At 41.9% G+C, this 131,329-nt stretch overlaps 1 protein-coding gene across 1 annotated transcript; it reads left to right on the forward strand.

Moving 5' to 3' along the window:
* Positions 1-37,687: 37,687 nt before the first annotated feature.
* On the forward strand, positions 37,688-117,681 carry GPR149 (G protein-coupled receptor 149). Its single transcript, XM_075268774.1, has 4 exons — positions 37,688-38,976; positions 42,220-42,412; positions 69,068-69,525; positions 116,726-117,681. The coding sequence occupies exons 1-4, from the start codon at positions 38,044-38,046 to the stop codon at positions 117,287-117,289; spliced, it is 2,148 nt and encodes a 715-aa protein (XP_075124875.1). The 5' UTR covers positions 37,688-38,043; the 3' UTR covers positions 117,290-117,681.
* Positions 117,682-131,329: the final 13,648 nt, after the last annotated feature.

Raw genomic sequence — 131,329 nt, forward strand, 5'->3', positions numbered from 1 at the left:
CACGTTACCATATAGGCCCAAAGCCTGCTAGGAGTAAAATCGGATCCCGGCGAGGTGAGTAACAGTGTTTATTATGTTCCCTCACCTCCCCTGGGGCTCCAATTATTATACCCGGGGTCTGAAAAGACCCCTGAGTATAATAATAGTTCATGGGTGTGCAACTGTGGGGCATAATAGAGCTTGAAGGGTCCACTGTGGCCCCTGTAACCTCTATTATGCACCACAGCAGCCCCCCTGCAACCTCTATTATGCCCCACAGTCTATTGTGCCACTGTGGGGCATAATATAGGCTGCAGGGGCTGCTATGATATATGGGTTGGATGTGTGGAGCAGTGAGGAGTCAAAGATATCTGTGTTTCAAACTTTACAGAGTCAAGTCACAGCTGGAAGAAGTGGTCATGGCGGTCCAAAGGGAAGAGACGGGAAATGTGGGAAGACGTCTCCTGTGAGTATTACTGCACAAAATATTACTGCATTGTATTTATTGTAATGTTGTGATTTATTGTAATGGTACTGCTAGCACCCCCAATCCCCCCGCTGTCTGAGGTGGACAATCGAAAGATGCCCCCAAATCTTTCAATTACTACAACTCCCAGCAGCTCCAGATGCCCTGGAACTGTTGAGAGTTGTAGTCCACCCACCCCATAGATAATGTCCCACTCTATTGTTATGCTGGTTCCCTTTTCTAGAGCTCCAGCATAACAATATCCAAGTTTCAGAAACGCTGAGGACTTAGGATATGTTCACACATCAGTATGCCATCCGTCCGTTTGAATTCAGTTTGACACTTCAGAACGGACTGATGCACATACTGATCTCTACACTGTTTACAATTGCTACTTTTAATCCCCTTATCTGTCCTCTAGGGGAAGGACACTATTTGCTATCAGTATAAAAAGGTGTCAGTATACAATCAGTATGTGCCTCAGTCCGTTTTGAAGTGTCAAACTGAATTCAAACGGACGGATGGCATACTGATGTGTGAACATACCCTTATCTGCCTGAAAATGGCTGACACCTGGCGGACTTCATTATGTTAATGAGGTCTGCCACTGTCTGTGTGTAACCGCCATTTTGATAGTCCACCTCTCCGTCATTCTGGTCCCATTGTGGACCTGTATGACGGAGAGCTTGCCGCTGTTGTGAACCTAGCATAAGGCTATGGCTACACTATAACTTCTGTCATACAACTAAAGATGTGTCGCCCTGTGATTCTTTCACTCATGTTAGTGAATGGAGTCACATTGCAACCTGAGGGACCCAATGCGACTCCATTCACTAATGTGAAAGAGTCCCAAAGGGACACTGCGATCTTTGGTTGCATGAAGGAAGTAGTAGTGTAGCCATAGCTGTTTTGCACACTGTATTGTGCGTGAAAATGCACTTTAAACGTGTATAATGGCAAAAACTGGACGGGCGATATTACATATGGCAGTAGGGTGGGCCCCTGGAAATAATCCCACTGGTGGGCCCTAGGCACCCCAGTCCGACCCTGGTTGAGTTTATTTGAGCCGTTATTAACTTGTTTGGACAGGCCTTGCAGTAAGCAGACACTTTTTGTCCTGCCCCTGCCACTTCAGATTTAGTCTTGTTAATTTTTAAAAAAAGTTCTGTCCAAAATTGCAGGGACATGTGGGTCTTCGAGATTTGAATAATTGTCGGTTGCGTCCCCTTCACTGGTATTACGATTTTCCTCCATTTTTGAAGTAATTTTACAGAATGGATAACGCGATCAGGATGATTAAAAACTAAAAATAAATCACGCTTCACTACAAGGTGGACTTGAATTGCTGGAATGCGTTGGAATTTTCCCTCCTCTCTTCGCACCTCGTACGAGATACGAGAGTGATGGCGTGACTCGCGCTGTTGTTTTTTTTTAAAGTGCAGTGAGGCAGCTTATTTAAATTACAACATTTGTTTTGAATTTAGACAGTAATTAAAATTCGTAAAATACTTCCTAAGGGCCCCTTCACGCGGCGTAAGTGCGCCGCTCATTTAGACACGTATACACGTGTCCAATTGCGACGCTTCAAAACAGAGCCCATTGATTTCAATAGGAAGCGTGCGTATATTGCGTGTATACGTGTCTAAATGAGAGGCGTGCTTACGTCATGTGAAGGGGTCCTAAAAGTATTTTAATTACAAATCCAAAATGCTTAAAAAAATATATATTTTAATTAGAAAATACAAATACCTGACAAGTATTTTAAATACTATTTTAATTACCTGTATTTTAAATACTCACGAACACTGCTGACAGCCATTAATAGCCTCTTTGATAGCATGCCAAGGCATGTAGGTATGTATATGTCTGTTCATGGTGCGCATCCTGAATGTTTTGAATAATGAAAAAATAATAATTTTTTTTAATAACTTGCATATCATTAACATGTTTTCCCATCCTGTAATTTCATTATTCCAAGACTTTTTCCTTCTTGCTGCTGCAATTTCCGTGTTGAGAAGTATATTTTTTGGCTTAACGCAAACATGTGAGGTTAAAGGGAGCCTATTACCATGAAACTTCAGTGTAGTGTACAGGCAGCATGTTATAGAGCAGGAGGAGCGGAGATTGCTGTATAGTTTTGCAGGAATAGCTTTATTATAATCTCTATTTAATTTATTTATTTCTTTGTTCTTTCTTAGGCCATTAAATTAAAAAACCCATCCATGAAAATCTGTAAAACAGTGCACAATTTTTAATTATATCTGCAAACATGTTTAACTTACAATTCTCTACAAATGTACAGTAAATATGGTTATGTCCATGTGAATACCCCTTTAAGGCTTCACACAGGGTTTCCCATTTTTTTCCTTTTTTTTTTCACCAACCTGTCTTACAAAAAATTTGGGCTAAGAGAGTTGGCAACATGTGCATGATGTGGAGATGATAATGCTTGGACGACAGAAAAATTGGTCTGGTTAAATGGAAAGGATCCTTAAACTGTTTGAGAAGAGAACCATTATTTGTATCTTCGGTCAAACAGTTGGGATCACAGAAATACAAAGACTGATACTAATCTGAATATTATTCTGTTCTACACTCACCGGCCACTTTATTAGGTACACCATGCTAGTAACGGGTTGGACCCCCTTTTGCCTTCAGAACTGCCTCAATTCTTCGTGGCATAGATTCAACAAGGTGCTGGAAGCATTCCTCAGAGATTTTGGTCCATATTGACATGATGGCATCACACAGTTGCCGCAGATTTGTCGGCTGCACATCCATGATGCGAATCTCCTGTTCCACCACATCCCAAAGATGCTCTATTGGATTGAGATCTGGTGACTGTGGAGGCCATTGGAGTACAGTGAACTCATTGTCATGTTCAAGAAACCAGTCTGAGATGATTCCAGCTTTATGACATGGCGCATTATCCTGCTGAAAGTAGCCATCAGATGTTGGGTACATTGTGGTCATAAAGGGATGGACATGGTCAGCAACAATACTCAGGTAGGCTTTGGCGTTGCAACGATGCTCAATTGGTACCAAGGGGCCCAAAGAGTGCCAAGAAAATATTCCCCACACCATGACACCACCACCACCAGCCTGAACCGTTGATACAAGGCAGGATGGATCCATGCTTTCATGTTGTTGGCGCCAAATTCTGACCCTACCATCCAAATGTCGCAGCAGAAATCGAGACTCATCAGACCAGGTAACGTTTTTCCAATCTTCAATTGTCCAATTTCGATGAGCTTGTGCAAATTGTAGCCTCAGTTTCCTGTTCTTAGCTGAAAGGAGTGGCACCCGGTGTGGTCTTCTGCTGCTGTAGCCCATCTGCCTCAAAGTTCGACGTACTGTGCGTTCAGAGATGCTCTTCTGGCTACCTTGGTTGTAATGGGTGGCTATTTGAGTCACTGTTGCCTTTCTATCAGCTCGAACCAGTCTGGCCATTCTCCTCTGACATAAACAACGCATTTCCGCCCACAGAACTGCCACTCACTGGATGTTTTTTCTTTTTCGGACCATTCTCTGTAAACCCTAGAGATGGTTGTGCGTGAAAATCCCAGTAGATCAGCAGTTTCTGAAATACTCAGACCAGCCCTTCTGGCACCAACAACCATGCCACGTTCAAAGGCACTCAAATCACCTTTCTTCCCCATACTGATGCTCAGTTTGAACTGCAGGAGATTGTCTTGACCATGTCTACATGCCTAAATGCACTGAGTTGCCGCCATGTGATTGGCTGATTAGAAATTAAGTGTTAGGGGCCACACGGTGGCTCAGTGGTTAGCACTGCAGCCTTGCAGCGCTGGAGTCCTGGTGTTCAAATCCCGCCAAGGACATAAAACCATCTGCAAGGAGTTTGTATGTTCTCCCCGTGTTTGCATGGATTTCCATCCCATATTCCAAAAAAGACATACTGATAGGGAAAAATGTACATTGTGAGCTCTATGTGGGGCTCACAATCTACATAAAAAAAAAAAAAAAAAAAAGAAATTAAGTGTTAACGAGCAGTTGGACAGGTGTACCTAATAAAGTGGCCGGTGAGTGTAGATTAGTAATTATAAAATAATGGAAGTCATCTGAACTACCTACTGTAAGGGAGTGGCTGAGAGATGTCTTTTTGAATGGGAAAATAGACAAGGTGGTGTATAGGGGCATTCACACGGAGTAAAGTGGCGCTGATTCTGCCACGATAACACCATGCAGAATCAGCACTGATAAAAAGTCTCCCATTGACTTTAATGGCTTCCGTTTAACGTGTGGAACACATTGGATTAAAAAGCCTCCCATTGATTTCATTGTGTTCCGTGCATTAAACAGAACCCATTGAAGTCAATGGGAGTCTTTTTATCAGGGCTGATTCTGCCGCGATTTATCAGTGCCACTTTACTCCATGTGAATTGCCCCCTAAGAGAAAAAAGTCAAAATCCTGTACATGATTAGAAAACTAAGGAATTGTTGAGATTTTGTAAAAAAAAAAAAAAAAAAAAAAAAACCTCACCTCCTTCCTCTTGGGGTGTTTTTTTTTTTTTTTTTTTTTTTTTTTTAAATGGAGGACCATGTGGTGATTTTTCCAATATTGGAGTATTAATTGTCAACTGTGTTGCATATTAATTGAAGCAACTGCAAACCAAAGCCTACAGGTAACTTAGTGGCCATGACTGCTGGGAGAGGAGACAGCATGATGGCAAACACAGCTCACTGAATGGATACTAAATGGCATTCATCGAATCAATATACCTATGTAGGATTGCGCTTTTCCATGCAGAAGCATGCCACACAACAATATATACTGTACCATGAGAAATTGTAGCTCAAATGTAATGTAGACAGAGCCTTACTCCCTTGTTCCCATCTAAAACTCCCTCTGCTTTGAAAACGTCTCCTGGCATCAGGAGACTAGCTCATTAGCTTCTTGAGACATATTGTAAACTCATTAGTCTTATTCATTTTAGGGACCATGAAGCAAACATATGGTTCTTTACTATATTTAGAGATTGTACAGTTATCCATATGTTTTCCTACAACATTACAATATGGAGATGCCCATCAACATAGAAACGAGATAATGCATATCAAGTGATACACATTTTAGAATCACAAAGGATATATATAGTATACATTAACCCAGGGGAGGAATGAAGGCCTGCAGTGTGGAAGATGATAGTAGTAGTATCCCTGGGGCACCTCCCTGTAGCAATCCTAGTTGAGTATGATGGTGGCTGTTGTGCCACTGATGCTGAATGCTGGATAGAAGACTCAGGGGACTAGGTTGAACAGTATAACAAATAATAGTATATGAAGTAAGGAAAGTAACAATAATAGCAAATTTTAGATAAAATGAAGGCACAGCTCTTATGACCCAAGTCTGAAACTGAGGCTGGGTGATGGTGTACCCTGGGGTCCAACAGTGTCTCCCTTGCTGGGGAAAAATTCTCCACAAAAAGTGTGTTTTAAGCTCACTTTGCAAAAAACACCAGAAAGTTCCTGCAATGTTCAGGTTGAAGGGTGCAGGATCTAAAAAGGGTGCCCAACCTGGTTTGAGCCTCAGATGTTGCATTATAGTTATGCAGTTAATCCAAAATTATCCTCATAGTCTCTGTACACTGGTTCTTTAAAGTGAAGAGTGAGCCGTTCAGTTAAAATTCAGTTTTCCATTGGTATGCACATGAGTTCTCTCGCAGCACTGGGGGTAGGCCTCAGTGCTCAAACAGCACTGGGGCGTCCCCAGTGGTGCGAGAGAACTCTCCAGCACCACCTCCATCTTCTTCTGGAACATCCTCTTTCGGCGCTGGGGTCACACTTGCACGCCTGCACATGCCGGCGGCTATGTTTTTGTGGCCGCTTACGCGAGCATGCGCAGTATGCTCCTGTAGTTCAACTGAGTACAGAGCGTACTGCACATGCTCGCGTAAGTGACCACAAAAACTTGGCCGCTGGCATGTGCATTCGGCTCTGCCTGCGGCCCGATGGCAGAGCTGACTGCGCAGACATACAAGTGTGACTCAAGTGCCGGAAGAAGATACTTGTAGAGGACATTCCAGAAGAAGATGGAGGCGGCGCTGGAGAGTTCTCTCGCAGCATTGAGGATGCCCCCAGTGATGTTTGAGTGCTGAGGCCCGCCCCCAGTGCTGCGAGAGAACTCATTTGCATACCGACGAAAAACGGAATTTTAACCGAATGGCGGGGTGAAGAAGACATCTAAAGGAAGGAGAAAAAAAAAAAGTTTTTAATGGTAGAATCCCTTTAATTGTGGCCAGTAGACTCGACCAACTCCTCCAGTTCACATCCTGAACTGATCCAGAGCTAAAGAGGTCTACAAGATACCTGATGGGCTTGGTACTCCTTCCACAGGACACTTCCTAACAGTCTTCAGCCTTTCTGAGCCAGGTGGAAGTTGGAAGAGCCCTTGATGGTAGTCTTAGGCAATGACTCAGGTGACACAAGTTTGCAATTGAAACAGGTTTGAACTTTACTGTAAACGATGCAAATAGAAATCAACAGCTACCACAATAAATATGGAGGACGGGTCTTACACTGACAAGCACAAGGGTAATAATATTTTGAACTACGACTTTCAGGCTCCATATCTCACCAATTACTATAGTTTTGAACGTAAGACTACCATAATTTTATAGACAATCATCTTGACTATATCATACATAAATTTGACCTGCAACTATTTAACATATGATTAGTTATTCAGATTCTTTTTTTTTAATCAAAAAGTTTTATTTTTCAAAATATAGGGGAACAAGGGGTACAGAAAGGAAAACAGGGAATAGCAAATCAAGCATAGCAAACATCCAATATATCAAACCATAAAAATGCATAAACAAGATCAGTTAGTGCAAGAAATAACATTCACAAAATGTGTATAGTACCTAAGCTAAGACAGGAAACAAGAAGGAAGGGGTAGAAAGGAAAGAATCAGCGGGGAGAAAGAAAGCAAAAAAAAGAGCTAAGGGCCCCTTCACACGGCGTATACGCTCACTGCTTTGGAGCGTGTAAACGTTCCGTAGCAGCGGCGTCTAAAGCACTTCCCATTGATTTCTATGGGAGCCGGCAGACGCGCGCTCCCCATAGAAATGAATGGAAAAAGCAGCCCATTCATTTCTATGGCGAGCGCGCGTATGCCGGCTCCCATAGAAATCAATGCGATCTGCTTTTAGACGCCGCTGCTACGGAACGTTTACACGCTCCAAAGCAGTGAGCGTATACGCCGTGTGAAGGGGCCCTAAGAAAGAAGTAGATAAGGTAAGCGGAAAGAAAGAAAGAGAGAGAGAAGGGGGACGACCGAGTCAAAATTTGTGAATTAACCAAGGGGTCCAAACTTTCAGGTGTTTATCATGAGTGCGGAAGGACCAGCTAAGCAGTTCTTCAAAGCGGTTGATTTGGTGAACTTTTTCCTTCCAGAGTGACAAAGATGGAGAAACAGTTTGCATCCATAGAAGAGGGATGAGAGACTTAGCAGTGGCAATAAGGTGAGTTATCAATTTGTCTTTAGCGGGATTGTAAGACTGCGAAGGTTTATGTAGGAAGATCATTTCAGGAGTCAGTGTGAAGAAGAGGTAGCTCATGGCTCTAATCTGCGTTTGAACGGCATTCCAGAAAGGAGATACTATAGGGCAAGACCACCACAAATGCAAGTAGGAACCAGGGTTATTCAGATTCTTGTCAAGTAACTGCATTGTTAGGGTGCATTCACACTACGTTTCCTGAAGCTTATTCTGAACGTAAAACACGTTCAGAATAAGCGGCGTATAAAGCAGCTCCATTCATCTCTATGGGAGCCGGCATACGAGCGCTCCCCATAGAAATGAATGGGCTGCTTCTTTCACTGCGAGCAGTCCCATTGAAGTGAATGGGAGGTGCCGGCGTGTGCGGCTCGGCATGAGCAGAGCTTGCCGTATACGCCGGCACTTCCCATTCACTTCAATGGGACTGCACATAGTGAAAAAAGCAGCCCATTCATTTCTATGGGGAGCGCTCGTATCCCCACTCCCATAGAAATGAATGGAGCTGCTTTATACGCCGCTTATTCTGAACGTGTTTTACGTTCAGAATAAGCTTCAGGAAACGTAGTGTGAATGCCCCCTTATAGTTTTACTCCTGGAGGTAGAAAACTCTTTTCTTCTTTTATACTATAAATTACAGCCTATTTCCAGTTCCCTAATAGCTTAGTGTGTTATTAAGTTGATTTCCGAACAAAAGGTCACTGGTTCAAATTGAGGATCAGCCATAGAGAAGATTTCCCAAGAGAAGAGAAATAGAATCCTCAAGCTCATAGGGAGAGGTCTTTGCCTAGAAAATTGCCAAATTGCATCATGTGAGTGCCATGACAGTAGGAAGAATATGAAATAAAGCCTGTCCATCCATTCAAAAGCTGAGAGGTGGACATCCAGGCAAAATATTGGAGTCAGTAAGTCAGCTCATCATAAGGTCTATCAGTTCTGACATGGCAGAGGAGTTGGCTTGTATGCTTCGTAATAGTAAGATCACAGACTTCCGTGCAAGCACCGTGCAACACAAGTCTGGAATGGTGGCTTGAAAAGGCGAAGAAGACTCGACTTCAATGTCGCCAAGTTTTGGCTCAAGTTTGCAAAAAAAGTATGAAAAGTGGATAGTAGAAGATTGGAAATGGGTGATTGAAAGTCCAATAGACTGGGCTCTGATGGGAGCAAATGGATCTGGGAGAAACAAGGGAAAAGAGGGATAATGGATCGAAAAATTGAAGGAACTGTCAAGTTTGGTTGAGGAAGCTTGATGATATGTGGTTGTTTCACAGCCAAAGGTGTTGGATACTTGACCAGTATTGACGGTGGTCTGAGTTATATGTGAGTATTTGTACATTGCAGTACTGAGGGTATGAAAAGAACAATATAGTGTTACAACAAGATAATGACCAGATATTATCAAAGAAATGGTTCAATGACAATGAAGTAGAGGTGCTGGAATGGCCACCATAGTACCCCGACCTCAGCCCACTCAAACACTTCTGGGTAGAGTTGAAGAAAAACCTGTATTCATACCCAAACCCAAGTGAGTCAAACAGTATGCACCAACATTGGGAATGCGTGTAAGAGACCTAGAATCAGATTTTGGACTAGATATGATTGATTCTGATCAAGGGCATGCCCAGAAGGATTCAGAAAATGTTAAAAGCCAAAGGTGAAATGAAAAAAATGCCAATAAATCTTCAAATTTTAATTTTTAGAAGTAACACAGTAACAATGAAGTTAAGTGACTAGAAACTGCATAACTAATCATATGCTAAATAGTTAATTAAGTAGTCAAAAGTTAAAAACATTGTTACCATTTTGCTCTTCAGTGTATACCCAGGGAAGCTGTGGCAAATCTGTTGCACAACAGGATCTGTACTTTAAGGATGAAGCCAACCTTAAACTCCACTCCAAAATGGTACAGCTTGACTTGAATCTTATCTCAGTGAACAGTAGCAGCTTCCTATTGGCTCCGCTCCATATAAAGTTTCTATTTGGAAGCTTTGTGAGGACTCATTAGTCTCCTCTCACAACTAGCAATGGTTTGGCTGAAATACACCATCAACAAAACTAACCCCCTACAACCTTAGTGGAAAACCCCTTAAAGGGAAATATAAAAGTTGTACATATATAACAGTGCAAAACTATGTAAAACTATATACTGTATATAATACAGAAAACATAAATCACAGGGAACCAATGTTTAGCAGTGTCTACTGGGATGTTGCTGGGATGCTAGTCGGATTCCTGTAACACAGTTCCTATACAGCAATGATATGTTAGAGAGAAAATTCCCACAAAGTAACATCAAATAATTGTCCCATTGAAATATAACAACTAATACACTTAAAAATGTTCATCATTTGCATTACTCCAATGATATCTCTATATCTGACGCTATATCTCTCCTATTGTTTTTAAACACTGTCTTAGGGTACATTCACACTGAGTAAACGCTAGCTTATTCTGAACGTAAAACACGTTCAGAATAAGTGGCGTCTAAAGCAGCTCCATTCATTTCTATGGGAGCGGGGATACGAGCGCTCCCCATAGAAATGAATGGGCTGCTTCTTTCACTCCGTGCAGTCCCATTGAAGTGAATGGGGAGTGCCGGCGTATACGGCAAGCTCTGCTCATGCTGAGCCGTACACGCCGGCACTCCCCATTCACTTCAATGGGACTGCACGGAGTGAAAGAAGCAGCCCATTCATTTCTATGGGGAGCGCTCGTATCCCCGCTCCCATAGAAATGAATGGAGCTGCTTTAGACGCCGCTTATTCTGAACGTGTTTTACGTTCAGAATAAGCTAGCGTTTACTCAGTGTGAATTCACCCTTACACCTGCTATTGATTCCCATTGCAAAACAAACAATATACTTCAAAGTTTGCTTTTTTAACATTTTTATTAAAAAGTGAAATTGACTATCCTTTTCAATACAGTTGGGGGCAAAAATACAGCAATATATGCAATGCAAACATATGCCAAAAGTACACTCTTTTGGTCTAACTCTAGACCAGTGGTCCCCAACCTTTTTTCCTCCAGGGACCAGTTTCAGCAAGACAATTTTTATATGGCCCGGTGGGGGCGGGAAGGGATGTGGATAGGGGCGGGAAGGGATGTGGATAGGGGCGGGGAAAGTGTGGGGTTGGGGGTGGGATTAAGCATGGGGGTGTAGATTAGAATCATGTACATATGAAAACACAAGAGAAAGTGCAAACTGACGGACACTGCAGGTTATGAAGATGGCTACTGATGACAGACACTGTTATGAAGATGGATATCACTCCTAATGCTGCTATTAACTTCACTACAGCCTCACTACAGCTACATTACACATCACAGGGACAAGTGACGTGTAATGTAATTGCCCAAAGTTTGGTAGGCGAGTGCGGGGTGGAGCCAAAACCCGCTGCATGTCCTGCATAGTACTAGAATCCCAGACATACAACGGGTCCTGGCTCAACCCCGGGCATGGCTCCACAGCAGCTGCTGACTCCTCGCCGCCGGTACGTGGACTGGTGCAACATGCCCCGCGGACTGGCGGTTGGGGACCCCTGGTCTAGACAATAAAAGTTTATGGACATTTTAGCTATATAAGGCGCTATTTAAATGTCAGTGTTTTGCATCAGTTTTGGTAACCAAAACCAGGAGTGGAAATTATACAAAGATAATGTTAAGATTAGCATCTTGTGTTTTCAACTCATTCCTGCTTTTGTCCATACATTAAACTGCAACTTCTAGGCTAACATGGACAAAATAGTTGTGTAAATGTTTCTTATTTCATGATTTTTAAAATTGATATTACTACAAACCTTTACTTCCACCATGCTGGTGTCAGCGGCAGGTACTATATATAGTGTGGGTGTGAACCTAGAGGGCGTTGTAGAGCGACCCAAAATGAGGTTAAAAAGGACCTGGACCACTCCCATACTGGAGTAAGGGCTCAACTCCAGAGGGAGTGCACACCGCAGGAGAATGCTGCTACTGGCCTGCCGGTACACTGTGGACCAGTTGGAGACAGACAGGCGTTCTGTCCCAAAAGAACTGGATTCCAGAAAGGACTTTGAGCCAGACTGGTGAGAAGAAGCCTCAGAGTATCTTGCCCCAATAGATCAGTCAGGGTTCAAGAAGTGGGGTATTTCCCTGTGTGTGGGCTAGGCAGTTTGTTATTTTTGTTCTGTTATAAGCTGCATAAATCCACATATTTTGGATCACATCACCTGATCTGCAGTTTATTTTGTACCCACCCAGCGCCACCAACACCTCTGTAGAGTCCAGGAAAACTGCTACTATTGATGCTAACTTACCCCCAATTGTCACAATATATATATTAGATAGATAGATAGATAGATAGATAGATAGATAGATAGATAGATAGGGCACTGAATGAAGTAGTCTGTAGGAGTATATTAACAAGGGAAGGGAAGGAGGATGTTTAATGTTAGTTAGTAGGCTTGCAGACAATTACAGGCCCTGACCTATAAAGTATATGTACCATGGCAAACAATGCAAATATATTTCTGTTCGTGAATTAGAAAAAGAGGTTTGCAGCACAGATAGCTAAGCAATGAAAAGAAAACCTTCAAAGAACTTCTGCACTTCAGCATTTCAGAGCACTGTGACATTTGGAGGCCAGGGCCCCACTTGGTGTAAGTGCTGCAGTTTGGCAGAAATGCTGTGGCAAAAACTGACATTTTATATTCCCTGCAAGTGATTCTAGTGACTTCTATCAACACATTACAGAAAAATACACTGAGTGGGAAATGCTGCGATTTCCCAAACCATTGCATTTTTGGAAATCACAGCATGTCTATTATATCTATGGTAGTTTTCCTATAGTTATAATTGAAGCAGAAAGTCCAGAGAAGAAAACATGTGCAAACATTCTGTAAAAAGTGTTTGTGGGGCCTTAGCTCAAAACGGTTTTCCAGGGATTTCTTTTTCTGGCCTATCATTAGCAACCAGATGGCTTTATACATTGTGTAGTGGCCACACTGGAATATTACAGCTTAGCTACCATTCACTTCAATAGCAGAAGAGTTCCAATAACACGGCACAGCCACTGTTCAATGTACAGAGCTCTCTATACTTATGGCTCTGTACACTGTATAATACCCAGCCTAGTAGTAGTCCCAAACAATTGACTGGTGCAGAGGCCAGACATGGCCTGTCGTAACAATACACCATCAAACAATCATAATTTTCATTGCAGCTACACCTTTAGTGCATGGCCATTGCATCCTTCAAATTATTTAGAGGCATGTCTGATATTTGTTCTGAATTCTGGACCAAATTTCCGTCATTTAGAACTAGCTGTGTTACTACCAAGTAATGATTAGCATTTGCAGTCAGAGCACTAATAATCATTATGTCCATACAGCATTGTCTAGTACTGCATTTTACCATAAATTATGTTGAACAATTAAATGTTTTTTTTTTCTTCTGTTTTGATGTATTGAACTGTTGGTAAGAAGACAGAGTAGATCATTGTGGACCTGATCTTTAAGTAACCTTATAGAAACCTCATTTGAATTTTATATAATCTTATTCCCATTACTCATTATGGTAGCCTGACATTGCTTTCCTGTAAGTGACTGAATTTGCAAGGTCTGATTTCATCCACACATCAATTACAAGAAGCAGCAGAGCCTTGTAGGCCACTAATTAAATCCGTGAGAACCACATGTTAAGGCTGATCCGATTTGATGAGGAGTCCTGCCCTCCAGGTCCTGTATCTAGAATTATTACATTAAATGCATTATAATAAGTGTTTACATTATTATGACAAATCACTATGCTGAACATACCGGTTATGTATTTCATTTTATGACAGTATTTTTTAGATATCAAATATAATCAAATAAATTATGCTGAATAGTAGAGGGGTGTATCCATCTGATGCATGACTATCTGTAGAATATGCCATGAATGCCCTATAGGTGCAGTTCTTACCTCTCACATATCTTGAGAACAGGAGTTCCCCAACCAATCTCATTGCTGCAATGAGAGAAGAGGTGGCCACACATGCACAGGTCTTTCCATTCATCTCTGTATGACATCCAAGAATATCAGAGCCATCCTTGTTAGTGATAATAGTTCTTATAATTAACCTGTACAAAGTCCTTTTGCTGTTTCTTTCACAAGACCTAAAGGGGAATGAATATGCGGTTTTATATACCGCTAGAAAGCCGGCAGTTCACAAAATTCAGCGCACTCAGCTTTCCCGGTGTGTGCCTCGGGGGCTGAAGATATTGGTGCCGTTAACTTTGGCACTGATGTCTCCCCACTGTCAGAAGAGCCTTCGTCACAGTGTAGTGTTTGTACTGGGGGGGGGGGGGTGTTCCTTACAGCTCAGCGTCATCAGTGGACAGTAAGGAACACCTCCTCTGACAGTACAGAGCTATGGAAAAGTACAGTCAGACGAGCATGCCTTTCAGCCCAGTGATGACGACACACTGTCAGCGGTATATAAAACTGCACATTCATGAGGACATGAAAGGTTCACTTTAAGTACCGTATATACTCGAGTATAAGCTGACTTCAGCACATTTTTCATGCTGAAAAAGCTCTCCTCTGCTTATACACGGGTCAGGGTCCACGGAGCACAGAAAACTGGAAGGGGGAGGTCCTTTAGTGCTACTGCTCTGTGATTGGCTTGTCATGAGTTCACATGGCTGTGATGTCATCAAAGGTCCTGTAGCCACTGGTATGTAACATCTGCAGATAAGGTTGAGTCTAAATCCTAGTAGCTCCGCCCACACCAGAGCCCGATCACATGGCCATGACGTCATCAGAGGTCCTTTAGCACACTAGGATTTAGCATCTACCCTGCAGATGAGTGGCCAGGATCCATTGTGTCTTATGGAAGATGTCTGTTGTATGGAGGAGAGGAAGCTACAGTAACGTGACACACACAGGGACCTTCCTTTAGTTACTCTGCCTATTAACCCTTTCCCGACATCCGCTGTACTAGTACAGTGCATGTCGGGTGTTTAACTATGGCAGGCGTCCGGGAGTCGGGCGGTCACATAGCTGCCAGGTGTCTACTGTGTTACACAGTAGACAGCCAGCGGTAATGCCTCCGATCGGTCCCCGGACCGATCGGAGGCATTATCCCCTCCGGCGCCGCATGGGCACCGCCATGTTGGCAAGCTCCAGGGCTGATGTCACGTTTCCTTGTAAAACCTTGTAAAGGCTCCCGGCCGGTCTGCAGTGATTTCCTTTTGCAGGCTGCATAGACCAGAAATGATAATTTTTTGCAATGCATTAGCATTGTAATGCATTGCATTAGTGATCAGACCCCCTGGGGTTCAAGACCCCTAAGGGGTCTAATAAATGCAAAAAAAATAAAAAAATAAAAATATATATAAATATATAAAAAAAAGTATTAAAAATTCAAATCAACCCCCCCCCCCCTTTCCCTAGAACACATATAAAGGTAGTTAAATACTGTGAAACACCTACATGTTAGGTATCCCTGTGTCCGAAATCACCCATTCTACAAATTTATAAAAATATTTTTCATGTACGGTAAACGCTGTAGCGGGAAAAATAGTCAAAAGTGCCAAACCACCGTTTTTTCACTGTTTTAATTCTGATAAAAATTTGAATAAAAAGTGATCAAAGCAAAACCATTTTCCAAAAATGGTAGAACTAAAAAGTACACCTGGCCCCGCAAAAAAAGACGCCCTATGCATCGCCGTACATGGACGTATAAAAAAATTACGGCTGTCAGAATATAGCGACTTTTATAAAAAAATAAATAAATAAATTTAACACAGTTTTGGATTTTTTTAAGGGGTTAAAATGGAAATAAAACCATATAAATTTGGTATGCCCGGAATCGGACCGATACACAGAATACAGGGGACATGTCATTTTGGCTGCACAGTGAACGCCGTAAAACCGAAGCCCGTAAGAAAGTCGCAGAAATGCACTTTTTCTTCAAATTCACCCCATTCTGAATTTTTTTCCAGCTTCCCAGTACATTATACAGAATAATTAATGGTGGTATCATGAAGAAAAATTTGTCCCGCAAAGATTAAGACCTCATATGGCTCTGGGAGCGGAGAAATAAAAAAGTTATGGGGTTTAGAAGGAGAGGAGTCAAAAACGAAAAACAAAAAATGCCACCGGCGGGAAGGGGTTAATGTCAGGCATTTGGGGTCATTAATTTAGTTTCAGTAACTCCATGTTCCTCACATTAATAACAGTTAACCCCATCATGTCCCTCATATATGGACCCGTTCTGACAGCTTTCCATCTTCTGCGTGCACGCAGACCCGAACACTAGTGTGAACCTAGCGTCACTTGTGACTCAGTAGTGACTGTTCAACCACATGATAGAAAGACATCCCTCATTAAGCTTCCTTAATATTAATTCATTAATATTAATACAGACAGTGATAGTGTCTTGAGGGGGGGCCTGGACAGTAAGACACTATCAGCTGAGTGGAAGGACACCATTACTTATGTGTGGGCACTATTACCTATATGGAGGGGGTACTATTACTAGAGATGAGCGAACAGTGTTCTATCGAACACATGTTCGATCGGATATCAGGGTGTTCGCCATGTTCGAATCGAATCGAACACCGCGTGGTAAAGTGCGCCAAAATTCGATTCCCCTCCCACCTTCCCTGGCGCCTTTTTTGCACCAATAACAGCGCAGGGGAGGTGGGACAGGAACTACGACACCGGGGGCATTGAAAGAAATTGGAAAAAGTCATTGGCTGCCGAAATCAGGTGACCTCCATTTTAGACGAATAGTGGATTTCAAATCCGGGTCATATGAGAATGTGAACTTTGTGACTATGAGACAGGGATAGCTGTACAGGCAGGGATAGCTAGGGATAACCTTTATTTAGGGGGGAATGTTATTAAAAATAACTTTTTGGGGCTCTATCGGGTGTGTAATTGTGATTTTTGTGAGATAAACTTTTTCCCATAGGGATGCATTGGCCAGCGCTGATTGGCCGAATTCCGTACTCTGGCCAATCAGTGCTGGCCAATGCATTCTATTAGCTTGATGAAGCAGAGTGTGCACAAGGGTTCAAGCGCACCCTCGGCTCTGATGTAGCAGAGCTGAGGCTGCACAAGGGTTCAAGCGCACCCTCGGCTCTGATGTAGGAGAGCCGAGGGTGCACTTGAACCCTTGTGCACCCTCGGCTCTGCTACATCAGAGCCGAGGGTGCGCTTGAACCCTTGTGCACACTCTGCTTCATCAAGCTAATAGAATGCATTGGCCAGCGCTGATTGGCCAATGCATTCTATTAGCCCGATGAAGTAGAGCTGAATGTGTGTGCTAAGCACACACATTCAGCTCTACTTCATCGGGCTAATAGAATGCATTGGCCAGCGCTGATTGGCCAGAGTACGGAATTCGGCCAATCAGCGCTGGCTCTGCTGGAGGAGGCGGAGTCTAAGATCGCTCCACACCAGTCTCCATTCAGGTCCGACCTTAGACTCCGCCTCCTCCAGCAGAGCCAGCGCTGATTGGCCGAATTCCGTACTCTGGCCAATCAGCACTGGCTAATGCATTGTATTGGCGTGATGAAGCAGTGCTGAATGTGTGTGCTTAGCACACACATTCAGCTCTACTTCATCGGGCTAATAGAATGCATTGGCCAGCGCTGATTGGCCAGAGTACGGAATTCGGCCAATCAGCGCTGGCTCTGCTGGAGGAGGCGGAGTCTAAGATCGCTCCACACCAGTCTCCATTCAGGTCCGACCTTAGACTCCGCCTCCTCCAGCAGAGCCAGCGCTGATTGGCCGAATTCCGTACTCTGGCCAATCAGCACTGGCTAATGCATTGTATTGGCGTGATGAAGCAGTGCTGAATGTGTGTGCTTAACACACACATTCAGCTCTACTTCATCGGGCTAATAGAATGCATTGGCCAATCAGCGCTGGCCAATGCATTCTATTAGCGTGAACTGAGATTGCACAGGGGTTCTAGTGCACCCTCGGCTCTGCTACATCAGATTGCTACATCTGATGTAGCAGTGCCGAGTGTGCATCAGATGTGTAGTTGAGCAAAACTGACTCAGCACTGCTAAGTCTCTGCATTCGCATAGGAATGCATTGGCCAGCCTTCGGCCAATCAGCGCTGGCTCTGCTGGAGGAGGCGGAGTCTAAGGTCGGACCTGAATGGAGACTGGTGTGGAGCGATCTTAGACTCCGCCTCCTCCAGCAGAGCCAGCGCTGATTGGTCGAGTTCCGTACTCTGGCCAATCAGCACTGGCCAATGCATTTCTATGGGGAAAAGTTAGCTTGCGAAAATCGCAAACTGACAGGGATTTCCATGAAATAAAGTGACTTTTATGCCCCCAGACATGCTTCCCCTGCTGTCCCAGTGTCATTCCAGGGTGTTGTTATCATTTCCTGGGGTGTCATAGTGGACTTGGTGACCCTCCAGACACGAATTTGGGTTTCCCCCTTAACGAGTTTATGTTCCCCATAGACTATAATGGGGTTCGAAACCCATTCGAACACTCGAACAGTGAGCGGCTGTTCGAATCGAATTTCGAACCTCGAACATTTTAGTGTTCGCTCATCTCTAACTATTACCTATGTGTGGGGGGTCCTATCAGTTACATGGAGGCGGCATTATTACCTATGTGTGAGGGACACTATCCCCTAAGTGGAGACCCTATTATCTATAGAGGTACTATTACCAATGTGTGGAGAGCAGTGTTACCTATGTAGGTGAGGGGCAATATTACCTGGATAGGGAGCACTATCACTCATGTGGTTGGGGCACAATCATCTATGCCACAATGGAGGACTATTGCCTGCATGAGATGCAAAAGAGGGCACTACTGCATGTGCAGGGGCACAAGGAGAACACAATTACTTTTCTCGGGCACAAGGAGGTTAGTTTTACTTTTCTGGAGGGTCACTATTACCTTGCACGAGGCTTAAAAGGGTTCCTAGCTATTAGTCCTACATCATCATATTTAAGAGTTATAGTACTGAAGTCGAAGGTTACAGGCAGGTATGACAGTCATGAGAAAGGTTATGAGTTTGATGGGGGCTGAAGCAAAACTTTCACAGCATAAACACAAAATGACACAAAACACAAAGTATAGCAAGGAAAGCATAGCACACACCGTGGATACATACAGCACGCATATCAAACAATTACAATGAATACATAGTCATTGTATATGCACATGAAATACCCTGTAATATGCATAAATAACATCACGTTATAATCAAGTCACTAAAGAACCTTATTCACATTGCAATGATTGCTCATAACATCCCAGTCCTGACCTGCACAAACTGAATCTTATCCCATTCCTGCAAAGAAAGGTCTGTCCACTAATGCTGCTAAGTAACACCCCCATCTACACAGAGCTCTACACTGGTCTGGGTCCCCCTGGATCCTAGTGCAATGGTCAGGGCCCTGCTGCAACCTATTACTTGTAATAATAATGTAGACAGAAGGCCCCTTTCACCTCTGGGCCTCTGTATTATATAATGTATGCCTCCCCCCCATCCCTGTAAATATGCTTATTTGATTTTACAGCATGCCTAGTGTTTTTTTAAATTACATCCTCCTCTAAGTACGGTTCAGTGATAATAATTCCTGCTGGGGAAAGTGACTTGTAGAAACATGAATTTTAAGGCATTTTTCATATGACACTTATGCAGGAAGCTGACCTAGACAGATTTAATAGAAGTGGCACTCTAAATAGATTCTAGATTCAGTTGCTCAAATAGCTAGAGCAAGTATGAGCAATCTTACACTAGAGTCGCAATTTTTCCAGAGCCAAAAACCATTTTGGAGACAAAAATAGGTAATTCCTTTAAGTATAAGTCCCCATCAGAAGAGCTTGCCTTGTTACAGCAGATAGGCTCACACAAGAACCTCCAATCTATATTCAATGTTTGCACGTAGCTCAGCATTTATAAAGTTGCATAAATTTTTTATTTGTGAACACAAAAGTTGCACTCTGCTAGCACCAAGCATTGATAATAATAATCATTAATAATTCTAGGGTTAGACCCAGGTAAATGGGCCTAGTCATCAGCGAGTCTTGAGCCACAAAATCCACAGTTAAATCAGCTTCTCCATCTGTGGCAAGATCAAGCAGAGTGCGTTTTTTTCAGTGTCTTGCTTTGATCTGGGCGGAATCCACCCCCAAATCAGTTTCTAATTCCTATGTGTAAATGGATCCTTAAAGGGGTTGTCCCATCTCAAGGATCCTATCTATACTGCTAGCTTATGTGGATTTAAGACTTTTCTTAAATACATTGCCTCAGCAAAACTGCTTTGTTTGGCTGTTATCTTAATTTATTCACTTCATTGTTTACACTTCGTTTCCATAACCATGGACCTGGGGATGATCTTATCTCTCCGCCCAGGACAAGTGAGGTAGCTCCCTACTCTCAGGAAGAGAGGGAGGGAGGGGGGAACTAAGTTCTCGGGACTCCAGAGCAGCTTGAACTTCTGAGCTGTTTATCTCCCAGTTATTTGAATTTTGTTGATGAGGGCTGAGATAGGGAGTCCATTACCTCTGTGTGTAAACGCAGACCTAAAATGAAGTTTATTGCAAGCTGACTCTCGTTCCTGTAGCATGTAAATTTGCGATTCTCATCACCTATCAAATCCAGCTCTGCTACATCAGCTTCATATTGTGCATCTTCCAGTGATACTGAGCTAATTTATTTACAATCATCCCTCATTACTAACTGCAATCATAGCAGATAGCAGAGGTGTCTTTGTCTGGGAGACAGCAAGTGAAACCCCGCCCACCAATTCACTGAGAAAACCAGGAAGTGAACAGAGCACACAGCATGCAGGTTGGTGAAACAAGAGAGTTGGGAATACCCCTTTAAACTGTGCCAGATTTATCGAAGTGTCTGAATCTGTTTGATAAATCTGTTCTATTCTTAGACTGTCTAGTCTAACTTTACTCCTTATTAGTTGACTTAGTTTTTGTGCCACAATTTTGGAACCTTTTTGCACCATAGCGTTACAGATTAGGTCATGACCCTTTCCACAAAGCCACACCCCATTGCCATACAAGTCATAAAAGTGTCTAAAACACTTGATAAATGTGGAGCACAGCATGGTACACATTATTTTGGAACAAATTATGCCAGAATTCTGACACATTTTGTTTGATAAGTATTCCCCCATGTCTATAAAAATAAAATTCAATTATATTCAAAATTATCTAAATGCAATATTGCAGGCAAATTAAAACTTGTCAGAAATCTGTCATGTAAAAACATGAATTAAATAACTCAAATGTATTGCTTAATCCTTACCAACACACTATATATATATATATATATATACAGTCCTATGAAAAAGTTTGGGCACCCCTATTAATCTTAATCATTTTTTGTTCTAAATATTTTGGTGTTTGCAACAGCCATTTCAGTTTGATATATCTAATAACTGATGGACACAGTAATATTTCAGGATTGAAATGAGGTTTATTGTACTAACAGAAAATGTGCAATATGCATTAAACCAAAATTTGACCGGTGCAAAAGTATGGGCACCCTTATCATTTTATTGATTTGAATTCCCCTAACTACTTTTTACTGACTTACTGAAGCACAAAATTGGTTTTGTAACCTCAGTGAGCTTTGAACTTCATAGCCAGATGTATCCAATCATAAGAAAAGGTATTTAAGGTGGCCAATTGCAAGTTGATCTCCTATTTGAATCTCCTCTGAAGAGTGGCATCATGGGCTACTCAAAACAACTCTCAAATGATCTGAAAAAAAAGATTGTTCAACATAGTTGTTCAGGGGAAGGATACAAAAAGTTGTCTCAGAGATTTAACCTGTCAGTTTCCACTGTGAGGAACATAGTAAGGAAATGGAAGACCACAGGGACAGTTCTTGTTAAGCCCAGAAGTGGCAGGCCAAGAAAAATATCAGAAAGGCAGAGAAGAAGAATGGTGAGAACAGTCAAGGACAATCCACAGACCACCTCCAAAGAGCTGCAGCATCATCTTGCTGCAGATGGTGTCACTGTGCATCGGTCAACTATACAGCGCACTTTGCACAAATAGAAGCTGTATGGGAGAGTGATGAGAAAGAAGCCGTTTCTGCACGTACGCCACAAATAGAGTTGCCTGAGGTATGAAAAAGCACATTTGGACAAGCCAGCTTCATTTTGGAAACAAAAATTGAGTTGTTTGGTTATAAAAAAAAGGCGTTATGCATGACGTCCAAAAAGAAACAGCATTCCAAGAAAAACACATGCTACCCACTGTAAAATTTGGTGGAGGTTCCATCATGCTTTGGGGCTGTGTGGCCAATGCCGGCATCGGGAATCTTGTTAAAGTTGAGTCGCATGGATTCCACTCAGTATCAGCAGATTCTTGAGAATAATGTTCAAGAATCAGTGACGAAGTTGAAGTTACGCCGGGGATGGATATTTCAGCAAGACAATGATCCAAAACACCGCTCCAAATCCTCAGGCATTCATGCAGAGGAACAATTACAATGTTCTGGAATGGCCATCCCAGTCCCCAGACCTGAATATCATTGAACATCTGTGGGATGATTTGAAGCGGGCTGTCCATGCTCGGCCACCATCTAACTTAACTGAACTTGAATTGTTTGTCCAAAATACCTTTATCCAGGATCCAGGAACTGATTAAAAGCTACAGGAAGCGACTAGAGGCTGTTATCTTTGCAAAAGGAGGATGTACTAAATATTAATGTCACTTTTCTGTTGAGGTGCCCATACTTTTGCACCGGTCAAATTTTGGTTTAATGCATATTGCACATTTTCTGTTAGTACAATAAACCTCATTTCAATCCTGAAATATTACTGTGTCCATCAGTTATTAGATATATCAAACTGAAATGGCTGTTGCAAATACCAAAATATTTAGAACTAAAAATGATTAAGATCAATAGGGGTGCCCAAACTTTTTCATAGGACTGTATATATATCCTATCCTATTAATATTATAAATGTGAAAGTTTGTGGGTTTGTGAGTTTGGATGTTCGGATGTTTGTTCCTCAATCACGGAAAAACCGCTCCACCGATTTGGCTGAAATTTTCCACAAACATAGTTAATATACCCGATTGCGCAATAGGCTACTTTTCGTCACAATAGCGCACATACGTTTGTGCCAGGACCCCCACAAAACCCAAACTCACACCACCATCTCTGCAATCTCATACACGTTGGACCATAGCAAGCCACAAAATTCATATTGCCCTCTACAGCCTCGCCCCTAACCCCACACAATCTCATATACATATACTTTACCACTTTGCCCCTCATCTTAACGATACTCCAGGAGGCTCTCTTTAACGCTCCAGAGCAGCCATGTTTGCCGACCCCCACCGCTCTGACAATCCGCGACACCACCCACCCATGTCAATACCCCTAGGCGGTCTAATAAATGCAAAAAAAAAGTTTAAAAAAAGTAAAACAAATATTAAAAAAAAAAAAGGATTAAAAATTCAAATCACCCCTCTTTCCCTAGAACACATATAAAAGTAGTTAAAAACTGTGAAACACATACATGTTAGGTATCCCCGCGTCCGAAATCGTCCGCTCTACAAAGCTATACAAATATTTTTCCTGTTTGGTAAACGCCGTAGCGGGAAAAATGGTCAAAAGTGCCAAACCGCCATTTTTTCACTCTTTTGATTCTGATAAAAATTTGAATAAAAAGTGATCAAAGCAATAACATTTCCAGAAAATGGTAGAACTACAAAGTACACCCTGTCCTGCAAAAAAAGACGCCCTATGCATCCCCGTACACGAACGTATAAAAAAGTTACGGCTGTCAGAATATGGCGACTTTTCAAAAAATAATTTTTAAACACAGTTTTGGATTTTTTTTAAGGGGTCAAAATGTAAATAAAACCATATAAATTTGGTATCCCCGGAATCATAACAAAACACAGAATACAGGGGACATGTCATTTTGGTTGCACAGTGAACGCCGTAAAACCAAAGCCCGTAAGAAAGTCGCAGAAATGCATTTTTTCCTCAAATCCACCCCATTCTGAATTTTTTCCCTGCTTCCCAGTACATTATATACAATAAATAATGGTGGCATCATGAAGAAAAATTTGTCCCAGGAAAAATTAAGACCTCATATGGCTCTGGGAGCGAAGAAATAAAAAAGTTATGGGGTTTAGATGGAGGGGAGTCAAAAACGAAAATCAAAAAATGCCATTGGCGGGAAAGGGTTAACTTCAAATACTTCTGTCCCAAAGTCACTATGTAAAGTTTCTCACAACACCGTATAGCAGCTCTAATACAAATTAACTTCAACACAAAAGTCTCACATATTCGCTGAATTACAGCAAAAACAAGATACAAAGTTACATTTCATATCCCATACCTTATACGCACTACGAAAACCTTACCCGCGCCTGTATATACCCACTTCTACAATCACCGCAGACGAAGTCGTGGGTACCAGCTAGTATATATATATATATATATATATATATATATATATATATACATATATATATATAATATTATTATTATTATTATTATTTTATTTATTTATTTTTAACACACCTGATCTTTAACATAAATGTACACAGTAGTTTAGTTTTATGCAACTTTGTAATTTTTCACCGTAAAAAATGCATAATCAATGGTTGCTCGCCCAGATTTCTAGTGATAGAGGGATAGAGACTGTTTTAAGAATAATTGTATGTGGAAATAAAGATAATACTGAGATATGCTGTCCAAAGTTCAGTGATTTTTCTATGAAGTGAAGAGGATAGTTCATAAACACTTTCTCTATCTGCAGCACATAATTAACTCAATGATGTTCCTCTGATGTTATCCGGAAGGCCTCATGTTGAATATGGATGAGAAGGTGCAGGTAAAAGGATGAGGACCTGGCTGATGAGTCAATAATTAGTGGATGACTTCAGGCTTGTTAGCAAAATCATACATATTAAAGATGATTCAAGCTACAAAACACAAGATGCATTTTGTCCTTGATTGTCCTAGAAATTACCAAAAAACCTAAGACATAAGATGTTTCAAACTTCAAGACAGAAGATGCATATTGTCCTTGATTGCCCTAGAAATTACCAAAAAACCTAAGACATAAGATGTTTCAAACTTCAAGACAGAAGATGCATATTGTCCTTGATTGTACTAGAAATTACCAAAATTCTTAAGACATAAGATGATTCAAGCTTTAAGATAGAAGACACATATTGTCCTTGTCCTTGAAACTGTCCTAGAAATTACCAAAAAACTTACATATATAACATTATTCAAGCTTCAAAACAAGACAGACGAGGCAAATTGTCCTTTGTTGTCCTAGATATTGCTGAGAAGTTGATTAATGGCAGAACACTCAACGACATCAACAACATGCCCCACAAGATGTGCATGCTGTCATTCCTGTCTTAGTGTTTGGCCTTGGTCACATAACCTTCTCTCCTAGAGCGATACGCATATTAGAATCTACTCTAAGTAGCATGACAAGTTGTGAGTACATAATACATGCAGGGAATGCAAAGGAGAAGAAACAGTAATCTGTATAGCTAAAAATACAATGACATCTAAATAATGTATATGGGTGCTAATGCATCATATGGACATATAAGTGGCACATAATCTGACCAATCACCTCTTTATTAGTGACAACAAGTGCAAACTCGCACATTTTAATATAATTTTCTATATTTCTGCATAAATGTGATCTAAAACTACATTAGAGTTACATAAAAATCCTAAAAGTAAATAAAGAGAACTATTAGCCTTTGTAATTTGTTTATAAAAGAAAATTACCCAATATCATATCTCTGTGAAAATGGGGTGATTTGAACTTTTGTGTTTTGTGTTTTTTATACTTTTAAAACTTTTTTCTTTGACTTTTTGTGAGCCCTCTTCATACATCCCCATGCAACGAATGACATACAAAAATGCCAATGGCATTAAGGGGTTAATTGAATAGATCAATAAATTGATATGCCTCACCTCCTCATGTGTGTGCATCTGAACCAAGCAGTGCTCATACGCCCCAGATGTTTTTTGTCTGCTGTACATTCACTTCCACTTGGCGGGTGTCAAAACCAAAACTTTTGGAATATTTGGGTCAAATCCAGTTTATTGCGAAGCGATTTGCACATATCTACTTAGTACATTGGAAGGACTCTGAAGCAGAAGAACATACTTGCATACTGGCATGTTCAGTTCATGCAGATTTTCTGGTTAGGAATTTTCACAGGAAATTTCCATCAAAACCTGGTCCAGGGGTTAAGGGTCCAGCTTGTAGTTTAGTGAAGTTCCTGAACTCAGATATTTATTGCTGCATTGCTTTATTACTGACTATTAGCCTATTGCTGAAAGTTTGCTTGACTTCTGATTTTGACTCTGATGGTACCTCTCGAATTGACCTTTTGGCTTAGACATGTTCACTCTTCTGATTCATCCCTCTGGTTTAGATCTGCATTGTTGTGAGTTCTGGTTGGATTTCAGATTGTAGAGTGTAGATTGTAGATTGTACTAGATTCTATGATGATAACTTGGGTCAAATCCAAATCTGCCTTTGCGACTAGCCCTGGTGAAGATGTTTGCGGGATCTAGCTCTCTGCACTGTGAGAAAGTTAGATAGCTTATTCTACTTCTCTCTGTTGTCAGCAAGATCCTAACATTTTTGACTTTTGCTCCAGTGATAATATCATAACATAGATTGTGTACAAATGAAAGAAATTCAAGACCATTATTATCCTTGCCAAGATTGACTGACCATCAAAGCTCACATCAAGAGCAAGAACAAGGTGTACAATAGTTTGCAAGTTCACAAAGGAACACAAATTAACCTCTAAGCCACTAAAGGTCTTTCTCACATTAGCCAATGTTTATGAGTTCACCATCAGAAGGACACTGAACAACAATGGTGGGCATGACAGGATTGCAAGAAGTTGCTGCTCTCTAACAAGAATATTGCTGGCATTCTGCAGTTTGCTAAAGAGCACTTGGATAAAACAAAAGGGTACTGGGAATAGAAACTTTATGGTTTCAATGGGAAGTGTTAGATTTGATGAAAATAAAATAATTCAAGAATAAGAACTCATAGTCATAGAGATAGATAGATAGATAGATAGATAGATAGATAGATAGATAGATAGATAGATAGATATTTTTAACGTATTTGTTTGATATGGGTAATTTTAGAACCTGTGTGAACAAGTTTTACTCTAAATGTACAAAGAAATATTGGGAATACAAACTTTCAGGCACCACTGTAAGTGGCGATTCCACTTCTTAGATCTCCACACCCAGGACAGTCAATCTGCCAAGTGTGACATTCACCATATCTGCAGTGGAAATAAAAGGAGGGGTACTAGCCCCATATATTGTTGGTTAGTATTGTTATGGAAGAATGTGAATGACCCTGACCTAAGAGCACTGTAGTTCGCTCCTCTCTGTGGAAATTGATAAGAAGACACTGACAGTGATAGAGTATATATGCTTATGCAGTCATATTTATTCCCAAGAGCCCTCCCTTGAAAATATTCGGCCTATATTCTTAGTAACAGTATACTCCACTTGTAATACTAGGAAATTGTACATGTGAAATTATATCATTACAGACGTCAAATAAGATAATATTACAATTAAACGATGGCGATGAAGAATATCATTTTTTTGTTGTAAAAAAAAACAGTTGCTGCCCTTGAAATGGGAAATATATAGTAACTGGGGGATTTGCAGTCTATACAGTAATATAAATAGCATTAAACATATGGCTTCTGGTTTTAGCTAGCCTTAAATAAACATAATGAAGCCTATTTAAATGACTCCTTGTGTTTATACCCCAAGTGGTATTGCAGTTTTTTCCAACCCACCCCCTACCACCATTTCCAATTAATACATTTGTCAGTAAATTATATTACTCTTAAAATGGTGCCAATAAAAACTGTAATTGATTCTACAAAGTTTGTCAACAAGAAATAAAAAGTCCTGAAATTTGATGAAAGCATGAAAAATGCTTGGTCATTAATGCCAAAATAGGCCTGATCATTTAGGGGTTAAAGGAGTTTTATGGTTAAAAAAAACAAACAATGACCTATCCTTGGGGTAGGTTAACAATATCAAATTGGTGGGAATCTGCCACGTGGCATCACCACAGACCAGTTTTTCTTATCAGCTTATAAAAAGAGAATGGAATTAGGAAGCAGTAGTGGTTGAAGTGAGGTATCGCAGCTTAGGTTTCATTCAAGTGAATAGGAGTTGATCTGCCGGAACCTGGTCTGGCCACTACACAGAGAATGGAGCTATCTGCTTCCTGCTCCATTCTCTATATATCAGTTTCAGAAAACACATGGATTGCTAGAGTTGCTGGCAGTCGGACTACAACCAATCTGATATTGATGACCTACTTTAGCCTGGAAAACACCTTTTAAATATAGTCTAGTTAAAGGGATCCTATCATATAAACCCAGTAATGTAAGCGGCCATTTTCTCGTGGCCTGTGGGCATGCGCAGTCTGCTCTGCCCAAGGCCTAGAAGTTACAAGCCACTGCCGGAAGAAGAGGATGAAGAGGACGTTCCTGTCAAAGATGGAGGCGGTGCTGGAGAGAGTTCTCTGGCAGCATTGGGGACGCCTCCAGTGCTGTTTGAGTGCTGGAGCCTGCCCCCAGTGCTGCAAGAGAACTAATTTGCATACTGACAAGAACAGGGAGTCCTATGGAACAACGGTGGTGCAGAGAAGACAACGAAAGGTAGGAGAAGAATAGCCTTTCTTAAGGCTATTCCGATGTGTTACTCAGAAAAAAAGTGTTATATGATAGGATCCCTTTAAACTGTTATTTCCTCGTGTAACTTATGTTTAGCCGCCAAAACCATCCGATATCAATTCTGGCTGTTCCTCCATTTGCAAGTTTGATAACATGTAAATTATCACACAAACCCAGGACTCATCTCCAGTGGCTCCATGGACAGCATACTTCGCTTAAATCCTAGCATCAGCAGCTGAAATTTGGACTTCCAAAAATTTAAAATTTAAAACGTAAAGGAAATTTATTATATTTACTTGTATAACGCCAACATATTCCGCAGTGCTTTAACAGAGATTGTCAATCAGTGTCCCAAATAGAGTTCACAAATCACTTTCCCTATCAGTATGTGTTCGGAGTGTGGGAGGAAAACCCACACAAACACCAGAAGAACACACAAACTCCTTGCAGATGTTGTCCTTGGCAGGATTTGTACCTAGGACTAAAGCGCTTCAAGGCTGCATTAGTCACCATGCTGCCCACATTAGGTCCTTTATGTTGACTGAGGGCAGCAAGGTGTAGTGCAGAAATACAGATTTCAGCGGCCTGTCACTTTATAGTTCTGTGCAGTATTTTTGGAGACTTTTGGAAAATTGTAGTAAGCTGTTATCACTGAAATGATAAATCCTGCTTGCCATGAATTTTGCTGAAGTATACTGTAGATAGATTGCACTTTTCTCACCAATCTTATTTGGTCTCCTTTGTTACCATTGCTCCTTTTTTTTTTTACCAATCCTAGCTCCTGCTCACTGCTGCCTCCGCTTTACCTTCTTCCCTCTGGGGGGCCCAGCGACATGATTTGGGAGGGCAGAATGGGAAGCAGAGGTGGCAGTGAGTAGGACCAGGGATTGATAAGCAAATAGGGCCCATTACCTGCTGGGATTACTCCGGTAGGTAACCGCTTATTAAAAAAAAAAAAAAACAGCAGCGGCCCTCCAGGCCTCCCTAAGGATGTGGGTCCTGTGGAAGCTGGTATGGCTGTACGTACGCCACTGGATTTATCATTATTCAATGATTTTCCTAACAATTCAATTCCTATAATCCATATGCATAGATAGAATAGCTGTGCAATTTTACAACAGAACCATATCCTGAAGTTCACATTTTATTTTTGTAGGGACACTTTTACTGTTAGCAGAATATTATTTGGGATCTCTGATATATTACCGGGCAGTATCAATGTTAATGGCATGATTAATGTACTATACAATGCCTGGTGGCAGGCTGTTGAATCACTTTGTTCTCATGTCATGTGAAGATTGCATCACCTCATTTTTATAGCCTTCTCTGGCATAAACAACCACACCAATCTGTTCCAATCCAGAGGACAGTGTCCAAGAAAAACAATATAGAAACTATTGGTAGTTTGGAACAAAGCAGTTCTATACTCAAGATGAAATGAAAGATGCAACCATTATATATATCAAGTTTATACACTTTAATTTATACACATAAGATATTGTCATCTGCTGCCTTCTCCCCTTCATAATCTATCGAGCAAGATTTGGCAGTGGCGTCACAAAAATATTTTGGGCTCGGGTGCACACTTTTGCCCAGAGCCCCCTACAGCAAATTTTTGATAGTGATGGTTACAGGTGCTGCAGCGGTATCTCAGATACTTGAAAGGGGTACAGCTGTAGAACCCAAAACTTCAGTTATCAAGAATATAAGTGAGCAGCACAGCACCTGGTATGTAAAATCAATACTGGGAGCTGATCTGCAGGGTCCTAACAGTCTAAGAGATATAAAGACCAGTGGGGGTCTAACACCTGGGGCCATTGCTTATCAATTCTTTGAAGTTACTTTGGTGTTTTTGTGAGCACTGTGAGTTTTATAATCATAAATTTTATTACAGTCTGTAATAATAGTGCACGGCTGCTATAAAACACATGGCATGTGATGTGAATAGTGAACAAAGGCCTTGCACAGTAATATATGCTCCACAGTGGCTTCCACATAGTATTGTATGCTTTACAGTGGCCTCCACACACTATTATATACTGCACAGTGGCTCCCACACAGTATTATATGCCCAGCAGTGGCTCCAAACAATATTATATGCTCAGCAGTGCCACTACCCAGTATTGTATGCCTAGCAGTATCCCCCACACAGTATTAAATACTCCACAGTGGCCCTGACACAGAATTATACAGTCCTCAGTGGCCCCACACAGTATTATACACTGCACAGTGTCTCCCATACAGTATTATATGCTCCGCAGTGGGCCCCCATACAGTATTATACACTCCTCAGTGGCCCCACACAGTATTGTACACTGCACAGTGTCTCCCACACAGTTTTTTATGCTCCACAGTGGGCCCCCACACAGTATTATACACTCGTCAGTGGCACCCACACAGTATTATATGCCTAGCAGTTTCCCCCACACAGTATTATATGCCCAGCAGTGGCCCCCACACAGTATTATATGCTCAGCAGTGGCCCCACACAATATTATACACTCCAAAGTGAGACCTCACACAGTATTATACACTCAACAGTGGCCCCCACATAGTATTATATCCTCAGCAGTGTCCCCGCAAAAAAAATAACAAACACTAATACTCACCTTGCCTCACCTTTCCTGGGCATTCTGGCTCAATTAGGCTGTCTTCAGCATCTTTGGCCATTTTCAGATGTCCCTGCTTTCAGGCTGCCTGTGATTGGTCCTCAGTGGTCACATGGGGACGCACTGATGTCATTACGCCACTGTGTCCAATGTGACTACTTAGGCCTAATCACAAGCCTCAGTGAGATCTCAGTCACATGACGGACTGGCCCCAGAAAAGATGCTGAGCCCAGAAAAAATGAATATAAGTATTTATTATTTTAAGTCACCTCCACTGAGTTAGCATCTATTGGAAAGGAGCCCGGCAACATGCTGGGGCCCCTTTTCATTTACAATATGTATAGCGGTCATGGAACCAGTCTTTTACTGACTGCTATCATAGTGTTTTGGGGCCCTGGCCATTTCCAGCTGGCCACGGGCCCAGTACCCTGCCGGGCCTGGTCATGGTTGAACTCCCTGCAACCACGATTGTTACGCCACTGAGATTTGGGTACTTTATGCCCCAATGTGAATTGATTAAACCACAATAAAGAGAAAGTTAAGTAATGTGCTGTATTCCATATTGTAGCAAGCTGCATTAAAGGGGCTCTATCAGCAAAATCATGCTGATAGAGCCCCACATATGCGTGAATAGCCTTTAAAAAGGCTGTTCAGGCACCGTAAAAGTTATATTAAACCACTCTCCCCCCCCCCCCCCCGTTTAAAAATAAAACCCTAAAAAAGAATGTTATCTACTCACGGGGCCCCGTCATTCCTAGTTACGCCACTGTGCAAAGAGAATGCTGCAGTGTTAAAATATTTAAATTAAAAAGCTAAGAAATATTATGCCACTATAAGCAATTGAAGAAGATATTAGAAAATGACAAGTTCCCTTTAAGTAGGGGAAATAAAGCAGCATTGTGTTGTGCTCTTAATAACTTTCATGACAAGGTGAATTTTACCAAGTCTTTACTATGTTTGGCAATATCACCTTAATGGAATTTCCTGAATACACAGCAAACATAAATGTATAAAAGAAAATAGAGAACACAATGTGCTACTTCAGCAGCCATCCAACAAACACAGCTAGTGCTCATATTACGTCTGTAGATATTTATTTTGGAAATCCATTGTTTGATAGTTCCAGCACTTTAACTACTTTCTGTTATTAAAAAAGGCTTCTCCTTGTCTTGTCTTATTACCTTTCTTTATTGACCATTCTTTGTTACAAAATAGACATTGGTGACTGCAGAAGGGAGGATTCTACATTTTACAATTGATGGCCTGTCCTTAAGCTAAGTCATCAATATTAAATTAATGGAGGTCTGATATCCCCACAAATATGCTGTTTGAGGCTAAGGCCCCATGTAGCGAAACGCAGTAAAAAAAACATGGAGGAAATGCAATGTGTTTTTTTCTGCAGCTTTTTTCATTGCGTTTTAACAGAGTTTTCCTCTGCCAACGTTCTGCCCTATTATACCTATACAGAAAACACCAGCATTTCTGCAGGTATAATTGATACGCTGCTTTTCTGCTGCAGATTTGTTTCTGCAATGTGTGGATTGGATTACCCAGAATCCCATTAAGGGCTCGTTCACATCTGCACCCCCGGCCTCTGTTATGCAGGTTTCCGTTTCCCGCCCGAAACTGGACAGGTGACGCAAACCTGCAGTCATTTTTCAAACCCATTCATTTGCATGGGTTTGCAAAGTGTCCGGCCGTGAGCGCCAGTGTGCGTTTTGTGCTCTCCGCGGAGAAACCGTTTTTTTTAACTGGACACAAAATTGGACATGCAGGACTTTGTGTCCGGTTAAAAAAAAAAACGTTTCTGTCGGCAGAAGATGGAAACCTGAAAACGGAAATTGAGCGCTGGTGTGAACCCAGCGTAACTTTGCAGGTACTGTGAAATACTGCGTTATCGCAATGTGGGGCTTCAGCCTGAAGGGGATGCAGTGCCAGTGTGATTGTTGTGTTTAAGATTCATTCTTAATTGCAAATGCCATATTTTTCATAATGTCTGATGTCACTGATGTATATTCTAGGTTTCTAAACAATAAATTATTGGGCGGCACGTGCCTGAGTTGCATAAGTATAACTACCAGGGTAACAGATATATTGGCTGCTATAGGGTACAAGCAAGGGAGCTAATTTACACTGAGACCTAGGATTCAATGTGTGATAACTGTTGATGATGGAAAGCCATGTGGAAAATTACATCCGTACCCAGTACTTTATGGAGACATCATAATGCTTGCACATGACATCATTAAAAATACTTTCTTCTTATGCTGTGACATCATTCATTGTGTGTATTATCCCTGTACTGTGAGATCACTGTGTGTATTATACCTGTACTGTGACATCACCATGTGCATTATCCCTGTACTGTGACATCACCATGTGCATTATCCCTGCACTGTGACATCACTGTGTGCATTATCCCTGTACTGTGACATCACTGTGTGCATTATTCCTGTACTGTGACATCACTGTACACATTATCCCTGTACTGTGACATCACTGTGTGCATTATCCCTGTACTGTGACATCACTGTGTGCATTATTCCTGTACTGTGACATCACTGTACACATTATCCCTGTACTGTGACATCACTGTGTGTATTATCCCTGTACTGTGACATCACCATGTGCATTATCCCTGCACTGTGACATCACTGTGTGCATTATCCCTGTACTGTGACATCACTGTGTGCATTATTCCTGTACTGTGACATCACTGTACACATTATCCCTGTACTGTGACATCACTGTGTGCATTATCCCTGTACTGTGACATCACTGTGTGCATTATTCCTGTACTGTGACATCACTGTACACATTATCCCTGTACTGTGACATCACTGTGCTCATTATCCCTGTACTGTGACATCTGTGACAAACTGTACAATAAAACCACTATGTCTGTTATCCCTTTGCAAAGATTTGAAGCTTAAAAAAGGGGTAATCAGCTTTATAAAAAAATATATATAGGTTATATGACACTGTTCCTTAATATAAACAGTCACTATATGATACACATTATGTTAAAATTATGTTAGGTGATTTGCCTTCAGGTTACATGACTACATCTGCTTCATTTCCAGGCTCCCTACAAACAAAACGTCACTGTGTCATGTGTCCTGTTCTAAAGCACCCACTCACTTGTCCATTCGCCTTTCTTTGGGACTTTATTCAGATATGTCTTCTGCCTGTAGCTCTGCCCCCTCATATATCTCTGCAGCCATCATGATAGGGAATATTAACAGCTAGTATAGACACTGTATACACACTGCCTCTTATTCTTCCCTATTGCACACTTTTCTGCGACAAACATATCGGATCTGTGTGCAGGGGTGGGGGGTTTAGACGAAAAGTTGATAAACAAAAGAGCATGTCAGCATATGTAAAGCCAGCTTTAGACCTGGATCTGAGGCTTTCTAGGATTTTGCTCATAATACTGTGATGCCTGGGAAAATAATCATGAGACATGTAGTTACCAGAGCTACCAGCTACAAGACAGTGATTTCTATTATCAAGATCGAGAAAAGGCACTGGACTATTCTTTCTAAGGTCCTAGAAACGACACAGGAAAAAAAAAAACGTAGTACAACATGAGAAAAGTTATGGATTAGTAGCCATTTCTGCAGGTGCATCTTCATCTTATTAGAGATCAGTGGCGTAACTAGGAATGGCGGGGCCCCGTGGCAAACTTTTGACATGCGCCCCCCCCCTTCCTGACCGACTCCAAAGACCTCGACTGACCCCCCTCCCGCCGTATTCTTGTGTGCTCTATTATGCCCCATAGTGGCCCCAGTACACAGTAGTATGCCCCATAGTGGCCCCAGTACACAATAGTATGCCCCATAGTGGCCCCGGTACACAGTAGTATGTCCCAGAGTAACCACAGTACACATTATTATGCCCTATAGTGGTCCCAGTACACGGTATTATGCCCCATAGTGGCACCTGAACATACTATTATGCCCCATTGTGGCCCCTGCACACGGTATTATGCCATCTTTAATGACGTACTGACTTCACATGACCCGGGACGTAGGCCGGGGTCATGGGACGTCAGGGACGTCACACAATTAGGCCCAAAGCCTGCCAGGAGAGTGGAAAGGTAAGTAATACGTTTATTATGTTACTTTACCTTTCCGGGGCCTCCGATCATTATACTCGGGGGTTTGAAAAGACTACCAAGTATAATAATGGTGCTTGTGGGGCCCGTGGCGTCACTTAATGATCCCAGCCCCTGCCAGGATCAGTAAGTAAGTAGGGCCCGTTACCAGCTGGAGTAACTCCAACCGGTCACGGCCTATTATGAAAAAAAAACCAGGGGTTGTCACCGGGCCCCTAATGTCCTGGGCCCTGTGGCAGCAGCTACCCCTGCTACCCCAGTAGTTACGCCACTGTTAGAGATGATCTCTGGCCTCTGCAGGGCAAATGTTATATTAAATGGTACCCATTCAGATAATTGGCTGTCCATTTAAAGGATTTTTATGGCCTCTAATGCATTGTATCATGCTGACGACCTTTCCATAGGATAGGTCATAAATATCTGAACTTTGGGGTTCTAACAGCCAGAACCTGGACAGATCATCTGTTCTGGCTGCCTCAGCACCAGATTCTACTGAAGTGGATGAGTAATGGAAGCAGTCTGCTCCCACTCACGTAATAGTAGCTGCAGTTCCCTGGCGCCACTGCCATACAGTGTACAAGGTGCAGCTCTGCTCCTATTACTTAAAGAGCACTTTTCATGTCCTCAGGGCATATGCGGTTTTATATGCCGCTAGAAAGCCAACAGTGCCCTGAATTGAGCGCACTATCGGCTTTCCCATTATGTGCCCTGGGGGAACAGATATCAGTGCAATTACCGACAGCTCTTCAATGTCAGAAGGGCGTTCCTGACAGTCTAGCTGGGAACTCCCCTCCTATAGGGTCCATAGCACTATACTGTCAGAGGGGGTGTTCCTTACCGCTCAACCATGATTCTGAGCGGTGAAGAACACCCCACCAGTACTAGTCTATGGACGAGTACTGTCAGGTGGGAGTATATAAAACTGCATGTGCCCGAGGACATGAAAGGACCTCTTTAAGTGGGAGCAGCCTGCTTCTGCTCCCTGTGAAATGCATGAATTTGTGGCATCTGGATGCTGTGGGAACAGTAGATCTGTGCAGGGTCAGGGTGTCATACACCTAGAGATCAGATATTGATGACCTATCCTAGAGGATAGGTCATCAGTATAAAAAATGCATTATGGGTAATAAAATCCCTTTAATATGTTGATGGATAGAATGGTAGCAAGTCTTTCAGAGAAGTTCTCATTTCTGGTTCATAGAGGGGTATCTGAAACGGAGGATTTATCTCTATGACGTCCATAACCACATATGGATAGGTGAGATCAGATCTCTATTTCAGCAGTGGCCTCAATGTGGCAAAAGCCACCTGAAAAAGAGCCAGTTTAACAGTTGTTCTGTTTCCTCTGATAGGGCAGATGTTTTCAGAATACGTAAAAGGGTTGTCCATTCCAGATAAATGTATTATAAAATAATAAAATAATGCATCATAACCTTACTGATCCCCTGCCACCCAACCCCTGTTCCAACTCAGCCCAATCCCTTCCTTCCAATAATAACTCCCCAACCCTGCCACGTGACCAGCTGTCACATATCCATGTTGGGATGTCCTAGCTGGACTAAAAAGTAAGAATAAAAAATATAGGGGGACCAGGAGGTATTGGAACAAGATCTGTAAGCTATGACTTCTTTTATTCTCTTATATTAATAAATTGTTACAGACTAGACATTCTCTTTAACCATTTCATCTTGATCCCCTACCTGGAGATAACATACTAACCCTATGTGGAGGTGGGGATATACAAGCCCTCCAAAGCAGCGTGTGAAGCATATCAAACTGTGCTGAATATTAGAAGACGCATTGCACTAAGTGACAGAACGTGACCTGTTGATCATTGCCATAATCACTGAAGGCTATATTGTACTGTAGCCTGCCCTTCCCCCATGCAAATGTATCTTGTAAACAGTCAAGGCAAATGGGATTCCAAGAAGAATCTGTAAGATATATTTCTATAGCGTTGAGCAACAGGAGCTTTATCTAGGAATTGTATTGCAAAATGTGAAATAAAATTTTATCTAAAAAATATTATAAAATTATAATGCAAGAAAAGTATTGCTCATGCGGCATATATGGAGTCTATGAATACAAAAGATTCAGGGACACAACACCTTTGGAGATGAACAGTTGTACAAAGACGCTGGAATAATTTGTGGCGAGGAGATTACATAGATCAGACTCGTGCTTGGATTTCTCTTCCTATTGAGAGCTGAGCAGACTCCTCCCTGCTGCAGCTCCGAACAGACTGATTCAAAGAACATCTCACTCTACTACCATCCTCCTGGAGCAAACATGCTCTGACTGGATCCGCTCCTCAGCTCCCTCCGCATCTTACAGGATGTTTGAGTAAAGGATGGAGATGCTGCCTTTGCACCCCGACCTCACACCAAGGATTGTGAACTTTCCAGCTGCGGACACTTATTACATAGAGCTCAGTGCATTTCTCAAGAGTTTGGCACCGGAACGCTCCTCTTGACAAAGTCATCTGCAGCTGTAACGGAACTTTTACAACAGTGAAGCTTCCCGAGGAATAGCAGAGTTGGGAAAATAGTCACTTTGGATTTGAGAAAAGGAGCCTTGGAGCAGTATGGATTCCTCGACTTCAATAAACCTTATCTTAGATTAAGAGAATATACAATCATAAAACATGTCGGTTCCAACAACTCTTCTGTATGCAAATAGCACTAGATTAAGTACAGAGACACCAAAGCCCCCCTCTTCTAGTAATCTACTTCTTTTTTGTCTTACATTAACACTGACATTGACTGTATTGGTGAGCAGCATTTATTCTTTGGTATCCTTGGTGAGGATAAAGAACAGATCTGCGCTGTCTATGTTAGTGGCTTCCTTGTGTGTGGATGACTTACTTTGTGTGGTCCCTGCATCCATCTTCATGGTAAAGCAATGGACTAATAACCTGCTTTTTCCGCCTCTGTGCACCGCCGCAGCTTTCCTCTACCTGTTTCAGGGAGTATCAAGCAATTTAAAGGCATCTCTAATAATTTTCTATAACTTCTGCACAGCTACCAAACCAGCAAACTATGAAACTACCAAAATGCCTCCTAAGATATCATGCGCAATTGTCAACACATGGCTTGTTAGTTTGCTAATAAGTGCACTTCCTTTTTGTGGTTGGGGTGCTTACAGTGCCACGTCTTGGGGATGCCTTATAGACAGCACCAGTTCTTACGTCTTGTTTTTATTTGCTTTTTATTCTTTCTGTTTTTGTGTTCTGACTGTCTTCTCTGTCCCTCTAACTCACCAGTTGCTTTGCTCGGATAACCAGGAGCAACTTCTATATTTCAATTATAGAGATATTGCTAAAGGTTATCTAACCCCCAATACACCTCTGGGCAGCAATGCCTCGTCTATGTCTCCTGATAATCCTGCTGGAAAAACCTTGAAGAATTTCAATGAGAATTGTGTGAGCTCCGAGGCTGTGTACAAGAGGAGTCTGGGGGATGATCGGCACGGCACAAGCGGCGTGAGAGGAAGCCGGAGCACGACCGTGCTCTACGCTCAGAAGCGCTTTTCCCTGATACTTGCTTTGACTAAAGTCATTCTCTGGCTTCCAATCATGGTAAAAGCATGCTCTTTAATACTGTCAATAAAAAGCAATGTGTCATGTAAAAGACAGTTTCATTAATCTCTATGCATGTCTTAGATCTGCTAAACATTGCTAGATTTGCAGTTAAGCTATTGAATACATAAGTAGAAGTACTGAACCGACCACTATGAATGGGTTAAATGCTTGTGACATGCTACTCTATCATATACCCCTTGAAAGTAAAAGCCCTTTATTGCTTTTTTTGGTGCCTGCAACCTTGACATGTCACACAGGCAATGCTCTGGCAGTGAACTGGAAGAAATATATGTTTTATTAAGTACTCGCCTGTCAGAGATGGCTGCAGTGATACATATTAATGTGAGCAGATGTTTTTTGTGAGGAAAAGGTTAATTAAACCATGGTAGAGTTCGCCAAGTTCCCAATTACAGGATTTAGGAGGATGTTGATCAATAAGTTTTTATTAAAATGAATAATAATGTGAATTTATGTATTAGACTTACCATAAGTATCAGTAGTTCACACTGCTACACCAGAATCAGATAGGCACAAGAGTATAGAACATAGTGGTAAAAGGTGAAAGTATCGGCACTATACCGGTATATTATCTGGATGCCATTTTTTTACTACTTTCGGCTTGTCCAGCCAGGTCAGGTGCATTTTAAGGTGCTCTAAAAGATCAAGACTACCCCTCATTCCAACTGCATCTGAGCAACCTCTCAGCAAATGTTAGCTAGAAATTTTCTGCATAAGTATACAGTCTGAAAAAAGACTTTTTCTAATTAATACTGCCACAATATTACCATCTGAGACTTCTACCTAAGGCTTATTTCAAATGGCTGCGTTCGTATGGCGCGCTTAAGCCCATTTTGTTACATCCGTGAGCAAGCTGTTAATGGTTAATATATTATGCAAACAGAGTCATAAAGGAAATGACATCCCTTTCTCTGAATATCAGATCCATAAGGCATTGCAACCCTCCTAGTTGGGCCCATGATAAGGAATAACAGCTGATCATTGTGGGGCCGGGTACTGTAGATGGCCTACACTGTATTACATGAGGTTATGCCAAGCCTTGCAGTAAGGTGCCAACCACATATTACTGAAAAAGAGTTAAACCACGGTTTATCAATTACAATTTCTTAATCTTCTTCCTTTACAAACGAAAGTGATTTGGGTATTTTAGGTAAGGTCGTTGAGAGAAAAAAGGCAATCATGATTCCTTGTTTTACAAAAACACTTCTCCTTGTGAGGGAAAAGCGTCTGAGGAAATATACTGTACTTACGTCACCCAGGGTGAGACTGATGATTTCTATGCAGTACAGTTAAAGGAAATATTTCACACATGTACTGTTTATGGATGAAGAATCCTTGGCATAGGTCACCTATATCAGAATGGTGCACGTCCAGCTCTCAGTACCCTTACCAATCAGCAGTTTGAATAAGCCAGAGCTTTTGGATGGGTGCTGCAGCCTCTTCACAAGGCCATATGACCAAAGAACATGATATCACTGGCTTGAGAAAAGGAGACAGTGCTCACCAAAATGCCATGCCCTGTTCGCACCGTTTATGAGCACAGGTGCATTTGATAGACTCCCATGAATTTGGTGTTGATGACCCATTCTAAGGATAGGTCATCAATATTATAGTCCTGGAAATCTCCTGTAAGCTCCATTTACATGGGCCAATTATCAAGTTAAGTATAAGGCCTCCTTCACATCTGCATTGGTAATCCGTTTGTGGGAGCCCGCATGGGGACCCCCTGAATGGATTACCAAATGCACTGACAAGCAGTGTTCCAGTTATATGGGGTCCATTATATGGGGTCCGTGTGCGTTCACTGCACACTGCTTGCAAATGCATTCGGTAGTTTGTTCAAGAGGTCCCCATGCGGACTCCCCGAACGGATTACCAAACGCAGATTTGAACCAAGGGTAAGGAATTGTAAGGATGATGGTTACCAATAACAGATCCATGTATGTGAGTTAGTTCCTGATACAGTTTTGGTACCATATATCCTGTGTAAACAGGAATGTGCTGCCTAAAATCAATGAAACTCTAAGGGGGAAGAAAAATTGGCTTTAGCATCAGTCTGTGTGAAAGGGTGATGCAAACTAGTGCCGAGTAAATGTGTTATATCCCTCTCTGACTGGCACTTGTCAGTCCAGACATCGGGCTGTGTAAGGTAGCCTTTACTCAAGCAAAGACTTTTATCAAAAAGTTGACCAACTTGGACATACATACTGTCCATACTATACATTAACTTTTTAGGCCCACTGTATAAGTGAACCCTTGTGATTAAAGGCTTGCTTCACATCTGTATTCGGGCCATTCCGTTTTCCTATTCGCATGAAATATGCAGAGCACTTTTCTCTCCACATTTTACATTCGGAAATCAAATGGAATGGAAACCACACGGACTCCATTACAGTCTATGGGTCTGCCGGTATCCTAAGGTATACAGATAGATTTCCATTCAGGGATCCTCAAGCAGACTCCACCGAATGGAAACCCGAGCACAGATGTGAAATGGGCCTAACTTTACTGTGTAAATACTATGGAGCTGTTTTATCGTTGCTAGTGTGGCCAAGAAAAAAGTTACATTGTTTTGGGCATGTCTGGATTTTTGCACAAAAATTGTGACTTTTTAAGTTTTGCACTCTGCATGCCACCTTCCTAAAAGGTGGGGGCGGGTTGTTGGCCCAATTAGATTTATCATCAATTATGCAAGGATCTGAAAAAGAGCTGGCGAAGATGTCTGTTTAGGCGCACAGCCTTTGGAGGATGTTCCTAAGGCTAGGTTCACATCTTCATCGGAATCTCTATAGGAGATGCCACCGTAGAATACACCAAAAATTGGCAGAGAGAAAAGACCTGCACGGAGGACTTTTCTCTCCGCCATTTTTTATACTGAAACCTTAGTTGGGTCCTTTGGATGTCTGCGTGCAACCACTGTTTTAGTGACAGGCTCCCTGTCATTTGGGTCCCCTGGTGGACACAAACAGCGAAGAGTCCAGTGCAAGCATGAACCTAGCCTACTTTATCTTCAGGTGTACATCTCATCATAAATTGTGGCATTGTGGCAGGAATTATCAAGATCAATGTGGAAAACCTTGGTCTTGATAGATCAGCCCCTATGAGTTTAATTATGCAGGGATAATAATACGGATATAAATAATGTAACATGTATAACGCATGTAAATTTTGTTCTTTATTGAATTGTGGAGTGGACAGTTAATATCAAATCTTATCTTACAGATACAGATGGCTGTTCAACACATTGTTGGCTTCCAAAACCGTTCTTTTGAGACATTAAGTTTTCTTCTGACTTTGTTAGCTGCTACAACCACTTCGTTGTTTGTTTTATCTGAGCATTGGAGTCACCTCCCTTGTGGCTGCATCATCAACTGCAGAAGGAATGCATATTTTATGTCAGCAGAAGACTGCCAAGGTGAGTGGTTGATGTGTTTATGTAATATAAAAATAATATATCAATCTCTTCATCAAATGTATTGACCACCTGTTGGTTTTTATGTAGAATTATATTTTTTAATCGCCACTGATAACCAAGCTAATGTAACAAACATATGTACAAAATCTTCTGTCTGTGTCCCAGGATCGTAGCCATGTCCCCTCTTCTCCTCCTCATTGTCCTGCAACAGAAGCCTCCCCATCCTATGGCTAAGACATTAAGTTAGTTTTTGGGCAAAAATGGAGCAGATCAGCAAGTTTACCCCCTTTTATTCTGTGCATGATTTCTTGAAGATTGCTTCAAAAACATTCAGAAAATGCCGCAGAATGACAAATAGTGAGGGCAAAATGTCTTGTTTATATTTAAGATTTAGTACTCCATTAAGAAATTGTATATGGGAAAGAATTGGTCTTGTATTCATTTCCTATAGATTAGTTATAACTACTGCTTGGTTAATTGAATAGACATGTTTACCTCGAGCTATAATCCATTGCAGCCACTGATCAGTCCACAATGTCAGCCCTTAATCGTTTGGGTTGATGGAATAATGGGACTGTCTGTAATGTTGTCTTGAGATACAAAATAAAAGAATTACATTGTACAAACCATCCATTAAAGAGGTTTTCTGGCCCGAAACTGATTTTTTTATACTGGCGATCTTTTTCCTGAATTGGTCATCAGCATATATGATCTGTTGAGGTCCAACACAAAGACCCTGCACCGAACAGTTGTTCTAGCAGCCTCCAAGTTCCGGAAGCTGATAGTGGATGGGGACTGTGTGCAGCATCGCTCCTATTCAAGTAATAAGTAGTATTGTAGCACATGGGCATACAGAGATATCTCTGACCTTTTTCTTATGTGAAAGTAGGTTTATCACTGCTATGTCGTTGATGAAGGATTGCGTTTGGTTGAATACACTTAACATCTTTAACTTCACTTTTTGGAGTGCTGTCCCTGTTTTTTAGATTTTTTGTGTGAAGTGGGTTTACAGTTTACATCTCTGGAGGATTTTTTGTACCCACATATGACTGCAGTGCTGCCATCTTTTTAATGTTTTGGTATAGATATTTCAATAAAGCAATCTCAGAGGGGGACCAGCCCTTTCCCTGCTTTTGCTGGTGCCTGATGACAGTTGTGGCTGATGTTCCATTTTTTGACCAGGTGACAGCTGCAGCCAATCACTGGTCTCAGTGGTGAATTGAACACAGACACATGACTGACTGGTCTCAGTGGTTATGCCACATTTGTGAACGCTGAGGTCAGTGAGTAGATGCAAAGAGAACATCAGCAGCAGACACCATGAGGGACCAGCAACAAGAAATGGGCTCTGGCTGTTGAAACCTGGGACCACATACAAAGTGGGTTAACTTTTCTTTTTTTTTTTTTTTTAATTTTCACATAATTTCCTGTATATGGCCTTTTTTATTCATTGAATTGGACATCCACTTTAATTAGCATTGTAGTACAGTGGCATACAGGGATATCTATGGCCTGCTTTTGTATATGTGAAATTAAGTTTATCACAGCTATGTAGTTGATGTCTTGACATTGGATTAGCGGCTCTTCTTTTTGCAGAATTCATTTTCTTTTGTGCTATTGGTTTCTATCAAAATTGTCTGCATATTAACCAAAGCAGCATAAACAATTAGCTAAAAAAAGTTAACATGATAAAGTACAAGAAAAAAACATAAGGCAACAAGGTCCTTCTGATCATAGTGGATAGGGTCTTACTCATATTTATCACTTCTTTGCTTTCTTTATGCTTCCGCTGAGATATTGTTTTTAATTACCCTGTCTATTACATGACAGTGCTTTCTCTTTCTTAATTGCTGATTCTAGGTATACAAGAGCACTTACACAAGCACACGATGTATAGCATGACTCATAAGCATTAGAAAAGAACGAGTATTAGAAGAGTATTCTCCAGCATGCCTTACAATACCAGACACTCAGCATTATAACACCAGTGAAAGTATCCCCCGCAGGCAATAGAAACTACTACAAAGTTCAAGAAAAGAACACAACCACCCACTGGAGTCACAGAGAATGAAAATATGCAAAACTGACATTTGCTCTATCAAACATATTTTAATTTAACACAGGTATTTTTCTACAGGCTTATTAATTGTCATGGAGAATATAATTTAGCAGAATAATGCACAATGCATTATTTTATAAATGTAAAATAGCTCCAGTAGTAAAGTAAAAAAGTAGCATGCATGAGAGAATCACGAAGGTAGGAACACTCAGTGCTCCCTCCGTACTCAGTGGGAAAAATGCAAATTGCGGTACGGTATGTCTCATGTGTGCTGCCATATGGTGCCTCCATGAGGCGCTTTTAGGGAAAAACACCTCCAGCAAGTGATAGAGAATGCTTCAGTAGATTTCTCACAGATTCTCACATAATTGGTGAGAAAAAAAAACTATAGTTCCCTCTAAATAAATTTACAGGGACATAGAACTACAATCCATGCCAATAGCATATCAATTAGGGATGAGAAAACTGGTTTGTAAGCACCAAAAATTATACATTTTAGTTTCCAAAACTTTGGGGGTTCACCACCCACAAACCACTATTACACTCTGCAGTCTCTTTAGACCTCAGAGGATAAACATAAACAGTTATACTCACCTCCTCTGGGCTCTGTCACAGTATCTGGTGCTGGTCCCTGTCCTCTCCTGTGCTTGCGTCTATGTGTCATATCGTTGACACGCATAACATGACAGCTGAGGCCCAATAACAGAATGCAGCGTCCCCCTGAGGAAGACACCCCAGAGTATAAGGCTCCCTTCACACGGAGTTTACCCTCCGCTCATTCTAACATGTAAACTCATTCAGAGTGAACAGCATAAAACAGATCCCATTGACTTCAATGGGTACCGGCTTACGCGCGCTACCCATTGAAATCAATGGGAGGCTTTTTTACCTATTGCTTTCAATGTGATACTTGCATACACAACAATAGGTTAAAAAGCCTCCCATTGATTTCAATGGGTACCGTGCTTTAGCCGGCACCCATTGAAGTCAATGGGATCTGTTTTACGCCGCTCACTGTAAACGAGTTTACGTGTCAGAATGAGCGGAGCGTAAACTCCGTGTGGAGGCAGCCTAAGGGAACCTTCACACGGAGTATACGCTCCGCTCATTCAGACACGTAAACACGTGTCAAAGTGACCGCTGTAAAACAGAATCCCATAGACTTCAATGTGTGCTGGTTTTACGCACACTACACATTGAAATCAATGGGAGGCTTTTACACGTGTAAAAGATTTCATTGAAGTCAATGGGAGTGTTATTTTACACGTGTATTCTATACACGTGTATTATGCTAAAATAAGCTCTAAAATAAACTCCGAGTGCATGAGCCCTAATAATACCACTTCTGGTTAGGTCCAAAAAACTTTGGCCCAAAACTAAACTAGCAGGTAAATCTGCAAATTTTTGCAAAACAAATCTAAAAAGTTTTGCCAAACGCTAATGGCAATGTATATAAGGCATTCATTGTCTCTGAAGGAGTAGAATTGCTTATTGTGAACAGGTCTCGATTAAACTTGTCAGTAGCGATTTGGTTAACAAAGTGAAGCATGGTGAATGGAGATTCGTACTGTAGATGTTAAATATTTAAAGGGAATTTCCATCTCAGATTTAAGGAAAAATCCTTAGATAACCTTCATAGATGTGGATCCCACCTCTCTCGCTCACATTTTTCTTGAAAACAGTGGGGTTTCAGTTATGGCCACAAGAAAATAGAGAGGGGTTGTGCAAATATGGGGCTTTCCATTCACCTGTGTAGGAGATCTGAAAATAGCTGAGCAGGCAACAGTAGGACCCAAATCTATCAGGCATTTATGGCATATCCTATAGATATTTTTATAAATGCTGAGATGGGAATACCCCTTTATGCTATGCGGAAGCTTCTTTATGTAGCATACACTTGACAGCTATGTTCTTGATTTACAGATGTGCCCGCACTTTAGCGTTCGTCTGTCTTGGATTATGCCAAGATAAATGGCACAAGATGACCAGCTTTAAAAAAAAAAAAAAAAAAATAGTTTTACTTTGTCAGCCATAACACAAAAGTTATTTGTTCAAAGCTGGTCAACTCATCCACTAATTTTTTTTTTTTTTTTCTTAAATGTAGATTGTGAGCCCCATATAGGGATCACAATGTACATTTTTTTTATCTTTTCATTTAAGTATGTCTTTTTAGAGTGGGAGGAAATCCACGCAAACACAGGGAGAACATACATCCACTAATCTTTTCTAATGAAAGCAATTCAACACAATATCATGACAAAACCCTTGAAAGACTTCAGTTCAAAACACAACCATTGGATGACCACACATACAGGATAAACATCTCAAAATAAAATATTAGAAAACAATATTGTCTTGAAGAGCCAGTCATCTCATGATACGTATATTTGGATATGTCAAACTAAGAGGAAGGTTAAGAAAGAATCATCTGTATAAAAGTACTTTTCCTGCAGATAACATACTGTTACGTTCGTGTCTGAGTCCAGACCCAGATTCCAGATTGCAGGTTGCACCGCTAAAGGAAACAGGGAAGGGAGACTATCCCTGGCACTACGGTGGCTAGCTAGGCCCTGCCTACGGGTGGTGGTCAGCTGTCCCCAAGCTAGTCTTGGCCCCGACAACTCCTGGCTCTCTAGCACGATGACCTAGCAGACAGATACGGCAAGAGCTATAGGAGAGCTAGGGACTGGGGTTTCTAAAGTGGTGACCCCTACAGAAATCCAGGTGCAGCTGCACCTCCACAAAATAGCAGGAATCCACAGCAGTTACTTCTTGCTATATACATGCGAACCAGCTTTTCTTTGGGGTGTCCCCCCCTCCACAAATTTGCAGAAATACAGAGCAGTTACCTCCTGCTATATACGTGCAAACCAGCTTTTATTAGGGGTGTCCCCCACAACATAGCAGGAATCCACAGCAGTTACTTCTTGCTATATACGTGCAAACCAGCTTTTCTTTGGGGTGTCGCCCCCTCTCCCCAAATTTGCAGGAATACAGAGCAGTTACCTCCTGGTATATACCTGCAAACCAGCTTTTATTAGGGGTGTCCTCCACAAAATAGCAGGAATGCACAGCAGTTACTTCTTGCTATATATATATGTGCAAACCAGCTTTTCAGGCAGTGTGTAACCCCAAAACAGGGATATAGAGCAATTAAGTCGGGCTATGTACACTCAATCCAGATATCCAGGGTGTGTACCCCCAAAACCTAGGTGGGAGACACCGAAATTCTGTAAGGCTATGTACGCTCAATCCAGTTTTTCACAGTGTGTACTACCAAAACCTAGGTGGGAGAGACAGAAATTCAGTCAGGCTATGTACTCTCAATCCAGATATCCAGGGTGTGTACCCCCATAACCTAGGTGGGAGACACCTAAATTCCGTCAGGCTACGTACGCTCAATCCAGTTTTTCACGGTGTGTACCCCCAAAACCTAGGTGGGAGAGACAGAAATTCAGTCAGGCTATGTACGCTCAATCCAGGTTTTCATGGTGTGTACCCCCAAAACCTAGGTGGGAGAGACAGAAATTCAGTCAGGCTATGTACGCGCAATCCAGATATCCAGGGTGTACTACCCCCAAAACCTAGGTGGGAGTTCACCGAAATTCAGTCAGGCTATGTACGCTTAATCCAGATATCCAGGGTGTGTACCCCCAAAACCTAGGTGGGAGACACCGAAATTTAGTCAGGCTATGTACGTTCAATCCATTTTTTCATGGTGTGTAACGCCAAAACCTACCTGGGAGACACAGAAATTCAGTCAGGCTATGTACGCTGAATCCAATTTTTAAGGGTCTACCCCCCAAAGCTAAGTGGGAGACACAGCAATTCAATCAGGCTATATCAGCTCAATCCAATTTTTAAGGGTCTACCCCCCAAAGCTAAGTGGGAGACACAGCAATTTAGTTAGGCTATATCAGCTCAATCCAATTTTTAAGGGTTTACCCCCCAAAGCAAAGTGGGAGACACAGTAATTCAATCAGGCTAGATCAGCTCAATCCAATTTTTTGTTCAATCCAGTATTGTTTGCTCCTCATGATGTGAACTATGCCTTTTTCTCTTGAGAAGCAATCCAACATAAAGTCAGCCATGAGTGCCAGTGTGTTACTTGGCATGACTTATAATGAGCTTCTAACACAGTTGGGGGAATCAGGGTGGATTGAGCCTCTAACCAGAAGAGTTTGGGGGCATGAGTGTGAATTGAACCTAGTAGGAGCAGAATTGTGCAACGCTGATGGTGGAGGAGTATGAGGAAGAATTGTAGAGGGTGAGCACACACATCAAACATCATGTCAGGGTGCTTGACACTGCTGGACATGAAAATGATGAGTCTATCCAGTGGCTGTTCATTTTGATCAGCGTCAGCCGGTCAGCACTGACAGCTGACAGCTGGCTGTGCTTATCCGTGATGATGCCACCGGCTGCGCTGAAGACATTTTCTGATAGCACGCTGGCGTCAAGGCAGGAAAGGACCTCCAATGCGTAGAGCTCAAGTTCCAGCCACAAATCCAACTTGGAAACCCACTAAATGTAGGGCGCAGAGGGATCGGAGAGGACAGGGCTGGGGTCGGCCAGGTACTCCCGCAACTGGTGCCTATACTTGTCCCTCCTGGTGACACTAGGCCCCTCAGTGGCGGTAGTTTGGTCAGGGGGTGCCATTAACGTGTCCCAGACCATGGAGAGTGTGCCCCTGGTGGGTGTGGACCGGATGGCAGTTGTTAGCCTGTTGGAGGAATTAGTCTGGCAACATGGGCAAATTTTGCATGAGTGGCTAGTACATGGAAAATCTTTGGCCTTGCTGCCTCTGGACATGCCTCTGCCTGCAGCCACCTTTTTTCCTGCTTAGCTTGCCTCCACATCTACACTGCTTTCCCCACTATACATTACCCCTGTCCATTTAGGGTCGGTGGCCTCGTAGTCCACCAACTCCTCTTCCAATTGCTCACTCTCCTCTTACTGCAAACCGCACATGACAACAGCATGCCCTGATGGCAACTGTGTCTTATCATCATCACTGAGGATGATAAATGCTAGTTGCGGGTCCACAACCACAAAATTGCCAGGTGATGGCGGATGCTTCAGTGTTTGGGCATCAGTACACAAAAAGTCGTCTGGTAGCTCCTGGGATTCGGGAAGTGGTTCAATAGAGGGAGAGACAGTAAAAGGACCCGAAAAGAGATCCTGGGAGGGCGCAAGGGTGGGATGAGTCTGTTGGGAAGATTGGGCATGTTGGGAGGAAGGAGTGGCAGACTCTTGCGTATGAACACGACTATAGGTAGTGGCTGACCGGCTGCTGGAAAAGCAGCTGGAAGCATTATCCGCTAGCCATTGTAACACCTGTTCCTGGTGCTCGGGCCTGGTTTGCATTGTACCCTGCACCCTGCTTAATGCAGCTGTCATATCAGCAATTGTGATGAGCGCATGCTAATGTTTCTTGCCCAGTGGAAAGGATGGGATAGGGTTTCATATAAGTCTGCCACCCATGGAAACTCATGGTGCAGAAACTGAGGGAGCTGACTTTGATGAACCCTTGGGTTTTGTAGATGGAACTCCATCAAAGGTCTCTGCTTCTCACACACCCTGCTCAACATACGGTATCTAGGGTTTCAGCGTGTGGTGACCTCGCACAACAGCCAGTGCTTCAGGCAGATGTAGGCGTTGCTGGAGTGTATTGAGGCTAGCACCAGGTACTGTAGACTTGCCAAACTGGGAGCACAAGCGCCATACTTTAACCAGTAGCTTGTGTAAATTGGGGTAAGTTAGAAACCGTTGCACCAATAATTTGAAAACATAGGCCATGTGTGGACCGTGTTTGAGTCTGACAAGCTCCAGATCTGTTACCAGGTTCCGGCCATTATCACATGCGCCAACCTGCACCTGGGCCCAGGTGCAGCGGGGCAAAAAACATTGCCATCTCATCTAGGATGGCATCCCTGACCTCGGAGGCACTGTGCTGTCTGTTCCCCAAGCTGATGAGCTTCAGCACGGCCTGCTGACGTCTCCCCATGCCAGTGTTGCAGCGTTTCCAGCTGGTAGTTGGGGTCGATTTAATGGCGGAGGAGGAGGAGGGTGGTGTTTCAGCACTCCTGCCAGGAATATTGGGGCGGGGAGACAAGGCAGGCCGCCACAGTTTGCAACCCGGTCCCAGCCTCAACTACATTCAGACAGTGTGCCGCGATTGAGATGCAGTGTCCCTGGCCACATGCACTTGTCCACGCATCGGTGGTCAAGTGGAACTTTGTGCAACTTAGCGCAGAACTTTGGGCCCGCCTGATGTTATGGGACACGTGCTGGTGCAAGGCTCAACTCACCCTAAGGGCCAAAAATACTGCTAGTGAATTTTGTTCAGTTCCAAAGGACTCTGTGTTTAGATTTGGCTCAGTTGCAGCTCCAGAACATGCCTTTGAAGGCAAGGTTTCCTTTAGTGGCTCCATCTCAGCAGGATGAGCTTGGTTAAATCTGGTGTCGGAAGGGAAAGTGGTTTCTGATCTACATCTAAAGTACTGGAGCATGTTGTTTGGACTATTAACACCTGCCACCAAATGGAATAGAAATATTAATTATAAAACATGACTTTTAATAAATATGCATTAATAACAATCCTAAAAGACAGGGGAAGGAAAATCTTGTACCAATGTATGCTGTGCGAACAATAGAAATCACACAGGCACGCTTCTAAATAAAAGTTACCCCCAGGACTTGATGCCAAAATATTATCAATTTCCCTATCAAAATCAAGGTCAATGTCTGGGTCCTCACTCCAATCCACTACATCAATCCCACACAATGAGAGTGATGGTTCTGGAGCCACTGTTTTAGGGACCAAAAATTTTAAAGGAGCTAACACTCTGCTGCTGCAAGGCTCAACTCACCCAAAGGGCAAAAAACTCTGCTGGTGCAAGGCTGAACTAAGTTTAAGGGCCTCAATCTCTGCTGGTAGCTCAGCTTAACCCCTTCCCGACATGCGCCGTAATAGTACGGCGCGTGTCGGGTCTGTAACTATGGCGACCGCCCGGGAGCCGGGCGGCCGTCATAGCCGCCGGGTGTCTACTGCTTTAAGCAGTAGACAACCGGCTCTAATGCCTCCGATCGGTCCCCGGACCGATTGGAGGCATTAACCCCTCCGGCGCTGCTGTCAAAGGTGCCGGAGGCGCCATTTTCCCGGCGGAGCATGGGCGCCGCCATTTTGGCAGGGATCTCCGGCTCCTGAAGCATGCTCCAGGGCCGACGTCACGTTGCCATGACAGCCGGGAGCCTTGTTAAAGGCTCCCAGCCGGTCTGCAAATACTCTCTTTTGCAGGCTGTATACAGGCTGTATGATGATTTTTTGCAATGCATTGCAATGCATTAGCATTGCAAAAAAAAAATTTAAAAAAAAAGTAAAAAAAAAATATAAAAAAAATATAAAAAATATCAAAAGTTCAAATCACCCCCCTTTCCCTAGAACACATATAAAAGTAGTTAAAAACTGTGAAACATATACATGTTAGGTATCCCCGCATCCGAAATCACCCGCTCTACAAATCTATAAAAATATTTTTCCTGTTCGGTAAACGCTGTAGCAGGAAAAATAGTCAAAAGTGCCAAACCGCCGTTTTTTCACTGTTTTAATTCTGATAAAAATTTTAATAAAAAGTGATCAAAGCAATAACATTTCCCGAAAATGGTAGAACTAAAAAGTACACCCGGCCCCGCAAAAAAAGACGCCCTATGCATCCCCGTACACCTATATATAAAAAAGTTACGGCTGTCGGAATATGGCGACTTTTAGAAAAAAAAATTTTTAACACCGTTTTGGAATTTTTTTTAGGGGTCAAAATGTAAATAAAACCATATAAATTGTGTATTTGATAGGCTGTGATGGTGGGGTAAACTGTGACTTGGGCTTGTTAGATGCCCCCAGGCATGCTTCCCCTGCTGTCCCAGTTGCATTGCAGAGGTGTTGGCATCATTTGCTGAGGTGTCATAGTGGACTTGGTGACCCTCCTGAGTCGAATGGTGGGTTCCCCTGAAACGAAGCATTTTTCCCCATAGACTACAATAGGGTTCGATATTCAAATAGTCGAATATTGAGCGACTATTCGAAACGAATATCGAATATTTTACTGTTCGCTCATCTCTAGTTACTACCTAATGAAAAATAATCACACCTATAATTCATACTGGGAGGCACACAAGTATTAAGCATGGAAATCCAATATACTCCCTGATATGATCTAATATGTTCCCCAATAATTATTTTTACATTATTCCTGTCCTGAGTTTTGGGGATAACTCTTTCAACAATCTGTATAAAATGCAATGATAGAAGTGAGCTATTCAGTGAATTTCTGTCTTGGATATATGACAAGTGTTGGCAGATTTTAATCTTTAGACTACGATAAAATGGACCCAAAGGTGACAGCTTGTACAAGTGATCAAATAAATCACAACTGATGTTATAATTTAAGTCTGGGGCTATCACAAAAGTCATACTGTTCAACATAAAACTAAATTGCTTTGGGCACCTTTAAAGGGGAATTCCTATTTTGAGATTTATGGCTATACCCTTAGTATATGTCATCAATGTCTGATTGAGGAAGGCCCCTCCTCTGGGAGCTGCAGCCATCTTCACAACCCTTGTCTTGTGGTTGCAGTAAAAAGGAGAGATGGCTGTGCATATATGGGTCTCAATATATATTTGAATGGGAGTTCCCAAAAGTAGCAGAAGCTGCCTGCTTAGCTCTATTCAACACACCCATGCATGGGAATTGAGAGTCTTGCAGTTAATCCCCATCTCTCATTAACTTTCCCTTCAAGATGGTAGACTGGGAACCCACATTATTGAGATAGATGAAGGTCCCAGAGGTGGGATCTACATCTGTTGCCCACTTACAGCATATCTTGTGTTTAAAGCCATAAAAATTCAAACTGGGTTGTCTGGTCACAATAAGTTGTGGACAGTGGTTAATATTTGATTGGTGAGGGTCTGACCGCTGGGACCTCTAGCAATCACAAGAACTGGAGTATTTGGCACCCATTTTGAATAGAGTGACTAGTCAGATATGTGTGCTGCCATTCCATTCATTTCAATGAGACTGACAGAGGTAGCTGAAGTACAGCGCTATGCTATCTTCTACAGATGGCTGGTAACTTGTAAACTTCTTGTCAACTACTTCAAGTGTGGGCCAAGTGGTGTTGCTAGGAAATGAGTCCACAAACAGACTTTCTTTAATAGACAATTGAAACTCTCGATTATAGGGGTCCTGATGCAGAGTGTGTGTATATATATATTGTAAGGGGTTCAGGCCACACGGTTGGGAACGGCAATGACACCATGCAGACCGGTAGTAGCATAAACAAGTCCAGAGTGTTTTATTTGGAATTTCGGCATAAAACACTGTGCCAGCAAAGTAACAAAATAACAAAAACCTAAGCCTTGTCTGGCTCTACCTATACAGTAGGTTACCTCTCTGATCTAGAGCAGGTTGAGTCCCCACATTAGCAGGTCAAAGTCACCACTATACCTGTTAGTCTCAGGAGTGTTTTCCTCACACACTCCTTGTGTGTATCAGGCCCATAACTGAGCTTCCTTCCCCAGTAAATAGCCCTAAGGAAGCCTCACCTGTGAATGCCCCGGACTCAGGGCAAAACCCGTGGTGGAGTAAGGGTGTGGACTGGAAGGCTCCCACTACCAACCTGCCCTCCAGTCCAGAAAAGCCAGCCCATAATAAGGAACAAGAGTTCCAGCAGACTATGCTCTGCTAGAACATTATTGCTCTGGCTTTCCTTTATCTCACCTGGCTGAGGAAACCAGGAGAGATATACACTCCGTCCACCACCTTACCGTACACTTTACCACATATCCCCCCCCTCTTCTCCAGACCAGAGGTCTGGGCATTTTTACTGAACAGACAGCAGACCCTGGACAATGCATCCGCATTTCCTTGTAATTTCCCTGGTCTATGTTCCAGTTTGAAACAGAAGTTTTGTAAGGAGAGAAACCATCTGGTCACCCTGGAATTTCTCTCCTTATTTTGCTTCATCCAGGCCAGTGGAGCGTGATCTGTCACCAACACAAACTTTCTACCCAGCAGATAATATTTCAGGGACTCCAGGGCCCACTTGATGGCCAGACACACTCTTTCTATTATGGCATAATTTTTCTCCGCTGGGGTCAGTTTCCTACTCAGGTGCATCACTGGGTGTTCCTCCCCATTTACTACCTGTGACAGGACGGCTCCCAACCCTGTATCAGACGCATCAGTCTGAACCAGAAACTGTTTTCTGAAATCTGGGGAGATTAGCACTGGCTGTTCACACAGAGCGGACTTTAGACTCTGAAAAGCCTTCTCTGCCTCTGGGGTCCATTTTACCATGACTGACTTACCGCCCTTTGTTAAGTCTGTCAATGGCGATGCAATGGAGGCAAAATTGGGCACAAACCGGCGGTAGTATCCGGTAATGCCCAGGAAGGCCTTGACCTGTTTTTTCTTTAGCGGTCTGGGCCAATTCTGTATTGCCTCAATCTTATTTACCTGGGACTTAACCCATCCCTTACCAATAATGTAGCCCAGGTATTTTGCTTCCTCCAGACCCACTGCACATTTTTCAGGGTTTATGGTCAGGTCTGCATCACTGCATCTAGGACGGCCTGTACCTTACAGAGGTGACTTTTCCAATCAGGCGAAAAAATGACCACATCGTCCAGGTAAGCAGCGGCATAATCACGGTGTGGTCTCAAGATCAGATCCATCAGCCTCTGAAATGTAGCAGGGGCCCCATGTAACCCAAATGGCATCACTACATATTGGAACAGGCCTTCAGGAGTGGAGAATGCCGTCTTTTCTTTTGCCTCATCAGATAATGGTATCTGCCAATAACCCTTTGTAAGGTCAAGTGTTGTGATGTACCTGGCACTCCCCAGCCTCTCAATCAGTTCATCCACTCGGGGCATGGGATACGCATCAAATTTTGAAACCTCATTTATTTTCCTGAAGTCATTACAGAACCTCCATGTCCCATTGAGCTTTGGGATTAGTACAATGGGGCTTGACCATTCGCTGTTTGACTCCTCAATGACTCCCAGTTCAAGCATGTGCTTGACCTCAGAGGATACCGCCACTCTGCGGGCTTCTGGTATCCTGTACGGCTTCAGGCTCACTTTAGTATTGGGCTCAGTTTTAATATGATGTTTTATCAGGTGAGTACGGCCGGGTAGGTCAGAAAACTTGCCTCTGTTGCGCTGTAGGAACTCCTTTACCTCCTGTTTCTGGTGTCCTGACAAGGCCTCTCCTATTCTTACTGGGGGAATGGGCTGTAACCCTTCTTTAACCACAGTCGGGGCGGCTACCAAAGCCTCTCTATCCTTCCACGGCTTGATGAGGTTTATGTGGTAAATCTGAAAGGGTTTTCTCCTGCCTGGCTGATGCACCTTGTAATTCACCTCACTCACCTTTTCTACAATCTCATAGGGACCCTGTCACTTTGCCAGAAACTTACTCTCAACGGTGGGAACTAGAACTAGGACCCGGTCCCCTGGATTAAAGGTCCTCACCTTGGCAGACCTGTTGTAAATTCTGCTCTGGGCCTCCTGAGCTTTTTGCATATGCTCTCGGACAATGGGCATCACTGTCTCTATTCGGTCCTGCATCTGGGCCACATGTTCCACAACACTTTTATATGGGGTGGCCTCAGTCTCCCAGGTCTCTTTGGCAATACCTAGCAGACCCCTTGGATGCCGGCCATAAACTAACTCAAAGGGGGAAAACCCTGTAGATGCTTGGGGTACCTCCCTGATGGAGAACATAAGATACGGTAACAGACAGTCCCAGTCCCGGCCATCCCTTTCCACTACCTTTTTCAACATGTGTTTGAGGGTTTTATTGAACCTCTCCACTAATCCATCAGTTTGGGGGTAGTACACTGATGTACGGATATGAGTGATTTTAAACAATTTGCATAGTTCCTTCATAACATTTGACATAAAGGGAGTACCTTGGTCAGTAAGTATTTCTTTGGGAATTCCTGTGCGAGAGAACATGTAAAACAATTCTCGAGCTATATTTTTGGAGGCCATGTTTCTTAAGGGAACTGCCTCTGGGTACCTGGTGGTCTGGGTACCTGGTCTAACACAACCAGAATGTATTGATGTCCCCTAGCGGATTTGACTAGAGGCCCCACCAGGTCCATTGCAATTCTTTCAAATGGTACCTCAATGATGGAAGTGGCACCAAAGGGCTACGGTAGTGGGGTGTTGGGGCACTTAATTGGCACGTGGGGCATGACTCACAGTAGCTCCTCACCTCTTCATATACCCCAGGCAAAAAAAAAACATTGGAGGACTCTCTCTTGTGTTTTACTAGTCCCTAAATGACCACCCAACACATGATTATGAGCCATATCTAGCACCATGCGACGGTACGGTTTTGGCACCAAAAGCTGTTCCACAATTTCATTGTTACACTTGGTGACTCGATACACCAGGTCCCTATTTACAGCAAAGTGTGTAAATTTGTGGTCAGCTTCGGGGCTCTGTGGTACACCATTTATTACCGCAACATTGGCACGTGCAGTACTCAAAGTGGGGTCTCTCGCTTGCTCAGTCCCAAAGTTACCCCGAGACACTCCTAAATCTAGCACCTGCTGCCCTGGTGGGGAAGTTTCTTCCTCTTCTTCCCCGGCTAACACTTGCAGGGGGAACCATTCATCATTGCACACCTCAGGTTCATTCACCTTTTTTCCCAAATTAGTATTACTAGTTCCAGGGGTCCCTTCACATGATCCATTATTTTCAGAGAAAGGAACAGATTCTGCTGGAGTTACTTCACTGGCAGCAGGAGCATTACCTTTCTTCCATAATTCCCAAAACAACGGGAAATCACGGCCCAAAATCACCTCATACATGAGCCGTTTTACCACACCGACCTGATAGGTCACAGTCCCAGAGGGAGTTACCAGTTTAACTGAGGCCACGGGGTAAGCTATAATATCCCCATGGATGCATAACACTTTCACATGTTTGCCTGGTATATAGTCCCCAGTCACAAGGCTGGCTTTAACCAAAGTCACTGAGCTACCAGAGTCCAGCAGGGCTGTTGCTGAGCGGTCATTAACCCTTAACATGCATGCATGTGGCTCAGTCCCTGGCATGGCAGCGCACACCGGTTCAGCAAATAGCGACTGCCGCCTATTAGCGTCACACTCCATGAGCTCTGCAGTAAGAGGGCAATGGGCGGCCACATGTCCCCACTCATGACACCTCCAGCACTGGAGGGTCCCAGGCCTTTTTAACAGAGAGTTCTTTCTAGGACCTGTGGGCCCCTTAGATTCAAGTTCAGTCTTTTGCCCTCGCCCGAGATCCAGAGCCCTGTTCCCTCTCGCACTTTTCCACACTCCTCCCACTGTACCCTTCTTACCCACAGATGTCACGGGACTGGCAGTCCTGAGAGGAGTTGGTGCTGTGGGAACATCATGGAGGAAGTCCTCGGTCGCTATGTACCTTTCGACCAGGTTGACCAGTTGATCAGTAGTCTTGGGGTCCCCATGTCCGACCCAGCGTTGTAGTTCTGCTGGCAGCGCCCTGAGGAAGTGATCGACGACCACCTTTTCCACGATTTGGGCGGGTGTGCAGGTCTCTGGTTCCAGCCTTTTGCGTACCAGATGGATTAGGTCGTACATCTGAGACCTGGTGGGTTTGTCAATGGAGTAGGTCTAACTGTGAATTCTCCTAGCGCGGACAGCGGACACCCAGGCGAGCAAGGATCTCCAACTTTAGTTTGGTATAGTCCCGGACATCCTGCTCCCTGAGGTCATAGTAGGCCTTTTGGGGTTCACCGGAGAGGAAGGGCGCAATCACATCTGCCCACTCTGCACTCGGTAGACCCTCTCTCTCTGCCACTCTCTCAAACACCGTGAGGTAGGCCTCGGTGTCATCATCGGATGTCATTTTCTGCAAGACCTGCTGTACAGCCCTCTTTACCTTGGCAGTCTCAGGCGGGCTTACCTCCATTCATTGGGCTTGAGTTGTGCCAGACTCTCGGAGCACAGCCAACTGCTCCATTAACAGGCAGTTTGTTTCCTGTTGCTGCGCCAGGGCCTGTAGTTGTTGCGCCTGGGCCTGTTGTTGCTACGCCAGGGCCTGTTGTTGTTGCGCCTGGACCTGTTGTTGCTGCATCTGGACTTGTACCAGCTGCTTTAATACCTCTTCCATGGTATTGGACTGTCCTTGCAAAGTTGCAGCAGCTTTCACCCAGGACATATACCTCTGGCTCCTTTAATGTCTGCCACACACAACTGTCCAGACTTCTGTTATGCCGTTGTGCCCACATCCTCCACCAATTGTAAGGGGTTCAGCTCACACGGTTGGGAACGGCAATGACACCATGCAGACCGGTAGTAGGATAAACAAGTCCAGAGTGTTTTATTTGGAATTTCGGCATAAAACACTGTGCCAGCAAAGTAACAAAATAACAAAAACCTAAGCCTTGTCTGGCTCTACCTATACAGTAGGTTACCTCTCTGATCTAGAGCAGGTTGAGTCCCCACATTAGCAGGTCAAAGTCACCACTATACCTGTTTGTCTCAGGAGTGTTTTCCTCACACCCTCCTTGTGTGTATCAGGCCCATAACTGAGCTTCCTTCCCCAGTAAATAGCCCTAAGGAAGCCTCACCTGTGAATGCCCCGGCCTCAGGGCAAAACCCGTGGTGGAGTAAGGGTGTGGACTGGAAGGCTCCCACTACCAACCTGCCCTCCAGTCCAGAAAAGCCAGCCCATAATATGGAACAAGAGCTCTAGCAGACTATGCTCTGCTAGAACATGATTGCTCTGGCTTTCCTTTATCTCACCTGGCTGAGGAAACTAGGAGAGATATACACTCCGTCCACCACCTTACCCAGTGCCGCACCTCCCATGAGGCGCTTCAGGCGGCACTATGCCAGGGCCTCAGGGAGGGCGGCATTTTTGCTAACCTAAGCCAGTCCAGGACAAGTTTCAAGGCACCACGTCCCCTCCACTAAGCCACACCCCCGCTCAGCCCCCTCCTCCCGGCGGGGGGGGGCGGCTTTCTGTACTTCGCTTGGGCGGCGAAAGGAGCAGGTTCACCCCTGACCTTACCGTACACTTTACCACAATATATATATATGTATATGATACAGCAAATTTGTTTTTACTTGATGTAGTAGAGAATGGAAAATATTAACTAGTTCCAAGTTTTATTTCCAACTATGCCCTTGGTCCTCTCCGGTGAGGGTATCTACGGTGGGTTAGCCTAGAAGAAATATCATTCCCTTTTGTAGTTCCCACTGGTTGAGCGTTTGTCATCTCACTAACTGGAATAATTCTGATGGTGTGCAGTGGATGACAAGATAATTCATGTAACGTTGTATGGCCTGTATTACTTTTCCAGTGTGTACTACCGTCAATGGATTTATTGTTAGAACTAAAAAGGGCATTTTATATGAATGCAAAATTTCAATTTTTAAGTACAGATATAATATTGTAAAAGTAATGCACCTATCCTCAATAAGGCTGTCTATGTAATGACCATACCAGATAAAACAGGAAACTAAAGGATTATCCTCAGTCAACATATACTTTATTAATGATTAACTTTTTTTAGATTTTGTTTAAGATAGCCATATCTTGCACACTCTGAACGCTTGTGAGCTGTATACTTGTAAGCTTGTAAGCTTTTTCACATAAATGAATAGTTATTATTGGTAATAGCCTTATTTATGTTTTTTCTGTATTGTGATGGTTTATGAAAAGTTCATATTAATTTATATTGATTATTATACCCAAGCCTCAACATTGGGAACGTGGATACAAAAAATTGTACACAGATTATGATTTCTTATAAGGAAACATTGGTAGAGAATTACCGACTGTTACCAAACATCCAATACTTGCAGACAAAACATTATAGTCAAATCTACTTCCTTAGGCTTCACGCATCGTTCAATATTACAATTTCATATGTATCAGTTAGAACATGCCACAGTTTGCTTTCTATCACTCTTTAGCTGAGATAATTTTACCTAAAAGCATTGCCTGTAATGAAGAACACAATGCCTCACAAAGGGGCTATACATTAACTGATAGGGGGCCTTTGGCTCTGTTACAGACATTTGCAGCTGCCTTACAGGATGACACAATATATGGAGCTGCAAATAAATGTTTATAAAAAACATAGATAATAATTCTAAACATTTTAGCAATTTGTTGGCCAACAGCCGCCTTTATTTTTGTTTAATGGCTAGCTTGAAGAATGGCTAGGTTGTCGCAAATTTGGGTTGGACTCGACTTACATCATTTGCTTTTGTGTAAAGACTCTTTGGAACATTTTAAAAATGTGTTGCCAATACCAACCTTTCACAAAGAAAGAAAGAAAGAGGCATGTCACATGAGAGCAGATAGACATGTCTAAAAATGACAGCTAGACGTGTAAGATAAAGACATATAAACATGTACAATAAGATAATGGAAGACATATCACAGCAGGCTCTACCTGCTCAGGAGGTTGAGGGCCTTTGGAGTCCAGGGGCCACTTCTTAGGGTCTTTTTCAACCCTGTAGTAGCATCAGCCATCTTCTCCAGAGTTGCCTGTCAGGGGAGTAGTATACTAGTCAGGGATAGAAATAGACTTGACACGCTGGTTAGAAGAGCCAGCTCCATGGACCCAGTACAGGAGGTTGATGACAGATGGATACTGTCCATGGTGAGCTCCATGCTGGAGAACAACTCCCATTCCATGTATGACACTGTGATAGCACTGGGCAGTACTGTCAGTGACTGACTGCTTCACCCCAAGTGTGAGAAGGAACGATATCGGAGATCCTTCCTCCCAACCGCGATCAGGCTGCATAATCAACATCTTGCTCAGGGCTTGTTCACATCTGCGCCCAGGTGTCCGTTCTGCAGGTTTCCATTTCCTGCATAAAACAGAGCAGGAGACAGAAACCTGCAGGAGACTTTCTCCCCCATTCATTTGAATGGGTGAGAAAGCTGTCCGGCCGTGAGCGGCGGTGAGCGTTTTGCGCTCTCTGCCGCGAAACCGGGTTTTTTAATCCGGACACAGAGTCGGACATGCAGTACTATGTGTCCGGATTTTTAAAAAAACGGTTTCGCGGCAGAGAGCATAAAACGCTCACCGCAGCTCACGGCCGGACCCGGTCTGTGCTTTCCGTCTTCTGGCATGCAGAAGACGGAAAGCACAGAACGGAGAGTAGAACACAGGTGTGAACCTAGCATAAGCGAAGAACACTCCGCACAGAGAACTAAATCATTCTGAAGTTTGTTTTTTGTCTATGTTTTTTTGTTTTTTTTATGTAGATTGTGAGCTCCATATAGGGCTCACAATTAGAGATGAGCGAGTAGTGTTCGATCGAGTAGGTGTTTGATCAAATACTACGGTATTCGAAATACTCGTACTCGATCGAACGCTACTAGCTGTTCGAAGTTTAAGGTTAGTATTCTGCCAATCAATGCTGGTTCTTCTCTTACCTTTAGAAGTTTTCTCCGTGCAGCGTCCCCGCGGCGTCTTCCGGCTGGAATTCACTCTGCCTAGGCATCCGGCCTAGGCAGAGCCGACTGCACACGCGTGGGCATGCCCTCACATGTGCAGTCGGCTCTGCTCAGGCGTCGAGCCGGGCAGAGCCAACCGCACATGCGCAGTCAGCTCTGCCTAGGCCCCGATGCCTAGGCAGAGTGAATTCCAGCTGGAAGATGCCGCGGGGGCGCTGCAAGGAGAAGACTTCTAAAGGTAAGAGAAGAACCAGCGTTGATTGGCAGAATACTAACCTTAAACTTCGAACAGCTAGTAGAGCCAGGAGAAGACTTCAAGGAGAATCCAGCCAGACTGTCACTCATGGACTTGGTAAGTATAATTTTATCGAATTTTGCCTACCCCTGAAACGAGCATTTTCCCCCATAGACTATAATGGTGTTCGAAATCCGTTCAAACAGTCGAACAGTGTGCAGCTGTTCAAATCGAATTTTGAACCTCGGACATTTAAAGTGTTCGCTCATCTCTACTCACAATGTACATTTTTTTCCCTAACAGTATGTTTATGGAGTATGGGAGGAATTCCACGCAAAAACAGGAAGAACATAAAGCTCCTTGCAGACATTGTCCTTGACAGGATTCAAACCCAGGACTCCAGTGCGGCAAGGCTGCAATGCTAACCACTGAGCCACCATGTTTTGCTGAAGCTTCTTTAAAATTTTTGTTATGACTCCTACTATCTTTTTTATCTTCTATTCTGAGCTTTTGTATGTTGTTTTTGCTTGTATTATTACTACATTATCCAAGATGCTGTAACACACTGAATTTCCCCTTGGTAGGACTATTAAAGGATTATCTTATCTAAACTAAACATGTAGTATGATGATATAGACATCTACAAAGATGACAGCCATATGGAGAAATGACAAACATGTAGAATGTTGTCAGACACATTAATTGTTGACAGACATATAGGATGATAACAGATAGCCATGTGACATGTAGAGATATGACAACTAGACATGTAGAATGATGACTGATTGACATGATGACAGATTGATTTCATTATCCTAGTGGTTTGGCCACATCTTTATGCAAAATCACGTTAAGAGACACGGACAAATTATTCCTTGATAGTGATGTGAGCAGATGTTTATATATGATTAATATTTCAGTGTGGGCATACATAATTCATACTCATCATACATCTGTTACAGCACTGCTTGGCACTTGTAGTATATGTACACTTATGACTATAAGCCATTATTGGCCATACTCTAGGGTGATGCTCCATATTTCTTTAACATGCTGTCTTGAATCGTCTTTATTCTTATGAAGAATCTGAATAGTAATAGAAAATATAGTCAATAACCTGGATCCCTTGTAGGATCTCCTGGGGACATTTCAGTATACAAGTCTCAGACGCTCTATAAGACAATATAATTAAAGTACAGATGATTAAGAATGTTATCAGGTCAACGAGAAGGAAAAAATGGAATGTTATAGTTTAAAGAGCCAATAATTTGTGAAGCTGTAAGGAAAGTAATATCTACATGTACCCTGGGTTAAATATAATTATGATTTAAGAGAATAATTATAGTGCAGTAGTTGTTGTACTTCAATTAAGTAATAAATCCAATAGATTTATCTCCAAGCATGGAAAAGACCTTTGATACAAGATTCAGAGTGTTTGATGACACATACCATCCTCGCCAGAATGCACTGTGTATTTATGTCTATTCTAGACATCACATCATCATCATGTCTGAAAATGAAAATTGAAGGGGAGGAGGAGATGATGGATGTATTAGTAGATGTATCACAACAATGTGAAATTGTATTTCCTTATAGAAATGAGAGTTAATTAGTGCTGTCAGATCCAATAAAAGAGCAAACACCCAAATAGCGCAATGTGCTAAATAAAAGTATCCACAAACCTAGAAGGTATTATTGGGATCAAATAGAACTTTATATGTGTGAATATACACCGTGTTCCAAATTATTATGCAAATTATATTTTTCACAGATTTTCCTAAATGGTCGATGCCAATGACAGTCAGTTTAATCTCAAACAGAGGTGAGGGGGCACTCATCAGAGTATTCTTCAAAGGAAGTCTTTATTCTAAAAATGTCCATAAAAATATTCACGAAGACATGAGAGAGAGGAAAAGGCATGTAAGGCTTGGCTACGAATCGTTTCACGGTACATACGCTTTTTCAAGCCTTAAGATGGATCATGGAACACAAGCACAATGGTCTGGAGCAGACCCTATTGACTTATAAATGAGTTTTCTTGCCATGCTCTGTGACTTGGACAGAGGTCACTGTGCAGAGAAGGCAGTAAATAAGCTGCTAAATTTACCATTTGTGAATGGTGGATTCTGTATCTTATTTACCGTATTTTTCGGACTATAAGACGCACCTAGGTTTTAGAGGAGGAAAATAGGGGAAAAAAATTTTGAAGCAAAAACTGGTAAAATATTTAATATATGGGAGTTGTAGTTTTGCAACAGCTGCAAGGCCACATTGACAGGTGACCCTGCAGCTGTACGGGGATGCATAGAGCGTTTTTTTTTGCGGGGCCAGCTGTACTTTTTAGTTATACCATTTTGGGGGATATCTATTGCTTAGATCACCTTGTATTGAAAAAAAACAGGAGGTGATTTAGAACTTTTATTTATTTCATATTTTTAAAGCTTTTTTTTTTACTATTTTATTCCCCCCCTGGGCTTGAACCTGCGGTCGCTTGATCGCAAGTCCCATAGACGGCAATACAACTGTATTGCCGTCTATGGGACATTCTGTATATTAGTATTACGGGGGCTGGTCATAGAGACCAGCCGCAATACTAATACAGCAGTGACAGGCCGGGGAGCCTCATTAGGCTCCCGGCTGTCACCCGGACAGGTCGGCTCCTGCGATATCGCCGCGCAGGAGCCGGCCTGCAACTTTACAGGTACGGGACCGGCCCCAGGGGAGAAGGGGCCACCGATACTGACCCGGCATCCGCTGTACTAGAGAGGCGGATGCCGGGGAGGGATAGACGCCGGGGCCTGAGACATCGCTACGATCCTCTGCCCTTCATGAAGCCAGCGGTGGGGGGACGGAGGAGCCCCTGCCGCTGCTGGCTTCATGCAGGGCAGAGGAGCGCAGCGATGTCTCAGGCCCCGGCACCTGTAATGGTGTCTATCACTTGCCGGCATCCGCCTCTCTATTACAGCGGATGCCAGGCGCCACCTTCAGACTATAAGACGCACCCTTCTTTTCCCCAAAAATTTTGGGGAAAAAAAGTGTGTCTTATAGTCCGAAAAATACGGTACATATACAATATACAGCTGCACATATACAATATATAGCTGTACATGTATATATACAGCTTTGATCATCAGAGTGATGATAAGTAAGGTGACTGATGCAAAGAACACTCCTACAGAAAACAGGAAATCTTAGCATATTATTTGCCTTGTGTGGACAGTCAGAACTTCATTAATTTTAGGATTTAAAAAAAATATATATAAATACAAATAACATTAAAATTTTTGGGAAACCTCACAAAAAAAATTAGTTAAAATTGGTTGATCCGTCCAGTAGCATATTCTTGTCTCAAAGATGGGTAGGCATGCTCAATATATTTGTTTTTACATTTCTCACTGATTACTCACTATTTGGGTGCTTGCTTTTTGGCGGCCTCTTTTTTTATGGTGGCCTTATTTTAGGGACTGGTTCCTGTCAGGGCATTTGCTACTAGAGTAATATCCCTGAGCTAGGCCTGTAGGGTCATATTCAGAATCTCACCCTGTCTAGTGTATTTTTGTACTTCTTTATCTATACTGTCCTTGTATTGTATAGCCTATCATTATTTTGAGGCTTCTCTCACTTTTGCTCCGGCTGGCAAAACACATTATATGTCCTCCTATTATCCGACTTCATCTTAGTGGTGAGTAGGTCTGGTTTAATTTTCTTGGAGGCTGCCGTGCCTTATGGATATATTATCACTTTACCTTCATATTGATATCTACCAGTCCATCTTGTTTTTTTGTTCTTCTAGCAGGACTATTTTTAATGTTATTTATTAAAAGTTACATTTTATATATATTTCACAAGAATCTATTCCATTTGGACTTTCTACTTTTGATACTGAATAGAGTATATTATTTGACTTTGTAATTGGACTTCTAGTTAAAATTGTAGGCAACATGGTGGCTCAGTGGTTAGCATTTCAGCCTTGAAGCGCTGACGTCCTGGGTTCAAATCCTACCAAGGACAACATCAGCAAGGAGTTTGTAGGTTCTCCCCGTGTTTGTGTGGATTTCCTCCCGCACTCCAAAGACATATGATAGGGGGAAAAATGTACAATCCACATTAGAAAAAATTTATAGATTCTTTAAAACTATGTTTAACTTAAATAGAGTTTAAAAAACTAGGTCATTTTTTGGTGACACATTCCCTTTAAGCAATCAAAAAGCTAAGTGTAAAAGTCTAACCACATGATTAACACCAGTTTTGCTAGATAAAACTTACATGTAATCTGTATTGATGTGAGTATTGATGTGCAGATCGATACTTCCCCTGCTGTCTATCCTTCACATGTCTTGATTTGTAAAACTTAGACTACTTTTAGTCTGCATTGTGCTGAGCAAAACTTCATATCAATAAGAAAACTTCCAACCAATAACAATGGGAAAATATATAGTGATTAGTTCACGTTTCATTGTGATGTTTTGCTTAAAGAAATCCATGACTTACCCCGCTAGAAGGATATTATCCAGGCTAGGCCAAGCGGGATTGGAGGATGCTCTGGAAGAAAAGGATATTGCATCTTCCCTGTTACCCTGCAGCATGCAATACAATGACTTTGTAAATGGGTCTTCTTAGTATATATGGGAAATAAGAAGAGGTAAAATGGTAGGAGAGCTAAAGGGCAGGAAAATTAAATATTGCACATTATATTTTGGGACATATATCTTTTTTTGATTAATATAGGTTTCCTTTTTTCCCTTATACCTTGTAGCTTTTGGATACTATTTAATGCGAACCTCAAAGCATGACATTTAGGAATGATAATTGCATGGAATCTGTTTTCCTTTTGCAAAGACATTCACTCCATATTTATATTTTTCTCTAGTTTTGCATATTACAGGCTAAGCTTGAATACACAAATAAAATCACATGCTTGGGGCTAGTGAGAAATATGTAGGACAGCTAAATGCTAATTATTTTCTTAGCTTTTCAGTTTTAAAAGGCAGACCTCTCTAAAAGAGACATTGCACCTAACAAGTAAATTCATGGTGCATTGCATACTTTTTATATGATGCCCCTCTGCAACCCCCTCCCCCTGTTATTACTGCAAAACAACTCAATACAAGTTATTATCGCTGTAAACCACAAAGCCCAGGGGCAACACTTAATGACTAAATGTGCCTTGTCTGAAAAATGTATACAGTAAATTACATACATTGCATCATAAACCTTCTATAGATACTATAACAAATGAACTATTCATTTTAACTGTTTGTTACAGTATGCGTTTGGCTTATCAGCATCTGAGGTTTTCGGGGCTTGTAATTCCTGTGTCTACAGACCCTGCATGCGGACTAAGGCCTCATTCACATCTGCGTTGGTAATCCGTTCGGGGCAGTCCATGGGTCCGTGTGCTTTTACTTGCCAGTGCGTTCGTTAGTCCGTTTGGGGGGTCCCCGTGCGGACTTCATGAACTGATTACCAAACACGGATGTGAACTAAGGGTAAGCCCTCATGCACAGGGAACTTGTCAGGTTTTTTTTCATTCTACAGTAAACTGGCTCCAGAATGTGTAGCATCAAGTAATGACATTTCCTTTGATGTCCCTCACCTGCATTTTGTTGCTGAAAAGTCAGGTATATTATCTTAAAGCCTTAGCTCAGTATATGCAAATTTACCTTAACAAATCACGGTGGATGGGGAACAGCTTCATGTAGTTCCTGCCCCTGTGACTAGTTAATGTAAATTTTCACATGTCATTCTAAAGTTCTAAAATTACATAAGTTGACTAGTATTCACAATAATACTGCTAGGAATCCCTCTCCTGCTATCCTCTTCAGGCTGGCAGTGGCGTAACTAAAGTCTTGTGGGCTCGGGTACAAACTTCTGTCTGGGGACCCTACCCACTTTGTAGAGTGAATTTTTGATAGTGGTGGTTTTGGGCGCTGAAGCGATATCTCAGATACTTGAAAGGAGTACAGTGTTAGTACCCACAACAGCGGTTATCAGAAATACAATGAGTGAGCAGCGCACATCCAGCATGTAAACAATACTAGTACAGTTTTACATGCATACATACAGTGGACCCCACACAGTATTCTGTGCTCCTCTGTGGCCCCCACACAGTATTATGTGTTCACAGTGGCATAACAGTATTATGTGCTCCACAGCACCCCACACATAGTATTATATGCTCACATTGGCCCCCACATAGTATTATGTGCTCACCAGTGGCCCTCACACAGTATTATATACTAACAGTGCCCACCCCCACCAGAACCTGAACCCCCATTCCCCCTCTTGCTCTCACATAGCCTACACCCCCATATACCCCTCTTGCCCACACACATCCTGCACCCCCATTCCTCCCCTTGCTCACATACAGCCTGCACCTCCATTCCCCACTCTTGCTCACACACAGCCTGCACCCCATTCCCCCCTCTTGCTTACACATGTTCTCTTCTCTCCTCCTTACCTTCCATCAGTCTTATTCCCAGCAGCTTTTATACTGTCCTGTACAATCCAGAATAGCTCCATCCACACAAGAGTGTGATCATATCCTAGTGCGCTAAAGGACCTTTGATGACGTCAAGACGTCAACAAAGGTCCTTTAGCCCACTAGAATTTAGCATCTACCACAGGAAGAGCTCAGAACAGGTGAGTATAACTATTTTTTTTAATTTTTATACACCTCCCCTGGGCTGGCATTTAACCGAAATGGGCCCCCTGCAGGCTGGTAAATCCATCTAACAAATGGACTGAATTTCATGGCTGAAATTCGATCATGTGTATATGGGGATAGAGTCATACACAATAAATGTAATGCTTATGTTAATCATGTCAGTAATATATGTATTTTTATTCATTTTCTAGTCAAGAAAAGGGGATTCGATTTCAATCTTTCCTTCAACAAAGGCTACGGGATTTACAAGATATCCCAGGAAAATCATAATACTGGAGAAAACTCTATTTCCTATCATAATTTAATTAACTATGAATGTGAAAACACAAATGACCCTCGTTGTGAGAGAATCCTCAATTCAGCTGTACTGGATTTCAGCACTATCAGTCTGCAGGACAGCTCCGGGCTGAAGGATGTCGGCAAACTCAAAAATCTTAACACAGAAAAAGGCGATCCAGCGAAAGACAAAGCCATTGGTCGGCTCCTTTCAGAAAAAATTGGAGTTTTTAAAAGAGAAGACATGAGAAATTTTGAAAAGTCTGCATTCTATGAAGGTCAAGATAGAAGACTCTCACATGAGGAAAGTCGCAAACCAGAACTCACAGATTGGGAGTGGTGCAGGAGCAAGTCTGAGCGAACACCACGCCAGGTAATTCTGCATTTATTATGAATGAAGATGTATTAATAGTCATGACCAAATACCATAAAGAGCATTATCTTAGAACTGCTCACCACTCCTTCTTTGTGGCTATGCTACACAATTGCACTTGTTGCAATTTATGTACTTTAGTGGTCCCTACTGGCAAGATAAGAGGTGCTCTTCATGATAAAATAAAATGTTACAAGTAGAACACATGCATTTATAAAGAATATATTCAAGATTACTCAATGTATTGAACCACAACTGAAACCTAAAATGTCTGATTAGTGTGGGTCTGACTGCCTGGACCCGCACTGATCACAAGAACAAGGGTTTCAATGGGTGCTGCTAATCCATTCAATTCAAGGAGACTGTTGGAGATAACACTTTACTTGGTTTTCCTCCAGCAGTCCCATAGAAATGAACAGAATGGTAGTGAGCTTGTGTGATCAAGGGTCCACTCGAATGGAAATTGTTGGAAACCCCGTTCACATTTTTAGGTCTCCACTGATGACTTTAACTCTCTTAAACATACGTTTAGCCTGAAAATATTGAGGTAGGTTTAAGAAAAACTGTCTTAATTGCCAACAGCAGCCAATCACAACACAGCTTTCATGTTTCAAAATTACTATAAGAAATGAAAGCTGTGCTGGGATTGGTTGCTGTGGATAGTAGTTCTATAAGATAGTTCTCATAATTCCGCTACATTGTCTATAATTGGTTTTGTTCAATTTTTAACATTAGCCTTTGGTTCATGAAGGAGGCCGGTCTCATGTAGGTTTCAGTCATTTATTTTGTGGACAGAGGATAACTTTCATTTGTGGTGAAACCTTTCTAAAATTTCTAGGATAAGATCAAGAGCGGTGTAAGATTCTGGGTAAAATATTCATGGGGAAAGTAGATTCTAAAATAGTTCTACCGTAGCTGCCACGTTGACATTAGAGTATCTGACAAAGAGAAGAAATTTAAACCTGATAGTTAAATTTCATGGTATTGTACACTACAACACATGGCAACATAAAATTCAGTGGAGCGGGACAAATACAAACATGTAGGGGCTTATGTAGAAAAGAAGGATACAAACAGGTTCCAGCTGTACTGTACATAGAAAAAAATTGCTAGAAAAGATAAAACGTGAATTCTCTATTGTAATGGCTATGTAACAAAATGATGACAATGATGATTTGTAAGAATGGTGTTTACAAGCACCATGTTCATGATAATGGTTTGATTTGATTGATTCGGATTATCCACAAGTAACATCTATATTACACATTTATTTATTGCAAAAATGGATAGCTTGCCCATGTACAAGTCATAACATTATTCTGTGACATCTGTGAGGCACATACTTAAAGGGGATTTAAGTAGAGATGATAGAACAGTGAAATATTCGAGATTCGAGCAATGACATGCCCAAATACTCCTCCTGGTGTCTACAGCTCCACTGATTCCAGCACAGTTGGAATTTTTTTCTCCACCCTTCCCGAACAATCATTGGAGCTAGATTTGGTGCCTGATATGCTGCTTAGACTGTAGTGTCAGATGGACAGTGTCAGGCAGGAGCAAGAAAAGGACATAATTTAGATCTCCAATCACACCCCTTGTTTGCTCCTGCTAAACATTACTTTTCTGACAGTATGGAGGCTGAATTGCATATCGGGCACTAAAACTAAAAGCACTTGTTGTTTTAGAACAGTAAGAAATATTCCAAGTAAGCAAGAATCAGTGCAGCAGACTCTATTAGGCTGCCTTAACACGGAGTAACGCCGGCTGCAATTCACAGCCGTACACATGAGCGCTGCTGAACACTTCCCATTCACTTCAATGGGAGCGCTCATAAAGCCGGCGTTACTCCGTGTGAAGGCAGCCTTAGATGGGGCAAAGAGATGGACTTGGTGGAGGGTTTGAAAGGTGATGGTTTTGGAAATGGCAGCATTTCCGCTGTGCGTATTTTTCTGCAATGTGTGTATGGGATTCACTAGAATTCATCCACTTTGCAGTGACTGTAAAACTCCACATTTACACCACGTGGGGCCTCACTCTATAAAGACCTGTACATATTATACTACACCTTAATTCATAATTTGCTTACTTAACTGGTTTGCAAAATCTTGTCAAACTGCTATTTAAGAGTTGGAAATATCAGCCAAATCCCAACCCCCTAGGGCAGGACTTATGTGAATAGTCAAGTAGTGCAGCTCTACACTGTTCCAACAACTTGCAGAGAGGTGAATCAGAGCTATGGAAATACCTTACCAAAGCAATACGCTGTTTCCAGAACTTCAGTATCTGAAACAAGATAGCTAAATGTGCCATGTTGTTTCCACAGTATCCATTCACCTGAATGGGAGTTACAGGAACAGCATAGAGCAGCACTGTTTGGCTATTCCCATACATCATGCCATAGAGGACGGGATTTAGAAGTTATTCCCATCTCAGGAGCAGTTTGCCAGTAACCACTTTCATTAGATATTCATTTTATCAACAATTCTAATACACCATCTTTATAATAAAGCACTGAGAGATAATAGAAAATCTGACTTAGCTACTGATAATCAAAGGAAGAACGTATGACTTCATCACTTATAAGAAATCTTATAGTAATTTAACAGATTTGGAATGAGATTTTTTTCAATTAGTATTGATATAAGAAGTTGTCACCTCTATCTACAGTGTGAGGAATCCTTCAGGTGTATCTGCATGTAGTTTATCATAAATATATACTGTACTGTGTATTAAACCACTTAATATAATTGAGCAAAGTATAAGTATCTGGTTAGATAAGTGATATTTATTGTATGTTTTCACTGGAATGTATCCTTGTGTATATGTATAGAGAAAATGTAGTTTTGGATTTTGGCAAGAATTTCTAATTAGCACCAGACCAGCTTGCACTAAGTTCACAATAGTGGTTGGCTTTCTGTTCTTTTGGTCTGCTAGGGCAGGGGTCCCCAACCGCCGGTCCACGGACCAGTACCGGGCCGCGGGGCATGTTGCACCAATCCGCAGGGCCGGCGTTAGGGGGAGGGCACTCACTGTGCAGTGGCCGCTGGGCTTTGTAGTTACTTCTAGCTGTGGAGCGGCCATGCAAGCAGACTCCGGGAAAAGCTCTGTGAGCTGCTGTATGAGAGGTTATAGCCCCGCCTACTCCAGTCTCCAGCTCAGCAATGGGTGTGGGGCCGTGTGAAGCCTTGCTGCTGCTACAGCTCAGCTCCTGCCGTCTGCATCCTGCAAGGTTTCCCCCAGGAGAAGGAGAAGAGCTCCGTAGAGCAAAGTGAAAACGAAAAACCACCAGGTACCTGCTTGGGGGAGGGGAAAGGGGGGGGCTACTTCTATTAATGTCAGGAATTTGAGGTTAATAAACTAGTTTTAGTAACTCCATGTGCTTCACATTAATAGCAATTAACCCCATCATGTCCCTCATATTAACCCCTGTGTGCTTCACATAATGGTTACTAATATGTGAGACATATGCAGGAACTAATAAAGGACCTCAATAATGAAGATAATTATTACCTCCATACGTCTCACATATCAGTAACCCTCATGTAAAGGACACAGGGGTTAATGTGAGGGACATGATGGGGTTAACTGTTATTTCTATGAGGCACATGAAGTTAATAATCTGTAATATACATAACCATACTTTTTATTCACAACTGAGGATAAAAGTATGGACCCAGCGGCATAAGGGCTGGTTCACACCTGCGCCTGGTCTCCGCTTTCAAGGTTCTGTCTTCTGCTCGAGAAACTGGACAGGAGATGGAAACTGGCAGTCACTTTTTAAACCCATTCATTTGAAAGTGTCCACCGGCGAGCGTCTTCTGGTCTGCGCAGCGATCACCCCCATGCTTAACCCCAACCACATCCCTTCCCCGCCCCCATCCGCACCCCTTCCCGCCCTCACTGGGCCATAGAAAAATTGTCTTGCTGAAGTGGTCCCTGGTGGAAAAAAGGTTGGGGACCACTATGCTAGGGGACCTACAGAACGGAAACCTAATTTACTTAAAAAGTAGTTTCCCATGGAAACCCAAGGACCCCATTGACTATGTTGGGGTCTGCACAAAAAAATGTGAAAAAATGTGGAGCGAAAAATCCTGCTTGTGGATGGCAGATTCGGGGACATAGTTCGAACACTAGTGTGAACTTAGTCTTCTGGAACTCTGTAAAAAAAAAGATAAAAAAAACACATGCCAGGTTATTCTGTTGCCATCCTGTGCTTGCCTTTTGTTTTAGATGATTATATTTGTATGCCAAAAATTGGTAAAATGGGAAGTGAAATCATTTTATGGAATTAGTTTTTCTAAAAGAGTTAACAAAACCTTTTTTAAGGATAACATGAGAAATAAGAGAAGAGAAAATAATCTTTTTATAGTCCCACAATAGGGAAATTCAGTGTTACAGCAGCATAGTACAGTAGTATATTACAAGAAAGATCACATATAAGTTCATAGTAGATAGAAAAGATACTAGGAGTCATAGCAACTAGGAAGAAAAAGAAAGACTTCAGGATCATTTAGTTCTCTGTGTAGAGTGATCTTCGCTTAGGCTAATGTTGATTATACAGCCTGATCGTGGTTGGGAGGAAGGATCTCCAATAGCGCTCCTTCTCACACTTGGGGTGAAGCAGTCGGTCACTGACAGTATTGCCCAGTGCTATCACAGTCTCATACATGGTATCGGAGTTATTCTCCAGCATGGAGCTCACCATGGACAGTATCCTTCTGTCACCCACCACCTGTACTGGGTCCAGGGGGCTCCCAAGGACAAAGCTGGCCATTCTAACCAGCCTGTCAATTCTATTGCTGTCCCTGGCTGGCATGCTACTCCCCCAGGCACGTAGAACAGATATCTAGAGGCAAAGTATTATGACATCATGATGTTTTTCAAAACTGGTTATCTTATGCCAGAGACCTTGAGATGTGTTGAGTCAGGAGGAAAGATAAGGAAAGACATCTATACTTGAACCTTCAAATGATTGGAAACTAACCTTATAGTAAAGAAGCAGTTGCAGATAGACTATATAAATATACTAAGTGGAAGTCCTATCTTTATCTCCCTGTACTTTTCTACTGACCAGTTTGCATTATTCAAAACCAAAAATGGATCCATCAAAGATGAGAAACATTAACTTTTTCTCCATACTTTTTCTGCATGAAGTTTTAGGAATTATTTGAAGAAAGCCTAAAGACTTTCTAACCTGAGAAAGTTTTTGTATATGCATAAAACTTGTTCTCCCAAGGGGAACTAGGATGTGCAGAGGTAGAAAGGAGCAGAGCTTGACAGCTCTAGAGCCAACATACCTGAGGAATGAAAAATAGCAATCAGATGAAAAATGAAAATCAGAAGATTACTAAGTCCACAGAGATCTCGGGTGGGCGATAACTTTGTAATGACATCTGAAGACTGTAACTGATCTTGAAATTTCATGACAGCCGTCCAATGCTTTGTATTTGACAAGTGATAACTGTGCGGACTCTTTTACCAGCAGATCAGTTTGTAAGTCTGAAATAATATTACCTGTGAATCTATTCATTGCATTTCTAGATGTAAATCATTTTTGTCATCCATCTATTCCAGCTTGGGTTTTGATACTTGGATTCTGTTTATTCCATGTAACACATGCATAGTTATTTGCTGTCACCTGTGCTCCACATCATATTCTATTTTTATTCATGCATAGATATTGATTTTCTGGATAGACGTGCAGTGAGGTAAGTAGCCATATTTGGACTAATTGATTGTCATGTGTTTAAAGACAGTGACATTTTGGTTTCTGTAAACACCATATGCCTTCGGCAGTAAAATACAATTTCCAGTCCATAATAAAACTTCTGTTTTGTGCCACTTACTACTTGTTACTGCCAACTTGATCTCTGTTATGTCAGTGGAATATGCTTCAATATGTGTCTCCTGTTAATTGTATTTCTTTGGGGATTCTGAGCAAATTAAACATTCAATCATATTATATTACAGAGAAAAGGCCATCATAAAAGTCACTTAGAAGACGGGCACATTTGTTGTCAAATGCACTTCCATACAGTGTAAGCCGAGCTGTAATGTGAAGGGGGCATATTTAGCAGGGAAACTGTGCCAAGGTATTTTACTATGCCAATTTTATGATGGCAGGGCAGTCAAAAGGGATAAAGGTTAACAATGCCTGTCCTAGTTTTACCTGCATATTTCCAATATTATATCCGCTATAAATAACAGAGCCTGCTTCTAGCCTACAGAAATATACTAGTGGAGATTTAGTGATCAAAATGTGGCAGAATTCTGATGCCAGTTGTGCTAAAAAAAAAAAATAGCGTATACACCTTGCATTTGGTGCCTTGTTCAACAAGTCATGGTTTACGACTAGGGTTGAGCCGATCTTGAGATTTCAGGATCGTTTTTAAAATCCGATTTCCGATCATTTTCCATCCGAACCCGATTCCAATTCCGATCCTAATGCAAGTCAATGGGATTTTTTAATGATCGAAAATCGGATTTTAAAAACGATCCTATTCACTACACAGCGTGGAGTCCAAAAATTGGAGGCTTCAATTTTTGGACTCCACGCTGTGTAGTGATTAAAAAATCCGCCGGCTACTTAGTTTCCCTTGCTGTTCAGTTACCTGCACAGAACCACTGCCGCCTCCCCTCCCGGTGTGTACGCCGCTCCCCAGAGCTCTGGGCCATTGTTCTCTGTCCGTTTCTCATACGTGCCCCCGCCTCCCTAGTGAATCACTCACGTCACCCCGCGCTGTACTCGCCCACACTCTCCTAAGCCACAACAAGCCCCACCTACTCCCAGCATCAGTAACACTAGCCTAGGGAGGTGGCAGCGCGCACGGCGCTCTGCTGACATGTGAATGAGAGAGGAAAGGACAGAGAACAATGGCCTGGAGCGCTGGGGAGCAGCAGCGGTTCTGTGCAGGTAACTAGGGATGAGTGATCGGGATCGGAATTCCGTTCCTGATCTTTTTCAGGCGGGATTGGATCCCGATTACGTGAAATTTACTCGATCGCCGATCGGGATCCGATCTTTTCCGATCCCGATCACTCAACCCTATTTACGATGCAACATTGTGTGCCAAATGTTGGTGAAAAATTATGACACAAATTAAGTCAACTAATAGGTGTTATAAACCAGACTACACAGTCTAAAGATTCAGCAAATGTATCACCCATAGTCAGCCACTTTTTTTTTTTAACTCTAAGTTGATATTGTCTAAATATTAGACAATATTGCCTCTGTTATATTGATAAAAATTGAAGGTGCTGAATGCTGTTAAATTGATAAAAAAAAATGCAAGGTGCTGAATTCTGTTCATATATTTCTTATGCTACATTCACAGTATGGGGTAAACAAAAGAAAGGGAAAGAAAATGCTACCAATAATCATAAAATTTATTATTTATTAATTACAAAAAACAAGGGACAACATATTAAAAAGTGACAGGACATATTCTACCAACAGGTAGGTATGAGGGCAGGTTCATTAAGTAAAGGGTGTGTATACATCAAACAATGGGTTAAATGCTCCAATGCATCTGAAAAAGTTTGGCAAAGTAAAAAATAATTAGATAACCCCTAACATATGTCATAAAGTGACAAATTCATGGCTAGTGCAAAAAGGGGCCTGGTGTGTGGGCTGGTCAGCATACATGCATGCTGTCTCTATGGGTATGTAGAAAAACTTTTCAGCTATTATGTTTCCTGCTCCATGCAGTCTATCCCTTACTGGTGTTTTGATTGACCATATGCATTTGCTTTGTGACTATTCCACCCTTGCTGGCTGGACTAGCCAGCTATGAGTATATAGATATGACTGTGGATACATCTGATATCTGACATATTCTATACAAATTGGATTGTCCCTTTTTGCACTAGCCATGAATTTGTCACTTTATGACATATGTTAGGGGTTATCTAATTATTTTTTACTTTGCCAAACTTTTTCAGATGCATTGGAGCATTTAACCCATTGTTTGATGTATACACACCCTTTACTTAATGAACCTGCCCTCATACCTACCTGTTGGTAGAATATGTCCTGTCACTTTTTAATATGTTGTCCCTTGTTTTTTGTAATTAATAAATAATAAATTTTATGATTATTGGTAGCATTTTCTTTCCGTTTCTTTTGTTTACCCCTAGTGTTGGGCTTGAAAATGCATGCATACTATGACCTCATACTGGGTATTCTCCCTAGATGTGTCAATTATTGATCTTTTATACCCTTTCCTCATGCTTGTGTATTTACATTCACAGTATGTTTTCAGTCCATTGTTGATCTATCATAAGATTAGAATAATAGGATGAAAAACTAATAGAATGACAGTTGCAAACTAAAAACCCCACATTTGTATCTGTCATCATTCACTGTAATGCAAGGTAGAAGCCTTTTTCCATATTGTTTATTCTTCAAATGGATGAAAAGCTTCTGCAAACACGATTTTATCTTCCATTTAAAACAATAACAAACAAGATGGAAGAAAGCTTACATCTTGTTTTTATCCTTAGATTGAATGATGACAGATGCAAACGGAGGGTGCTCTGTCTGCATCTACAGTATCACACTTAGTTTTTCAATGCATTGTTCGAATCCTATGACAGATCAGGACAAGAGGCTAAAGCAGGGGTAGGGAACGTACGGCTCTCCAGCTGTTGCAAAACTACAACTCCCAGCATGCATACTGGCTCTGCTGTTCTGGGAACTCCCATGGAAGTGAATGGAGCATGCTGGGAGTTGTAGTTTCACAGCAGCTGGAGAGCCAAAGGTCCCCTACCCCTGGGCTAAAGGAATGCAGTGTGAAGGTAGCCTTAGGAATGGTTGGTAACAATGGGACTTAATGCTACACAAAAATGCAGCTTTAAAGGGTTGTTTGATACACTGGCCATTTTGCAAGTTTCCCCACCTACAAAGAATGGAGAGGTCTATAATTTTTACAATTGTAACGCTTCAGTTGTGAGAGATTGAATCTAAAATAAAATCCAGAAAATCCCATTGTATGATTTTTAAATAATTAATTTGCATTTTATTGCATTAAATAAGTATTTGATGCAATACAAAAATGAAACTTAACATTTGGTATAGAAACCTATGTTGCAATTACAGAGGTCAGACGTTTCCTGTCGTTCTTGACCAAGTTTTCACACACTGCAGCAGGTATATTGACCCACTTCTCCATACAGATCTACTCCAGATCTTTCAGGTTTCGGGGATGTTACCAGTCTACGCTGAGTTTCAGCTCCCTCCAAAGATTTTTGATTGGGTTCAAGTCTGGAGACTGGCCAGGCCACGCCAGGACCTTGAAATGCTTCTTAAGGAGCCACTCCTTATTTGCCCTGGCTGTGTGTTTTGGGTCATTGTCACTAGAAGAACCAACCATGACCCATCTTCAACGCTGTTACTGAGGGAAGGAGGTTGTTGGCAAAAATCTCATGATACATGGCCCCATCCATCCTCCCTTCAATATGGTGCAATCTTCCTGTCCCCTTTGCAGAAAAGCACCCCAAAGTATAAAGGTTTCAACTCCCATGCTTCATGGTTGTGATGATGTTCTTGGAGTTGTACTCATCCTTCTTCTTCCAAACAAGGCAAATGGAGTTGATACCAAAAAGTTCTATTTTGGTTTCATCTGACAACATGAACTTCTCCTATGCCTCCTCTGGCTCATCCAGGTGGTCATTGGCAAACTTCAAATGGGCCTGGACATGTGTTGGTGTGAGCAGGGGGACCTTGCGTGCCTTACAGGATTTTAATCCATGATGATGTAGTGTGTTACTTACAGTAATCTTGCAGACTGTGGCCCCAGCTCTCTTCAGATCATTGACTAGGTCATCATGTGTAGTTTTGGGCTGATTCCTGACCTTTGTAGTGTGAGTGATTGAGTGTGTGGACAGGTGTCACTATATAAGTGGATACGCAGGAGGCCAGTGGTCCGGTTTCAATCCTTTATTGCAAACCTGACACAGGATAAACAAACAGACAGTGAGGGCCGGCTGAGAGCGGGAAGGCAGTGCGTAACCAGGCAGAGGTCAAATGGATGTCAGGGCAGATAGAGTCTGTCGGTGGACAGGAATCCCGGAGAGCGGACCAGGTGGACGAATAGGCACCGGGGTCTTCAGCAACAGCAGGCGCAGACCTTTCGCACTTCCGTGCGGGCAGCGGAGTCGCCAGGTGCAGCAGCTAAGCTGAAGGACGTGTAGTCAGGTGACTGAGTCGGGGAGCCCAGCAGGGGTACAGCAGCAAGTAGAGATGATCCTGAGGTGGACTGCAAGACCCAGCAGGATTGGGGAACCAGCGGGATAAAGCCAGCTCCAGGAGCTTGAGGTCAGCCAGAGGAAACTCCAACGGAATACACAAGCAATGTGCAGAAGATACCACGCCCCTTAAAAGGCATGTGACCAGAGGCATGTGACCAGGAGTCCAGCCCAGCTGCAGGAAACAGGAAACTTAGTTCAGCGAAGCCCTTCCCGCCATCTTGCTTCAGGGCACCTGATTCCAGTACACACGGTACACAAGGCAGAATCCTAACAAAAGGTGTCTTTTATACAGGTGAAAATAGATTCTGTCTGTCACAGTTGAAGTGTACTTACAATAAAAATTACAGACCTCTCCATTCTTTTAAGGTGGAAAACTTGCAAAATCACCAGTGTAAAAAATACTTAATTTCCCAGGGGGCCACACAGTGGCTCAGTGGTTAGCACTGCAGCACTGGAGTCCTGGTGTTCAAATCCTGCCAAGGCCAAAAAACCATCTGCAAGGTGTTTGTATGTTCTCCCCGTGTTTGCATGGATTTCCATCCCATATTCCAAAGACATACTGATAGGGAAAAATGTACATTGTGAGCTCTATGTGGGGCTCACAATCTACATGAAAAAAACAACTTAATTTCCCCATTGTTGATACGGGAGATGTGAGTGCATCACTCAAGCCTCCCCTCCCAGTACCCGCCCACACTCTCCTAAGCCACAAGCCCCACCTTCTTCCTAGGTCTGTAACACTAACCTGGGAGGTGGGGGCAGCGAGGCGAGAAGAGGAGCGAGAACAGTGAGAATCTTAACCAGCCCCTCCCATGTGCGTTCACTGTGTGACAAGAGAAAACCTTCTTCCCCCTCACCTCACTGTCTTTCCATCTTGCTTCTAGGGGTTGTCCTTCCCTGTTAACAAAGGAGTCAACTGTAAATTAAGTCGAAAGGTAGGCAGGAACTACAGAGAGGCAAACAGCAGCAACATTTTTATTTTATTTATTATGCTTACTTATATAGCGCCATCATATTCTTCAGCACTTTACAGACATTATCAGTCATTGTCCCATATAGGGCTCACAATCTATATCCCCTATCAATATGTCTTTGGAGTGTGGGAGGAAACTGGAGTACCTGGAAAAGACCCACGCAAACACGGGGAGAACATACAAACTCCTTGGCAGGAATTCAAAGTACATTGCACGTTGGTCCAAAATCACATCCTCTACAAAATGAGACTAAGTTGTATGAAAAGTTACTGACCATTTAATGATTTGTAATTGCAGCTCCTGAGTGGGTGACATCTTTAAAGACTAGACATCTAAGTGGCAGATTTTCCCACAACTGAAAAATTGCTCAATTAGCTATATAGAGATATTTCTGCAGCTTGTGCATGTATTTCAGCAAACTCATTTAGTCACATTTCATTTGCTTTTCTTATTCAATTACTTAATGCCAGCCAAAAAAAACAGAATCCAATTTAGAGCAAACACTACAAAGCAACACTGAACATTCAGGAAATGATGTAAAGGGAGTAATGTGGAGGAGAGAAGAACATGGTGATCTATAAAGCTTACAAAATTACTTCTCTTCTGCTTGAAATTTCACATGATCATTTTGCAAAATAATCGCCCCTGTGGCTGTGGTCTTACTGTTCTCAGGCTTTCATTCATGGACATTTACTTTCCTGCATTGTTTCATGATGCAAATCCTTACACTTCCAATTTCCAACTCTCAGATGATGCATAATAAATGAATCTAAGGAAAAGTTCAGTTCTGGACCACAATGACGCATCTAATTCATAGCGTGATCTGATGCCAGGCAGATACATGTGGTAATTCTCTATTTATACTAAGTGCCTTCTGAGCTACAAAAATTGCTTTCCTACTTGGCACAAGCAATAGTCTGATTGGACTGAAATCAGTCAATTCTTTTCTCACAAGGACATCTTTTCACTAAGTGCCAGGAAGCCAATGTACACTAGAACAAATATCCCTTTTGACATATTTTTCTTATGGCTTAAAAAACCCAAGCACTGGGTTTTCTGTGTGAGGAGATAGCAGTATGAAAGAACGCACTCACTTATTCTAAAGAAAAGTGCCTTAAAGCATCTGGCATGAATGGAAAAACAGCTTTATCTTGGATAAAGGAGATTCCTGTTTCAGCAAATAAAAGTTGATGGCGGGGATTTATTTATCCTTGTATGCCAGACTAGTGTGGATGGGTGTCGATGTTGAGCATCTTTGGCACTTGGCCCTATTTTGCACCAAAGATGTGGCACTTTCTTCTTTCTCCACCCCACCCGCTATTTTTTATGAAAATGGACAAAGTAGGGTTGGTATCAAGGTGGGCCAGGACAGGGATGCCTCAGCCCATAAAAAAGAAAACTGGCATAAGTTATACCAGAAATCTACACCAGCCAAGGATCCCAATTCTGGAGCATGGGATCTCCCAAATTATTAAGGGGCTGGAGGTACAAAGCGCAAGAATGGATTAACAGTCTTAACAAGGTCCCTCTATTTTTTGTAGAATCAAAATGTATATACTTTTCCATTGTATTTCTTTATCAGTTATCAGAGTTGTCAAGATGTTGGCCTTGATCTTTTCATGTAACCACATTTTACATTTAAGGTCCACATCGGATATAAACACTGCATATTTTTCATGTTTTGCTTATCCATAGACTGCACAATTATGCTATGGATTTTACATCAAAATCTGCACCAAAAAATGTGGATTTGCCCTGTTGACAAACCCTTACAGTACAGTTATCAGAGCTTTGTCTTGTAACAACCATGCCCTTCCATGTCCATCACATGACCAGAAGATCTATATCCCTGATTTCTTAATAATCCTAGGTGTTGCAAGCAGAGATCTTTAAAACCATAGGAGAGAATGAGATGGAAGCATATCTTTGTTCTTTACATAGTGGGTTGGGTGGTATAAAAGTGGTTGTTTGGGACCTGAAATTAATTGATACTGATGACCTATCCATAGTATCAGATCAGTTGGGGTTCCACATCTGGACCACATCCTAATCAGCTGCTGGAAGTTGTATACTAGGTATACAGCCAGAAGCACCTTTTCTTTTATTAAAGTGTACACTATGCTGTATACAGTGTACAGAGCTTCATACACTGTAGTGGTGTTGGAAACTACAGTCCTACTCCCATTCTCTTGAAAAAGAGCAGGACTACCTTTAACCCTTAAATACAGCTTCCAGCATCCACATTGACTGATCAGTGTGGGGTCCAATGGATCTGATACTGATCTATCTTGAAGATAGGTCATTATTATCAATTATCTTCAGATCATGGACAACCTCCTTAATGTAGATCCGCTCCCATTCATTTGACAGCTGAGTGGCAGTAACTTGGCCTCGCCGCATAGAGAATGGGCTCGGCTTCCATCTTTGTTCTCTTTGTATTTGGAACCAATGATTTGCCACTAGGGTCTAGTTCCTATAGGTTCATTACAAACATTCAATTTGTCCTTATGGTTATTTTGTGTGTGTGTCATTAAAAGGACATTAAATGATCTGTATAAATGGAGAATGGACCCTTACAATAATTTCCTCTGGGAGTCCCAAGGAAACCAGTCCAATGCTGACCTATTTGATGGGTGTGCCGGGTGTAAGACTGCCACATTCTGTTAGGATAGGAAACCCCTTTAAGCTTACTGATAACTTCTTGTTTTTTTCCTTCCTGCTCTACCCTTATAGATAAGGCTCATGCCATTTTATAATCCACATTACATCACTTTTCTGGTGCACTGGATATATCCCAGGGCTCACAGCACATACATGCATACATGTCAAATATACATCTTTATGGGCATGCAAGGTATAAGCAAACAGCTCCCAGAGCTGAGGTTCCAAGACCTGTTTATCTTGTACTACCCTAGAATCCCAGGCTTGCAGGAAGGAAGCAGAATTTACATGAGTATTCTGCTGTGCTGAAATAAATTGGTTGCACATGCTGAGTCATATCCTAGGGCTATCAAGCCATAGCACCTTACATGACTGTATTCTCACCTTTTTTGACCTATACAATTTGAAATCAGGACATTTTCTTAATGATGTGAGAGGAGCATTAGCTGTCTCTGGTAGAAGGAGGTTAAACATTACATTTTCACCCAGCTGTAGTGAAAGGTCAGAGTAACACTGAAAACATTCATTTTACTAATATATTTGAAAAAAAATGCATTTTAGCTCAGAATAAAACAATTTAACTGACAGTTCATTGATTTACACAATACTTTACTGGTGCACATTATAACAGCAGGTGGCCGAATGTCTGTAAACCTAGAGCAAGAAAATGAATTTTGCCATGCTAGCCACAGGCAATGCTACATAATTATGCAGTGTATCATTGGTTTCGGGCAGTGGTCTCAACCAGTAGATGGTACATGATCTGTATCTGTGTGGCTTGCCAATTTAACCCCTGTTATGATAGAGTCCCTGAAGCAAACATCAGAAATTGCAGGAACTGGCTGACAACAGCGCTGAGAGATAGATCCCAGACATCCAAACACCTTCACCACAGAAACTGGTACAAGAAAATAAATGCTCCACAATTACAAATATACAAGGCAGTAAATCAAGAAAGTAAACATCCAGTCCATTAGCCAGTTTGGGAGGTAACAATAGAGCCAAAATCAGGAGACAAGTAGATTTCCTGTATCTAGCCAATGGTCAGTTCCTAGAGATCACAACAGACCCAAAATTAGAAGACAAGTAGGGTTGAGCCGATCTTGAGATTTCAAGATTGATTTTAAAATCCGATTTCCGATCATTTTCCATCCGATCTCGATCGTGAAATTTGCTCGATCGCTGATCGGAATCCGATCTTTTCTGATCTCGATCCTCAACCCTAGCCAATGCTTCTCTATGGGAAAAGTCACTTTTAGGATTGAGCCGATCTTGAGATAACCTCCGATCTCGATCTCGCTGGAAAAGATCTTGTCAGAATACCGATCGCAATCGTGAAATTTACTCGATCACCGATCAGAATCCGATCTTTTCCGATCCCGATCGCTCAACCCTAAAGACAAGCAATTTCCCAGAATCAAGTTAACAGTCAGTTCCTAGAGGTATGTCAGAGTCAAAATTAGGAGACAAATGGATTTCCATTGTCAAGCCAGAGGTCAGTATTAAGCAGTGCAGCACAAATAATCAGGATAATGATGCCAAACTAGGTACAACCAATAGCAGCCACCTGGCTGAGGAGGAAGAGGATTTACATATGCTTCCTCAGCTGTTAAATGAATTAGCATAGGAGAGAACTGAAAGCTGCAGAAGCTTCAAAGGTTGGCACGGTAACTTTAAAGCAATAACAACTAAACAGAGTTTTCTTACAGCCCCCGGGCCCTAAGTACTGTGTACAATATGATATATATACTGGCAATATGGTCTATGTATCATTACCGCATAGCCGTACCAATTTAGATGGTATAATATAATACTTGTAGCATCACTAGAGTAAAATAACTGTAAATGTTTACGAACTCATAATTTACTTATCAAAATTTAATTTTTTTAATTGAATCGAGTTATTAATCACCCATCAATGGTAAATGTAGCTCACAAAGGGGTATTGCAACATCAAAATAATGCCTTGTCATGTCACAAAGGGCTATTTTGTCACCACAGAGATTAATGACATCACAAAGGGTCATTGTGACATCACAGTGGGTATTTATGACATCAAAATAGGGCATTGTGACATCATAATGGGGCTTTATGACATCACTATAAGACATTGTGACATCACAAAAGAAATGTACATCATAATACCCCTTTGTGACATCCCAACCCATACATGTGACATAATAATTAGAGATGAGCGAACACTAAAATGTTCGAGGTTCGAAATTCGATTCGAACAGCCGCTCAATGTTCGTGTGTTCGAACGGGTTTCGAACCCCATTATAGTCTATGGGGAACAGATACTCGTTAAGGGGGAAACCCAAATCCGTGTCTGGAGGGTCACCAAGTCCACTATGACACCCCAGGAAATGATGCCAACACCTCTGGAATGACACTGGGACAGCAGGGGAAGCATGTCTGGGGGCATCTAACACACCAAAGACCCTCTATTACCCCAACATCACAGCCTAACAACTACACACTTTACACACTCAATACCACCTCTCTGACAGTAGGAAAACACCTTGAAACATGTGTATTTGGCACTTGCAGTGAGGAGAGCTTGTCACCAGCAGTGAATTTGGCCCTTGTAGTAAGTTGAGGTTGGCACCAACATTTGTTTTGAAAATCAGGGTGGATTGAGCCTCTAACCAGCAGAGTTTGGGCAAATTCATGGTGGAGGGAGCCTCTAAAAACCCCAGTTTGGACCAATTCATGGTGGAGGGAGCCTCTAACCAGCCCAGTTTGGGCAAATTCATGGTGGAGGGAGCCTCTAAAAAACCCAGTTTGGACCAATTCATGGTGGAGGGAGCCTCTAACCAGCCCAGTTTGGGCAAATTCATGGTGGAGGGAGCCTCTAACCAGCCCAGTTTGGACCAATTAATGGTGGAGGGAGCCTCTAACCAGCCCAGTTTGGACCAATTAATGGTGGAGGGAGCCTCTAACCACCCCAGTTTGGACCAATTCATGGTGGAGGGAGCCTCTAAACAGCCCAGTTTGGGCAAATTCATGGTGGAGGGAGCCTCTAAAAAACCCAGTTTGGACCAATTCATGGTGGAGGGAGCCTCTAACCAGCCCAGTTTGGACCAATTAATGGTGGAGGGAGCCTCTAAACAGCCAAGTTTGGACCAATTCATGGTGGAGGGAGCCTCTAAAAACCCCAGTTTGGACCAATTCATGGTGGAGGGAGCCTCTAACCAGCCCAGTTTGGGCAAATTCATGGTGGAGGGAGCCTCTAAACAGCCCAGTTTGGGCAAATTCATGGTGGAGGGAGCCTCTAACCAGCCCAGTTTGGACCAATTAATGGTGGAGGGAGCCTCTAACCAGCCCAGTTTGGACCAATTAATGGTGGAGGGAGCCTCTAACCAGCCCAGTTTGGACCAATTAATGGTGGAGGGAGCCTCTAACCACCCCAGTTTGGACCAATTCATGGTGGAGGGAGCCTCTAACCAGCCCAGTTTGGACCAATTCATGGTGGAGGGAGCCTCTAAAAAACCCAGTTTGGACCAATTCATGGTGGAGGGAGCCTCTAAACAGCCCAGTTTGGGCAAATTCATGGTGGAGGGAGCCTCTAAAAAACCCAGTTTGGACCAATTCATGGTGGAGGGAGCCTCTAACCAGCCCAGTTTGGACCAATTAATGGTGGAGGGAGCCTCTAAACAGCCAAGTTTGGACCAATTCATGGTGGAGGGAGCCTCTAAAAACCCCAGTTTGGACCAATTCATGGTGGAGGGAGCCTCTAACCAGCCCAGTTTGGACCAATTAATGGTGGAGGGAGCCTCTAACCAGCCCAGTTTGGACCAATTAATGGTGGAGGGAGCCTCTAACCACCCCAGTTTGGACCAATTCATGGTGGAGGGAGCCTCTAAACAGCCAAGTTTGGACCAATTCATGGTGAAGGGAGCCTCTAAAAACCCGTTTGGACCAATTCATGGTGGAGGGAGCCTCTAACCAGCCCAGTTTGGGCAAATTCATGGTGGAGGGAGCCTCTAAACAGCCCAGTTTGGGCAAATTCATGGTGGAGGGAGCCTCTAACCAGCCCAGTTTGGACCAATTAATGGTGGAGGGAGCCTCTAACCAGCCCAGTTTGGACCAATTAATGGTGGAGGGAGCCTCTAACCACCCCAGTTTGGACCAATTCATGGTGGAGGGAGCCTCTAAACAGCCAAGTTTGGACCAATTCATGGTGGAGGGAGCCTCTAAAAACCCCAGTTTGGACCAATTCATGGTGGAGGGAGCCTCTAACCAGCCCAGTTTGGACCAATTAATGGTGGAGGGAGCCTCTAAACAGCCAAGTTTTGGGAAATTCATGGTGGAGGGAGCCTCTAACCAGCCCAGTTTGGACCAATTCATGGTGGAGGGAGCCTCTAAACAGCCCAGTTTGGGCAAATTCATGGTGGAGGGAGCCTCTAAAAAACCCAGTTTGGACCAATTCATGGTGGAGGGAGCCTCTAACCAGCCCAGTTTGGACCAATTAATGGTGGAGGGAGCCTCTAACCAGCCCAGTTTGGACCAATTAATGGTGGAGGGAGCCTCTAACCACCCCAGTTTGGACCAATTCATGGTGGAGGGAGCCTCTAAACAGCCAAGTTTGGACCAATTCATGGTGGAGGGAGCCTCTAAAAACCCCAGTTTGGACCAATTCATGGTGGAGGGAGCCTCTAACCAGCCCAGTTTGGGCAAATTCATGGTGGAGGGAGCCTCTAAACAGCCCAGTTTGGGCAAATTCATGGTGGAGGGAGCCTCTAAAAAACCCAGTTTGGACCAATTCATGGTGGAGGGAGCCTCTAAACAGCCAAGTTTGGACCAATTCATGGTGAAGGGAGCCTCTAAAAACCCGTTTGGACCAATTCATGGTGGAGGGAGCCTCTAACCAGCCCAGTTTGGGCAAATTCATGGTGGAGGGAGCCTCTAAACAGCCCAGTTTGGGCAAATTCATGGTGGAGGGAGCCTCTAACCAGCCCAGTTTGGACCAATTAATGGTGGAGGGAGCCTCTAACCAGCCCAGTTTGGACCAATTAATGGTGGAGGGAGCCTCTAACCACCCCAGTTTGGACCAATTCATGGTGGAGGGAGCCTCTAAACAGCCAAGTTTGGACCAATTCATGGTGGAGGGAGCCTCTAAAAACCCCAGTTTGGACCAATTAATGGTGGAGGGAGCCTCTAACCAGCCCAGTTTGGACCAATTAATGGTGGAGGGAGCCTCTAACCACCCCAGTTTGGACCAATTCATGGTGGAGGGAGCCTCTAAACAGCCAAGTTTGGACCAATTCATGGTGGAGGGAGCCTCTAAAAACCCCAGTTTGGACCAATTCATGGTGGAGGGAGCCTCTAACCAGCCCAGTTTGGGCAAATTCATGGTGGAGGGAGCCTCTAAACAGCCCAGTTTGGGCAAATTCATGGTGGAGGGAGCCTCTAACCAGCCCAGTTTGGACCAATTAATGGTGGAGGGAGCCTCTAACCAGCCCAGTTTGGACCAATTAATGGTGGAGGGAGCCTCTAACCAGCCCAGTTTGGACCAATTAATGGTGGAGGGAGCCTCTAACCACCCCAGTTTGGACCAATTCATGGTGGAGGGAGCCTCTAACCAGCCCAGTTTGGACCAATTCATGGTGGAGGGAGCCTCTAAAAAACCCAGTTTGGACCAATTCATGGTGGAGGGAGCCTCTAAACAGCCCAGTTTGGGCAAATTCATGGTGGAGGGAGCCTCTAAACAGCCCAGTTTGGGCAAATTCATGGTGGAGGGAGCCTCTAACCAGCCCAGTTTGGACCAATTAATGGTGGAGGGAGCCTCTAACCAGCCCAGTTTGGACCAATTCATGGTGGAGGGAGCCTCTAAACAGCCCAGTTTGGGCAAATTCATGGTGGAAGGAGCCTCTAACCAGCAGAGTTGTGGGAAAGCAGGGTGGAGGGAGCCTCTAACCAGCAGAGTTGGTGGAAATCAGGGTGGAGGGAGCCTCTAACCAGCAGAGTTGGGGGAAATCATGTTGGAGGGAGCCTAGTATTAGCAGAATTGTGCAACGCTTATGGTGGATGAGTATGAGGATGCGGAGGAATTGGAGAGGTTGAGAACAGACATGGAGTTTCATGTTGGGGTGCTTTACACAGGTGGGCACAAAAATGAAGGCTCTATCCAGTGGTGGTTCATTTTTATCAAAGTGAGCCGGTCGGCACTCTCAGCTGACAGACGGGTGCGCTTGTCAGTGATGATGCCACCGGCTGCACTGAACACCCTCTCAGATAGGACGCTGGCGGCAGGACAGGACAGCACCTCCAAGGCATATAGGGCAAGTTCAAGCCACAGGTCCAACTTCGACACCCAATACGTGTAGGGCGCAGAGGGGTCGGAGAGGACAGGGCTGTGGTCGGAAAGGTATTCCCGCAACATGCGCCTATACTTCTCACGCCTGGTGACACTAGGACCCTCCGTGGCGGCACTTTGGCGAGGGGGTGCCATCAAGGTGTCCCAGACCTTAGACAGTGTGCCCCTCGTTTGTGTGGACCGGTGAGAACTTGGTTGCCTACTGGAGGAACTGCCCTCCCTGCCGCCAACGTCACATGCTGGAAACATCTCCATCATATTCTGCACCAATTGCCTGTGGCAAGCATTGATGCGATTGGCCCTCCCCTCTACCGGAATAAAAGACGAGATGTTGTTTTTATACCGGGGGTCAAGGATAGCAAAGATCCAGTACTGGTTGTCCTCCATGATTTTGACAATACGCTTGTCGGTTGTAAAGCACCCCAACATGAACTCAGCCATGTCTGCCACAGTGTTAGTTGGCATGACTCCTCTGGCCCCACCGGAAAGTTCAATCTCCATTTCCTCCTCATCCTCCATGTCTACCCATCCGCGCTGCAACAATGGGACGATTCGAAGTTGCCCGGAAGCCTCCTGTATCACCATCACATCATCGGACAACTCTTCTTCCTCCTCCTCCTCCTCCTCCTCCTCCTCCATTAAACGCAGTGAAGCGGACAGATGTGTGGACCTACTCTCCAGCTGTGACGGATCGGATGCTATCCCTAACTCCTCTGTGTGATCTGAGTTATCCCTGATGTCAATCAGGGATTCTCTCAGAACACACAAGAGCGGGATTGTAAGGCTCACCATCGCATCCTCAGAGCTCACCCTCCTTGTGGACTCCTCAAAGACCCGTAGGATGTCACAAAGGTCTCTCATCCATGGCCACTCATGGATGTGAAACTGAGGCAGCTGACTTTGTGGCACCCTAGGGTTTTGTAGCTGGTATTCCATCAAAGGTCTCTGCTGCTCAACCACTCTATTCAACATCTGAAACGTTGAGTTCCAGCGTGTGGGGACGTCGCACAAAAGCCGGTGTTGTGGCACATGCAGGCGTTGCTGGAGAGATTTTAAGCTAGCAGCGGCTACTGTCGACTTGCGAAAGTGGGCGCACATGCGCCGCACTTTCACCAGTAGCTCTGGAACATTGGGGTAGCTCTTTAGGAAACGTTGCACCACTAGGTTGAAGACGTGGGCCAGGCATGGAACATGTTGGAGTCCGGCAAGCTCCAGAGCTGCTACCAGGTTCCGGCCGTTATCACAAACGACCATGCCTGGGCCCAGGTGCAGCGGCTCAAACCATATTGCCGTCTCATCGAGGAGGGCATCCCTCACCTCGGAGGCAGTGTGCTGTCTGTCCCCCAAGCTGATCAGCTTCAGCACAGCCTGCTGACGTCTACCAACGCCAGTGCTGCAACGTTTCCAACTCGTAGCTGGGGTCAATCTAACAGCGGAGGAGGAGGCGGTGGCGGAGGAGGAGGCGGTGGCGGAGGAGGAGGCGGTAGAGGAGGAGGAGGAGGGGGGTGTTCTTCTCGTGTCCCTGCCAGGAATGTTAGGCGGGGAGACGAGGTACACCGGGCCAGTTTGGGAAGCAGTCCCAGCCTCAACTACATTCACCCAGTGTGCCGTCAGTGAAATGTAGCGTCCCTGTCCGCATGCACTTGTCCACGCGTCGGTGGTCAAGTGGACCTTTGTGCAAAGCGCGGAACTAAGGGCCCGCCTGATGTTGAGTGACACGTGCTGGTGCAAGGCGGGGACGGCACACCGGGAGAAGTAGTGACGGCTAGGGACGGCATAGCGAGGTGCCGCAGTTGCCATCAGGTCCAGGAAGGCGGGAGTTTCAACAAGCCGGAACGCCAACATCTCCTGGGCCAGCAGTTTAGCGATGTTGGCGTTCAAGGCTTGCGCGTGTGGGTGGTTAGCAGTGTATTTCTGCCGCCGCTCCAATGTCTGAGAGATGGTGGGTTGTTGTAAAGAAACGCCTGATGGTGCCTTTGATGGTGCAGGAGAAGGAGATAAGACAGGACCAGGGGAGGATGAGGTAGAAGTCAACAAAGTGGCGGAGGCAGATGAAGTGGTGTCCTGGCTCGTCCTCTGGAGTGCATCGCCAGCACAGTCAGCAGTGGCAGTGGCAGAGGCAGAGGCAGTGGCAGAGGCAGTGGCAGTGGCGTGAACGGCAGGCGGCCTTTGTCCTGCCGTTGCTGCCTGCCACTGATTCCAGTGCTTGGATTCCAAATGACGGCGCATTGAAGTGGTGGACAGGTTGCTCTTCTCAGAGCCCCTAATCAATTTCGAGAGGCAAATTGTGCAGACAACACTATATCTGTCCTCGGCGCATTCCTTGAAAAAACTCCACACCTTCGAGAAACGTGCCCTCGAGGTGGGAGTTTTTCGGGGCTGGGTACGAACTGGAACATCTTGGGAGATTCCGGGTGTGGCCTGGCTTCGCCTAAGCTGCTGACCTCTGCCTCTGCCTCTAGCTACCCTTTTTGGTGCTGCACCTGCCTCAACATCCACACTACTTTCCCCGCTTGACATCCCCCCTGTCCAGGTCGGGTCAGTGTCCTCATCATCCACCACTTCCTCTTCCAACTCCTGTCTCATCTCCTCCTCCCGCACAATGCGCCGGTCAACTGGATGCCCTGACGGCAACTGCGTCACATCATCGTCGATGAGGGTGGGTTGCTGGTCATCCACCACCAAATCGAACGGAGATGGAGGAGACTCTAGTGTTTGAGCATCTGGACACAGATGCTCCTCTGTTAGGTTCGTGGAATCGTGACGTGGAGAGGCAGGTTGAGGGACAATGAAAGGAGCGGAGAACAGCTCTGGGGAGCAGGGACAGTTTGGGTTATTGTTCTGTAAAGCTTCGGAATTTTGGGAGGAAGGAAGACAAGACTGTTGGGTAATAGGAGGAGAGGAGGCAGAGTCTGACTGGCTGCTGGACAATGTGCTGTAAGCGTTCTCTGACAGCCATTGCAAGACCTGTTCCTGGTTCTCGGGCCTACTAAGGTTTGTACCCTGCAGTTTAGTTAATGTGGCAAGCAACCCTGGCACTGTGGAGTGGCGCAATGCTTGCTGCCCCACAGGAGTAGGCACGGGACGCCCTGTGGCTTCACTGCTACCTTGCTCCCCAGAACCATTCCCCCGACCTCGCCCACGGCCTCGTCCACGTCCCTTTCCTGGAGCCTTGCGCATTTTGAATTCCTAGTTAGAAATTGGCACTGTATACCAGTAGTAAAAATTGTGGGTGCACGTAACCCCAATATATTCTTTGAATTCCCAGTCAGACACTGGCACTATATGGCAGTAGCAAGAAATGAGGGTATTTGTATTCCCAATATACTCTTTGAATTCCCAGTCAGACAATGGCACTGTATACCAGTAGTAAAAATTGTGGGTGCACGTAACCCCAATATATTCTTTGAATTACCAGTCAGAAACTGGCACTATATGGCAGTAGCAAGAAATGAGGGTATTTGTATTCCCAATATACTCTTTGAATTCCCAGTCAGACAATGGCACTGTATACCAGTAGTAAAAATTGTGGGTGCACGTAACCCCAATATATTCTTTGAATTACCAGTCAGAAACTGGCACTATATGGCAGTAGCAAGAAATGAGGGTATTTATAACCCCAATATATTCTTTGAATTCCCAGTCAGACAATGGCACTGTATACCAGTAGTAAAAATTGTGGGTGCACGTAACCCCAATATATTCTTTGAATTCCCAGTCAGAAACTGGCACTATATGGCAGTAGCAAGAAATGAGGGTATTTGTATTCCCAATATACTCTTTGAATTCCCAGTCAGACAATGGCACTGTATACCAGTAGTAAAAATTGTGGGTGCACGTAACCCCAATATATTCTTTGAATTACCAGTCAGAAACTGGCACTATATGGCAGTAGCAAGAAATGAGGGTATTTATAACCCCAATATATTCTTTGAATTCCCAGTCAGACAATGGCACTGTATACCAGTAGTAAAAATTGTGGGTGCACGTAACCCCAATATATTCTTTGAATTCCCAGTCAGAAACTGGCACTATATGGCAGTAGCAAGAAATGAGGGTATTTGTATTCCCAATATACTCTTTGAATTCCCAGTCAGACAATGGCACTGTATACCAGTAGTAAAAATTGTGGGTGCACGTAACCCCAATATATTCTTTGAATTACCAGTCAGAAACTGGCACTATATGGCAGTAGCAAGAAATGAGGGTATTTATAACCCCAATATATTCTTTGAATTCCCAGTCAGACAATGGCACTGTATACCAGTAGTAAAAATTGTGGGTGCACGTAACCCCAATATATTCTTTGAATTCCCAGTCAGAAACTGGCACTATATGGCAGTAGCAAGAAATGAGGGTATTTGTATTCCCAATATACTCTTTGAATTCCCAGTCAGACAATGGCACTGTATACCAGTAGTAAAAATTGTGGGTGCACGTAACCCCAATATATTCTTTGAATTACCAGTCAGAAACTGGCACTATATGGCAGTAGCAAGAAATGAGGGTATTTATAACCCCAATATATTCTTTGAATTCCCAGTCAGACAATGGCACTGTATACCAGTAGTAAAAATTGTGGGTGCACGTAACCCCAATATATTCTTTGAATTCCCAGTCAGAAACTGGCACTATATGGCAGTAGCAAGAAATGAGGGTATTTGTATTCCCAATATACTCTTTGAATTCCCAGTCAGACAATGGCACTGTATACCAGTAGTAAAAATTGTGGGTGCACGTAACCCCAATATATTCTTTGAATTACCAGTCAGAAACTGGCACTATATGGCAGTAGCAAGAAATGAGGGTATTTATAACCCCAATATATTCTTTGAATTCCCAGTCAGACAATGGCACTGTATACCAGTAGTAAAAATTGTGGGTGCACGTAACCCCAATATATTCTTTGAATTACCAGTCAGAAACTGGCACTATATGGCAGTAGCAAGAAATGAGGGTATTTGTATTCCCAATATACTCTTTGAATTCCCAGTCAGACAATGGCACTGTATACCAGTAGTAAAAATTGTGGGTGCACGTAACCCCAATATATTCTTTGAATTCCCAGTCAGAAACTGGCACTATATGGCAGTAGCAAGAAATGAGGGTATTTGTATTCCCAATATACTCTTTGAATTCCCAGTCAGACAATGGCACTGTATACCAGTAGTAAAAATTGTGGGTGCACGTAACCCCAATATATTCTTTGAATTACCAGTCAGAAACTGGCACTATATGGCAGTAGCAAGAAATGAGGGTATTTATAACCCCAATATATTCTTTGAATTCCCAGTCAGACAATGGCACTGTATACCAGTAGTAAAAATTGTGGGTGCACGTAACCCCAATATATTCTTTGAATTCCCAGTCAGAAACTGGCACTATATGGCAGTAGCAAGAAATGAGGGTATTTGTATTCCCAATATACTCTTTGAATTCCCAGTCAGACAATGGCACTGTATACCAGTAGTAAAAATTGTGGGTGCACGTAACCCCAATATATTCTTTGAATTACCAGTCAGAAACTGGCACTATATGGCAGTAGCAAGAAATGAGGGTATTTATAACCCCAATATATTCTTTGAATTCCCAGTCAGACAATGGCACTGTATACCAGTAGTAAAAATTGTGGGTGCACGTAACCCCAATATATTCTTTGAATTCCCAGTCAGAAACTGGCACTATATGGCAGTAGCAAGAAATGAGGGTATTTGTATTCCCAATATACTCTTTGAATTCCCAGTCAGACAATGGCACTGTATACCAGTAGTAAAAATTGTGGGTGCACGTAACCCCAATATATTCTTTGAATTACCAGTCAGAAACTGGCACTATATGGCAGTAGCAAGAAATGAGGGTATTTATAACCCCAATATATTCTTTGAATTCCCAGTCAGACAATGGCACTGTATACCAGTAGTAAAAATTGTGGGTGCACGTAACCCCAATATATTCTTTGAATTCCCAGTCAGAAACTGGCACTATATGGCAGTAGCAAGAAATGAGGGTATTTGTATTCCCAATATACTCTTTGAATTCCCAGTCAGACAATGGCACTGTATACCAGTAGTAAAAATTGTGGGTGCACGTAACCCCAATATATTCTTTGAATTACCAGTCAGAAACTGGCACTATATGGCAGTAGCAAGAAATGAGGGTATTTATAACCCCAATATATTCTTTGAATTCCCAGTCAGACAATGGCACTGTATACCAGTAGTAAAAATTGTGGGTGCACGTAACCCCAATATATTCTTTGAATTACCAGTCAGAAACTGGCACTATATGGCAGTAGCAAGAAATGAGGGTATTTGTATTCCCAATATACTCTTTGAATTCCCAGTCAGACAATGGCACTGTATACCAGTAGTAAAAATTGTGGGTGCACGTAACCCCAATATATTCTTTGAATTCCCAGTCAGAAACTGGCACTATATGGCAGTAGCAAGAAATGAGGGTATTTGTATTCCCAATATACTCTTTGAATTCCCAGTCAGACAATGGCACTGTATACCAGTAGTAAAAATTGTGGGTGCACGTAACCCCAATATATTCTTTGAATTACCAGTCAGAAACTGGCACTATATGGCAGTAGCAAGAAATGAGGGTATTTATAACCCCAATATATTCTTTGAATTCCCAGTCAGACAATGGCACTGTATACCAGTAGTAAAAATTGTGGGTGCACGTAACCCCAATATATTCTTTGAATTACCAGTCAGAAACTGGCACTATATGGCAGTAGCAAGAAATGAGGGTATTTGTATTCCCAATATACTCTTTGAATTCCCAGTCAGACAATGGCACTGTATACCAGTAGTAAAAATTGTGGGTGCACGTAACCCCAATATATTCTTTGAATTACCAGTCAGAAACTGGCACTATATGGCAGTAGCAAGAAATGAGGGTATTTATAACCCCAATATATTCTTTGAATTCCCAGTCAGACAATGGCACTGTATACCAGTAGTAAAAATTGTGGGTGCACGTAACCCCAATATATTCTTTGAATTCCCAGTCAGAAACTGGCACTATATGGCAGTAGCAAGAAATGAGGGTATTTGTATTCCCAATATACTCTTTGAATTCCCAGTCAGACAATGGCACTGTATACCAGTAGTAAAAATTGTGGGTGCACGTAACCCCAATATATTCTTTGAATTACCAGTCAGAAACTGGCACTATATGGCAGTAGCAAGAAATGAGGGTATTTATAACCCCAATATATTCTTTGAATTCCCAGTCAGACAATGGCACTGTATACCAGTAGTAAAAATTGTGGGTGCACGTAACCCCAATATATTCTTTGAATTCCCAGTCAGAAACTGGCACTATATGGCAGTAGCAAGAAATGAGGGTATTTGTATTCCCAATATACTCTTTGAATTCCCAGTCAGACAATGGCACTGTATACCAGTAGTAAAAATTGTGGGTGCACGTAACCCCAATATATTCTTTGAATTACCAGTCAGAAACTGGCACTATATGGCAGTAGCAAGAAATGAGGGTATTTATAACCCCAATATATTCTTTGAATTCCCAGTCAGACAATGGCACTGTATACCAGTAGTAAAAATTGTGGGTGCACGTAACCCCAATATATTCTTTGAATTCCCAGTCAGAAACTGGCACTATATGGCAGTAGCAAGAAATGAGGGTATTTGTATTCCCAATATACTCTTTGAATTCCCAGTCAAACAATGGCACTGTATACCAGTAGTAAAAATTGTGGGTGCACGTAACCCCAATATATTCTTTGAATTACCAGTCAGAAACTGGCACTATATGGCAGTAGCAAGAAATGAGGGTATTTATAACCCCAATATATTCTTTGAATTCCCAGTCAGACAATGGCACTGTATACCAGTAGTAAAAATTGTGGGTGCACGTAACCCCAATATATTCTTTGAATTACCAGTCAGAAACTGGCACTATATGGCAGTAGCAAGAAATGAGGGTATTTGTATTCCCAATATACTCTTTGAATTCCCAGTCAGACAATGGCACTGTATACCAGTAGTAAAAATTGTGGGTGCACGTAACCCCAATATATTCTTTGAATTACCAGTCAGAAACTGGCACTATATGGCAGTAGCAAGAAATGAGGGTATTTGTATTCCCAATATATTCTTTGAATTCCCAGTCAGACAATGGCACTGTATACCAGTAGTAAAAATTGTGGGTGCACGTAACCCCAATATATTCTTTGAATTCCCAGTCAGACACTGGCACTATATGGCAGTAGCAAGAAATGAGGGTATTTGTATTCCCAATATATTCTTTGAATTCCCAGTCAGACAATGGCACTGTATACCAGTAGTAAAAATTGTGGGTGCACGTAACCCCAATATATTCTTTGAATTCCCAGTCAGACACTGGCACTATATGGCAGTAGCAAGAAATGAGGGTATTTGTATTCCCAATATATTCTTTGAATTCCCAGTCAGACAATGGCACTGTATACCAGTAGTAAAAATTGTGGGTGCACGTAACCCCAATATATTCTTTGAATTCCCAGTCAGAAACTGGCACTATATGGCAGTAGCAAGAAATGAGGGTATTTGTATTCCCAATATATTCTTTGAATTCCCAGTCAGACAATGGTACTGTATACCAGTAGTAAAAATTTTGGGTGTATATAGCCCCAATTCTATTGCTAGGGGACTTGCAGGGTATTTCTGGGGTGAAGGTGGGGGGGCACACCGTTGGAACGGGTATCGGGGTATATATCGGGTATACGGGAATACACTGACAGTGTATTCCATTCAGGATCCTGGGAAAGCTGGGTTGCGGCGATTGAGCCCGTCAGTGCCACGTTACACTGACAAGCTTCTCCCTGGAATTTAGCTCTTACAAGAGCTGTTGGTTGTCTTCTCCTTCCTATCCTAGCCTGTCCCTGCCTACCCAGAATCTAAGCCCTAGCTAGCTGGACGGAAACCTCCGTCCTCGGTGAATTGCAAGCTCAGAATGACGCGAACCTGGGCGGCGCTGTTCTTTTAAATTAGAGGTCACATGTTTTCGGCAGCCAATGGGTTTTGCCTACTTTTTTCAACGTCACCGGTGTCGTAGTTCCTGTCCCACCTACCCTGCGCTGTTATTGGAGCAAAAAAGGCGCCAGGGAAGGTGGGAGGGGAATCGAGTAATGGCGCACTTTACCACGCGGTGTTCGATTCGATTCGAACATGCCGAACAGCCTAATATCCGATCGAACATGAGTTCGATAGAACACTGTTCGCTCATCTCTAATAATAATATTTAACTGTGACAATGGAGTATTGTGACATCATAATACGACTTTGTAATGTCACAAAGGGGTATTGGGTAATCACAACAGTAAAATGCAACATCATCATAATAGGGCACTGTGATAACACAATAGTTTATTGTGTTATCACAGTGCATAGTGACTGCCACAACCGCAACACCGTGCCCACAAGGGGAGCGACCCAGTGGTCTGGCAACACCCTTGCCACCAGACCAAGCCCCCAGGCTCTAGGTCGCAACCGGGCACATGGGCACAGCACCACGGAAGCAGCAGACACCATGTGAACAGATCTCAAAAATTCAACCTATCTCTGGGGATGGGTTAATATGCTGGTTTATATTGACAGACTTCCTTTAAGATAAGATCAGATAATCCTTTAATAGTCCCACCATGGGGAATTTCAGTGTGATACAGCATCATGGATATTACAGTAGTATATAACAAGAGAGAAAAACATATAAGCTTATAGCAGATAGAGAGATACTAGGAATCATAGCAACTAAAAAAAAGAAAGAGAAAATTTCAGAATCATTTGGTTCTCTGTGCGAAGTGATGTTCATAATACAGCCCAACCGCGGTTAGAGAACACGAGGAGGGGGGCACCGCATGTAGACATAACAGGCAGAAACAGCTTTGCAGAGGTGGGGGTCATATGCAGCTATCATGATAACATGTGGTCATTCCTTTGGTAGGTAGTCCGATCTCATCCGATATCACAGCTGATAGTTCGATATCTTGTATCAGCACTATTGTTCCTTAACCAGAAAAATGTCCTAAAAAGTGCTCCATCTTTCATCACAAGCCCTCCTCCTTTTTTCTTACCACTGTCACGTGTTCTATCTGCCCAGAGGAGTCTGAAGCCATCCAGGGAGACAGGGTGATGATTATTCCTCCATACTATCTGTTCTCTTGCCATGCTTCCTTAACTCGTGGAGGGGGGTGGTAATAAAGGCTGTAACACAGCCTCAATGTGTCCACAGGAAAAAAGAAATTCCAGTCAGCCGAAAGCAGGCATCTTCCAAGCATAAACAATAGACGCCAAAACATTTATGTAAAGTTAAGGGGGCACATTTCTAAGCATATTTATAAAGCAGCTGTCCGCCATGTTTGTAACAATTTTCAGTTTGGAAATGTGGCCTATCAAATGTTTTAAGCACATGAGATAATTTCTGTTCCAAAATTCTTTTGGACTGTCTATATTAGACCAGCGCACTTATATTGTACGTTTGTATAAGGGTTTTGTGCAGCCCTTTCACCAAGTTCACATGTCCCAATGCAACTTTTTTTTTAGAAATATATCATATGATGCAAACCCTTCTGATTGTATCTGAGAAAGTCAAAAACTTTAATAAAGACTTTAATGAAAAAAATATTTTCACATTCATAGCTTGTGTTGACTCCTAACATATAATCTGTTGAAAGTTAAATGCAATATACCATGATGTATGCATTCAGTGATATGATTGCGGTCTGTATAGTGTAAGAAAAATTTTTAAGGATATCAGGCAAAAGGTGCAATCTGCCAAACAGTGAAAGATCTGCAATGTCCCCTTAATGGTGGTCTCCAAGGTCAGATGATGTCATCAGTACAGACGATGCATCCATAAGCTCCTGCTTAAACTGTTCCTCAGACAGCAGTGAGACTGGTCTTATTTTTGTCCTTTACAACACCTTTGTCCTTCAAAGGGATTTGGAAAAAAATACAATTACTTTTCTATAGACTAAGAGTGGTAAAATAAAAAACATATATTGGTTTCTCATTCTTTCTCTCAACACTTTGTATACTCATTGTCATTGGTCCCTTGCAGCTAGCTATCCATACACAGTACTGGAAATAGGAAACAATTGTTCTACACCTTGGGGCTGTCCTGCTCCGAGCTGGTGTAGAGTTCAAGTATAATTCAGTCGCCAGGGGGAAGGAGATGATGGATCTCAGGTGGGGGGAGAAGAGGTGACATAAACTCAATAAAATCTTACACCGGTGACATTTCTGTTCTTATCTTCTGTTACTTAGTTCTTTGTGCCACAGCTGATATCTTTGTCATATGCTTTATATCTTGTATTCAATCTGCATTCAATGTGGTGACTATTCTTCTCAAATGTTATCCTTTTTGTAATTATATATTTTCCTCATGTAAAATTTCAACAAAAATATAATTTACACCAATTTTCTGCATAAACTACAATAACTGAGGCTGAGATGACTCCGTCCGTACCCATACCATTTTTTAGTAAAGTGCCATAAGCGGCATATAAAGGAGGAAATGTTGCCATATTTGGCACATAGAATTGGCATAAATATTTCAAAATATTCCCCACAGGGAATTAAAGCATCTTGAAAATTTCCCATATGTCTGAACATATATATATATATATATATATATATATATATATATATATATATATATATATATATTTTTAACTGCAGCGTGCAATGCTTTTACGAATCACTGAATGCTCAGATGTTGATGTGCTCTATTTTACAGTCTCTTATAATTTACATGCCATATACTTTTTTGGGAATTTATAGGTACAGGGCTTCCAGTGAATTATGTGATTATCTTGTCTGACATACAATATTCCTCTTGTGATCCTCTGTTGCTAAGATTACTCTTCATTGTGTTACATTCTATCTCTTCAGTGAAGAGCATGTTATTTCAGAGTAAATAATAACCATCTGGCTTCAAGTGGCCTGAGCATATGCATGCTTTGAAAAATCTGCCTTGGAGGTTTTTACTACAGGGGACTCTATAGGCTTAATCTTACAATTTCATTTGTTCTCACAGGCATAGTTATGATTAGAATAAAAACACAAAGCGTGTAATACTGTGAATATGCCATACATAACGCATGCATTGGAAAAATTGAAAAAGCTGTTTCTTTATCTATTGACGTTGTCTATCTATTCACTGGACTTGAAGACCCTTTAATATTTCCTATGTATATATAGTGTGGGGGACGTAGGTTGGTAGAAGCAGTGGTGCGGACCCTACAAGAGACAGCAAAACAAATAAACTTTTATATCAGGTACAAAAATTAGGAAAATAAAATACATGTTTAACATTTGTACCACTTAGCAGTACCTAGAATGTTTTGATAAGTTTTTTATTACTTTTGGGAAGGTGGATAAGCAAAAAATGTGCTTCTGGCATAGTTTTATTTATAGCATCTTCCCCCCTCCAGGTTAAATGGTCCACCTCTGATGCCTTAGGAAAGGCATCAGAGGTGGGCCATGATGACATGGGAGCCTTTGTTAGGCTCCTGGCTGCTATAACAATAGGGAGGATAAAGATAGAAAACCACCTAGATGTTGCGGTCAATGCCTATTTACTGGATTAAATGACCATACATGTACTGTATACTGCAGGATCCAGCCATCAGTTACAGTTGGGTTCCTGTTGCAATCAAGTTGGCACATTTGCTGTGCTAGCACGGTACGATGACGTACATATACAGCATTCTGCATTAACTGTGCCTTACAGATCTTTACTTCTTTTTCACATTAAAACACTTTTTTAAACAATTATTTTTTCCACAGCCATACTTTAAGAGTCATACTTTTCCTTTATCAAAGGATTGAGTTGTGTAAGGACAAATTTTGTGCAGTACGAGCAATAGTTTTTATCTGTACTCTTTTGGGTTGCATTAAACTTTTTGAATATTCTTTATTCCATTTTTTGGGAGCTGGGACTAACAAAAAGAGCAATTTTTTGTTTTTTAAGCTTTTTTTTTTTTATATATAGTGTTTACTGTTAATGTTTTAGTTTGGGTTATTTAGGAAGATGCCTATGTTTATTATTACATTTTAAACGTAGTAAAACGATAAAAATGGGGGGGGGTTTGCAATTTTTTTATACTTAAAAAATATATATATATATATATATATATATATAAAACGGAACTTGAACACTTAATTACATGATCACTTGTATAATACTCTGTAATACGTCTGCGTTGCAAAGTTTTGTACATGCATCCAGCTTAGTGGAACTGGCCTCTGGCTGGTCCTAATAGGCCTCCACACATGGCATAGCAAGAGGCCACAGTCAGGCCTCCAGTTGCCAGATGCATGGACGAGAGGACACAGGATTGGCAACGGGAAACACTTTTGGAAATACTGACACACTTGCTGACACAAATGGAGATATTTCTTTAGCCAGTGTGTTCCAAAGTCTTAGATGAAAGAGTGAAGTAACCTTTATTCCATTTGGATTTTTCAAATATTTTTTTAGCATTATTAAAATTGTTCATGTATTAGCTGGTGTTCTGAAAAATAAGATGTTCATTGTGAAAGCTGGCTTAAAAGCTTCAATCCAATAGATAGGAGGAAAAAAATTCTGTTTTCTGTAAAGACTAGTAAAATGTAAAAATTATTAATGAAAACGTCGAGGCAGAGAGGTTATTAATAATAAAGGAGAATGGATAATAGAGGTCATGTATGTTTCAAGGAATGCTGAAAGCATCGACACTGTAAAAAATGCAATGTGCACAGCGTTTGCAAAATTGATGTCTGACTAGAGGCAAGTCACATTCAAGCAAATCTTCAGAAACATGGAGTTTGAAGCAGACCACATATTTACAATGTAAGGAAATGTATTTATTTACAACTCACTGCACATAGAAAACTATAATGCGGGTGAACAAATCCCACCCCATGTATGAGACCTTGATGGCACTTAGCAGGTCCTTCCTTCCAACCGCAACCAGGCTGTATAATCTACATCAGACCAAGCAAAGATCACTCCGCACAGAGAACTAAATGATTATGACTATGAAGTTTTCATTCTTTCTTCTTCTGTTCCTTAGCTGCTATGGACTCCTAGTATATCTTCTCTTCTCAGCATATGTGTGTAACGTCTGTAATATATTACTCTGTATTATCCTGTATCTGTATTACTTTGCTGCTGTAACATACTGAAATTTCCCCACTGTGGGACTATTAAAGGATTATCTTATCTTATCTTATAAGACCAAATATGCTGTGAGGTCCACTAAAACACACCATCAGTCAGTAATTTATCCTCTATTTTTATGCATATAAAAACACATTAGACTTCCTACATCCAAAAATGCCCAAACTATAAATATAATTATTCCATATAAGATAAGATAATCCTTTAATAGTCCTACCATGAGGAAATTCAGTGTGATACAGCATCATGGATAGTACAGTAGTACATAGGAAGAGAGAACACAGACAAGCTCATAGCATATAGAGAAATACTAAGAGTCATAGTAACTATAAAAGAAAGAAAAAAAAAAACTTCAGGATCATTTAGTTCTCTGTGTGAAGTATTGTTGATAATACACTGTAGCAGTAAAAAAAATAAAAATAAATAAAATAAAATAGCCAAATCTCCATTTTTTTGGTTACTAAAAAAAATAGTGATCAAAACAATGAATGAATTAAAACTACATAATGTACCACAAAAAAAGATACCTTACACAGCTCTGTACATGGTCAGAAACATAAGTGTCAGAATTTGGCAACTAAAACTATTTCTTGAAAAATCGAGATTCAAAATGCAAATTATCCCTCGAGTTGTAGAAAACCAAGATTTTATTTTTTAGCAAAATTGCCCAGGCCTATGTCTGACGGGTGGTCCAGGCTGCCCTGAACAAAACTGATCTGCACCCTCTGGAAGCAGATGAGATGAGTACAGTGGTGAAGTAGGGGGCCGCTGCATGATTATCATTCTGTCTCTGCTCTCGGTGTCTTGAGAGCAGTAGGTGAGAAGTGGTGACATCTCTTATATCGTGTCTGCTGCTCCCTGAAGACCCTGGAACAGATCAGACACAGAAGAGGACATGTGCAAAGGTATTAGCTATTTTTGCTTTGTTGATCCATTGTACGGGAGGCAACTGGAGGGTATATCAATGTATACTGTGGGAGCAAGTGAAGGAGCATTATATTTTTAATGGGTTAAGCAAGTGGTGGTGAGGGAGGTGGCTCACTAGTGAAACCTTTGCACTGGGCCCACCAATGTGTTAAAACAGCCCTGCTTTATATTGTTTATTTTAGTCCTATTAGGAGTTTGAAGATCCATATATTACACTGTGACACTTCTGTACTGCAGTGTATTATACCTGCCAGTTTTACATGCAGAACCTACTAGGCTACCATACATGGCAAACCTGGAGACCATTGTCAACCCATTGGCACCTCCAATTCTTAGCAATGAGGGTCTTAGCTGTGGTGCACAAGTAGAGGAATAGTCTGGAGGTCTTGCAGCCTAGATGTCTGGGAGGGAGGTTCAGAAGATAGACAAGGGGGTCAAGAGGGACCCCCTACAAAAAAAAAGGGCATCAGTCACACACCACTATTGTGATAGTATAGTTGAACTAACATTTGACATCCTAATGACAAATGGCATGTTCATTATGAAAAAAAAAGCAGCATGGTGATAGAAATCGGATAATGGAGCTTTGCAGCTGCCTCAGTGTCAAGTTGAGTCCCAGATACTGGACACTTCATTATACTTTGATGGCAGGGCATCATATTAAACATACTGTAAAAAGGGAAGTAGTCATACAATCTTTTACGGGCAAAAATGACATACAACATATGTGTTCTGTTATTGGTTGATGATGGTTTTCGGTTATGTAGCTTTCATGATTCTTCCCCCTACTGTAGGTCGCTAGCATAGTGGCCACAATGGAGAGAGAGCTCAACACTGTATTATAGCTCTATATAACTGTCAAATATGCAAAAGTATCAAAAACCCTGTCAAAACAGAAGAAAAGACATTCTTCACAGCTTTGTAACTTCTAGAGATATCTGAGCTTGTTAAAAGTTAATGCGCTGATAAATGTGACCTGTAAGTGAAAATTGTGTCCTACTTTCTAAAGGACATAACAGCTGAAAGCTATTCTAGACAGGCTGTCATATTGATTGAAAGTAAGTGAGAAACACTGCAGTGACATAATACTGCTGTTTGCCATAATAGTCTGAAAGTGGATTCTAGAACATATGATATGATTCATTTAATGTACAAGGGTTTCAAAGTCACATAACCTGCATACAGATTATGTCTAACTATGTCTATGTCTAACTCTCCATCAGTCAAAAATAAGTTGTAACATGTTTACAAGCGCATGGAGGTGACAGAATATAATGTTTGTGACAAAAAAATATACAAGGCAATGTCCATTGCAAACAATTTGTCTTTATTGCTACAATGCATCTAAAATAAAATAACATCATACATTCTTGATTCTAAATATTTTACCTTTATGTTTATTGCTCCTATATAGGTCTATGTATTTTCCAGCAGCCTTGTTTTACTTAGAAAGTACATTTATACAAAAAAAAAAAAAGCTTTTGGAAAACTAAATAGTAAAAACATCACAAGGACTATATAAATTTGGTAGCATTGTAATTATACTGACCTACAGAGTAATTTCATATGCTAGTCTTATTGTACAATGAGAAATGAAGGCCCAAAAACAACATGGAAACCTATTCCAGCCCAGCATTGGAGCACACATAAATCAGGAATCTGGGGCTGATATAGCGGGACAACAGCACTTTGCCAAATTTGTCTCAATTCGTTACATGTGATATAATAGACATTAAGAAAGATCACTGTGTCCCCGAAACCTACTAGGATGATTGTTGATTTGTAGAATTGTATGTGTTCATTAAATGTAATGGATACCTATCAGGGATGGCAACCTGATTTTTTTTTTTTTTAACATTTTTCTCCAGGAATTTATATATAGCTGGCAGATCTGATGTCTACTCTGGTTTAAAGTTCAATTCTTTAAATTTTCACTTTCCTTACAGCAGGAAAAAAAAAAAAAAAAAAAAACATGAAATGGAGACTATTAGGCTAAAGCCCCAAGTTGTGAATATGCAGCATTTTTGCTGCGGTGGGAACACCGCTGCATAAAACACTGCATTTTTTGATACCTGTGAAGTGGATGAGGTTCTGGCTAATCCCATCCACACAGTGCAGAAAAAAATCTGCTGTGGAAAATTGTTTTTGTTTTTTCAAAAATACCCGCACTTTTGAAAATCGCAGCATGTCAATTATGCTTGCGGAAATGCTGTCATTTTCTTTATAGGTTTTAGTTAGGGTAGAAAATCAGCAGAGAAACATACAACAAAAAATGGAATGAAAAACACTGCAGGAAAAAGAAACGCAATGTGTTTCTGCTGAAGCCTTACCGAGGATTCCAACAATGGGAAGTTACCTCTACTACCTCTACAGCAGCTATACTGTCACCTAAATAACAAAATAATAGTGGCATGCTACTGAGCTACATTTTTTGGGAAAAATTAATAAAATTAATTAAAGCAAAGGCCCCATGTTGTGGAAACACAGCTTTTTTAATTGCATATTTGGTAGCGTTTTTTGAGCCAAAGCCAAGAATGGCTACAAAAGAAATGGGGAATATTTTACTCAATCCATTCCTGGCTTTGGCTCAAATAAACGCAACAAAATCAGCAACTAAGAAAACTGCGTTTCCGCAAAGAGGGGCTTCAGCCTTAAGGGAGGGTTCACACGGTGTAACATGCTGCGTGATGTGGCACGTCTATGCCACGGGACCCTTTGCGGGCCGTACACGCTCCCATTGATTTCAATGGGAGCGGGGATCGTATGCGCCGCGCTAGTTTGCGGCCGTGATTTTGCGGCCGCAACATCACGGCTGCAAACTAGCGCGGCACATACGATCCCCGCTCCCATTGAAATCAATGGGAGCGTGTATGGCCCGCAAAGGGTCCCACGGCGTAGACGTGCCACATCACGCAGCACGTTACACCGTGTGAACCCTCCCTAAAGTTGTTTTCTAGGAAAAGGGGAATACTGTCATTTGCTTTAGGAAAATGGCCATATCAATTCTCCAACTCTGTCCAATTGTTACCCACTTACTGGTTAATGCTTGGGCATGCAGGAAATGACTGGGAATGTCCAGTGACTGGTTGAGTGGATAGTCTGGGCAGTATCAAAACAGCTTACATTTTATTTTTAACACATTCTTGCCATCTCCTCAGAAAATTCCCTTAAAGGGGCTCTATCATTGAGAAAAGTAATTTTTAACTAATCACATACATACATAGCCTTTAGAAATGCTATTCCACACCTACCTTTAGTATGTAAATTGCCTCAGTGGTTTTTGAATAAGCCCATTTTTCTTCATATGCTAATTAGCTTCCAGCAAGCACAGGAAGTTCCCAGCAGCCTCCTCTCTGCTGTTCTTTCCTATGTGTGTGCAAGCAGGAAGCTGAGTTATCATCAGCAGCAGCCTGTGCTGTATAAACCCATAGAAAACAATAGCAAAGAGAGTGCAAATGGACTTATTCAAAAACCACTGAAGCAATCTACATACTAAAGGTAGGTGTGGAATAGCCTTTCTAAAGGCTATGCGAGGATGTGATTAGTAAAAAATGACTTTTCCCAATGATTTTCCATCACAAGGATCCTATCTATTCTGCTAGTTTATGTGAATTTAAGACTTTTCCTAAATACATTGCTTTATCAAGACTGTTTTGTTTGGCCACTATCTTAATTTATTCACTTCATTGTTTACTCTGCGTTTCCATAATCATAACCTGGTGATGAGCTTATCTCCTCAGTCGACAAATGATATAGCTCCCTGTTCTCAGATAGGGTAGGGGGGCGGTAAGTGCTCCTTGCTTGTATTTCTGAACTCTTTATCTTCTGCTCTTCCAGTTATCAGTTGAGTTACCTCTGTATGTAAACACAGATCTAAAGATAAACAGAGTTTATTGCAATCAAATCCAGCTCTGCTACATCAGCTTCATATTGTGTATCTTCCAGTGATACTGTGTAATTTATGTACAACCATCCCTCATTACTGATTGCAAACATACTGCAATGAAGAGAGAGAGCAGAGCTTTGCCTGGGAGACAGCAAGTGAAACTCCGCCCACCAATGTACTGAGAAAACCAGGAAGTGAACAGAGCACACAGCATGCAGGTTGCTGAACAAGCCAGTTGGTAATACTCCTTTAAGGCTGAGTTGACACAGAGTTTTTTGGTCAGGAATTTGCCTCAAAATCAGCCTCCAAAAAAGCCTTCCAATAGAGTTCTATTGGAAGGCTTTTTTGGAGGCTGATTGTGAGGCAGATTCCTTACCAAACTCCTGACTAAAAAAACTCTGTGTGAACTCAACCTTATACTAGCACACCTCATTTTTTATAGATGATGTCAGTTTAGTATACTACAAGAAATAACATTTTTCATGGCCATTTTGAACCATAGAGATGTTAATTTAAGCTTTGACAGGGCAATTAATAGGAACAAGTATTCCTATAACCTTTTGTTCTCAATAACTGCCCTGAATATCATACCATCTAGTAGAGTCCTTAGTTGGTGGATTGCAGCAGCCATCACTCAGACTTTGAGATTGTAGGAGGAGGTAGGTCTCCCATTCTAAATAAACAAGACTTCTAAGCATAATTCTAGGGTATCTATGTAAAATGCTATAGGACAAATGGTATAATATATTTTGTCTCCTTCTCCTATTAACTCATTAGACCGTGGTTAATAAATTGCTACCATATTACCTCTCTGAAGATTGTGTATAAATCCTTCAGCATAACAATTTCTTGACTGGCTGCCTTAGCTCCCTGACACGTATGGTATCATTCTGTAATGAGAGTCAATGCTTTTCAGACGTTGCACGTTGAATATATGAATCATCATGTCTGGTTCTGTCAATATGATTACATCAGCAGATACAGGTTAGCCCAAGGGACAGAAGGAGAAGGATAAATTTCTAGTCCAGATTTCATTGTGATGATTAAATTCTTGTTCACTTTGAAATTAAGTGCAATTTACAAACCATACAACTGAATTATTTCTTAACATGAACCAGCATGTCAGGAAATAACATTGGAGAATCATACTAAATACATTATTTGTGCCAGCCTACATAATAGATATATAAAATGCACAGTCTGAGTTTCCTATATTGTATGTACAACGTTGTCAATTCAGATAATCACAATCCACAGTTTGCTTGTCTTGTCTTTTGCCAGGGTATCATACTTAAAGAGAACCTTTTATCACCTCCACCAATTCTAGTTCTTAGCATCTGTTAATGTGTGTCCCTCCACTGATTCCAGCACAGTTGGAATTCTTTCTATAGCCCCCACCATTCCTGAGCAACAAGCGCAGTCAGTTTTGGTGCCTGATGTGTTATTTCAACTCTGTAATGTCAGAAGAACGGTGTTAGGCAGGGGGTGTGATCCAGAGCTCCAATCAGAGGCAGCCAGTGTCAGAGATCAGAATCACACCCCTTGTCTGCTCCTGCCTGACACCACCCTCCTGATAGTACCGACACTAACTAGCACATCAGGCACCAAAACTAACAGCAATGATTGCTTGGGATTGGTGAGGGATAGAGAAAAAGTTCCAACTGCACCAAAATCCGTGGAAGGGCACCTATTAACTGATGCTAAGTACTTCTGTTGGTTGAGGTGCTGAAAGGTCCTCTTTAAATCAATTTTCTCTCTCAAACACCGTTTAGTTTGTCTCTTATTTTAAAAGGCACAGCGTTCTGCTTTGACTAATGTCTTAGTATATCTATACCTAATATTGTTTTCTAAAATAGGTGTTTAATTTTTTTTTTTCTGACACCAAGCTCCAAATGTTCTCCTTAGATCTGGAATTGAAAGAAAAAACAGAGTTTTTACAGTCACCATTAGAAGGTTAAACTGCTGCAGAGTTCAGGTTAACACAACAAGCAGTAAACTTCTCATCTTTGTATGGTTGTGCCAGTGGACAGTCATAGTTTTATTTTTTAACTATGTCCGGTGATTTATAGCTCTATGTCAGAAAAATAGAGCTTCAGTCATGTTAAAGATATACAATTTTTTTTCTAACTTGAGACTTCCTGTAAATCTACTTGATCCATCCAATGGACAGAGAAAAAGTAAGGGGTCAGTACTTAGAGGTACAGTTTGCTAATTCCAGATATAATGTGGCAGCAAGGTTTCAGTGTTGCATCACGACACAGTGCCATCTCCATGCAAACCCATATCTTTTATTAAAGGGTTCCACACAATGTGATTACTTGCCCTGTTGTCAGGTGGTCTTATTAGACAATATAGCAAATGTGTAATCTTGATTTGCAGTATAGATTATATTGCAGAATCTTAGAGCCCTCTTGCTGGTGGCATTTTTCGATTTTCGTTTTTGACTCCCCGCTTTCCAAACCCCATAACTTTTTTATTTCTCCATTCACTGGGCCTTATGCAGAAAAAAATTCAGAATGGGGTGAAAAAGTGCATTTGTGCGGCTTTCTTATGGGCTTCATTTTTACAGCATTCATTGTACAGATAAAATGACATGTCACTAGGGTTGAGTGATCAGGATTGGAAAAGATCGGATTCCGATCGGCGATCGAGTAAATTTCATGATTGCGATCGGAATTCCGATCCCGATCTTTTTAGGCGGGATCGAGGTCGGAGGTTATTTCACACAATGCTTTGCTACTGGCCAAGCATTGTGGGAAAAGCTAACAATGTTAGCTACTAGAGATGAGCGAGTACTATTCGAAACTGCCGTTTCGAATAGCACGCTCCCATAGGAATGAATGAATGCCGGCGGCACACAGCCTTAACCCCCTGCGCACTGACTGCGTCCATTCCTTCTTATGGCATAGCAGGGAGGAAACAGAAGAGTAGATAGTGAGAGGCTCACTTCTACCAAATCAATTCTCTCTAGGCTGCACTGATGAAGTCCAACCAGACAGAAACGGTGTCGTCCGTAGCTGAGAAATTGATTTGGTTATAACCCCGCATTATGCAGTAAAGACTTCTGAGAAAGTCAGGCATGATGTTCAGGGTGCTTCCCGTAGAGGGCGGCATAACAGAGGCACTGTCTCCCTGTTTACATCTTGGGAGACAGATTTGCATATTCTTCCCATACCAATTAATGTCAAAGAAGCCTGGGAGCCTTCAACATCAGATCACTAGCAACAGATCACTGGCCCCAGAACTTGTTCTGGGCACTGGCGACCCTCCACAAAATAGCAGCGCCACCCGGAAAATGGCACCTTGGTCAAAGGTGACCGAGGCGCCATTTTCATCATCGATCTGTTGCAATGACAGCCAGGACACTGATTGTGGGTATTAGCGCCTTTTCTGAGTGGCCACCATTTTTAAATACCTGGAATCCGCTGTAGTATTATGGCAAAAGTTGGGAAGGGATTAAAGAAATTGTCTGACCAATAATTTTTTTTCAACAGCCACAGAATGCTGTAAAAACATAAAAATCCATTCTCATCTCACTGATCCATGAACAGTCCCTGCTTTCCTGTGCCTCTCTACACATTATTATGCCCCCTGTGGCCCTCTTTCAAACACAGTATAATGGTACGCAGTGGCCCACAGACAGTATAATAGTTCAAAGTGTTGCCTCCGCACTTTATAATAGTCCCCAGTGGTCCCCCAGATAGTATAATGATCTCCAGCAGCCTCTATACAGTATAATGGACCCTAACAGCTGCCACACAATAGAATAGTTCACATTGATTGTCACACAGTATATTGCTCTATAATAATATAGTATAATATAATGCCTACATAATATCATGCTCGCCAGCAATCTCACATACAGTCCTATGAAAAAGTTTGGGCACCCCTATTAATCTTAATCATTTTTAGTTCTAAATATTTTGGTATTTGCAACAGCCATTTCAGTTTGATATATCTAATAACTGATGGACACAGTAATATTTCAGGATTGAAATGAGGTTTATTGTACTAACAGAAAATGTGCAATATGCTTTAAACCAAAATTTGACCGGTGCAAAAGTATGGGCACCTCAACAGAAAAGTGACATTAATATTTAGTACATCCTCCTTTTGCAAAGATAACAGCCTCTAGTCGCTTCCTGTAGCTTTTAATCAGTTCCTGGATCCTGGATGAAGGTATTTTGGACAAACAATTCAAGTTCAGTTAAGTTAGATGGTCGAGCGTGGACAGCCCGCTTCAAATCATCCCACAGATGTTCAATGATATTCAGGTCTGGGGACTGGGATGGCCATTCCAGAACATTGTAATTGTTCCTCTGCATGAATGCCTGAGGATTTGGAGCGGTGTTTTGGATCATTGTCTTGCTGAAATATCCATCCCCAGCGTAACTTCAACTTCGTCACTGATTCTTGAACATTATTCTCAAGAATCTGCTGATACTGAGTGGAATCCATGCGACCCTCAACTTTAACAAGATTCCCGGTGCCGGCATTGGCCACACAGCCCAAAAGCATGATGGAACCTCCACCAAATTTTACAGTGGGTAGCAAGTGTTTTTCTTGGAATGCTGTTTCTTTTTGGACGCCATGCATAACGCCTTTTTTTATAACCAAACAACTCAATCTTTGTTTCCAAAATGAAGTTGGCTTCTCCAAATGTGCTTTTGCATACCTCAGGCAACTCTATTTGTGGCGTACGCGCAAAAACGGCTTCTTTCTCATCACTCTCCCATACAGCTTCTCCTTGTGCAAAGTGCGCTGTATAGTTGACCGATGCACAGTGACACCATCTGCAGCAAGATGATGCTGCAGCTCTTTGGAGGTGGTCTGTGGATTGTCCTTGACTGTTCTCACCATTCTTCTTCTCTGCCTTTCTGATATTTTTCTTGGCCTGCCACTTCTGGGCTTAACAAGAACTGTCTCTGTGGTCTTCCATTTCCTTACTATGTTCCTCACAGTGGAAACTGACAGGTTAAATCTCTGAGACAACGTTTTGTATCCTTCCCCTGAACAACTATGTTGAACAATCTTTGTTTTCAGATCATTTGAGAGCGGGCTGTCCATGTTCGGCGACCATCAAACTTAACTGAACTTGAATTGTTTTGTAGAAAGAAATGGTCCAAAATACCTTCATCCAGGATCCAGGAACTGATTAAAAGCTACAGGAAGCAACTAGAGGCTGTTATCTTTGCAAAAGGAGGATGTACTAAATATTAATGTCACTTTTCTGTTGAGGTGCCCATATTTTTGCACCGGTCAAATTTTGGTTTAATGCATATTGCGCATTTTCTGTTAATACAATAAACCTCATTTCAATCCTGAAATATTACTGTGTCCATCAGTTATTAGATATATCAAACTGAAATGGCTGTTGCAAACACCAAAATATTTAGAACTAAAAATGATTAAGATTAATAGGGGTGCCCAAACTTTTTCATAGGACTGTATAGTATAATGTTCCCTGGTATAATTACCCCACTAGCTCCTATAGAGTATAATGATCCCCAGTGACCCCACACAGTATAATGTTCTCAGAGACTGTCAGGCAGATGTTCAGGCAAAAGCAGCAGCTCAAACAGCAAACAGCAGTACAGCTCACATTATTACCATTCACTGACATCAGTGAACATTAATGAAGAGAGATGGCAAGTAGTAGGTCGCCAAGTGGAACCTTTTTTTTTCATTAGAACTGTGACTGGACTCCAGATAGCAGCACTGTCAACACTGCCCTGATAGCGGCCTTGGTCGCAAAGTTCTCCAGACTAGGAGCTAAGGGAGCGTTCACACTACCTTCGGTGTCCGACATGTAGTGTCCGCTCCTAGTGTCCGCTCAAAATCTGTCACGGACACTAGGAGCGGACACTAGATGTGTCCGTGACACCTGTCATTCACTTGAATGGGCATCGGGTGCGTTCTTTTGCACTCCGTGCCCGTCCTTCCCTGTCCGCAAGAGAAGATGTCCGACTTCTCAAGCGGACAGAAGAACCCTGCATGCAGGGTTTTTCTGTCCGCTTGAGAAGTCGGACATCTTCTCTTGCGGACAGGGAAGGACGGGCACGGAGTGCAAAAGAACGCACCCGATGCCCATTCAAGTGAATGACAGGTGTCATGGACACATCTAGTGTCCGCTCCTAGTGTCCGTGACAGATTTTGAGCGGACACTACATGTCGGACACCGACGGTAGTGTGAACGCCCCCTAACTGTTATGACCTGGCAACCCCTTTAACAAGTCTTCTCTATTAACATAATCACATTTGTGCGCTGACATCTTGAATACTTATTACGTATTATTATATTACTTCTAGAGATGAGCGAACAGTGAAATAGTCAGGATTCAATATTTGTTTCTAGTAGAGTCTCAATATTTGACTACTCGATCAAATATCGAATCCCATTATAGTCTATGGGAAAAAATGCTCGTTTCAGGGGAAACCACTATTCAACTAAAGGAGAGTCACCAAGTCCATGAATAGCAGGAGGAGAGTGTTTAGGAGGAGTGCTGTGCAGTTAAAGCGCACGGACCCCATTATAGTCTATGGGGTCCGTAGCGATTGCAGTTGCACTGATAAAAAGTAAGCTCCCTCGTAACTGTAAGCTGCCAGCTCTCCCGACTAGCAAAGACGAGCCTGAGGCAAATCAACGCTGGTTCTGCCGGAGGCTCATCTGTGAGGAGGCGGAGTCTAAACTCGGACCACAATGGAGACTGCTGTGGTCCGATCTTAGACTCTGCCTCTTCACAGACGAGCCTCCGGCAGAACCAGCGTTGATTGGCCGAATGCTGTACACTGGCCAATTGACGCTGGTCAATTCATTCCTATGAGAAAAAGTCAGCTCTCTCCTAACAGCAAGCTGCCAGCTCTTCTGACTAGCAAGGACGAGCCTGCTGCAGAACCAGCATTGATTTGCCGAATGCTATACAGTGTATATCAACCAATCAGCCAATCAACGCTGGTTCTGAATCGAATATTTACTGCGAATAGCTAGTAGTATTCGATCGAGTATGAATATTTCGAATACCGTAGTATTTGATCGAATGCTACTTGCTCATGTCTAATTACTTCCACTCATATAAACTTTCAGTGGTCCATTGCAGCACATGTTGTTTTTGATCTTATTTAGCAGATTGTGTACTAATGTATTTCATTTCCAAAAATTCACTGTATCTTGCCTCAGATCTCTTTTATGAAACTTACAGTCACAAAAATCATTTATTGGAATAATCGCCTTAAAATGCAATATGATACTATAGCATGACATTTAGGTCGATACCACGGTTAAGCTGTGTTTATATATTGTTGTCATAACATATTATTGTCAGAATTTTAGTTCCTATTAAATAGTTACACGTAACATACGATTGTATTCATTTCATATAGCAGCTAATGTTACTGCTTATAGGACTGTACTATGAGAAACACTACTGTGCAAGAATAGCAATGCACATAGCACCTCCTACAGTCCTATGAGGTATACTACAATCCAAGAATACGTTACTTTTATGAAAATTTTAGTCTTTATTTCACATCACATGAAAATTGCTTGTTGTACAGTATGTTAAGCAGGACGCTGACAGAAATCCCTGCAGTTAGGCAATCACTTTAGTTTTAAGCCATGTATAGTGACATTATAGAAATGAATGTTATTATATAGTGAACTTGACTGCAACCTATGCTTGATGTCACCACTAGGACAAGCAAAATAGAAAAGTCAATTATATTTTTTGGATGACAGCCACAGGATAAGTTGGTGCAGTAGTAAAAGCATTTTTTGCAGGCAAAATCAAGAAATGGAAAACATAGATGGAAATATTTCTATTACTGCTCTTTGTAGATGAACTTTTGACTTAGGATGAGAAACTGGATAAAATACGCACTGTATGAATGAGGTTCTTAGAGCAGTATTTACAACTGGTATCATCATTTAAACTATGACATGTTAACATCAATGTTTTCCAAAATTATAACAATTTAATAAATTGTAATGAAAACTGTCTTCTTTTACAGCGGTTTGGAGGAGCCTTGGCCATCCCACTTTGTGCTTTCCAAGGAACGGTATCCCTTCAGGCACCTACCGGAAAAACTCTTTCTTTGTCTACCTATGAAGTAAGCAGTGAAGGCCAGAAAATCACGCCTACATCTAAGAAGATTGAAGTGTACCGCTCAAAGAGTGTGGGCCATGAGCCAAGCAAGGAAGACTCTCCCACCCAGTTTCCAGATACCAATGTCAAGATACATCTTGAAGTTCTAGAAATTTGTGACAATGAAGAAGCAATGGACACGGTTTCTATCATCAGCAATATAAGTCAATCTTCTACTCAAGCTCGTTCTCCTTCACTGAGGTATTCTCGCAAGGAGAACCGATTTGTCTCTTGTGACCTGGGAGAAACAGCTTCATATTCTCTATTTATTCCAACCAATAATCCAGACAGTGACATAAACATTTCTATTCCAGATACTGTTGAAGCTCACCGTCAGAACAGTAAGCAGCAGAATGTGGAAAGAGACAGCTACCAAGAGGAAATACAGTTGCTGAACAAAGCTTATAGGAAACGGGAGGGAGACAGTTAAAGCCGTCCATACACTTTATAATCCCTCCAGATTATACCATACACATGCATGCTTTGCTTAGCTGAGCATTTGTGTGTTTTCAGTGGGGAAAGGGAATAAGTCACTGCCAGATACCTCCTGTCATAACAAATGATAGGGCATGTTGTAACCAGACATGCCTGGTCTTTTTTACCCTACATCTGGTGAACCTGATACACATTAGATGTTAGCCGATCCTTCTAAAATGGGGAAGTTCAGCCAACATGTACCTAATTTGTATGGTCACCTGAAGACTGAAACATATTCAGAATATTAACCTATCTATACTGCTATATCCACGCCAGTCTGTCTAGTTAATGGAGCAGTTGAATGTCTTACTTGTTTTGTACCTATTTTGTTTCTTGCAGTACAATACAAAAGCTTTGAAATGTCAGGTGGTATCTAAAACTATATCGCACTATATTAGATTGTAGCATTAAAAATTTGACGTTTTGTGCCATTAATAAAAAAAAAAAAAATAATCAGATTGCTGTACATATATCTATGACCAAAGTGCTGCATGAAAAAGAGACAGAACACTGCATCCAATGTATAAGAACTACACAATAATATACATCTGATATGTGCTTAGTACAATAATTATACTTTTCAAGGTATTTTTTTTTCTTACTGCACACAACTAAGAGAATGGCATTTATACGGAAGAAGATTAGATACTTACATGGTGGTATGTTAGAGCAGTGTTGACAGTAATAGTGTGGAATATAGAGATGAGCAAACCCCTTTGTAACAAGCTGGGTTTGTAATGAATTTTCTAAAAATTTCAGGTTCAGCTGAATTCAAAATTTTTAGGTTTGCCATCTATGAATCACTATTATAGTATAAGCAGAGTCCCAGAAAGGTTGCAGTAACATAATAGACACTGACACTCACCCCTTTTCACCTGGTGGGCTCCCCACCTGCTGGGCTTCGTTGAGGTCTTCCCAGGTGATCTCACCTGGGGGACAACTGAAGCCTGTGAATGAGCCTCGACAGTCACAAAGTATGCACCGACATCAACATACTTATATCAAAGCATTATGACGTGACCACTGAGATCCAGTCACTGTGAGGAAGCCCAGGAGAGGTGAGGAAATGTACCAGTGGGCCTCCAGACCCGAGTCCTGGCTCTGGAAAGCCAGACAGTGCACTGAATTGAGTGCACTGTTGGCTTTCCCGATCTGTGCCCTGGGTAAAGCGCTATCGGTCCCGGTACCATAGCTCTTTACAGTCAGAAGGGAGTTCCTGACAGTCTGTCAGGTACGTCCTTCTTCAAAGCAGCACCTATCGCGATGTACAGTGTGAGAGGGGAGGAACGCCCCCTCCCTCTTTTCACAGTGCTCGTCCATAGATGAGTATTATCAGGAGGGGAGGGGGCGTTCCTCCCCACTCACACTGTACAGCGTGATAGGCACTGCTGTGGAGAAGGACGTTCTTGACAGACTGTCAGGAACGCCCTTCTGACTGTAAAGAGCTACAGTACCGGCGCCGAAAGCTCTTTACCTGGGGCACAGATCGGGAAAGCCGACAGCGCACTGTCGGCTTTCCAGCAGTATATAGAACTGCCTGTGCCCCAAACCATGAAAGGTCCTCTTTAATTTTCTAATCAAAAATTAATCAAATTTTGAATCAAAAAGGTCAAAAATTCAGCATTCTAATTGATCGCAATGCTACAATTTTACCAAGGAGTTGTGTTGCTTTCCTCCTTAGTTTTTAAAAATGAAAAAGTTAATGATTTTAACCTTGTAAATGACCTATTTACCACTTCATGACAGTGATTTCAAATGTTGTATTATTCAGTGAATACTCTGATAAGCAGACTACATACCTAACATTACAGAGAACACCCTCCTGTCACTAAAAATGTTATGTGGCACCAAGACAGATCCTTTAAATTCTGCAGGTTAACCCCTTGCTGCCACAACCAATTTTGGCTTTTATGACATCTATACATCTGTATTTGAAAACCTAATAAAATCTTTAATGGAAAAAAAACATACAAACATTTTAAAAATGTCTATTTCTCTTGTAAAGCATAAGCAAACTTTTATTTATTTTTTTCATGAATCAATAATCTGGGTTAAAGGAACAAACTTTACAATATACTTCACTAAATAAAAGTGTCTGTGTCTTTTAGTAAAAGCGTGAAGTTGAGAGTCTCAGTAGTTGATATCTGTCTAGCTGAAAGGAGGACGACAAATAGCAAGCTTTAAAGACTACATAGGTCTCTTCATCAAGTATGGCAAGACAAAATATCTGTAGTCACATATACACAAAAGGGCAATGTAACAAAGTGGTAAATAATACATGTTATGTAAGAACAGTATAAAAATGGAAGGAAACCATCGTAGAAGTAAATATTTGAGAGTATACAGCTAAGGTAGTAAATATTGGAGCAGTATAAAGATTCATAGAAGGAGTGAGAAAGTTTCATTGTCCTCTGATTGAGATCAGGTCCATGGTTGTGATACCACCAACAGGTCTGAGGGAACATTGCTTAAAAGGTACCTGAGTTTTCATGTAAAATTGAAATATGTGCAGGATTTTACTGGGCAATCTGTTCTATGTCTGCATATGCCTTCATGTATGGTGTCCTATAAGTATAACTGCTGCTAATGGCTCCATTATGGCTGATGCAAATTATACATTTCTCTCTCACGCTACAGGAATGTACAATAAGAAGCAGTATGCCCCTTCCCCTTACTACTACTGTTTTCATTCTTGTAATTCTGCCAGGAGTAACTGTAAGGCTAAGACCCTACAGGACAACCCACAGTTATAAAGCACTGCCGGAAAAACTGCAACAAGAACGCATTGTGTTTTTTTCCCACAGTGCTATAAACAGAAAGTTTGCAGAGTTTTCCTCCATGGTCTTTCTGTTACAATTACATCTTCAGGAAAGCCGCTGGTGTTTCCGTAGATATAATTGACATGCTGAGAATTGTCCGTGCTGCAGTTTTTACTGCAAAGTGGTCATGAGATTCGCAAGAATCCCATCCACTTTGCAGTTACAGTAAAACGCTGTAATTTTTCCTGTGGCGTTTCTGGCCTGTGTTGTCCCAGTCTAAAATGGCAAAAACCAGCAGAGGAGCGCCCAAGTAACACTAATATAGGTGATCCAGGCACTCTGGATAGCAAATCCAGGTTATGATGCAGCTAAAAAGATCCTAAGTGCAGGGGAAAAAATCCATGAGCACAGTCAGAAAAGCTGTTTACTTGTCTCTGATGACTAATATTCCATCTGTAATCACACAAGCTGCCAGAAATAGATACAAGTACATAAGTGGACTTCTCTTACATTTGTAATATGTGAAATGCCCTCAGTTCAGTGTACAGAGAAAACTGGCACAGATGTGCAGAGGCTGTGAGAAGGGACTAACCCCTGCCCACTACATTCACAGTTTGAAGGAAACCAGTCTACCTCCCTCTACTCACAGGGAACACATGCTAATATTGCAGGTATCTATTGATAAAAGTTTCCTACGGTGTTTCTCCAAAAATAAGACAGTGTCTTATATTAAATTCTCGTCCTAAACATAGGACCTGTCTTCAGGGTTGAACCTGCCCCTTTCGCCGCCCGAGGCAAACGACAGAAAGCCGCCCCCCGGGGAGGGGGCGGAGCGGAGGGGGGCGTGGTGATGTGAAGGGGCGGGGCGCAGTAAAGGGGGCGGGGTGAAGCAAAGGGAGCGGGGCAAAGCGGCATTCGCAGGCAGAGAGCAGACACGACACTGCTTCAGCGGCCTCCCCAATCCACCGCTCAGTGCTAAGCCAGTCCAGGACAGCTTGTCCTGGAATGGCTTAGGTAAGCAAAAATGTCGCCTCCCTGGGGCCCTGACATAGCGCCACCTGAAGTGGTCGCTTCAGGTCGCCTCATGGGAGGTGCGGCGCTGCCTGTCTTATTTTCAGGGGACGTCTTATTATGGAGCGGAACGCCGGCATGACTGCCGGTTGTATGTAGTGTAGGGGAGGGGGGGAAGGTATCCAACTTACCTTCTCCATCTTCGTAGCAGTACTGGTGCTGCTGTTGTCCCGGCAGCAGCGGTGGTGGGTGGAGCTTAGCAAGGCTTCCAGTGGTTGCGCCGCAGAGTCTCACTTTACTGGCATTGCAGCCGGCTGCTGCTTCTGCCTCTTGGATGAGATGGGAGAGTGAACTCCCCGCAGCATATGCACAGTGGGCATCTCCCAGCTCATCCTCCAGCAGCCAGAACAGTGGATACAACAGCAGAGGCAGCAGCCAGCACACCTGTGCACATGGAACATCGCGCACAGTGTTTAGCCGGCTGTAATGATTTTTCGGGGGGTACCTTATATTAGGCAATTCAACAAAAAAAAAACATGCCTTACTTTCGGGGGGTTCCTGTTTTGGGGGAAACACAGTAGTAACAGGTAGTGAACGGCAAATTAGGTTGTAAGGTAAACACCTCGTGGAAGGAATATAAAGGAAGTAAAGAGATAAAGCAGTAAACACTGGTCAGTACCTAGATAAGGAGTGTGAAAGTTTTATTGTTCTCTGATTGAGATCTGGTCCCCAGTCAATCAATGAGTAAAAAATATATGCAAATCTATTCTCCTGGATGAAATTAGGAGAACAGAGTGCACTCTGTACACCACCCTATAGAGGGCAGCATCCTTAACATCATGAACGACTCAGTTATAAAGTCTTTTAATCATAATGTGAATACTGATTTAGCAATTAAATCCACATTATGATTAAAAGACTTTATAACTGAGTCGTTCATGATGTTAAGGATGCTGCCCTCTATAGGGTGGTGTACAGAATGCACTGTTCTCCTAATTCCATCCTGGAGAATAGATTTGCTTATATTTTTTACCCATAATCCCTAGCGGAGCAGGAATGACTTGTAAGTCTCCGTACTGCCTATGTAGGCACACACTCTCCCTAATGTGGACGAGTGCCCCCATACCCTGGTCTAAAGTCTCTCACTCTGCTAAATCAGTATCCCTACGCTATGCTGAGGATGGCCCAATAGGCCGAAACAGCGCTGTCCATAGCTGGGAATCTGTTCCTTTTGGGACAGAAATACTGATTTAAGAATTAAATCCACATTATGATTAAAAGACTTTATAACTGAGTCGTTCATGATGGTAAGGATGCTGCCCTCTATATGGTGGTGTACAGAGTGCACTCTGTTCTCCTAATTCCATCCAGGAGAATAGATTTGCATATATTTTTTTACCCATAATCCCTAGCGGAGCAGGAATGACTTGTAAGTCTCCGTACTGCCTATGTAGGCACACACTCTCCCTAATGTGGATGAGTGCCCCCATACCCTGGTCTATAGTCTCTCACTCTGCTAAATCAGTATCCCTACGCTATGCTGAGGATGGCCCAATAGGCCGAAACAGCGCTGTCCATAGCTGGGAATCTGTTCCTTTTGGGACAGAAATACTGATTTAGCAATTAAATCCACATTATGATTAAAAGACTTTATAACTGAGTCGCTCATGATGTTAAGGATGCTGCCCTCTATAGGGTGGTGTACAGAGTGCACTCTGTTCTCCTAATTCCATCCAGGAGAATAGATTTGCATATATTTTTTTACCCATAATCCCTAGCGGAGCAGGAATGACTTGTAAGTCTCCGTACTGCCTATGTAGGCACACATTCTCCCTAATGTGGACGAGTGCCCCCATACAAAAATCAATGAGACACTTTCATCCCTGTTCTCAATGAGTTCATGGTTGTCATGAGTTTATATTTACAGACACACCTGTCTCTATGAAATTTGAAGTTTCTATTTAATACCAACATTTTGTACGTCATTTATTCTATTATCAGAGCTACAAGAAATGTTAATTGTATGAGTTCATCCTATTCTAAATGTATGCCATGTTTCTTATATTTATAGACCATGAGTGGGAGATTTTATAAGTAAAATTTAGTAGACCACATTTGGTGTGGTGCACATGAAGGTACTTGGGATCATCTTGTAGTCCTGATTTGAGATAGAGATCTTCCTTAACTGGGAATTGCTTTACTTTATTTCCTTCTATATACTTACATAGTTCAGTTTTATATCATTTGTCTCATTTACCACTATGTTCCTATGCCCTTTTCCGTATAAATATATGACTCTTCAGATATTGTGTTATACCATACTTGTACCATACATATACATCATCCTCTTAGCCATTAAAAGGAATCAAGTACTGAAGACTCTCAATATGTATCTATTATATTTACTGGCTGATAAGGTACAAAGGTATATTGTTGTCTTTAAGTATTCTGTCCTGTATTCTATACACATAGTAGATCAGTTTACAATGAAGAGGGGAGAGGCAAGAGGAGAAGGAGAGAAACAGAGATCTGAGGCTATCGACAGCATTAAATGAGTCACTTCTGCTACATCTAAGGTATCTATTCAAGAAATAAAAACTCACACTGTAAACTAATTAAGAACTCATTCTCCAAGTTCCCTCTCATGAGTTTTTATATAACTATATACCATCTCTGTTCTTGTGTATATATATATGTTTTTCCAGATTCTTGGTGTATCATGCCTAAAGAAGAGACCTGATTTGTCTTAAAACCTTCCCTGTAAGATCTTTTATTTCAGCCATTGAGAAGTATCATAATTGCAAGACAGCTATCTTGTTTGTCTTATTGAGAGCAATACTACATGAGGCACTTCTGCAAGTAGAAGGCTCGATAGTAATTCACAACAGAACTGTCTGTATATGTTACTTTACCCCAGTTTGAAGTGCTCCAATTCCTCCTTCCCCTCCTCTCTACATAGCTTTATCAGTCATAAAAGAGCCAAATAAGTAAAACAGACGCATTTCTTACATCAATTATATTACAAAGCTTGTTAACTTCACCTGGACTATGGATTTATAAAGAAATAAAAGTTTGGTTATGTCTTAAGACATACAGTCATATTAGACAAAATGGGTAATTCTTACAGGAGTTGAGACCATCAATATTAGAATTGTGGTTGTCCGACACCCAGGACCTCCACAGATCATCAGTATGGAGGCAGCGCAGGTGTCAGATCCCGGCAGATCTAATATTGATGGTCTATCCTAAGGATAATCTTAGAAAACAGATAACTCCTTTAACACTTACTGTCTGTCTTCTTTATTTTGGTATAATTTTTTAACATACTTTTATTTTTGCATGATGTTAAAAGGCTTATAGGTGCAGTACAGTATCAAATTTGAATACAATTTTAAAATTCTTTTTTTCTGATGTGACCTTCAGGAGCGTATATAATAGAAACCAGTCATAAATGAGAATCCACACCCCTCAAATTATACAAAACTGCATTTTGGAACTTTGTTAACACTTCTGATGTTAAACATGAGCTAAAGCAAAATGTAAGTGAAGGTACATAGCAAATCAAACCTCAATATTCAATATCGTAATTTTGCAGTTTGAAACAATAAACCATATGTAGCTCTAGTGTGTCATTTGACTATAACAGTAAACGAAGGAAGACCGAAACCGACATGATCCAGAAATTCTCTTTTTTAAAAAAAAATGTAGATTGTGAGCCTCATATAGAGATCACAATGTACATTTTTTTTTTTTTTTTACTTAAGTATGTTTTTGTAGAATGGGAGGAAATCCACAGGGAGAACAAACTCCTTGCAGATGTTGTTCCTGGCAGGATTCAAACCCGGGAATCCAGTGCTGCAAGGCTGCAGTGCTAACCACTGAGCCACCGTGTTGCCCCAACATGAGATAGAAATTCTATCCAAAATCTTTTTATTTGGACAATAATACAAAAAGGCCAGACGACACGTTTTGGGCATTCCCAAGCCCTTTATCAAGTGCAATCAACTAAAAATGTACAAAGGCCACAAATGTAAAAAGCAAGTATATAAACAGATGCACCAAGCCCATAAAAAGCATACCATGATTCAAAATATATATGGAAATATGGCTATACAAAGGTTACACATTTATCTTGCAATAACGACATGCTATAGAGACAAATGTATCAATGTATAACCTTTGTATATTTCCATATACCGTATATATGCGAGTATAAGCCGACTTTTTCAGCACATTTTTCATGCTGATAAAGCCCCCCTCGGCTTATACACAAGTCAGAGTCCACGGAGCACAGAAAACAGGAAGGACGTGAAAGGGGGAGGTCCTTTAGTGCTGCTGCTCTGTGATTGGCTTGTCATGAGGTCACATGACTGTGATCAAAGGTCCTGTAGCCACTGGTATGTAACATCTGCAGATAAGGTTGTCTAAATCCTAGTAACTCCGCCCACACCAGAGTCCGATCACATGGTCATGACGTCATCAGAGGTCCTTTAGCACACTAGGATTTAGCATCTACCCTGCAGATGAGTGGCCAGGATTCATTGTGTCTTATGGAAGATGTCTGTTGTATGGAGGAGAGGATGCTGCAGTAAAGTGACACACACAGGGACCTTCCTTTAGTTACTCTGCCTATTAATGTCAGGCATTTGGGGTTATTAATTTAGTTTCAGTAACTCCATGTGCCTCACATTAATAGCAGTTAACCCCATCATGTCCCTCATATTAACCCCTGTGTGCCCCATATAAGGGTTACTAATATGTGAGACATATGGAGGGACTAATAAAAGACCTCAGTAATGAAGATACCTAATTATTACCTCCATATGTCCCACATATCAGTAACTCTTATGTGAGGCACATAGGGGGTTAATTTGAGGGACATGATGGGGTTAACTGCTATTACTATGATCCCCATGGAGTTACTAAGCTGCAATGCACATGACCAGACTTTTTATCTGCAATGGTGGATTTCCCCCCTCGGCTTATACTCGAGTCAATACGTTTTCCCAGCTTTTTGTGGTAAAATTAGGGGTCTCAGCTTATATTCGGGTCGGCATATACTCGAGTATATACAGTATATTTTGAATCATGTACGTTTTTATGGGCTTGGTGCATCTGTTTATATACTTGCTTTTTACATTCATGGTCTCTGTACATTTTTAGTTGATTGCACTTGATAAAGGGCTTGGGAAAGCACAAAACAAGTTGTGTAGCCGTTTTGTATTATTGTCCAAATAAAATTATTTCGGATAAAATTTCTGCATCATGTCGTGCTACATCCCAGTGAGCGCAGATCTCCTGTTTTGAGACCTTCGGTCTTCCTTCGTCTACTATATCTTTTCAGTTCACAGGTGTCTGCAGGGTGATCCGCTACCACTCTCACCTGGAATATTTATACCAAGCTAATATAAGTGTTGTGACAAACTCACAACCCTGAAAAGTGTTGGGGGAATCATAATACCCCCAGAGATATGCTGCCTGTAAAGGAAAATTAATTAACAGGTCAAGATCGGCTACAGCCATCTTTGACCTGGAGAATCACGAAGACACAGATGGTGGTGTATCAAAATGGATTCTGATTTATTGTTACAGAGAGGTAGTATTTATACATACAAAAGCAGGTTGGACTTTGACATGATTGGTTATAACATCTATTGGTGGAGAAGTTTGTACCAATAGCCCTGATGCATATCCATTGGATAAGAAACTGGAGAGAGGTCACACCCCCGAAGGGCTAGCTCTACTCTGAAATGGAGTCAGTGATCGCATGGTCTCACAAAATGGCAGCCATCAGCACATGTCTCAAATACACACCCTAGATGTCTATCTCATGGTATTCTAAAGACAATAGACATCCTTGTTGGAGACAATTAGCTTAATTACCCTTCTCTTGTCCCTTTATCTTTAAAAGGGTCTTTGGTCTTTGATCCTTTCCTAACAATGCCCCTGGTCCCAGATGATCTGTCTCCACCCTTTGTAAGATAGCATCACCCAATACACAGAACATAGTATCTACATAACCAGTCTGGCAAGTTTCCAAATTGCTCATCTCTGGACAGGTAGAACAATCTCATCCCCCACCTCTATACACAATTCTTCATAAGATATTATTAGTCCCCCACAAAGGTTTTTCGGACAACCTAGCAGGCTTTCAAATGCCTTGAGATGCCAAAACATAGGAAATAACACTAATAAGGCGTCACTTTGAATACACCATTTTGACTCCACAGGTGTGTCACAAAAGTTATAAACATTAGGTATAAAAATTTCAAAATTTAAATTTTTTGTATATTATTACATTGCTTTAGCCCAAATTTTTTCATTTTCACAGGGGTTAATAGAAAAAAAGTCACAACTTCTTACACAGAGATGAGCGAGTACTATTCGAAACTCCGATTTCAAATAGCACGCACCCATAGGAATGAATGGACGCAGCCGGCATGCAGGGGGTTAAGCGGCCGGCCACCGGCAAAGTCTTCGTGCCAGCTGCTTCCATTCATTCCTATGGGTGCGTGCTATTCAAAACGGCCATTTCGAATAGTACTCGCTCATCTCTATTACACAATTTCTCTATTTGGCTTTTTGAGCACTATATTACTTTGGCAAAACTCCTGAGGTACTATTGCAATGGAGAACAACAGGGAATAATCCTTTTTTTTTTAGGGTGCAATCAGTTGTTTGGGTGTAATTTTGCTGCGGCATTTACCTTGAAGTATAAATAACATGTTAACATCGCACTGATAATTATGGCAATACCAAACATATGTAGGATTTTTGTAATGTTCTCTACTTTTTATTTTTAAAAATTATTTTTGTATCACAGTCTGAAAGCCATTTTCCATTGACCGATCTATGTGAGGACCTGGGTTGATGATATTGGTTCTATCAGAAGGTACATACAACTTTTTGATCACTTTTAGGTTAATGTCCCACGTTGTGGAATACATCTAAAACATGCAGCGCTTTTCATTGTGTTTTTGCTGCATTTTTCTCTGTGGTTTTTCTTCCCTTATTAAATCTATAGGAAAAACTTAAGTGTTTCTATAGATAAAATTGACTTGACTTTTTTTCTACTTTAACATGTAATATTAGTAACACTTTTAAGTATCTCAGTTCAATTACATCGAGACCCGGCTGAACTGTATTTAATTTACATAACTAATTTTCGGTTTTGTGAGTAGATGTGTTTAAGATTTTATTGGCAACATTTTGGGGTACATATTTTGATTGCTTTTATCTTTTTCTTGGCAGGAAAAGTGATAAAAAATAAACAATGCTGGTATTTTTAAATTATGCTTTTATGATGTTCGCCATGTGATAGTAATGATATGTTAATTTTATTCAGTGGGACGGTACAATCACAGTTATACCAATTACCGTAATACATTTGAATTTATGTTTGATCACTTTTATGCAATAACACTATTTTAAAAATAATTTCTGTGTTGCCAGAAACTTTTTATTGTTTCTTTTAACAAGATGTGTGAGGCTTATTATTTGCAGGATGAGTTGACATTCTCCTTGGTATCATTCTCAGATTCTGAGATACATAGTTGTCTTTGCTTTTTATTTTGTTTTTATGGATGTTAGATAACCAAAAATCAGTATATATATATATATATATATATATATATATATATATATATATACATATACAGTATATTTTATATATATATATATATATATATATATATATATATATATATATACAGTATATTATATATATATATATATATATATATATATATATATATATATATACATTTTTTTTATTTTTTTTAATGGCATCCACTTTGCAGTATAGGCAATGGGTAAAATTTATTAAGACTGGCATCTTGTACTCCTGGTGATATCTAAGCCTAAATGATTAAGAGGCACTTGAATTGTGAATTAAATCAGTCATAAACTGGTGTAACTTTTAACTCATTCCAACTTTTTGGTGTGAGTTATAGTAAATTTTTCAGGCTAAGGCCCTAGTCCTCTTTGGGCTGAGGCCCCACGTTGCGGAAACGCAGCTTTTTTTGTTGCAGATTTTGTTGCGTTTTTTTTGAGCCAAAGCCAAGAATGGCTACAAATGGAATCAGAAATATATAGAAAGCTCTTAAACTTCTAACTTCTGTTCAGTCTAGTCCTGGCTTTGGCTCAAAAAACCGCAACAAAATCTGCAACAAAAAAAGCTGCGTTTCCGCAATGTGGGGCCCCAGCCTTGGTCTCCGTCCCACTCTACCCATTTTTATTTAAAAGAAATGGCCAGTAGGGGACAGAAGGAACCGTGTAGTACATCTTTGCAACAAGACTGTCTGCAAAAGATGCACTACATTTGCACCCATCTGCACAAGAAAATTGACAAAGATGGGTTAGTAAATTCCCCAATTTGTTAATTTGATAGATTGGGTCATTACAGACATGGCAATACCCAATATGTAAACATTTTTCTTTTTTCATTACTATAATAAAGAATCTTAGGACCATTTGTTGAATTACGTTTTTTCCGTTTATCATTTATTTTTCTAAACATTTTTTTCCTTTTTCTTTATTTTTTTTGTTATTTACGCTATGGGACTTTATGTGCGACTATAATTTATGCAATACATAACCATACTTCTGTATTGCAGTGCATTATATCTGTCATTTTAATTAACTTACACTGCCTAATACTTACAAACTCTGGCTCTCTGAGAAAGCTGTTGAGCCGCTGACTGCTATGGCACCCATTGCTCCCTGTGATAATGCAGAAAAGGGTTTTATGGCTGAGAGAGGAAGTGCCCTCTTTCTATCAATAGTGATGGAAGCATCTAAAAGGTTAATGCTGTCCATTATTCTTGTCTCCTCACTTGTTACCCTTCGCTGGATCTGTACATGCAGCAGGTAGTGATCAGGGGGGAGGGGAGAAGCACCCCACATTGCAATTATGGGGGGCAGTTATGCTGCATTTTTATATCCTAACACCAAGTGAGTGCAGAGTTAGAGAGAAGTTACACCTAACAAGAGACTGTTCTCAAAAAGGAATATTTAATAAAAATCCATACTACTGTGTCATCATTACGTAAGTTATACACCCTTCTTATGTCACTAGACCAGATGTCTAATTTCATTTATCATAAAACATGATATTTATACGTAAACCTGATCCTAATGACCTCTTTTTTTTTTCCTGTGGCAAATGCAGTATAAAATGTACAGATGGAACGGATTAGAACATATTGCAAATTAGCCTTAAATGTCAGCGATGAACGCATAAAGCAGAATTCTGTGTACTCTCTAGGTGTTTACCATAGCGCACACATTTGTAGAGGCATCTGCTTTGTACACTGTGCCATGTGGAATGGATAGCCAATAACAAATGAACAATTCACTATGGGCTTGTATGTAGTTATTGTTTCTTGGCACTTTTCAATGTACACAGCTTTTAGCTTCTACTATGACCAATACTGTGTTGTTGATGTAAAATATAGTAACAATAAAGGTACCTTTAATCAGATTGCTTGGTTAATGTAATTTTACATTCTTGAAGCTCATTTTTAATTCAATAATAAATCTTAGGCTATGTTCACACAGTGTTGATTTGATGAAGATTTAGGCAACAATTTCAACCCTAAATCTGCATCAAAACCACACACAATCTGCATCAGAACCATAATACAAGTGAATGCATTTTTGCTTTGGATTTTTGTCTGTATTACATTAAAAAAACACAATGTCCTGCTCATTCTTCACGTGGATAAGCCACTGATTTTTTTTTGTCCATTGAGCATCTAAAAACTGCAAACAATCTGTAGTGGTGCTAAAAACATGCAGTTTGTCATAGGAATTTGGAGTCATGAGATGTAAACCCATCCAAAATGGATTGTACAGGAAAAGCAGACATTTTCTACTGATATTGAAGCAGTGGTGAAGCATCTCCTATGGTTAATGGAGAATATTGCGCTGTACAAATACAAATTGTTTCCATGTGTGATTTTTGTTCCTACATAAATAAATATGCTGCATGTCAGGGCAAGATTCAGTTAACATCATTGTCTTGAATGGCAGGGAAGAGGAGGCTGGAGACGTGGTTGCTTCAAACACATATATCTCAGGCAACTTAAAATGCTTGTCAGAAATTTTGACCTCTTTTGTCAGAAGGTGCACTATGTCTCCTTAAGGAGCCATATCAAAGAGTACCTGGACTTATAGACCATACATGCCCTGCTACAAAAGGAATATACAAATAAGTTCTCCTT

Source organism: Leptodactylus fuscus, chromosome 3 (genome assembly GCF_031893055.1).
Source record: "Leptodactylus fuscus isolate aLepFus1 chromosome 3, aLepFus1.hap2, whole genome shotgun sequence".
Taxonomy (NCBI): Eukaryota; Metazoa; Chordata; class Amphibia; order Anura; family Leptodactylidae; genus Leptodactylus; species Leptodactylus fuscus.

Bases quoted from the DNA above. Each gene is read 5' to 3' on its own strand.
- GPR149 (XM_075268774.1), top strand. From the start codon at position 38,044: ATGTCGGTTCCAACAACTCTTCTGTATGCAAATAGCACTAGATTAAGT. The intron at 38,977-42,219 runs GTAAAAGCATGC...CTTATCTTACAG, and splicing joins TTCTCTGGCTTCCAATCATG to ATACAGATGGCTGTTCAACA. The intron at 69,526-116,725 runs GTAATTCTGCAT...CTTCTTTTACAG, and splicing joins CTGAGCGAACACCACGCCAG to CGGTTTGGAGGAGCCTTGGC.